This window comes from Ischnura elegans, chromosome 2 (assembly GCF_921293095.1).
Source record: "Ischnura elegans chromosome 2, ioIscEleg1.1, whole genome shotgun sequence".
Lineage (NCBI taxonomy): Eukaryota > Metazoa > Arthropoda > Insecta > Odonata > Coenagrionidae > Ischnura > Ischnura elegans.
The window spans coordinates 112,089,897-112,217,147 of NC_060247.1; the positions used below are offsets into that span (position 1 = coordinate 112,089,897).

Genomic DNA, 127,251 nt, shown 5'->3' on the forward strand with positions numbered 1-127,251 from the left:
CTGCCAAGTTTATAGGATCGAATATTGCTTCTTAGCTTGCCCTATGGTGTATTACACGTCGGCTTTCATCATTTCAAATTATCTTATGCTATAGTTTAAAACAATAAAAATATCAGGCATACAAATATTTACTATATTTACGAGCCTAGTAATTTGATTTCTCATGCAGAAATACCAAAAGTTGGAAATGATTTGACCTAAAGCCGATGTCCCACGGTCAAATTTGCGTCAAAATATTTGCATCAAAATTTGATGCAACTGACGCGCACCCTATCCCACGGTCAAAATTTTGTCCAACTGGCTTTTGGTCCTATCGTTTGTACAAATCACCGATTTGTACAAATGGATGGGACAGGTTCTAAATTTTCATCCAATTGGATGAAACCGACCAATCACAGAGCCTTTGACAAAAAAGCATCGCCAAGCGCTGACACACAGGCCAAATAGGTTAAACTTATTTATCGTCTGCATGAGTATTTTAATTAATAATTACGTATATTATGGACACGAAAATAAAATTTGTTGTATTCCACACAGTATGCATTAAAAACCCAACCGGTTTCCACCTTTTCAGGTCGTTATCTTAATCGTAAACCTCTAGATAAGGACCTGAAAAGATCGAAACCGGTTGAGTTTTTTCATTAGTATTGTATGGAATACTAAAAGGCTCAGTTTTAAATTTATAATATCAACATACCACGAAGTGAATTCACAAAACATTATTTCAAATATATATATGTGTTCGTGATCGTCTATTTCATCGCCTGGTGTGGCCCTAAAGGTAAATATGAGCAAAAATTTGTCTTAGTGACAGGCGATGAAAGCTCTCAACTAGGAAATCCGTAATAATTAGTTGATCTTTAATAGAAAGGAAGCGATATTTAGAATCGCAGTACCAGGAGGGATGTTTTGGAAATAATAAAAGATTTAATTTAAGTATCGAGGCCGAATTTTACGCTTTGTGGAAGGCATACAATGCGAGCGAGCAGCTGGAGAAATAACTAATATGAACTGACGATTGTACCTATGGAACACTACAGCTGCCCGTTTCTATTACTATGATTATCGGATAAGGACCTTATTTTAGAAACTGCTAGATTAGGAGAGAAAAATGTGATTTAAATGCACGCTTACAGCACTATTCATAACATCTCCTCAACCACAATGTCCATCATATATTAATAACATTTTCCTCGCGGGAATAAACTGCCTTACGATTGTATCCTGGCGTTTTATTTTGCCCTCAACCTTGCTGATAAGGGACATGAAAATATCCTCACTTGTCAATTATTATCGATAATAAACGGGAACATCGGCGACCAACTCCTTCTCCAACATGTTTAGCATGCTTATTCCAACGCTTTCATACCCCCTTTCCAGCCAAGGCCAAGTTCAGCATTCCTTCTGTTTTCTTTTTTTCGCATCTTTAATGTTCAAGAGGCCTGTTCAGACAATTTCGCCTGCTAAAAAAGAAAGAATCCTCCACCTCCACAAGTTTCCTAATTGTTTACATAAATATCGTCTTTCGTTTGTTTTTTGATCACAATGAGATGCATCGTGGGACACCCCCAGTCCAGTTGTATCAAAATATTTGCATCAAAATATTTGGACAAACATTTTGATGCAAATATTTTGACGCAAATTTGACCGTGGGACATCGGCTTAATAAGTTACATGGTATTTTATTATTTATTAATTTTAGGTGTGTGAGCTTCACATCGCACCTTGTGATATCAGAAAATTATCTGTGGCCTTGGACGAGAAGACGAGGAGAAAATTCTTGCTGAATTGAAGGTACCCAGATTGGAGGAAGGTACCATTGCTTCACTGTTACCTGTCGCCAAGATGACAGACACATTGTGGCAGAAGTGACATATTTGTGGATGTGGATTTGATTTGTGCAAGTTGATGCTGTGATAGTGGACGTTCATCGGAGAAAGTATTGAAGATAGTTTTTATGTATCGACTAGTCCTCTTTTAAATAATTTTTTATTCGAAAGAGAATAAGAGTAATTGTTTCGCTAAATTAGATGTGGGATAGAAGAGAAAATTGGAAATATTATTGTGGTTGACAATAGAAAATACATAATACAGACATTGTGGCAGAGGTGACATATTTGTGGATGTGGATTTGATTTTTGCAAGTTGATGCTGTGATAGTGGACGTTCACCGGAGAAAGTATTGAAGATAGTTTTTATGTATCGACCAGTCCTCTTTCAAATAATTTTCTATTCGAATGAGAATAAGAGTAATTGTTTCGCTAAATTAGATGTGGCATAGAAGAGAAAATTGGAAATATTATTGTGGTTGACAATAGAAAATACATAATATATGTATTGTATTTCTGTGGGTTTTATCTTTCCTGCCTCTTTAAAATTTCTTGTGGTGGTGACTTCATGCAAAGTAAGTATAAAATCGGAGGTGTGATCTAAGAGATACCATGTTTTATTTTACAAGTGTTTATGCTGGTGATTTGGCAGGACTTTCATATTTTTAATAGGTTGATACATTTACTGCAGTGACCTAGAGACTTTTACTCATCCCAAATAATTTTTCAAATACTTAAGCGCCTGATATGGGTAAGTTTTAGTAGCTGAGACTGAACTATACGTTAATTTTAGCTTGCATTTTGATGCATATAATACATTACATGTAATACATTAAAAACATTCCCTTTACAAATTCTTAACACGCTTTTCACCATATAATCAACACATATTATGAACTTATTAGGTAAGAAAAGATAAAAGAGAAAAAAAAGAGAAAATAAAGAGAAAAAAAAACCCTGATATTACAAAATTTAGAATAAAAAAATATTTTTACAATTAGGAGACCTCCTGAGCCAAAAACAGGCTCATCAGCAGGTTCTCCACAATTCATTTACAAGAAGTTAAAAACATCGAAAAACAATAAAAAAAACGATAAAAAAACTTATATTGTCTTAAAATTAAAAATTAAAGTCCTCAAGTAAATAATTTAAAAGTTTACTTTTGGCATCCGAATATGTGGTTAAACCATGCATTTCTCTAGGTAATTTGTTAAACAATTTAGGAACGGTAACCACCATTTTGTTTTCACCGTATTGATTGAAGCATTTGGGGACTTTATATTGGTAAAGATTTCTCTTTTCCATTTTATGAAGATTGTCTTTCAGTGTTTTGTATTTATTGGAAAAATAATTATCTATTACTAAAATATAGGTTAGAAGTTTTTCAAGTGGTAGTATTCTTAGTGTTTTATAGACATTATTTGTATCGTGAGAGTCTGAGTTAGCTGACAAGTTATTATCATTTTTTTTGTTGTAAGCAATCGCTTTGATTATCCGGTTTTGTGTACTGTATAGTTTTAATTTATGTACCCTACAGGTTTTACCCCAAATAGTAACGCCATATCTAAATATTGATTCAGTAGTTGCAAAATACAACATCTTTTTAACTTTAATATGCAATAAATCTCTAATATGATACATTAGATAACTAACCTTTCGTAATTTACTACATATCTTATCACAGTGTTCCCTAAATTTGAAATTCTGATCTATTATGATACCGAGATACTTATATTGTATTACTTGTTCTAGTTTGTTGCATTTACACACAGACTTGGTTATTTCATTATGCAGGCATTTATAATCATGTATTGTTATGTGAATCTGTTGAACGTTAGCTGCATTATTGGCTATGGACATAACTTTGGACTTCTTCATGTTGATGGAGAGATCATGGTCATGTGACCATTTTGTTAAGTTATTTACGTCATTTTGCATGTGGGCAATGGCAGTATTTAAATCTCTATGAGCAGATATCAATACAACATCATCAGCATAAAGTAACATATTACAATTTAAAATACATTTAAATATACTATTAATATACACAGTAAACAAGATTGGTCCTAAAATAGAACCTTGAGGTACACCATATTCTACATTTCCTTGGTTTCCTATACAGTTTTTAAATTTCACCCTGATACTCCTCTGCAGGAGATAGCTTCTAAACCATTTCAGGATATACCCTCTAATTCCAATATCCTGCAGTATATGCAGCAATGTGGACAAATTGACAGAGTCAAAAGCTTTTTTATAATCCACATATGTGACTACTACTTTATTGTTCTTATCAAGGTTGGTATTTATTATGTCGGCAAAATTTTCAAGTGCATCTTTAGCTCCTCTACTTTCCACAAATCCATATTGGTAGTCTGAGATTATTTTATGTTTTTTCAAGAAATTTGTTAGATACTTTGCCACGTATTTCTCCATAATCTTATTGATAGTTGGTAGCAGGGAGATAGGTCTATAATTTGCAAAATCTTTGTAGGATCCACCTTTATATATAGGTCTAACCAATGCAATTTTTAGCCCCTCAGGCACTATACCTTGGGTAATGCTTCTTTTTACAAGAGTAGTTATAACAGGAAGAAGTATAGGGTTTGCCTTGATATCTCTGATTCTGATTCTATCTTGACCAGGTCCCTTATTTTTAAGCTCTTTTATAATTTTTTTAATGATATCTTCTGTGGGTTCCGGTAAATAAATACTACATGAGTTATGGAAATGAATGTCATCATAAAATTTCTGTCCACAAGTACATTTAGTCTCTTCACTTCTTATTAAAAATTGTTTCAGAAACTTATGACATATTTCTTGCTCATTAAAATCATTAACTAAGTGGCTAAATATTGTATCATCATTACATCTGCTAGTATTCCTACCTGTCACTCTGTTAATTTCATTCCAAAGTGTCCTATTATCTTGTATATTTGATACCTTTGTATTCAAGTGATCAATTTTTGCTTTCCTAATATGTTTCACAGTTTTATTTCTTATGGTTTTATAATTTTCTTTGAGAAAATTATTTCTGGGGCTATTTTTCCATTTTTTAAAGGCCTTATCTCTTTCTAATATTAATTTGTAGATAGTTTCATTCATCCATTTATTTTCTTTCTTTCGCCCTATAGGCTTGAAGGTTACCTTTGATTTTTCATAAATGTTATTGAATATCAGACTAAGTTTTGCAAACATAATATTAGGGTTGTTCTCCTCCACTACAGTGCTCCATTTATAATCATTTATCTGTAGGTCCACCCTACTATTGTCAATATATTCTATTTCCCTATGTCTATAATTTTTACAATCAGCTGTCTGACCCAGACTTGTTTTTTTCTTTTGGTCTATGAAGGACACACCGATTAAGTAGTGATCTGAAAGTCGATGTCTTATCACAAAACTGCTAACTAAGTTAGAATGTCCATTAAAATGTATATGATCTATACATGATTGAACCAGATGTTCGTCTTTGATTTCTTCCCTTGTGTATGCATTAATTAATGACAGGTACCCATGTGACAAAAGAAGTTCTTTATATTTTACAGTATTTGCACAGTGCTTATTTTTAAGATTTATGTTTATGTCACCTATGATGATGGACTTCTTGTTTTTGGACATATCAACAATGTTTTCTAGCTCCTGTAGGAAATGCAAAACATTTTGATCAGGAGGCCTATATATAGCCATTATTTTTATAGTTTTACCTTTTATATTTAGGGTCCCTATAATTGATTCCGAATTCATCATCTTAAAGTTTTCATCAGTGAACTTAAAATCTTGTTTTATGTACAGTAGAATACCTCCACCTCTTCTACCTTCCCTTAGTGAGGAGTAGACATTAAAACCATTTATCTTGTATAAGAAAGTTTCATCAGTTGTGATGTTAACTTCTGTTAAAATGACCCCAGCAACTTCTTTTTTTAAACATAGCTTTTCAAGTAAAACAAGGAAAGAATCCCAGTTTTTTTTAATCGACCTTATGTTCAAATGAACTATGGTGAATTCCTCATCAGTAGTTTTCTTACATGGGACATCTAATACATTTTCATACGATTCAAATTCAATACAAGGACTCTTGATGTAGGAATAATCCATTACAGCTTTTGATTTTGTAAATACCCTTAAAAAACAAAATAACCAGATAAGTTAAAGATTTAAAAATATTTTTACATTTGTTATTCTGACAGCCTCTAAGGAGGATAAATCAGTATTTAATAATAATAATCCGTTAGAGAGTCATCATATTTAAAGTTTTTCCAATGATTTTTCGCTAGTAATTCTAATCGCCTCTGAATTGTCATCTTTTCTCACAAATATATTTCCATTTTTAATCCATATATATTTATAACCGGGACACTGGTTTTTAGTTTTCCACAAAATGAATTCGATCGTACTAATAGCAGATGTGTCAGCAATCCTGTTTCATCGGCAATTTTTATTTAAAAATTTTATTTCGTCAGGCTTTAGGGTAAGCTTTTTAATGCTCGTGGGCTATGTGATGTTTTATTTAGTGTCAAAATTAATAAGAATTTACTCTTATTAACATCTCAAGGTTTCCAAGTAAGTACGAGCCACTTAAGAATGCTGGATGCTGGGGATGCGTGAATTAGCCTTGAGAATCTCATTTTTCGCCGAGTTATTTAAGTGGCCGAGTAAGGTTTGTAAGTTCTCAATAGGTAAATAGTACTGTATCATGGTAATTAGAATTCATGATATAGTACTATTTACCTTTTGAGAACTTACAATTCATAACATTCTCGCTACGGTTGGTAGCTATCGATTGTGTTGCGTTCGATACATTTTTCGATCGTGCGAGTTACGATATATCTAATTTTCGACCCAATCGATTGAGATTAGCCTGAGTGCTGTGTTCCTGCGCGCTTCGTATCCTATCGTACGTGATTCATAGCGGACATTCACATGCTGCGTACGCGCTTCGTCGACAGGCCGCGAATGGAAATTATCCATTGACGAAAAGCGACGGAGCGGCACAGTATCCCCGTAGTCAATGGGTACTATGTACATACGAATTAGATACGGAGGGTTCTGTGCCGTCTGGGAGGTCATAAAATGGCTCTCAACTCAGTGAGGAATGGGATAACTTGGGCGTGAAGTTCTGCATGCATCATTTGGTGATTTAGGGACAGTTTTTGTGAAAATTTGTTTAGTTAAAAATGAGGTTAACATTTTCAACTTGCAAGAGCAGGGTGCCTTTTAAATGTATTCATAGGGGTATTTCATGCATGGCCGTTATATACTGGTTACTAATCTTCCGAAGTTTCGCATTGAATTCGGTAGGGGGCGCTGTTGCCTCAATCTTCCGACACCAAAGAGTTCCTTTTTTGAACGATTGGTAGCGCTAGGGTTGCACAGAGTTTCCACGGATAGGAAATTTAACATAGCGATGATAGGGAAAACGCTGACTTGTGGTGTTTCTTTCCGTTTTTTCAGTGGTAAGGAAGGCTTCTGGAGGTTTTATTTTTTACAGTACAAAACTGTGTGTAGTGACTAGAAAGTGGTGCTATTAGCTCAGAAAAGTCAGCGATGGTTCAGGAGAAGTGACTTGAAACAAATCCCATACCCTCGCTCGTAGTGGGATCCCGTTTACTTACCTGTGAACACCATGGCTTACGACAAGAAATCGTGTTTTGTGCGTGGTTTTAAGTCAGGATATAATGCTGAGAAGAAATAAAATTCCAAACTGGGCATTATAAACTCCCATTTGTGGAAGGCGGTGGTAAGTACACTGGATGGTATATGTTGTATTTTTGGATAAGTTGTTTCTTGTGCATGTACCTAATTTACTGGTTTTATAATAACATGATAACGGTGAAGGCCCGAAGTCTCACCAATTTTTGCAATTAAGTTTAATAACAATACAAATGTTTCAGCTGCGTGTCCATATAACAGCATTTGTCAAAGATCCCGCACAATATATTTAGTCGACCTTATTCCAAGATGGCAGAATGGGGTGTACGCGTTAATTTTAATTTTGTAAGTAATGTGTGCCGCCTACTGTCTATCGCATGGCACAGTGAGTGTTCGCATTTAAAATTAATATTTTTAAAAGATTGTTTTGCTCTATCGGAAGTACAATCAAACTCTTGAAAAGTTATTTTTAAGTTTTTTTAAATCTGGAATGGACCTGATGTTATGGTTTGGGTTTCTTGTTTATATACATTACTAGCGGAGAAGCCCTTTGATTTTGAGCAGCTCGGAGAGGAGTTAGAGAATTTTCCTAATTTTTTGTTTACTGAAGTTGGCCGTTGTGCGTGAAAATGCTGTTGTTTATCTCTCTTCGTCACAAGATTCATAAGTTTTGTTCATGGTAGCAGAGAGGAGTACTCCTCAATCGTAGCCTACTACACACCGCAAATAAAAGTATTTTTTCTCTATCTTGGCCACTATTTTTAACGTATATTAGTGCCTTCCAGGGTTAGTCTTGAAGAATTTAAATGCAATGCAATTTAAACGACCGATAAATATTCTTTTGCGTTATTTTAGCTCGATCGGATACAAACCATATTTGTATGGAGATTTTTGTGTGGTAGACACAGAAAAACATTAACTTTTTATGTAGACAACATAGATAAAGCGTAACAGATATCTCGCAATGTTGAGTACAATAATTTTATTTGGTTAATTTTGCGTTTAATATAATTAACTTCATTTGTTCTGTGCCATTTTGAAGTGTTCTACGTTCTACTATGATATGATATTTTAGGAATTTCAATTAATTATAAGCAATGACCGGAACCAATGACTGTTTTACTCGGGAGCTTTGAAAAACCGGATGCGTGAATTAACAAATCGAAATAATTGTTTAATAAATGCCTTGTAATAAATATTCTGGAAATAATTGGATGTCGAGGCTTATCAATTCGGTCTGCTTCTACAACTGCTGAGATTTATCGATTCGGTTAAGTGCAAATTATCTGAATAATCAAGAGAAATTGGCCATCTTTCCCTGCCAAATCATAAATGGCCTACTAACTAGCCTGTTGCTGTGTCAGCCTTACTCATCGTGCATGTTTCATGAACAATTTATCTCTAGCCGTGCTACTATTTGAAAATACATGAATGCATATTGATGTCGGATCTGTAAGTGGCTTTGAGAACTAATTATTCTTTATTTTTCCCCAGGTTTAACTGATATATAAAACCATGAAACTTTGTAAATGTAATTTAATGTGAAGTAATTTTGGGAGATGAAACCTAATAATACTGTCTGGAGGAGTCGAACATTTAGATACAAAGAATGATGTAGACCCTCAGATCCAAATATACTGTATGTCCACAGGAGAAATATAGCTGCCTTCCAGCAATGTGAGTAAATTTGAAAATATGTAAATGTATATTGAAGTCTGATCTGTGCTTGTTCTTCTGAACTTTTCTGTCCCGATTTTCTCAGTAAAGGAATATGAAAATTTTGCTCTCATATTTATGAATATCACTATTTGTGTTTATTAATTTAAGTAAGGTGACATGAGCCCAAGTTTTAATAATGGATAAGTTTTACAACTTCAATGTCCAACATCTGTGGAAGGCTTAGGTAGCTTAGATCATTAAGCATAACATAAATGTTGGCATGTGTACTACCAAGCTTGGGTGATGAATTACCTATTAGCTATGTATCAACAATGTAAAAGCACACCTTATATCTCACCATCTTTATTGTTCATCACTCTTACACTGGAACTCTCATTCCCAACTTCTGACCATGCCATCATGGTGGCAAAACTTATGACTCTACATCCCTTTTCTTCTTTCAGAGACTTTCTTACCCTTACATAAACATAAGGTCTTGAACAAAAACAAATTCAAATCCTTATATTTATGATACCAATTCACTTATAGAGCAAAATAAAATTATTCATTCCAGATAAATCAGTCTTTTTACAAGCTTGGCATATGTTAAATAATCAATACATGTTAAATACTGAGTACATGTTCAGTGATCTACACTATATAGTACTGCAAATAACTAGATTTATTACGTTCTCTCATTGACCTCATCCCTCCTGGAGGGTTTCCTGTTTTCCCGTAATTGTTTCCAGCCTTCACAGGATTAGGTTGCAAATTCTTTCCTCCATCTACAGTTACGGACCTCAAATCTGGGGCCTTAGGCTGCTATTCTGGATGGAATAGCATTATGCTATTCCCCGACATTGCAACCAATGTTGCTATAATATAGCGTATTGCAACGCATATGCTATTCGGTATTCAGAACGGTTGCAATTCGTGTTTTTACTACACCGGAAGACATAATTCTCAAAATAGCATAGGTCCGTTGCAATTCACTATTCTGAACGGCGAATTGCAACCGGTAGGATTGCATTATTATTACGCGGTCTTCGAGGCCGAGCTATTCGGTATTTCAACAAACGTGCGCATTGCGATGTCAATTGTTTTTCTGAGGTTAAAGTAACCCAATCAAGTATTGAAAAATGGAATAATAGCCAAAACTAAAATGATATCAGCTTTATTTTAATTAAATAATAGTAGCATAAGTGATGAATATTTAACTAGTTAAGTGAATTGGTTAGAGATTAACATTCGAGCTTAATATATGAAACACAAGCTTGCTTCATCGACAGTACTAAAACAATAACAATTAATGCAAAGAGTTACTACGATTAGCCCAAATTTTCCGTGTTTTATTCATATTTACAATTCATAATTTTATTCCATCACTTGACTTGCTACTAAAAATATCCTCAATGTAGGCTATCAGGTCGATTCTTGAAAAATTTCAAGCTTGTGTTAACACACTAACTCGCCAAATATAATAATAGTTAAAGCTTTCAATAAAAACCATATATTACCATATACTTTGATCAGCCGTTCATTTCCTCAATTGGACAGTATATACAAAAAATACATGCTACGAGTCGAAATTATTTTCCCCACAATTCGCTACCTTCTACAATTAAACTTAAAATTTACTAAATTATAACAGGGGCAGTTGACTTGAATTACTTGCTTGAAAACAAAGGCTTTCTCCGAACACCAATAAAGTTTCCGAACAAATATGATTCACCACAAACGTTTAATGGAATATCCATGTACATCAAAAATGCAATATATATCATGTGGAATTCAATGCAAATTCTTTCCTCTATAAACAAGTAAGTTATTCACACAATTAAGTTTCAGTATATCGGCACAGTTCAGGGTCTATCAAACATTTCAGTGAGCACATTAAAATCAGCTGATGCGAAAACAATGACAACTGACACAACAGCACTTTCCACACGATTCACTATAGCTAGATTCACTTTTTCACAGCTGTTCCATCCATCCTCAAATTCACCATCACCTCCCTTTTTTCCAAATCTGCAGCTGAAATATCGATACTATTTCATCATAATACATGAAAGCACAGCGGTGACGTTGCCACCTACTTCATTTCCTAAATAGAGATTGAATACTGAAATTAGGGAGTCATATAATATGAAGCTAGAATTAGAAACGAAAGCTTCTAGTCCATACAGTAAAGCTAGATCGTCACGATCAAAGCAATAAAAGTTGATACGTATTTATTTTGACATGCAACGAACATACAGACTTCGAAGCCTAACACAAATACGAAGAAAATCAAACATATTTAGCTTTCAACGATTATTTCCCATAACTTATATCTCACGATAAAGGGCCCATCGGATATAGGTAAATGATTCAATATTTATGCCCGATAAATTAGCATTATAACAATAAAATTATGACCTAACCCACCTGTCTGAAGCCATCGTGATATTATCACAACAACAACCAACAAACAGCTGATTTCCTAAATGAGATTTTCAAAGCGTATTATACATACATCCACGGTTTAAAATAATTTTTAAATGCAAATAAAGCAATTATTTGTAATTGCAAGTCAATATTCCGTAAAATACAGAAAAATAAATAAAAAAGCCGTGATGACGATGGACGACACTACCATCGAAACGTCGGCAGAGATGGAGAACCTTATCCGGTGGGAAACCCGAAATAACTTCATCAATATAAAATATCTTCTCCTCATTGGTTGCGAAAACTGTTCAGAAAATTTTTCATACGGGAAAAGGCGGAGCTTCCAAATAGCTCGCGCAAGAAATAGGATGATGCTATTCCGATCAAAATTGTTACTATACGTCATTCAGAATACGGGGTCGTTGCTGTAGCGCCGGTTCGCTGGAGAAGGATATTCAAAATAACGTTCGCTCACTTCGAGGTTCAAAACACAACTCTTTATTCTCTCTCTTTTACAACGGGCCCAAAAGCCCTTTTTCCGTTGAGGGATTCACGCCCCCACCTCTTGGGTTTCCCCCAAGAGTCCATGCCCTGAGCAGTCGACCGCGCTCTCCTACAGTTGCAATAATGACCCGCAGAATAGCATATGCTATTTATTGCAACGCTTATCCAGAATAGCAGCCTAAGTCTGTAACTTCGTTTTGTGGCATTTTTAGTGCCCCCCCCCAAATTTCTGGTACCCCCCAGAAATTCCTCCGAATTCCTCCGAACTTCCTCCGAACTTATCCGCACAAATTCTCCCGCTAAGGATTTTTCGCGCAAAGGATTTTCGCGCAAAGGCCCTGTCACAAAGGGCCTATCTCGCAAAATCCTGTCTCCGGAAAATCCTGACTCCGGAAAACCTGCATCCGGAAACCAGCATCCGAAACAAGCACCCGAAACCAGCCCCAAACCCAGCCTACCCGTAATGCAAGACTTATATAGGACTACTGCGGAGGAATACTTACTCCTTAGCAAGCAAGGGGAAATCGGTGCGAAGTCCCTAGTATGCACTTTGGAGTGAGAAGTTTTACCATAGTCCTATCACAACTCTCTCTCCCTCCAACTCCTCACCCCACTATGTTTTTTCCCTACTTGTGTTCCAATGAAAATCCCTCTGATTCGACTGATTTCTCTAACCCAGAAGTTGAGGGGAAAATTCTGGCTGGTATTCTGTTCACTCCAACCCAGGGATGATGTTTTGCGGAGCAGCCTGTCAACAGGGGCAGTGACGCAGCGGATAGAACATCGGCCTGACTACCCCTCCGCTCCTTGGAAAAACCCCTCCCCTCAATCCTGTCTCGTCGTGCAATACCCAACCTCTCTTCTGCTCGGGCCCTGGTCGTGGACGCATGGCCAGTGGGACATGGCCAATTTAGAAAAATTATACTGCTTGTTTTTAGTTGGTAATGTTTCCTATGGGATCATTAATTATCATTATTGTTTTTTGTAATACTTCTGATTTTGAATACTCTACTTGGAATAGATATTGAACGAAAATACTCGTAAATTATTTTTGGCAATTTTTTTCTTGTGAGCTGATTTCTTGTTTGTGGAGTCTTTTCCCTGATCCAGCTTGTGACCGACGGTTGGAGTTTTCCCTATGTCTGGGCTTACGTGAACAATCAACCAGATTTAACGACGTGATGCCACAGTTTTCTCCCGAGTTGGGAGAAAATAGACTCGTGAAGCACCCGTTTCATCCAACTGAAGTCTGTAACTCGTTTCTCCCGGTAACGGAGAAAACTTTCTCCCAGTAACGGAGAAAGTGTTTCTCCGGGAAAATATCTTTCTCCCGACTGAAGTCCGTAACGCGATTTGGAGAAACTGACGCACCCTGGACGGGTGGTTCGGAGTCACCCGCCCGGGACCCGCTGACTCATTTTCTCCCTAGGAGAAAACGAGAAAAATAGCAATGGTGGACCGTTGTGGGCGATCAAACTGCGGTTCTATTTGTATTCTAATATGTATTTTTTACGTATTCGTGCCAAAATATGACACGAAAATGCATTCTTCAAGTTAGGCAGCAACGTATGTAGTGTAATTAGTGACAGGAATTGAAAGTTTTGTATGGCTGCATTTGCAAGGAAACTACGTGCAGTAAACTTTCATTGTGCCTCTAGTGTAAGTGAACAAAATTTGTGTCCTTAGTTTACCCCTCAGTGAATTGATTGCATATAGACGATGAAGTAAAGAGTGAAGTGAGTTGTGAATGTAACATCTTCGACGAAATAATTTCGTACGTATATAACTTAGGCTACGAATCAACCGTATACATTTCGATCAAAGGTATCTTGCGAAGGGGATATGTTTCATATTTGAAGTAGATGTACTTTAGGGATACATCGAACGCCTGTTAATGTTCATTCGTTTGTTCGCTTCTAGGTTCTGTTTGATTTTATTACGTATTGGATCTAGTACCAATTCCCAATTCGTTGTGAGATTGTGAGCTTTTGGCAGTGTTTACATCGTCGCATTTCGTTGCTTTGTTGTTTGTTTTTGCTTTGGTCATATCTTGGTTACGGTGAGAGTGGTAGTGAAATTCGAAGTTTGTTGGTGTTAAGGCCTGGTTACACGGTACATGAGAATGTACAAGAAAATGCGAGAATGTCTGAATCTCACAAAATCAGTCAGAATGAACGCGAAAATGCACCGTGTAACCACGCAAAATATAAAGGCATGGTTACACGGTACATTAGAATGTACAAGAATCTGTACATTTTTCTGAATGGTTTTCTGAACAGATTCTTGTACATTCTCATGGACAAGATCCACGAATGGGTGGTTACACGGTACATTTTTTCGGACATTTTTTAATGCGCAACAAATTATTTCAACTTCAAATATAAACCAATGGGGAACATGCAAACTTTTTTAAAAGTACTAGAATAATAAGATCCTTACCTCAAATATACTTGCCGAAAATTTCGCGGATGAATAATGTTTTATAGCTGAGATATGAGTCTTTAAAAATAATCTTCTTCGACTGTTTGAAAACACGTGACGGAGCGTGCGCGCGTTACATCACGGCCTGGAATCCACTGATGACAGACTGAGGAAGTGGATAGAAAAACTGTCTATTTAGGGACTCAAACGCAAATTTGGCGAATATAATTGCTGCTTTAATGTCAAACTTCGGATTGTGAATATAATGGGTTGCCAAGGCGTTGTTGAAATAAATAAAGGCGATTGTTTGGGGGGCTTTGGAAAGATTAAATTAAAATAAGTTGATTACAGATTGTGATCTACGTTACACACCTACATCATTTGCTTTATGCAGTAAGTATATTGTAGCATGGACCTTCAATAGAAAAACGTGTGAAAACCATGTAAATAGTGTATCCCATAAAACCATATAAAGTGCCCCGACGTCTAGTACCTCTATTAATTCGCCGGAGAAGTTTTTTGCTTGTGTTCGAAGGGACAAAAATAAGAGTAATGAGTGGTTGATGATTCACAGAATGGAGTCAAATACATTATCTATATTGTCAACGGGATATCCTCAACGTAAGTACACTCTTAAATCAGGGTTACCGCAGGATTTTATCAAGTTACTTATTTCAATTTGTAAACTGCGAGCCGTACATTAGTAACCAGTATATAAGGGCCATGGTTTCATGGTATGTGCGAGAGCACTGACTTGGATATAGATGTTACTAGTTCGCTAAGCCAAGTATTAAATATTTTTATTTTAGTTTAATTTGACATTGAGTGCATGCTTTAACATGTGTGGCAAATGGTGACATTTCAATATAATAGGTCTCTGAACACCTATTTAGGTAAAGACGTTTCTGAAAAGTAGGTGTAATTATTAAGGTAAAAGTTATAACAATATGGCTGTTAAGTCATCTATTTTTTTATTATGAGCATTTAAAATACGTCTTACAAGCTATCAAGGAAAAACGTAATTCGCACCGCCGCCATCTTGAATGACGTCAGCTCATGCAATAGTGTTGTTCTTAACCACCTTGACGGTGCACATTATTGAAGTTTACAGCGGAGATATTGTGGTTATTACGCCGTATTTTTCGTGTCGTAGTTATTCCTCGATATGTCGCAGCGTATAGCTTCAAGTACTGCATTGTGCCTAAGTGCAGAAATACGACTAGAAATGCTCTAAATAAATATTTTCATACGGTCGCCCAAGATGTAGAACGAAGATTGGTTCGGATGAGAAAGTGCCGACGAATATGAATGAATGAAAAAAATTAATTCTAATATTAACGCATTGTTTATCAGATTTGACACAATCCTATACCTACTGGAAAGTTTTTTCACTTGCTGGCTTTATCCACTTCGAGGGGATCTCTGTCCGACACTTTTTGAAAAAATTGTATTCCTCGAGGAGACTAATGCAACCATATAGAGCAACATTTGAGAAGCTTTACTTTAAAAAATAAAAAATATATTTTTAAAACATACCTTTCTCGTGTACTATTTGTAACTATCCTTACGAGCAAAAACAGGTTATATATTTTTTAAGATCTCTAAGTTTCCATAAGGTGAGGTGGGGTCAGTGCGACTGCGGGGTAAGTGCGACTCCCCTTCAGGAAAATCGTATTTCCGTTCTCGAAGCAGGTGGCGGTCGTGCAACATATTCCACACATTGTTATGAAACCAGAGCCAACGACTTTGTAATACTTATCCCTTAATTTCTCGTTCCATATGCTTAGGAAAGATACCTGTCCGTTCATCTCGTAGTCTTAGTTGGTTGTGAGGAGAGTCTATGCTGCAGTTCCCTCTGAATCAACGCATCGTAGGTGTTAGGTAAGAACTATATCTTGTTTTCTCTTCTTCATGAATTGGTTTTCCTTACTTTACTTTAAATTTATGAACTCGGGTCATTATATTTAGTTTAGATGGGGGGTCGCACTTTCCCCGTCGTAACCATCCTTTCCTTCCTTCCGGGGCAAGTGCGACCCTGTTGCCTGGGGTAAGTGCGACCCCCTGTCGCACTTACCCCAGGCTACGAGGTTGAAGTATGGATTGAATTTTTAGTTTCTGACAAACAGTTCTTGTGTTAAACTTTTAGTTTCTGTTTGGCAGTTCTTGCGTTAAACTTTCTTAAATGTTGCAAAACACCGAAGTTTATAAAAATAGGTCTTTTAATTAGAGTCCTCTCATCAACTTTTTATTTTGAAGGTTTATTTGATAAAGATAGCTTACTTCAGTTTGTTGATTGATTATGATAGGGCATTGGATATCATGTCTTCTGACGAGGAGGATGTAGACGACATGGCATTAATGCCTGAAACAAGATAGCATGAGTCGAAAAAGCTTAACAAATTCAGTGACTAACATTCAAAGTGGAGATTGGATTTTGGCTAGATTCAGCAGCAAAAAGTCAATTTCTCACTATGTAGGGAAAATTCTGGAGATTAATGAATAAGGTGATGCCGTGGTTTGCTTTTTGAGGACATTTTTTGGAACTGAAATAAGTTTCACCTGTCCATGGAATGAGGATTCCAGCGAAATACCTATGGAAGGTGTTGTAAAAATATTACCGAAGCCCTCTGTCGGCCGTCGACCAGCCGGCTTACAAATGTTATTTTTTATTCCAAAAAGTATTTCAAATACTGTTTTAGATTTCAAACTCCCAAGTTACAGGTTTTGTGCATTTCAATTTTGCCCAGCCCTACTTACACAATACTTGAACTGCTCTCAGAACTAGCTATGCAATCATTGCAAGAAAGGCTGTTAACACCCATCTCACCGTCCTCCTAAAAAACTCGTTCCTCCACGTAATAGGTTGTGCTCGGGGCACACACGAGCTCGAACTATACATTCGTTTTCATTGTGCATAATTTGCACGCAACCAATGGCAATCTGAACATATGTTTAGATTGTGCCAATGGTGTCGTCAGCGTAATCTTCCCGTCCGACCCTAATGAATGGAATTTCATTGTTAAATTTCATAAACTCATTTAATATGTATTTTACAAGAGCCGGTGATATTATATTTTTATAGCTATGCATATTCACTCCCCGGCTTTCAGCCTGCATGTAGCAATTTCTGTTGCTTATGTAAGTAAACATTGCTGCCGTTGTAATTTTCGGCAAGTTTCCGGTGTCAGCCTTTGTGAAACCAGGTTCCGGGGCGTTTGTTTTTTACGATAAAACCTCCGAAAGATATATAAGAAATAAAATCTCACGTTAAAGTCGTTGAGTAAACCGAGAAATTTGGTGACAATGCGCAACGCCACTGGATTTCCCACACGATTGCATGAGCTGACGTCACTTTCCGGCTGGCCAATTGAATTACGTTTTGAAGTGGGTGTGTTTTTGGAGCTGTTTCGGTCATTTCTTTTCTAAATTCTTAAGAGAATATGTGAAATGAGTACGTTAAAGTGGCCTTTATGACAATTTTACTATATTTTACGATTTTTAGTTAGTATTTGAAGGGATATTAAAATTTTGTCCAGAGACCTATTATCTTCCAGAGACTGTTGTGGCAGCCATTGCTATTGAACAGAGATGGTTACTTCTGAAGATTCAGATGTGGAGGCATTTTTTTGTCGCTGAAATTTAAAAAGACTGGGAAAGGAAAAGGACAAAAAAGAATTGAAAGTATCCAAATATAAGTAATTCTTCATCAATGGAGACTGATGATGATAGGATACTGAAACCACCATCACCAGTTAAATATTTGCACTTAAGAATTTGCTCTGTTGAGAGCTTTAGCATGTGCACATATAAGTGTAAAGCTTATCTATTCTGTTTTCTGTTGCATGAGTGCCTCCTAAGAAGGAAAGGTTGCACTTAAAGATTCATCAAACAATGTTAGCGTAAAAGAGCCGGAAACTTTTCTGTAGAATTGCAGTGTGTTTCTGAAGAATCAGTGAAGTCCAATTGTTAGAACCTGGTGCACCCAATGAGTACAGGGGTAGGGATGAAGATTTCTCGGGATTTGCACCGAGTAAGGCTCTCCATATCTCCTCCCAACGTTTCCACAAGCAACTCACCCATCGTCTTCGGGGATTCAGGAATCCAAGGTTGGATTCCCAAATCGTGTGATTTCTGAATCCCTGAAGACAATGGGTGAGTTGCTTGTCGAAACGATTGAAGGAAATATGGAATACCTTACCCGGTGCAACTCCTGAGAATTTTCACTGCTATTGTTTGCTGAGAAAGAGCGTGAAAGAAGAGTATTTGGTTGGTATTTCACTTAAATTGTCAACTGTTTGACTTCATAGCCACCTTAGTGTTGATATGCTCATGGTATTGTTTATAGATTATCACTTTGAGTCTTGAAACTTAAGTTATGGTGCCATCATTACCTCCTTGTTGATATTTAATTTTATGATGACAAAGTTAACTACGCTGGGATGTACTTAGAAATTTAAACATTTTATACCAATATGTTCAATGGTACTAAGCAATTACCATAGATAATTAATTGTCTGGTCATCTTATTTTTCAGATTTGTTTCATGAAGGAAAGATCTTCTAACATCATATTTAAGTGCAGTCAGAACAATCAAAGGAGGACTGGACTTTAAAAAACTGTCAACGACATGTGTTCTACCCTAATATAGAATGAGTTGGCTGTCTCTCTCTTTGAAGGGCCACTCAGAAAATATGATTGCCTTTGAAGTGCATTTTAGCTCCATTATAAATGTCATATTTGGTGAGTATTTTGTAATCATTGGTGCTTTTGATTTACTCTTCCCATATCTTGGAATACATTTGAATGAAAAAAGCTTTAGTAAATAGAAATGCTTTTAAGTGTGTCAGAGTAATATCTAATCCAATTATAATTACTTTGCAGAGAGTGTAAAAGCCAAAAATGAGCCTGATTTGATACGATCAGCGCGAAAACAAGCATCAGGGAATGATTCCAGGGGGGCTATTCTCTAACTCGAAGCGCGGTAGCTTTCTGGTGGTGAGATGCTTACTTAAGCTACTTGCTCCCACTTGTATTCTCTAACGCTGAAGCTCCGGCGAAGGAGCTAGCAGAAGCTACCGGTAGCTTATTAGGCTCCAACCCTTATTCTTTATGAGCTGTGAAGCTACTTCCGTAGCTTCAAACTAGCTACCACGGTAGCTTCGCGAAGCGCGCCCTCGGGACCCCGCGCTTCAGCTAGCTACCATCAAAATACATAGGGAATTCCCATAGGGCCATGGGAATTCCTATGAACCGCCGTGAACCATGTGGCGCGTGTCGCTAATCTTTTGTTCTATCCCATCAGTCTTTCTTGGCACGGCTAGCGATTGAGTGGTAAACAAGAAAAGTGTTAATTATTTTTGTTGTTTTGCGTAATTATTTTCTTTAATGAGGTCGGGAATGCTGCGTAAATTATTTGAAGCCTTCAATTATTGTATTCTTAACAAAGTAGTGGGCATGAGTGACAAATTTCGTGACTAAACTAGTATGTTTCGGAGTGGACTATCGATCGCGTTAACGAGTTGATTTCATTATTTGGAGAAGAAAAATGTTGCTTTCAAGCATTTTATTTCACGTGAAATCTTATTTTGCATGAAGTCATTACTTGTGAGAAGAAAAACCCCGAAAATAGTGATTATTATTGATGTTGCGAGAGACTGTGTTGTAGTGACAGTACAAATTGATGCGTGGAAATCATTACCAATGCCAGTGTATCCACTGCACAGAGATGGATGTCTTATTTTTGCAAGTGTTTATACATTTATGATTACCTTTACCGTGCATTATCAGCAACGATCTTTAAAGTGATCAACGATCTTTTTATTGAAGTGTTTGTGTGAAGAGAGTTTAGTGTTACATAGATGCAGACCGTAGAGAGGTGGATATTATTGTGTTATAATGCAATGTAAGGTGTTTCATGATAGTTATTAATAATTTTTTTGCTATTCCAATGAATAAATGTGTTCATGATATCATTCTGCATTCATTTTTGTCTTTGGCCGTATATACGTATTTAATTTCAGTGCCGGTAGTTAAGTTGGTGTATTTGTTTTGAATTTTGAGAAAGTGTAGCCATGGATATTCCAGAAGCTCACGGAGGAAGTCATCACAAAAACAATAATATAATATGACTTTAATATTGAGAGAAGGAACTACGTTTAATAGGTTGTTTTTTCATAATGACGGTCAAGTTCTAATGAATCGACCTTGCTTGCAATAGTGCAAGGTTGGCGGTTGGCATATAATACTGATTCGTAAAACCATTTAAATATTAATTTAGCCGTCGTGAAAATGGCACGACAGTAGAGTTTTGGGTAAATATCGTTTGAAGCATATTGTGAGCCTAAAATGATTGCTTAGGCCAATCTGAGTGAAATGACGTAACTTTCAAACATAATTTTCTCCACCTTCCCATTAACTTTGTTGAAGATATTCCCGAAATAATATACTTATCGTATGCACATTTTATTGCGATATTCTCTCGCAGTGCAAGAAGGAACAATCTCTGCACAGACACAGTTGGTCATAATTTTTTTTGCATCAATTAACATGCAAAAGCATAAGGAGCGATGAGTGAAAAGTTCTCGGGAATAAGAACGAAAACGTCATAGCATTGGTTTAATGTGTTGATAGTTTACTAACATTTTCTCTTTATTATATTTACTGGCCTTATTACATGGCCTACATGATTATCAACCGTGACAGAAACTGCTGCATCGATCGAAACTATTGAATTGATATAAAAGCAGCTTAGCCAAATATAATTATTTCTACGTATTTCTATTATTATGAAAGCTAAAGGCACTCAGCATTTCGTAATTTACAAAGCACATTAATTTCAACTAGAAGAAAAAGTCAGCCGAGAACGACTACATTATGATTTTCCCGCAGGTTACGAAATGAAACGAGCGATTTCATTGGTTCTAAAAGTAAAAACTGAGTTCGCACGAAATATTTCTCATACCCCATATCCGGTCTGAGAAAGCTACCAGAAATTCTCGGTACGAATTAGCTACTCCCAGTTAGGGAATAGGGTTGGTAGCCAATTCTGGTAGCTAGTTCGAAGCTACTACGACGGGAGCTTCGAGTTAGAGAATAGACCCCCAGGTCTCAAAATAGAGAACAAAAGAAGGGAATTAGAAACGAGAAAGTGTTCAGAAAGGCAGCTCGAAGGGGGTCTGGAAGAAGCATGATTCTTCCAATTTGCCTATCTCAGAACCTGCTAGTGTGGAAGGGCATTTTGGCTTGTTATCTCATAACATGATTGTGGGATAAGGTGAGGTCAGCATATGATCACTGTTATGACAGGCACAGCCAGAATTGCCATTAATACTCCTGGATCTTTGTCTCACAAGGGGAGAGTAGGAATGTTTCTTTGCCTTCTTAAATGCCATATTTTTTATGATTTTCAGAATGCCAAATGCTGGTATAGGAATAGATCCAAGTTTGGTTGAATAGCCTTTCATATAGTTGAAATAAATTAAATTTAGTTCGTTTTTTTCCATTGAACCTAACTTAAATACTAGAGGATGCCATCCCCTTAAACAGCTCCATTGGTGAAGTGGCGAGGGTCAATATTATTCCATTTATGGAGGCATAAAATGCTGTAGCAATGCTAGGGTGTGTTTGTTGCAGTGATTTGCTTCCTTATTGTCATAGAACATAGCTTATATTATGGCATTCATAATCAAGCTTGCTATGATAGTGAACAAGCGAATGTGTAAATTAGATGAAGAAGACTTCTTTAAGAATAACATTACCTAATTATCACATGCTTATGTTCACTATCACCACACGCATGAATGGAGAGGCCACATTAAAATTTGCACACCTGTGTTGCTATTGCATTTAATGCCTCTAAGTTCGGATTAAGAATTCAATATATTATGTCAGATACAACTTTAAAAAATATTCCCTTGCTCGTTAGAACCTGCTGCAATAGAAAATTTGAAAATAAATTAAGTCAAGACTCAACGAAGTTGAATGCAAGTTTCTGTTAAGACCTCAACCCCTACTGTACAATAGATGATGTAAAACTAATATTTGTTGATTCTTTATTTTGATATTGGAGTAATGCATGAGATTGATTGTTTTTGGGTAGTCATATACATTCCTGTTTTACTGTGTAGTTCAACCATAGCATGGCTGATCTTTTTGTCAACTATTCGTATGAAGTTGTATGTTGAAAATGCATTTGGAAATGTAACTGATATTTTGCATCCTTCTGCACCATGGGATGTATTAACTGAATAATAATTTGGATTTTTTGGCCTTGTACCTAATCCTGCTGTTATGTAACTCTGATCATGTGAATCCCATGCTTGAAACTATTTTTCATGAACTACTTAAGTGATAGGTGGTACTTCAATTCATTAACTTCTAATTATTTCAAAATTGTTTTTGTTAAGTTAATAAAAACTTGTAAAACTGATACCATGGACCTCTTCAGGTTATGGGCCCAGGGACATGTGTAAAAAAAATAAGGAGATAATATTTCTATAACATTTAGAAAATTAAAAGTCATCGTTATACAGTTCAACTGAAAAATGCCGCTCCCAACATCGGAAGATACCGTACATGTGCAGAATTGAAAGCGGCCGACTCGTATCCTATGTGGACTTTCCAGCTCAAAATTCCGTTAAGTGCGAAAGATTTAATGGATATAGTTGATGGTAGTGAAACGTTAAGTGATCAGGGTTCTGATGCAATTAAAATTAAGAAATGGAAAACCAAAGACGCGTTGGCACAACACTATATCGTGTCCACGATAGATAGACAAGTAGTGTCACACATCCTAACGTGTACGTCTTCGAAAGAAATGTTTGACCCTCTAAAAAGGATCTACCAGAGGGAAACCGGGCAACAAAAGTGTCTCCTTCTTCAAGAGTTCTACAACTTTCGCTACGACAAAACGAAAGACATGATGACCAACATAAGCCATCTGCAGAACATCGCATTCAAGTTGAACCGCATGGATCATCCCATAGACGACACCATGATCATCACGAGATTATGACGATCCTGCCTGAAGAGTACAAACACTTCGGCAGTGCCTGGGATTCAACGAGTGGCGCCGACCAGACGTTACAGAACTTGTGCGCGAGGCTGAAACTTGAAGAGAACAAGCTCAACTTGGAGTCTAAAGATGCAAACGTATCCTTTAAAGCTGAAATAAAAGGTAACCTGAGTAAGTACTCTCCTAAGTGCTACCAGTGTAACGAAAAAGGACACATTAAGAAAAATTGTCCACTAACTAGAAGATGTGGTATTTGTAAGAAAAATAACCATGCTGAAAAAGACTGCTACTTTAGAAATAAACGTTGTTCTTTTTGTGGTAAAACGAATCATAAATCAGTGGACTGTTTTTTCAGGGACAATAAGAACAAATTTAAAAGTGATAATAAATTGTGTTTTCAAACAGAAATGAATGTTAAAGCTAACTTGAATACCGATTTTGATTTTGTAGTTGACAGTGGCTCCTCAAGTCACATGGTGACTGAAAAAGAACTGTTAACCAATGCAGAATCATGTACAGAAAACATTAAGGTAGCAAAGAAAAACCAAAGCATGAATTCAGAAATAGTTGGGACATTTATTGGTGATAAATGTGATTTACAGAAAGTTTACTATGTGCCGGATCTTTCTAGAAATCTTCTGTCAGTAAGTGCAATTACTGAAAATGATGGTGTTGTGGTATTTACCAAGGAAAGAGTTGAAGTCTTTAAGAACGATTCATTGGTACTTGAGGGTAATAAAAATGACAATGGATTCTATGCTATAAAATTGAAGTCTCAGATTGAAGCCTTAGCAATACAATGCAATAATCCAATCATAGGCTGCTATTCTGGATGGAATAGCATTATGCTATTCTCCGATATTGCAACCGATGTTGCTATAATATAGCGTATTGCAACGCCTATGCTATTTGGTATTCAGAACGGTTGCAATTCGTGTTTTTACTACACCGGAAGACGTAATTCTCAGAATAGCATAGGCCCGTAGCAATTCACTATTCTGAACGGCGAATTGCAACCGGTAGGCTTGCTATAATATTACGCAGTCTTCGGCTGCTATTCTGGATGGAATAGCATTATGCTATTCTCCGATATTGCAACCGATGTTGCTATAATATAGCGTATTGCAACGCCTATGCTATTTGGTATTCAGAACGGTTGCAATTCGTGTTTTTACTACACCGGAAGACGTAATTCTCAGAATAGCATAGGCCCGTAGCAATTCACTATTCTGAACGGCGAATTGCAACCGGTAGGCTTGCTATAATATTACGCGGTCTTCGAGGCCGAGCTATTCGGTATTGCAACCCTGAAAAGGTGCGCATTGCGATGTCGAGTTGTTTTTCTGAGGTTAAAGTAACATAATCAAGCATTGAAAAATGGAATAATAGCCAAAAATAAAATGATATCTGCTTTATTTTAATTAAATAATAGTAGCATAAGTGATGAATATTTAACTAGTTAAGTGAATTGGGTAGAAATTAACATTCGCGCTTAATATATGAAGCACCAGCTTGCTTCATCGACAGTACGAAAACAATAACAATTAATGCAAAGAATTACTACGATTAGCCCAAATTTTCCGTGTTTTATTCATATTTACAACTCATAATTTTATTTCATCACTTGACTTGCTATTAAAAATATCCTCAATGTAGGCTATCAGGTCGATTCTTGAAAATTTTCAAGCTTGTGTGAACACACTAACTCGCCAAATATAATAATAGTTATAGCTTTCAATGAAAACCATATATTACCATAATAATACCATATACTTTGATCAGCCGTTCATTTCCTCAATTGGACAGTATATACAAATACATGCAACGAGTCGAAATTATTTTCCCCACTATTCGCTACCTTCTACAATTAAAACTTAAAATTTACAAACTTATAACACGGGCAGTCGACTTGAATTACTTGCTTGAAAACAAAGGATTTCTCCGAACACCAATAAAGTTTCCGAACAAATATGATTCGCCACAAACGTTTAATGGAATATCCATGTACATCATTAATGCAATATATATCATGTGGAATTCAATACAAATTGTTTCCTCCATAGGCAAGTAAGTTATTCACACTATTAAGTTTCAGTATATCGGCACAGTTCAGGGTCTATCAAAAATTTCAGTGAGCATATTAAAATCAGCTGATACGAAAACAATGATAACTGACACAACAGCACTTTTCACACGGTTCACTATTGTTAGATTCACTTTTTCACAGTTGTTCCATCCATCCTCAAATTCACCATCACATCCCTCTGCTTTTTCCAAATCTGCAGCTGAAATATCGATACTATTCCATCATATTACATGAAAGCACAGCGGTGACGTTGCCACCTACTTCATTTCCTAAACAGAGATTGAATACTGAAATCAGGGAGTCATATAATATAAAGCTAGTATTAGAAACGAAAGCTTCTAGTTCATACAGTAAAGCTATATCGTCACGATCAAAGCAATAAAAGTTGGTACATATTTATTTTGACATGCAACGAACAGACAGACTTCGAAGCCTAAGACAATTACGAAGAAAATCAAACATATTTAGCTTTCAATGATTATTTCGCATAACATATATCTCACGATAAAGGACCGATCGGATATAGGTAAATGATTCTATATTTATGCCCGATAAATCATCATTATAACAGTAAAATTATGACCTAACCCACCTGTCTGAAGCCATTGTGATATTATCAAAACAACAACAATCAGCTGATTTCCTAAACGAGATTTTCAAAGCGTATTATATAAATGAACGGTTTAATATAATTTTTAAATGCAAATGAAGCAATTATTTGTAATTGCAAGTCAATATTCCATAAAATACAGAAAAATATATAAAATATCTTCTCCCTCATTGGTTGCGCAAACTGTTCAGAAAGTTTTTCATACGGGAAGGGGCGGAGCTTCCAAATAGCTCGCGCAAGAAATAGCATGCTGCTATTCCGAACAAAATTATTACTACGCTTCATTCTGAATACGGGGTCGTTGCAATAATGACCCGCAGAATAGCATATGCTATTTTTTGCAACGCTTATCCAGAATAGCAGCCTTCGAGGCCGAGCTATTCGGTATTGCAACCCTGAAAACGTGCGCATTGCGATATCGAATTGTTTTTCTGAGGTTAAAGTAACATAATCAAGCATTGAAAAATGGAATAATAGCCAAAAATAAAATGTTATCTGCTTTATTTTAATTAAATAATAGTAGCATAAGTGATGAATATTTCACTAGTTAAGTGAATTGGTTAGAAATTAACATTCGAGCTTAATATATGAAGCTCAAGCTTGCTTCATCGACAGTACGAAAACAATAACAATTAATGCAAAGAATTACTACGATTAGCCCAAATTTTCCGTGTTTTATTCATATTTACAACTCATAATTTTATTTCATCACTTGACTTGCTATTAAAAATATCCTCAATGTAGGCTATCAGGTCGATTCTTGAAAATTTTCAAGCTTGTGTGAACACAGTAACTCGCCAAATATAATAATAGTTATAGCTTTCAATGAAAACCATATATTACCATAATAATACCATTTACTTTGATCAGCCGTTCATTTCCTCAATAGGACAGTATATACAAAAACATGCAACGAGTCGAAATTATTTTCCCCACTATTCGCTACCTTCTACAATTAAAACTTAAAATTTACAAACTTATAACACGGGCAGTCGACTTGAATTACTTGCTTGAAAACAAAGGATTTCTCCGAACACCAATAAAGTTTCCGAACAAATATGATTCGCCACAAACGTTTAATGGAATATCCATGTACATCATTAATGCAATATATATCATGTGGAATTCAATACAAATTGTTTCCTCTATAGGCAAGTAAGTTATTCACACAATTAAGTTTCAGTATATCGGCACAGTTCAGGGTCTATCAAAAATTTCAGTGAGCATATTAAAATCAGCTGATACGAAAACAATAATAAGTGACACAACAGCACTTTCCACACGATTCACTTTTTCACAGTTGTTCCATCCATCCTCAAATTCACCATCACATCCCTCTGCTTTTTCCAAATCTGCAGCTGAAATATCGATACTATTCCATCATATTACATGAAAGCACAGCGGTGACGTTGCCACCTACTTCATTTCCTAAACAGAGATTGAATACTGAAATCAGGGAGTCATATAATATAAAGCTAGTATTAGAAACGAAAGCTTCTAGTTCATACAGTAAAGCTATATCGTCACGATCAAAGCAATAAAAGTTGGTACATATTTATTTTGACATGCAACGAACAGACAGACTTCGAAGCCTAAGACAATTACGAAGAAAATCAAACATATTTAGCTTTCAATGATTATTTCGCATAACATATATCTCACGATAAAGGACCGATCGGATATAGGTAAATGATTCTATATTTATGCCCGATAAATCATCATTATAACAGTAAAATTATGACCTAACCCACCTGTCTGAAGCCATTGTGATATTATCAAAACAACAACAATCAGCTGATTTCCTAAACGAGATTTTCAAAGCGTATTATATAAATGAACGGTTTAATATAATTTTTAAATGCAAATGAAGCAATTATTTGTAATTGCAAGTCAATATTCCATAAAATACAGAAAAATATATAAAATATCTTCTCCCTCATTGGTTGCGCAAACTGTTCAGAAAGTTTTTCATACGGGAAGGGGCGGAGCTTCCAAATAGCTCGCGCAAGAAATAGCATGCTGCTATTCCGAACAAAATTATTACTACGCTTCATTCTGAATACGGGGTCGTTGCAATAATGACCCGCAGAATAGCATATGCTATTTTTTGCAACGCTTATCCAGAATAGCAGCCATAGAATGGCATAGAAAATTAGGGCATATAAGCTTCAAAAATTTGATGAAAATACCTCATTTGTGTGATGGAATTTCGAAAACTCTTGTCAGTTCAGAAAATAATATTGTTTGTTCCGTATGTATGCAAGCAAAACAGGTAAGACAACCTTTTGTAAAACACAGGATAAGAGCTGATAGACCGTTACAATTGATACATTCAGATGTCTGTGGACCTATAGATCCTCCAACACATGATGGAAAAAGGTATTTTGTAGCATTTGTAGACGATTATACACATTTCTGTGTGGTGTATCTTATAACTCATAAGAGTGAAGTATCAATGTATTTGAAACTGTATGTAAATGAAGTAGAAACCCATTTTAACCACAAAATTTCCAAAATTAGGTGTGATAACGGTGGGGAATACCAAAATCTTGCCTTGAAACAGTGGTGTAGAGTGAAGGGCATAGTGTTAGACTTTACAATTCCCTATTCTCCTCAATTAAATGGAACTGCTGAGAGATTCAATCGTACTTTGATGGAAAAAGCGAGAGCATTAATATTTGACTCCAAACTGGGAAAGGAAATGTGGGGAGAAGCTGTGTATACCTCAGCCTATTTATTGAATAGAAGTCCTACGACAGCAGTTCAAACCTATCCTGCGGAAAAATGGTTTAACAAAAGACCCGACTTGTCTAACCTCCAGATTTTTGGCTGTGTCGGCTATGCCAAGACTCTTGGACATCTAAAAAAGTTAGACAGTAGAAGTAAAAGGTATACTTTCGTGGGTTATGCAACAAATGGTTATCGCCTTTGGGATCCAAATGAAAGAACAATTGTTGTATTAAGAGATGTGGTTTTTACTGATCAGTCAATGGAACTTGATCTCCAAACGTACCACAGGAGGGCACATCAAGAAATTGCAGTAGAAGAAGATACCGAAAATACTCCTTTTAAAGAGCTACATGGAGAAGATGAAGAAAGAAGTGACATATACTGTTTAAGGCCTAGGAGTGCAATAAGAAGACCAAAAAGATTTGAAAACTTTGTCTCTGACTATGACCAGGAAGGAATGCTGACCTACAGTGAATCCATAAAAGGGAAAGACCAAGATCGATGGCAGAAAGCAATAAATGAAGAAAAGGAATCATTAAAAAGAAATAGAACGTGGGAATTAGTTGACCCCAGAGAAGCAGAAGGAAAAGGTATCCTTACTAGTAGATGGATTCTCAAAATTAAAGACAATGGAAGATACAAGGCGAGACTTGTCGTTAGGGGCTGTGAGCAGATATCCAACAGCATAGACTTTGAAGAAATATTACTCCTGTAGTAGAAACAAGCTCCCTGAGAATTCTTTTTGCTATTGCTGCCAGGAATAATTTGTCTATTAAAACATTTGACATTAAAACAGCCTTTTTGTATGGAGAACTGGAAGAAGAAATTTTCATGAGAACACCTGAAGGTTTCCAAGATGCTGGAAAAATCTGCAAATTAAAAAAGGCGCTTTATGGACTTAAGCAAGCTCCAGCAGGATGGAACAGCACACTGACAACCTTTCTCAAAGAAGAAGGGCTGATTCAACTCAAGACAGATCAGTGTATTTTTAAAACCTCTGACAATAGCCTATATTTAGCTATCCATGTGGATGAATGAATTCTTCTGGGCAAAAACTCAGTGAAGATGAATGAGTTGTTGTTGAAGATGAAAGAAAAGCTTGACATGACAATTTCTGAAAATCCTAAAACATACTTAGGCATGGAAATCAGAAGAACAAATGATGGTCTGTACATAACTCAGGAAAACTATGCTAATCAGGTGCTGAGGCGTTTCAACATGATAAACTGCAAACCAATGACCACGCCTATATTGCCTGCTGTTGACGAAAACTAAGATGAAATGGAATCACCCTTTCCATACAGAGAAGCCATTGGAAGTCTGCTCTACCTGAGCTGCAAAACGAGACCGGATATGGCATATAGTGTTAATCTTGAGAGTAGATCAATGGAAAGGCCTACCGAAGGAAATGTTCAAAATGTGAAACGGACGCTTAACAAGGAGACTTTGCCTAACTGATGTCAAGAAAGAAGATGAAACCTTTTTTATTTGAAAGTAGACACTTAGATAGGAATACAGTTGAAGGGTTTTGTCCAAATACGCCCGGGTTTGAGAGAAAAAAGCATTTAAAAATTGAAAAATGTGGTCACGTTGAATTTAATTTTAAAAATTTCGACTATTGTTTAAAAGCGATTTGGCCGAGTGGTAGCGTGCCGCGCTTCTGATGTGAAGGTTCAAGGTTCGAGACTCGGTGAGAGTAAATTTTTTCCAGCCTGCCACCTCCTCCATTTTTTGTAATCCGTTCCATCCTCTTCTAATTTGTTCATTTAGGACGTTTTACATTTTTTTACTTGACTGTTGTTTGAGAATAAGCCCTAAACTGACATTTTTGTAGCTATAGCTAACCCTTACTTCGAATTATTCTTTCCGTGCCAAGATTCATGAAAGCAGGAGTGGTAAAACTGTGGTGCTGGCTTCAAAGTGAAGGGAACTCATTTCCAAAGCAAAAGATTTTTAGCATATTGTCTCCGGAGAGTCTCCCAGGTTACATACGGGAGAAAGATATAAAATCAGGGGGAACGAAACTCGACAAGCTTGAAATGATCGACCGATGGGTATACGATCAATTTGTCGAAGCCAGGAACAGCAATGAGCCGCTGATGACTCGGACTTTACAATAATATCCTATTTATGCGTGATTTCAGCACATATCTCCAGGATTTGAATTCCCTTCTGGTGCTTAATGGGTTCCATCTTTTAAGAAGAGACACCGAATCGTGCAACGAAAATTAACAAAATATGTATCAGCGGGCGAGCAAGCGTGTGCTGAAGAAATATTGCAATCGGCAATGACGTTTCAGAAGCAAACAAAAAGCCCAATCTCCAAATGCAATATATTTCGTAATTAATACAGATCAGACCGGGTGTCCGGAGAGGTGGATATAAAGAGAACGCGATCAAGAAAGAGAGAATATTGTTCAGGTTGCTCTTGGGTGCGTGATCAAAGTAATACACTCATATACAGCGCAGGAAAGCTGATTCCTAAAGTTTTTATTGTGCTTATCAGAACCTGGAGGTGATTTTGGTCCGCAAGTGAGCGAAGAAACTGGAGAGTGAATTTTTAAATGCTTCTGTTGTGTATTATAAATCTGGAAAACTTACGACTGGGTTGTACTTCAAATTAAAAAAAAATATTCTCCGGCCATGAGTTAGAAACAATACATTTTTATTGCTTATTGATTTGTGGGGGACAAAAAAATAGTGCCATTTATGATGAACTATTTATCGACGGGGAAGGAGAACCGATATACAGCGTAAAAACTATACCACCGAAGTGCACATCCGTAAGCCAACCGTGCTATGTATATTTTTACAAGAAAGTAAAGCAGTTTATTGCACGAAACCAGAACTGCACCTTCCTCCTTCAAGGGAAAAGAGAGATATTCTCACATGAGGATGGAATAAAAATCCATTCAATCGTGCATCATCAGTTGTCCTAACCAGCGTTCAATGATATGCTGAGGTATGCATGATATACCTCGAAGTTAGTAGAGAATTGAATTGTTTAAAAAGTTAAGGGGAATATGTTTCCTTGAAGATATAATGAAACACAATGGCGAATGCTCAAGTAGCAGTTTTATAGAAAGAGCATGGTGCTTTTCAATTAATTGCTTTTCTTGTTTTATTACAATTATCATCCAAATTACTGTAAAGAGGCGAAGTAATAAATAAATAATGAAAAATTGGAAGGCAGTGGCAATTGCAGATTATTCAATTTTATATATTTGTGCTTCATCTTATGGAGGTATTTCCTCCAATTCATGGTCCTTTACGCGACAGAGATTTCTCGTGGGCATAAGATCAAATGAAAGCAAGAGAAAACCGAATAATATCGTGCTACGGGAAAAAGCAAAATAAGTGTAGGAAAATGGGAGTCTGGCGAGGCCATGAAAAAAGAAAAGGGAAGGGACGAGCCGACAAGCCAAACTAAAAACAGTGCTATCATATGGACATCGACCTCAACAGGTGCAGGCCATGAACCAATTTTAAGTTGGCCAAGTAGTATATTCCAGGTAATTAAAAGTTCACATGTAACGACAATTCGTACCCCAGCTTATACAGCTTGTTTAAAATCTCTAGGCACCTAAATACGCGGAAATAAGGGCTCTGGCAATGAAAGGAGAGTAAGTTTGTGGGAGGAAAGCATACCTCGCACATCGATCGGTTAGGGCAAGAGGAGTAGGGAATAATGGTCGGCAGGGTGCCCAAAAATGGCTTTATGGAGACTTACTATTCCAACAAAAAATATAGATGGTACTTCAACCTCCTTTCCAGGTTACTATGTGTTGAAAACCTTCGTTCTAATCGTCTAGCCCTTGAACTATTCAGGTGTCGAGGACAAAATTTCTTTCTTCCTTTCCAAAATCCTATTATACACAAAAATTTTAGCCTTTTAACTTTGAACTCAATTTCTCCGGTAAATCGAATTCGCTTGAATAGGTTCTTGGCAACAAAATACATGCGGCAAAAGTTATTCAGAGAAATAAATTAAGTTATAAGGGCAAAGACTTTTCCTGACGATTACCAAGGTAAAAAAATAGACTACAGGAGAGCAACAACAGTCAGAAGAGCAATAGCGACGTTTAGCACTTGGAATACTCCAAATTGATCATACAGGTAGACGAGTGAAAATTGTTGTATATTCTAAATACTACAACAGCAGGAACCTGGGAGACTCTCCGGAGACAATATGCTAAAAATCTTTTGCTTTGGAAATGAGTTCCCTTCACTTCGAAGCCAGCACCACAGTTTTACCACTCCTGCTTTCATGAATCTTGGCACGGAAAGAATAATTCGAAGTAAGGGTTAGCTAGCGACAAAAATGTCAGTTTAGGGCTTATTCTCAAACAACAGTCAAGTAAAAAAATGTAAAACGTCCTAAATGAACAAATTAGAAGAGGATGGAACGGATTACAAAAAATGGAGGAGGTGGCAGGCTGGAAAAAATTTACTCTCACCGAGTCTCGAACCTTGAACCTTCACATCAGAAGCGCGGCACGCTACCACTCGGCCAAATCGCTTTTAAACAATAGTCGAAATTTTTAAAATTAAATTCAACGTGACCACATTTTTCAATTTTTAAATGCTTTTTTCTCTCAAACCCGGGCGTATTTGGACAAAACCCTTCAACTGTATTCCTATCTAAGTGTCTACTTTCAAATAAAAAAGGTTTCATCTTCTTTCTTGACATCAGTTAGGCAAAGTCTCCTTGTTAGATATTTAAAAGGGACAATGAAATTGGGAATTTGTTACTTCTCTAAAGGTAACATGTGTATAGAAGCATTCTGTGATTCAGATTTTGCGGGTGACAATAAAGACGGGAAAAGTACGACAGGTTATGTGATAATGTTTGCTGGTGCTCCCATTTCTTGGTGCTCCCGTAAGCAAAAAATTGTTGCTTTATCTTCTACAGAAGCAGAATACATAGCTGCGGCAGATTGCTGTAAATAAATTGAATTTATGAAAACTATGATAGAGGAATTGATTGATGAAACTGTACCTGTTACTCTCAATGTAGACAACCAAAGTGCTCTTAAGATGATAAAATCAGGTCAAATGACGAGAAATAGTAAACACATACAAGTTCGCTATCATTCATTAAGTGATCAATACAAAAGCGGTTTATTCTCTCTGAAGTATTGCCCATCGAATGAACAGGTAGCGGACATTCTTACTAAACCCCTTTTGTCAATAAAATTCATGAAATTTAGAGGTGTAATACTTTCTAAAATTTAATTTGAATGTATTTTGTTATTGTAAACATGCACCAATTGCTGTGATATTGCTGATGAAAATATTTTTTTGTTGTTTCTTGTATTGAGGGTACATAATATTTTTTTCATTAAGGGGAGATGTTAAAGTGCGTCATGAAAAATTGATGTTAGCGACAAGCGCTTTTCATTTTTTTTTTGTAATGAGCAGATGTAAGTGAACTGTCATGGCGGTGTGATGTTAAGTTAATAAAAACTTGTAAAACTGATACCATGGACCTCTTCAGTTTTTGGGTAGTCGTATACATTCCTGTTTTACTGTGTAGTTCAACCAAAGCATGGTCGATCTTTTTGTCAACAATTCCTATGAAGTGTTACATAAGAAAAGTGTGCATTTGGAAACGTAACTGATATTTTTCATCCTTCTGCTACATGGGATCTATTAACTTACGTTTACTTTGGATGTTTTTGCATTGTACCTTTTCATGCTGTTATGGAGCTCCTATGGTATCAAATTTTTGTGTCCTGTTTGTATAGTGTTTGAGAATTAACTTATCTAGTGATGCAATAAATATGATATGTTAATATCGAAATTATGTCCATTATTCATTTTTCTAATAAATGCCGATCTAGTAATTATTATTTGAATGTAATGGAATAGCCCACCGTGGTGAAGCAGAAGTAAGAACGTAGTATCAAATAATTCCGCCAGGTGGCACCACGGACGCGATACTGCTCAGTTAGTTATCGCATTTGAAAGTAGGTGTCACTTGTGTCTGTGACGTCATGGGAAAGAAACTGTTGCCGTATTTTTGGTGACTTTATATGAGACTTTTGCCCCTTCGTTGCTCCCTCGTTGCCGTCATGTTTATACCATCATATTCAACCGTTTCTTTACCGTTGATGGAAAGTTGCCGTAATTTACGGGGCAACAGCCTTTCTTTTGCTAGCTGGGTTCTATGACCCTTATAAAAATAATCTCCACCATGGTAGGTAAAGGAAGGGTAGTAGCTTTCATGGTGGGTAGTTACCCTTGCACAACCCACGCCCTACCCACCATTAAGGGTAAGGGAAGGATAGAAAAATCCTTCGTCTACCCTTCTTTGGAACTCCTTCGCTTACGATCCGTGTACCCTTCCTCTACCCACCATTAAGGGTAAGGGAAGGATAGAAAAATACTTCGTCTACCCTTCCTTGGGACTTAGCATTTATAACTGAAGAAAACATGTCTTGAAAGTGTCTCCTCAGCTACTTTCACCTGCTAAAGAGTATTGGGTTCTGTACAAGAACGTAAGCAGTCTTTGAAAGCAAAGATAGACGGGCTGCACAACTAATCATTTAGACACTCGATCATTATCTTCCCATGTGTAGGTTCTGGGTTGAAGACCATGTGAAGGCTAATTTTTTTCTGTCTTTTAATTTTAGAAATCACTGTTACAGCTCATCCCCATTCGTTTAATTTAGTTGCTTGGCAACTTTTTAAATTTTTATGTTAATTTATGAATTTTTAGTTTTTATATTAGCCCTACCCTTCCTATACCCTTCATTGAGGCTGGCCAAACCCTTCCCGTACACTCCAGGAAGGAGAGAGCGTACCCACCAATGTTCTAAAATACCCTTCGTGTACCCTTGCTGAAGGGTATAGGAAGGGTACACCTATCCTTCCTTTACCCTCATTAGAGGGTAGACCTCCCCACAATGGAGGAGTTTATTTTTATCAGGGTACCCTTTATCTTTTATCATGCATGCAAAATTGTGGGAGAAACCTATTATGTAATCATTCACTATTGGCTAGGCTGTGCAAGTTGTTGATTAATGGTATTTCATGTGATTTGACTTGGTAATTTCAATGGATTGGGTAGGGGAATTGTATTCAGCCAAACAAGGGAGTTTCAGTCTCGCTAGCCAATAGGGTTTCAGTGTAGCTAGCCAAGGGAGTTTCATTGGAGTAGCTGGAGTATTTAAGTGCACTGCTACTGCACTGCCATCCCTCTTCCAAACTCCACTGGTTTTGTTTCAATTTCAATGCAGTTTCAGCATAGAAGCAAGACAGTGAGTTTCAAGGTTGTTTCAGCCCAGTTTCAGTTAAGTTTCAAGGGATAAATTTTTACCTGAGCTAAACAACCATAGGGCATGTTACAAATAAATCAATCCCACGATCGATTTCCCACGATCTATAAAACATGGCCACACATTGAGAAGAAATGTCCCGAGGTTTTATAACAAGCAGCTTCCCTTCCATTTCAATTCTTCTGATTGGATTATGCTTTCCGTAGTCATCATTAAACTGAGGCTTTTCACTCAAAATCAACTCCCATACAAATATTAATACCAACTGTTCAGCATTTCCTTCCAATGAAGTACAATTTTTTCAATCCTGCATCGGATTCATTTATGCATGCAAATAAAGCAATCATCATGCTTGTCAGATCGACTGTATGAACTTGTACAATAGCGTACACCCTTGTAAAGCATTTTAGCATGACACAAAACTTGCCTGGAAGAGGGATTAACAGTAAAACTTTGCAGTCTGTCGTACTCTTCCTGGTTTAAAGTTGTCATTATGCCAGACCCTACAAGGACAGTCTCTAGCAATCCTGTGGAAAGACTTGAGAGCTCGACCACTCAACTTTTCACAAAAAAGGATAGTGTTTTAATCTTTTATTGTGGTGTAACACTTATTGCAATACAAAAACTAACTTCAATACACAGTGATCCACACATATATATCCTAGTGGCCAACCTTCTAAGTTTCCACACCAATTTACATGGTGGCCAACCCTGAAGATTCACACAGATTAAAGATCTACAACACCTCCCCTTTTAGGAGTAAAAAGAACATAAAAATTGAAAGTTTACAAATCAAGACGCCTTGGAGGTTTAACCATGCGGCCACTCATTGTAGTAGTTATAGGTAGGCCAGCAGGATGTACAATAGGGTTGGGTACCCCTGGTTGATTCACATGACCACTCCCAGCGGTTGACATAGGTGGATGAACAGGATATATATCAGATCTTAGTACAACATTTTGATTCTATGACTCTACAGCATTATGGATTGGTGCATTCACATCTGGTAGTAATGTTGCATAAGATGAGGGACATGCTACCATTCTTTTTTTTAAATGTGTGACATTACGCCTCACTACATTTCCCACTGAATTTCTCACCAAATACGAACGAGGACTTGTATGTCTATTTACAATGACACCAGGCTCCCAATTGTCACACTTGCTTGTTTTAATGAGTACCTTTTCACCCATCTGAAAAGTAACTTCCTTCCGTCTGGAGGTTTTATCATAGTTGGATTTCATTTGATTCGACTTCGATTGTAACGCTTTTACCACATCCTGTGGTCGGATGACTTTGGGTTTAAGCGTGTTGTACGTAACCGGCATCTTTGTGCGTAGTAAACGATTAACCAGCAACTGCGATGGGGACCAGTCTAGTCCAGGCAGAGGAGTGTTGCGATAATCCCGGAAAAGGTTTCTGAAATCGGATTTTTCTTCCTGGCTCTTTTTAGAGTCATTTTACTAAGCTTCACCCCTATTTCCGCAAGTCCATTAGAGCGTGGATAGTGAGGACTACTTGTTCTCAGCTCTATTTCATTTCTTTTATAGTACTGCCTACATTCCCAGGACCCAAATGGCATGTTGTCTGCCAGGAGAACTCGAGGAAACCCATGAGTACTGAACACAGTCTGCATAGCATCTATGACAGCTGGTGCTGTTTTGGACTTAACTTTGCAAATATCAACCCACTTAGAATACTTGTCTATGAGGACAAGATAACATTTACCAGAATAGTCAAATATATCTGCACCCACTTTATCATATGGAAGATTTTCCGTAGAGTGGGGTCGCAATGGTTGCTTAAAATTGGCTGGGCGAAACTTCTCACAAATTCCACATGATTTTATGTAATCTATAATGCTAGATGGCATGCCTGGCCAATAAAATAACCCTCTACCTCTAGCCTTAGTTTTAGTTTCTCCACAGTGACCCTCATGTAGCAACTTAAGGACATACGATCTCAAAGCACCTGGAACTACTACTTTTTCCCCTAGAAAAATTAAACCCTCTTCAAAACAAAGATCATTTTTTAGCTTATAATATGGTTTACACTCATCAGATAACTTTTTATAAACTGGCCAGGCTGACTTACAAAATTGACTTATTTTACTCAAGACCACATCTTTGCTAGTTTCCAATTGAAACTGAAACAGACGCTCTTTTGACATTGGCAGATGCTTGCTAATGGAATGGACTACCTCTAGCATTTGTGGGTCATCAAGGACATGGTCTGTAACATAAGAGCGTGACAAATGGTCGGCAAAATGCATAAGTTTACCCGGTAAATAAGTAACATTTAAATGATACTTCAATAATTTCAACCTTAGTCGCTGCAAACGAAAAACACCAATTTGATGCACTGGTTTAGGCATAACATTGATTAGGGGTTTATGATCACTCTGAACCAGGACTGGTTTGCCATAAATATAGTAATGAAATTTGGAAGCTGCAAAATAGACTGCTAAAAGCTCTTTTTCTATTTGTGAATAATTGCACTCACTACTGGTGAGTGATCTTGAGGCTATGTGCACTGGTTTAAGACCTTTAGGACCTTCCTGAAACAACGTACACCCTAGCCCACTTTGTGAAGCATCGCTTATCAGATGAAGCATACCTCTCTGACAGGAAAGGAAGGGCCATAAATGTCAAACACTTTTTATTAATCTCTTAAGCAATAGGGTAGTTTCCTTAATAAAAGAACATGAAAGGCATTTATTGCGATTCATTACCCACTATTAGTGTATTCATAATATACAAATTATTTCGTTCTAGAAATCCCAATTTAGACGAATGTTAATGGTCAATTTTAACTTCTTTGAAAAAGACCAGATTGGCGCCCATGCGATGCCACTCCGCGTGACTTCACAGGGACCTACATGCTATATGAGTAGTCAAGAGTTTTACATCGTCTGAGATTACCAATGCATGCATGAGCCACAGACTTCAGGGAAACGTCTCTCAATAATCACCTATTAAAACTGCCAATGGTCAGAAAGTTTCCTTCGTTTGATAAAGTATTAACAATCCTTATTTAAGCCAAGCGCTATGTGCCAGCAGGGTACTCTGCTATCTGCTAGCAGCCAGCATTGCAGCAGCGCACAATATCCTCGCCCCAGCGTCACCTCACACGGCGAAAGCGGGATCAAGAATAACGTCAGATTCTGGATTCTTTTCCCAGAATTCATACTTAGCCGTCATATTTTCACGCGCTTGAAATTTTTCACTGTTCATTTAATTACGAAAAATAGATATCGTCATTTAAAAATCTGAAAGCTTGAAATACGTACTCTAGGAATAATAATCTTTCAATTTAGGCAATAAAAATAATAGGAAACCACCCTATTGATGAAGCCCCTTTTTTAAACTGGAGCAGGGTTCTCTTAGTACTCTCAAATCCAAAAGCAATGTTTGTCCATGGAGGCCCTAAACTCTCAAAATCTCGTTTAATGTGCAGCAGTGAGTGAATATTAAATATCATAAATTCTTTTCCAACATCCTCTTGGCACAAGAAAGCATGCCTAAAAATGAGACAATGAGCTACATCTAAGTCACTAGGCATAACAGACTTTTGAAATATAATGTGAAGGCTGGTTGAAGTCATGCTAAAATCAGGGCCGTTTTAAGGTATTTGTAGGCCCTATGCACTTTCAAAGTCCCTCCCCGGCTTCATTTTAAATATTTTTTCAAGAATGCACCCGCACTTCTTTGCGATTTGAAATATAAATAAACTTTACGTATTGTTAAATATTCTATGCATACTCTATTCAATGATGATGTAGTAATTCCGGTGTTACATCATGCGCTTTGCATTTGTTGTTTAACGTTTATGGTGTACTTCTTTTTTCTTATAATTTTTTAAATAGTAATGAAAGTACTTTTAAATAAAGATGTTTGATGGATACAAGAGGAAACAAGAGAGTGGATTAGAAAAGCTGAAGAAAAAGGAGGAGAAAGAAAAAGAATTGAAAAATAATCGGGGTTCGTTGCTGCAATTTATGAGCAGAGACACTGATTGCATTGCTGGTAAAACTAGTAATACTAGTGATAATGACATTTCATTCCTTTCTTCAGCCACAATGGACACCAACAACCCCGTAATACCATAAAGAATGTTGCTGGACTGTGCTGAAAAAAGTGAAACAACTGAAACAAGTGTTACAAAGGAAAAGGTATCTGTAAATTCTGTTATGGGTCATGCTGAAGCTGCTGTGTTTGATTACCCTACAGACTCAGACTGTATATATTAGGGTCAGTAGGAGATGCTAGTTTGAAGCATGAGATGCATGACAAAGAATACAGTTATTCAAGTGATCGAGCTAATTGGAAGATAACTGAACATCTAAGAAGTTATTATACTGAACGTCTTCCTTCACAAACTTTGGTGTCAGATTTTACATTAAAGGATAGACAATTTGGTGACAAGATCAGATATGCACGCGAAAAATATTTTTCTAGAAGGCTAACAAATTTTGCCGCGCGAGACTGGCTTCTCTATTCTCCTTCAACTGGTGAAGCGTTTTGTTATGTGTGCAAGCTGTTTGTTTACAACACCGGGTCTGCAAATCAGTTTATCGATGATTTTGATTACTGGAAAAATGCCATCGCAAGGATTGCATCACATGAGAAGTCGAGGGATCACATTGCTGTTCTGTTAAGGATGTTAGAATATCAACAGACATCTAGAATTGATGAAAAACTGCAAAAGGAGAAGCAAAAACTGTGAAAATACTGGACTAATGTTCTCAAGAGAAGAGCTATTGAGATAAGATTTCTCGCTGAAAGAGGGTTACCTTTTCCCGGTGACAGCCATTGACATAACTGTTATAACAGTGGAAATTTCCTTGGTTGCATTTAGCTTTTAGCTGAATTTGATCCCTTTCTAAAGGAACACATTCCAATTGAACAGGGCGATGGTAAATTTCTTTTCGATCTGTTGGTACTTGGTTGATCTGAGTACTCTCAAACTTCATGGTATAGATATCGACAATTGCATATTGCAGTCCTATGACAATGCGAGCAATATGAGTGGGATTTATTCTGGAGTACAAGCTAGATTTACAGAGATTAATAAATTAGCATAGTGGGTGCTATGCGCTACCCACAGCTTAAAGTTGGTAGGCTCATCTGCTGTGGAGAGCTGTTTAGTTGTAGTCAACTATTTTGCTATTGTTCAATCAGTCTACACGTTGCGATGGTTAAGATTGAAAGGTGCCTGAAAGAAAAAACCTTAATGTTGCAAGGGCTCTCAGCAACAAGGTGGTCAGCACGAAATGACGCTGCTAGAGCTTTTTATGCCAATTATAAGGAAATTTGACAAGCATTGTCTGATGTTGCTATAAGCGAACATCAACCACCATCATCTGTCCATGAAGCCAAATTGCTCATGAAGAAGTTGAACTATTTCAAGACAATGTTACTGTGTGTGATTTGGAAAGACTTGCTCCAAAAAATTGATATTGTCAAAAAAGGTCTACAGGAGCCTGGAATTGATTTATCAACCATCATCGACTTGTATGACAGTCTTGTTCTTAACTTTCATAATACATGTGATAAATTTGAAATGTACGAAGGTATAGCAAAAGAGCTCTCACAAATGGAGTATAAAGAATGCGTACAAAATGCAAATGACAACGACACCGATTTCATGATGAAGTGGTGGATGGCAATGTGTGGTGGTTTTAGGTATGAGTCCTAGTGAAAAAGTCCGTACTCAGTCTTTTTATGTTATCATAGATAGACTTATTTCTGAGAAGGGAAAACGGCGAGCAGTCTACACAACACTACATGAAAGGTTCAGCTTTCTTATGGACAGATCTCTGTCAACTGATCAAACAGTTTCTAAAGCCAAGTAACTAATTGAGATGTACCCATCAGATCTGGAAGAGGTATTTACTGATGAATTTCTTTTATTCTCACGAATGTTTGCTGACAAGAAAACTGTGGCTGAAATTCTTACTGCACAGATACAGAATAGGCTGGTGACAAGTTTTCAGAATGTAAATTTTGCTTTCCAGGGCTGCTATTCTGGATGGAATAGCATTATGCTATTCTCCGATATTGCAACCGATGTTGCTATAATACAGCATATTGCAACGCATATGCTATTCGGTATTCAGAACGGTTGCAATTCGTGTTTTTACTACACCGGAAGACGTAATTCTCAAAATAGCATAGGCCCGTTGCAATTCACTATTCTGAACGGCGAAATGCAACCGGTGGGGTTGCAATAATATTACGCGGTCTTCGAGGCCGAGCTATTCGGTATTGCAACCCAAAAAACGTGCGGATTGCGATGTCGAATTGTTTTTCTGAGGTTAAAGTAACCTTACCAACTATTGAAAAATGGAATAATAGCCAAAAATAAAATTATATCTGCTTTATTTTAATTAAATAATAGTAGCATAAGTGATTAATATTTAACTAGTTAATTTTAATTGGTTAGAAATTAACATTCGAGCTTAATATATGAAGCACAAGCTTGCTTCATCGACAGTACGAAAACAATATCAATCAATGCAAAGAATTACTACGATTAGCCCAAATTTCCGTGTTTTATTCATATTTACAATTCATAATTTTATTTCATCACTTGACTTGCTACTAAAAATATCCTCAATGTAGGCTATCAGGTCGATTCTTGAAAATTTTCAAGCTTGTGTTAACACACTAACTCGCCAAATTTAATAATAGTTATAGCTTTCAATGAAAACCATACATTACCATAATAATACCATATACTTTGATCAGCCGTTCATTTCATCAATTGAACAGTATATACAAATACATGCAACGAGTCGAAATTATTTTCCCCACTATTCGCTACCTTCTACAATTATAACTTAAAATTTACTAAATTATAACACGGGCAGTCGACTTGAATTACTTGCTTGAAAACAAAGGATTTCTCCGAACACCAATAAAGTTTCCGAACAAATATGATTCACCACAATCGTTTAATGGAATATCCACGTACTTACATCATAAATGCAATATATATCGTGTGGAATTCAATACAAATTGTTTCCTCTATAGACAAGTAAGTTATTCACACAATTAAGTTTCAGTATATCGGCACAGTTCAGGGTCTACCAAATATTTCAGTGAGCACATTAAAATCAGCTGATGCGAAAACAATGACATCTGACACAACAGCACTTTCCACACGATTCACTATAGCTAGATTCACTTTTTCACAGCTGTTCCATCCATCCTCAAATTCACCATCACCTCCCTTTTTTCCAAATCTGCAGCTGAAATATCGATACTATTTCATCATAATACATGAGAGCACAGCGGTGACGTTGCCACCTACTTCATTTCCTAAACAGAGATTGAATACTGAAATTAGGGAGTCATATAATATGAAGCTAGTATTAGAAACGAAAGCTTCTAGTCCATACAGTAAAGCTAGATCGTCACGATCAAAGCAATAAAAGTTGGTATATATTTATTTTGACATGCAACGAACAGACAGACTTCGAAGCCTAAGACAATTACGAAGAAAATCAAACATATTTAGCTTTCAATGATTATTTCGCATAACACATATCTCACGATAAAGGACCGATCGGATATAGGTAAATGATTCAATATTTATACCCGATGAATCATCATTATAACAGTAAAATTATGTCCTAACCCACCTGTCTGAAGCCATTGTGATATTATCACAACAACAACAAACAGCTGATTTCCTAAACGAGATTTACAAAGCGTATTATATATAAATCCACGGTTTAATATAATTTTTAAATGCAAATGAAGCAATTATTTGTAATTGCAAGTCAATATTCCGTAAAATACAGAAAAATAAATAAAAAAAGCCGTGAAGACGATGGACGACACTACCATCGAAACGTCGGCAGATATGGAGAACCTTATCCGGTGGGAAACCCGAAATAACTTCATCAATATAAAATATCTTCTCCTCATTGGTTACGAAAACTGTTCAGAAAGTTTTTCATACGGGAAGGGGCGGAGCTTCCAAATAGCTCGCGCAACAAATAGCATGATGCTGTTCCGAACAAAATTATTACTACACGTCATTCAGAATACGGGGTCGTTGCAATAATGACCCGCAGAATAGCATATGCTATTTATTGCAACGCTTATCCAGAATAGCAGCCCAGATCTATCTTACAATTTTTGGAACAAGTGCTGAACATGTTAATGGAATTCTATTAAGAGTATACCCAAATTCCAAGCATTTAAAACAGCAATGAATCTAATAAAGTTCTAATTACATCGTATACAAATTCTAAGCATTTCAAATACCAATGCATCTAATTAAGTTCTATTCAAGTACAGTGAATGTAATAGAATTCCATTAACAGTATAGAAAAATTGCAAGCATGTAAAAAAGCAATGAATCAAATCAAGTTCTATTAACATCGTATACAAATTCCAATTAATCTAATCAAGTTCTATTAAGGTACAGTGAATGTAATAGAATTCTATTAACAGTATACACAAATTCTAAGCATTTAAAACAGCAATACATCTAATCTAGTTCAATTAATATCGTATACAAATTCCAAGCAATTTATTAGCCTATTATTTAGCTAGCGAACGATACACCAGTACACAAAGCACGTCCGTACTCGTCCATGGCTACAATCCGAGAAACCATTCCACGGAGCGTCAACTGATGGCGAGGGGATTCGGACAGCGCAGGGAGCAAAGGGGATAGCAACTTCGATCGGCAACGCCGCCACATTTATGCGCCACAGTCGCCGTGACGTAATGGGATAGGGGTGGGGGCACAGATGGTGGGGGGCATAGCAGAAAGCTCTTCCAGCGTTTCCGTTGTAGTTTGTAATTAACATCATCAGATGTTTTATATTAAGTATTTTTCTCAATTAATGCTATTATTCTGAAATCAACTAAATATTTTCTATCGTTTCTTTCACTTGACAGTTCTAGATCATTATATTTAATTAGAGTAATCGGAAGCCACACATTCACTTCAGTTGAGGGTGGTTGGTTGTCGTGAAATAAAGAATCCCAATGTTAGTTTAAATGTTTATTTAAATCAACTACGTCGTACAAGGAAAGACTAAATACATTTAATTGGCTTTTACATTAAATTGGCTGTTCGTTAACGTTTACGATAAGCTAAACGGAGTCCGCACTTCAAAAACCATGGTTGCAGCCATAAGTATAACAATGATTTTGTAAGTAAAAAGCGGAGAAAACATATTTAAAATTACAGTGCATTTTTTTATACTTTCACTCAGTGAGTGCATGCATGAGAAAAGTCGGCAGAACATACAAACAAATCATTGCATTATAAATCAAACGAAACGGAGATGTGAGAAGCACAAAATTTGAATTTAATAAAAAAAAGTCACCATACGTACTAATAAGAGGAACTAAAATCTCTAGAAACATCTATGGCATTCGATGGAGTATGAATTAAAAGAATAAACCTGGGATCAATTATATGGCATGCCCTTTGCGGTAAGCCTGAAGCTGAAACACGAGCATCACATCCACGGAAGTAACTTTAAGAATAGCCAACACCATTCAATATCTGAAAATTCCAAATATACATGTGTATTGTAAAAATTAATGCTTTGTAAGCAATATGTAAACTATACTTTTTCTAATAATGCACTTAAATGAATAAGAGTGAAATTCGTAACAGGTGATGAATTTATAAAGGTGAAAAGCCTGGATGAAACAGACGTGGGAAAATTGATTCCAAGTTACATATATAATAAATCATTATGTAATCCTAAAGTAATTACACAACAGTACTCACATCAATTCATTACGGGAGAATGAATGCACTTTAAAAGGCTCGTCGCGAATACGCCATCTTCAGCAGTTGATAGCACCACGCTTCCTAGCCGAAGACAGAAATTTTTTAATTCCTTGCCGGCAGCCGGCAGGCCAGCAACCGATTTTCAGAATTCCCTTCTGTGATTGGCTCTTCAACCATGTATACCAGGCTTAGGAGAACAGACGTTTTCGAAAGTTTGGTGCCATCGACTGCAGCGCCTCTGGCCGTGCCGATTAAAGTTATTTCCCCCTGTACCGCGCTGTCCGACCCCCCTCACCTATCAGTTGATTCACCGTGACCATTTCATTCCCCCAGTTCCTACCACGCCACCCAAAAGGCGCCACAGTCGCAAACAACTGACAAACAATAATAGCACACAGTAGAATATATAAAACAACTCTCTCCCCTTATTTTTACAATACAAAAGCATAAAATGTTCACACATTAAACAAAGCAGACACACAATAACTGATAGTAATCACAACTCAAAACAAAAAGTCTTTTAGGTCTGTACAATATCATCTAAATGAGCTGGAGGTGAATGTGTCCGCCGAGGCCGAGATGAATTTGGCTCTGTAGCTTAAGGTCTTGCTCCAGGGCTATTACTTCCAGATATGCGGTATATTCCTTCCGGCTCATTGTCAGGAGGACGCGGTCCGAAGATTCCTGTCTTATGAGGTCTGTCCTCATTTGCACCTTTATCTATTGAAAAATCAGAGCAGGGATTAGCATATACAATTATATTATGATTTTTATTACCAATCCATCTGCGACGGAGTTGGTTGACATTCCTACGTTCAACATTACCAGAGTCTGAAATAATTTTAAAGTTATGAGGACCCTCAACTTCAGAAAATACACCCTTCAACCATGGCCCTCCCCGTCCATTATTCCTGTAAAAAACTGTGTCCCCAACAGTGAAGTAATTCGTAGACGCTTTCCTTCTCCCCAGCAGGATGGAGTTCCTCTTTTTCTCATTCAAATTTACATTAGCTGGATGTAGGTTGCCCAAAACAGTTTTTAACCTTCTCCCCATCAACAGCTCTGAGGGAGCTGACCCTTTGGAATTAGGAGTGGCTCTTAATGTGAGGAGGATGTTGGCTAATTCCTTTTCCCATTCATTGTCGAGCAATTTAAGTAGTAATATTTTAACGGTCTGCACCATCCTTTCTGCCAGCCCATTATTAGGCAGGGTTATAAGGTGGAGTTTTGTAATGGGAAATACCATTATTGTGAACAAAATCAGACATCGCCTCAGACCTGAAAGCAGGTCCATTGTCCGTGACAAATTTCATCTGGTAAGCCATGAGTGGCAAACCAGCTGCGCAAATTTGCTATAGTGGTCTTTGATGATAGGGAACCCCGAGTGGAAGCTACCTCCACCCACTTGGACATTGCAACCACAAGAATCAAGAACGTATGACCCAATATTGGGCCAGCAAAATCTATATGAAGCCTAGACCATGGCTTTGTAGGTATGCTCCATGTAATGGTGGTTATCATAGGGGGATTTTTTTGCAGTGAAGAACATTGAGGGCAGGATTTAATTAAAGATTCAATGTCCTCGTCGATCCCAGGCCACCATACATAACTCCTGGCCAGCCCTTTTGTGCGTACAATACCTTGGTTTGTACCAATACCAATGCCTTGGAGGTAGTGGTATTGCCGAAGATATGTAGAACAGTGGCGTAACAGGACCCTGTTGTCTCCTAGTCGTGTTCGAAAGTGTAATTCTAGGGTTATGGGGGATATATTTTCTAGTTGGTTCAAATTAAATGGTACTCACGCTTCTCAGTGTGCAATCTGACTGTCTCTGACATGAACAGCATGACGAAGAATAGTATAGACAGTGTCATGCCAACTTTTATCAGATGTGACCGGTCCATAAAAAATCCAGCCACAAAGCACACCATTATTCCTGAAAAATCGATCATGAAAATAGCATAAGTGGTCAGAAATGAAGATAGTATTGTAAAATCTTCAGAGTTGAAGACGAGGTATTAAAAACTCGCGGATTAAATTGCTTCAAGTGATATGAATGTTATACTACCCACAAAATGTAGAATCGCCTTAACAAGCATTCAGCGGGGAGAATTATTAAGTGTCGTTTCATGAGTCTGAGCTAGATTTACTCAGTTTTTTAGAATCCTAGCTTTATTAATATTTTTACTATAAATTTTGTAATGCTTCATTAAAACTTTCGTGGGTTGTCGTCATGGCGATAAAACCTTTTGAACCATTTCACCGCATCAATATTTTGGTTTTCCTTAGCATTTTCCGACCGATGCTGGTCGCTTAATCAAGGAAATTCGAATTGAATAAGCTACCGACGTTCGGTCGGTGAACGTTGGGGCCATCCAAATATTGACGTGGCAAAATAGTCCGAAAAGTTATTTTATCGCCAATCTTAGCAGTAGTTTTACATGGGCAGTGAGGTAAAAAGACCAAATATTGAAAGATTTTTTTTGTTGGTTGTATTTATTTTTAAAAATATTTTTTAATGCTCGTGTTTTACGTCTCAGCTTCTACATCGGCACAAACTATGGTGAGGTTGTCGTGATGATCACCTCGAGGAGTCAAAACGTGTTGCATCGAAAGAAAAAAATTGAAAAGTACAAGAAAGGCTTGTGCGTTCCTATGACCCCTAGATCTGCACTGGCGGGATTAATTCTAAATTATTCCCGGTAGGACCACTCATGCCAGATAGGTCGAAGGGTAGGAGCCAGACGAAAGGCAGTCCACGTGATGGTGTCACGTCTAAAACACTGTTGGAATTGAAGTGGGAAACCCTACCAAATATCTCTTCCCTGAAAACATGGAGTACAACCAAAAGAGCCTCGGAATCTCATCGCCCGGGACCCGTCCGCAAAGGGCGGGTGTCGGGCACGGCATCGAGGTCGGCAAGGTCCTCGGGGTCGTCAACATGCGAAATCCTTCCAGAGACTTATCATCATCAGCAGCATCAGTGAGGAGAGAAGAAAAGATGACAAAGAAGATGGAGAAGAAGAAGTCGGCTATAAAAGTAGGGACGTGGAATGTGAGGACTATGATGAGGGCGGGAAAGATAGAAAATATCAAAAGGGAAATGGATAGAGGGAGGATCTTAGGATTATGCGAAGTGAGGTGGAGCGATGGGGGGGACTATTGAAGTGATGGGTATAGGGTTATATATAGTGGAGGGGAAGAAAGCCAGCGAGGGGTAGCTTTAGTATTAAACGGGAAGATGGGTAAGCGTGTGGTAGGTGTAGACTATGTGAGCGATAGGATTCTGGTGGTAGAAATTGAGGCACGGCCCACCAACCTTGTGCTGGTCCAAGTTTACATGCCCACTAGTAATCATAGGGAGGAAGAGTAGATGAGGTGTATGAACAGCTCGAGGAAATAATTAGAGACACACCGGGTAAGAAAAATCTGGTAGTGATGAGGAACTGGAACGCTTCAGTCGGGAAAGGGAGGGATGGAAACGAAATAGGAGAATTTTGATTACGAATTTGGAACGACAGTGGTGAGAAAGCAACTGAATTTTGCAAGAGAAAGAAGTTATTCATCACAGACACGAGGTTCAATCATCATAAAGGGCAAAGATACACATGGAAAAGTCCAGTGGATGTGGGGAGATTTCAAATAGACTACATTATGGTATGACAGAGGTTTAGGAATAGTGTAAAAAAATCGCGCAGCTTCTCAGCAGCAGATGCGGATTCAGACCACAACCTAGTACTTATGAAATGCAATGTAAGATACAAAAGACTCATGAAAGGCAGGAGGGTGAGGAAATGGAATGTAGAAGCACTGAAGGGGAGTATGAAAAGACAATATCAGGAACCCGTGGACATTAGTGTACGGGAGGTTGAACGTACGAATACTGTTCAGGAAAGATGTGATAATATTAAAACTGCAATAGCCAATGCGGCGGAGAAGTTAATTGGCTACGTTGACAGCAGAAGGATAAAGAAGCCTTGAGTTACGGAGGCAATGGTAAAAGAAATGGAGGAGAGAAGGAAGTGGAAGAACGTGGACACAGAACAGGGCAAAAAAAATGTATAGGGAACTAAATAAACGATTACGACGTGAAACTAAGAAGGTATGGGAGGCTTGGTGGAAAAGACAGTGTGAGGAAATGGAAAAGTTCCAGACTGATGGAAAAGTAGGCACGTTGCACGCCAAAGTGAAGTCGCTATCGGGCGGCAAAAGAGGACAAGTCATGTCTAAAATTAAGGCTAAAAATGGGAGGATGCTAACCGAGAGAGAAGAGGTACAGAGTAGATGGAATGAATACGTGGGGACCTGTATGACGGAAGAAACAGGCCGGAGAGATTGACTATAGAGGAGGAAAGTGCAGTGGAAAATGATAATCTTGGACCGGGGATATTAGATTTGGAAATAGAGAGAGCACTTTGTGATATGAAGGCTCGGAAAGCAATAGGCGTGGACAATATCCCGTATGAGCTTCTGAAGAATCTAGGGAAGGATAGTAAGAAAAGGTTTTTCGAACTAGTGCGCAGGATCTATGAGGAGGGATGTTGGCCGGATGATTTCGTGAAGACGGTTTTAATTCCACTTCCGAAAAAGAAGAAAGCTGTGGAATGCGGATATTAATGAACTATCAGCCTAATATCACATGCGGCGAAAGTGGTATTGAGGATATTGAACAGACGAATGGAGGCAAGGGCAAACGAGTATTTGGGCGAAGATCAATTTGGTTTCAGAAAAGGGAAGTCAACTCGTGATACAATATCAATTATGAGGTCCATCGTGGAGAGGAACCAGGAATATGACTAGGACCTATATGTCTGTTTCGTGGATTTTGAGAAAGCATTTGATAGGGTGAACTGGGTAAGTTAATGGATATTCTCAAGAGAATAGGTGTAGATTGGAGGGATAGACGACTGATTCGTAATCTTTATATGGCCCAGACTGCGCAAGTGAGGGTAGCGGACGGAGAATCTGGGTGGGCAAGCATTGCCCGAGGTGTAAGATAAGGTTGTCCTCTATCGCCGCTGCTTTTTAACGTGTATGCTGAGGAGATGGTAAGAGAATTGTGGGACGAGTTGGAAGCTGGAGTAAAAGTGGGTGGAATGATGTTGAAATCGGTAAGGTTCGCGGATGATCAGGCGCTGATTAGCCAGTCAGCGGGGGGACTACAGGCTCTAGTGGGTGCGTTAGACGAGCGGTGCGAGGAGTTTGGGATGAGGATTAATCACAAGAAGACTGAGGTAATGCGGTTTTGTAAAGTATCGCGAGCGAGGAATGTGAGACTAAAGATAAAAGTAGGTGGGGAAAAACTTGAACAGGTAGAGCAGTTTAACTATTTGGGCAGCACATTAGAGGATAATGGACACAGTAGCAAGGACATCAGGAAGCAAATTGCATTAGCATAGGAGGAGTTCATGAAAAGGAAGGAGCTTCTGAGAGGATCGTTATGTAAGAGTTTAAAGAAAAGGTTAGTGAAGAGTTTGATTTGGAGTGTAGCTCTCTACGGTGCGGAAACGTGGACTCCGAGGAAAGACGATGAGAGAAGATTGGAGGCATTCGAGATATGGGTATGGAGAAGGATGGAGAGGGTGAAATGGACGGAGAGGAAAAGGAACGACGAAGTTCTGGACATGGTTGGTGAGGAGAGGCTGGTTTTAGATGAGATAAGAAGGAGACAGAAGGCTTGGATGGAGCGAGTAAGCGGAGAGGAGATGTTGAAAACGGTGTTAGAGGGTAGAATGTTAGGGAAACGAGGGAGGGGACGGAAAAGAATAGGATTTTTAGATAGATTGAAAGGGAGTAGGCCTAACAGTGAATTAAAGAAGGCAGTGCTGGAAGGAAAGGCAGGCTTCCAGATAACTTCTTGAACACTCCATGGAAACCTACCTTAATCGGTAGAATACTATAATAATAATTCCACGACATCATACCCCTACACGTTACAAATTGAATCTCTTTGTTAGGGACGAGAGAAGTTTCTACTACTCACCAAAGTTCCCCATTGACATGAGCCACAAATCCAGAAATTTCCGCGTTTTTGGTTCCATGGTTTTTTCCATATATATGGGCAGCGATATGGGTAAAATGGCCACGCATAAGCCAGCCATGCCTATGCTTACGATCACCATGACTATGTCTGTGTTGATAGTAAGTATCAGCCAAGCTGTGAACACGAAAAGACGAGTTAGACATCATATGGTGACACCAAGCATCCAGCTCTCACAATTGGTGTTTTAAAGATAATCGACGTGGACGATAGGCGTTCTTTCACACTCTTTATAATTTGATTAACTTTTGTTTGTTTTGACTTGGTTCTTATAAACCCACAATTTCACAACAAATTAACTCGGCGTAACATAACTTATTATGAGCAATAGCAATTAATAATTCTTCCAATTGGAGCACTTACCGCGAATCAATCGTTTTTGTAGGACTTGTGATAATTTTCATGCATGTTCAATGAAAAAATATATTTATTACCACCAGTTAATTTCAAGAGAAATTTTAGTTATCCTCAAATGTCTATCCCAAGTCGAGTATCGCCATTGTAAGTTGCTGTAAATCAGCAAACGCTTCTTGTAAGGGATTATATCCATAGTTAAGCCAATCGTATACATGTTGAGTTGTTGTATAAAGGCTTGATTTTAGCATAGTGGTTGATTAAAAATCAATGATACGCCGCTCACTCTCTGATCCAACCCGGTTACTGGTTTTGGGGAGCTTGGTGGTGTAATAGGGTGCTTTCATTTTATTTTTCATTGCCTAAATCTAAAGATTATTACTACTGGAGTACGAATTTTACACTTTTAGATTTTTAAATGACGATATCTATTTTTCGCGATTAAACGAAAAGTGAAAATTTTCAAGCGCGCGAAAATACGACGGCTAAGTAGGAATAATGGGAAAAAGTCCGTGTGACGTATTTTTGGTTCCCCCTGCCGCCTTGTGAGGTGGCCTTGGGACGAGGCTTGAGCGCTGATACGACGCAGGATGCTTGCAGGAAGCAGAGTACCCTGCTAGCTGGTAGCGCTTGGCTTAAATAAGGATTATTATTCCCGTATCAAACGAAGGAAACTTTCCGAATTTAAGTATATTTAATGTGTGATTATTAAGAGATGTTTCCTTGAGCTCTGTGCCTCATGCATGCATTAGTAATCTCATACGATGTAAAACTCCTATCTACTCATATAGAAACTGGGTCCCTGTGACGTCACGTGGAGCGGAATCACATTGGTGCCAATCTGGCCTTTTTCAAATGAGTTTAAAGTTGACCGTGGCCATTCGTCTAAACTGGGATTTCTAAAACCTAATAATTTGTATATTATGAATACACTAATGGTGGTTAACCCTTTCATTGCGTAGCATTTTCTCAGAGTTGTTTCACATTGGCGGAGAATTTCTTTTCACTGCATTGACTTTGTTTTTCGAAAATATGAATACAATTTCAATAAAAAAAGGATTTTTATATTCATTTGAGTATTTATTAAACAATTTGTTCATGGCATCACAGTGATGCCATCCGCACCCATGTGATATATGCTCCGGATATTTATGCAACCCGTTACACAAACATAAGGAACGACGGACAACATATTTTTACGTAGCAACTAAGAAGCATGAAATAATTTCTGAAATGATGGCGGAATTGGATTATAAATAAGATAAATATTTTTTCAGATGTAATCCACTATCCCTGCATCATATTTTGGGTTAATAAAAGTTTTCGAATTTTAATTTTTACATTTCTAAATTTTTAAATTTACTAGTAACATAGATTGGCATGCAAACATATGAAAGTTATTTGATCTTTTTGACATTTTATATTGCGTTAATGCTGCAAAAATTAACTAATAATTCTGAAAGGGTTCAAACACAGCCCTGGAACTTCTACTCATCGTACAACATCAGTGGTAGGTATACTGGTTTGCCACTTTTTAGTCGTTCTTAGGACGTGAGGAGGATTATATCTTCTGTTTTTCCTTACAGTTTCAGTGGTGTAAGTGTCTTTTTTGAGTAACTCAATAGATATTTGAACAGATTATTATAATTTTCTCAGTAGGGTAGCCACAGGAGGGAGTTATGGATTACAACCCCCGTTGAGGCGCCAAAAATGGGTAAATTGGCCCCCGCACCCTGTGGAAGGGCACCAAAATCTCCGGCAAAGACCCCCCATTTCAAAATCGTGGCTACATGACTGTATAAACTGTGACCACAGAGAAGAAATCTGTCGATTAATTTTCGCACGACTTTGTTTGCATGTCCTCTGCCTCCAACATCAGGATCCTCCGGCCCAGTGTAAATTATAGCATCTTGCACGAGGCCATTAGGCTCCGAAAGCATGTATAATGTTATACAGTGTTTGTGACACCAAAGCAACATGGACTCATGAAGCAGGGTTCTTTACCCGAATAGTAAATTTCTTTCATTCTTTGAGTGAATAAATTCAAAAGGGCCGAATTTTATGCCAGGGGTCTCTTGGTATCGGATCATCTACTCCAGGGTTCCAGCCAAAATGTATGCAATGGAAAATTAGTTAAAATCGGTCTCGGGAAAAATTGCTGTGACGGCAAGAAAAATCGAAAATATTTTCCTACCTTTTCCAATAATCTGGAATCATCTTACAATACTTCATACAATCATACATTAGGTATATCAGACCAAAAATATCTCCCATTCCCCACGAGTAATATTCCTATGCTTGGTTATCCTTGAAGAACTGCATGTTGAGACGCATTGGCAATATGGACCAAAGCCTTTCAGACGAGAATATTTCCTCCTGCTCCCGCATACTTGAATCCTGAAAGTATACCTCAGTTAACACCTATAACATATACTTCAATAAAATACATAACACCTACAAAATACACAAGAATGATGAGGTTGCTCTTTTGCAGGCAGAAAGAGATGTGAGCGTCAACATTTACAACCGACGTACAAGAAATTTGTATCTGTCTAAATGTGTATGTTCCAGATAAAACGGCAACGTATAATAATCCAAAAATAATTGTTTCTTTGAGATTAGAAATTTTGCTGACTTTCTTTTCTGATTATAATAGCTCTATTTGGTCAAAGTAAAATATGTAAATTGCTTCAAAGTTAAAAAACAACCTTCGCGGTGAAGACCCAATGCAGTGTTCCATCTATACACTTGAGGAAATTGTGCCAGAGGTAGTTTTATTGCGAGGAGATATTCTAAGCCTAGTTCACCAAAGGCTGATACATAAACGGTCCTTGGGGTTTGAAAATAGGTATAAAATTAAAAATGAAGGTTTCTCCCATATTCCACTAAGAGGCTAAATATATGTAAATACTGAAATGCCCAATAGAAAAAGGCCATACGGTAATATTAGAAAAAATAAAATCTCTATAGAGGAGTGAAAATGCACGCAATCGAAAGATGTCCGAAAGAGAGACTGTACTAATGTCGAGAGTCGCAAAATCTGAGAAGGAAGAGCTGACCTTCTCCATGGCATGCACACAACAGAATACTTGCATGCATTTCTAATAAGAATGGCAAAAATGCTTCTAAAAATAGAGATAACAGGCGACTCAGAGCGACTTGTAGTCTATTCCGCGGTGACGTAAAACGACTCTTTTATTTGAGCCCCGAAATTCTATTATTTTTTTCCCCGAGGATTTCCCCAATTCTAATTTCTCATTCAAAATGAAAAAATATAAAAGTTTTCCTAGAACTTTTATTTTTTCTCGTGAATAACGAATTGGTGGTCGTAATTATTTCCACCTAGTAACTTTAACAAACTCATACGAAATAAATGAGAAAAAGTCGAAAAAATCTATTCCTTTTTCCGTAACCAATGTAATGAAACCCCCATTTGAAAGGATCGTTCAGAAAATGAGTTGCAAATATATTATGGAAGAATGTTATGAGTTATAACGGCATTATGTAAATATTAAGTTTAAACAATAATAAAAACGTCAACAGATTATTCAACTGTGTTTAGCGTGTATAAAGTGACCGTATTTTGAAATACGAAAATATTTTTCGTCGATGAGATGGAAGGAAGATTATGTCAAAATATTGTTTACAAAAATGTTAATAGGACTAAAACGAGAATAATGACCTTCAAATGTGGCTACATTTAGTACAAATATTCAGAATTGTAAAGAAAATATCACATTTAAATTTTTTTGTAATGGCGAAAAATCTTACAAATTGAAAAGTACTCCATAAATATTTTTAAAAATTACTCAACAAATATGAACTTTTTTAAAAAACGGAAGGCATATCCAGGTAGCCTAATCCATTGCGCGTGCGGGTTACCATCTTGAGAGTAGACAGAACAGAGCGGAGGAGCGTAGGGAGCGATTGATGGACATAGGTCAGCGTGGCATCAATGTGATGCCACCCGCCCGTTGGCACGACCTACGCTGGGCATCAATGCTATGCCATCCGCACTCAAAGGGTTAAGGAATCAAAATCATTGCATTTCGTTTTCTTTGATGAAGGAAACTACCCCATTGGTGGAGCACTTGTAATTGATCAAAGGGTTTCGGGTTCAAATCCCCGATAGCCCCTCATAGAAAGCCTCACAAAAGCGCAAGGTGGCGAAGGGAAAGGAACTTGCAACCCTACCCTGATATTCATACGCCGTGGTTTAGCCTGGGTTGAGCTCTACTCTCATCTAACTTGTGCGGCTGGGATCACTGAGTGAGTGATTGAAAAATTAAAAATGTCCATTTACATATAATGTTACCTTGATTTAGTTTGCTTGGAACATATTTATTGCAGTCGTTTGCTTTTAAATTTACTTGACCTAATCAAATGGCTGACATTGAACGGAAGCTGTTTATGTACATTTCATTTTAACTTGATTCCTTTTCTTTCAAATACCACGAGAGACAAGTCAACTTGTATTTAAATCGTAGGAATCACATCTTAGTATTCCAAAAACAAGCCGTTCTTTTTCAAAGTTTTTAATAATAATAATCATAAGCCAGTCCTCACATGGTCAGCATCTGCTGTCATGGGCTGCTAATAGAGGAGGTCATACCAAGCGAATAAAATGGACTCGGAAAATGAATGAAGATGTTATGAGAACATTCTACCGAGTGAACAGGTGTGACGATCATCCCATCCCCGTTTACGGACAGCTTCTTCACAGAGAGTTTACACGGATGTATCCAGACTTAAATCTTACAGAGCAAAATATAGCTGATCAGCGAAGTGTTATTCAGAGAAAGGGATACCTCTCAACAATTGATTTGGAAGCCATGAGACGAGAAGTGGGGTTTGAGGTGGACCAGCGTGAGGCGATGGGAGATGTTGATGAGTAATCCCGTATATATCCATCAGAACACTTCGACAAAAAATCCCGTACTGGTAGATATCGATCATCACCTAGAAAACTCACAGGAATTTGAGAGATTCCATAGCTTCTTGGAACTCTATCGCAATACCTATCCGACTAACCGGCCAAACATACCAGTGTTAAAAAATATAACCAAAGCCCTCCCATGCATAGTCAAAGTCAATAGCATTTTGGAAAAACATCTAACCAATGTCCATGCTTTGGATGAAGTGCATTTATTGATCTACTGTGCCGCAGAGACAGTCATTGAGTTAAATGGTCAGAGAACTTATGTACCAAAACTGACGATGAGAAATCAGACGAATTTAAAATCTTATAAACCCGCTTGGAGGATACGATTGAAAAAAAGTATTGACTATTTCAGATCCAAGTCAGATGCCATAAAAGAGTACATGAAAGGAAGCCCATTGAGAAAATTAAAAAAGAAAGTGTTAAATATATGCCGTAATCAAAAAGTAGATATTGACGACCTAACCATCACTCAAAAACTCATTGAGTTAATGGACACATTTAGACAGAAGGCTAAACTAAAAGGGGCGAGACTTAGAAGATATAATGAACTGACAAAGAGGAATATATAAAAGGAGATGTTCTGGAACCAACGAAATAAATGTCTCCGCCAACTGGAACAATCGCCAGAGAGCCAATCGAATTCAGCAGTAAAATCTGTTGACTCGCATGCTTTTCAAAACTCTTGGGAATCTCTGTGGTCTACTCCACAGAGTTTTAACGATAGAGCGAATTGGTTGGATGGAATAAAGAAACATACGGAGGAAGTACCCACAATGTCTTTGGAAGGTTTCACTGCTAAGGATATAACGTCAAAAATCAAGAAGGCAAGTAAATTACCCGAATTAAGACCCGAAATTACTTCCCTCATGCTTAACTGAAGGAAACACATATCTCTTGTTTAAAAAAGGAGATCCATGTCATCCAAAAAAACTACAGACCCATTACATGCTTGTTTGTAATTTATAAACTCTAAACTGCAATAATCTCTAAAAGTATCTACCTACACTGTGATACCAACCACCTCATAGGAGAAGAACAGAAAGGATGCATGAGAGATTCACTTGGTTGCAAGCATCAATTAGCAATAGATGCTGTGATTCTGAAGCAAGCTCAGTGAAACAATAGAAACCTCCATGTAGGATGTATTGACTATGCAAAGGCTTTCGATCAGTATCCCATGATTGGCTGTCGAAAACCATGGAAATACATAAAAAAGACCCGAAAGTACGGGCACTACTGGCTGAGGTGATGAAAACCTGGAGAATCAATTTGCACCTGCAAAACCAAAGAATTTGTTCCCTAAACATCCGAAGAGGAATATTTCAAGGTGACTCACTGTCACCACTATGGTTCTATTTAGCAATAAAGCCACTGTCAACCCTGTTAAGAAATGTAACATCGGATATTGGTTAAATCGTAGCAATGATACTAGAGTCAATCACTTAATTTTCAGGGATGATCTGAAACTGTTCGCCGAATCCAAGGAAAAACTTCAGGTACTCATCAGAACTACGAAAATGCTTTGTGAGGATATATGTATGGAATTTGGACTGGATAAATGTGTCAGTGTGTCATATAAATACTTAGGCATTTATCAAAATCATCGGATAGACCATACTGAATTAAAGAAAGCCCGAGCAAATGCATATAAAAGTCGGGTGACGAAGATCCTGAATACAAAGCTATCTGGAAGGAACATGATATTGGCTATAAATACATGGGCAGTGCCTAAACTGACTTACTCCTTAGAAATTTAAAAATGGTCTGACACGGATCTAAATGAACTGGACCGACTAACTAGGCGACTTCTGAATAAATTCCGATGTTTACATGATAAGGCTTCAGTAATCAGGTAATATATCCCAAGAGAGGAAGGAGGTAGAGGCCTAATAAATATTCTTCGACAATGCCGATCTCAGGAACAGTCAATGAAATCCTCCTTAAAATTGCTAAAGGATGCATTAATGAAAGAGGAAATAAACGCTGACGTGAGATACACACCATTGAATTTTGGAGAGAACCAAAATTGGATCCAAATACCAGACCTAAACGAACAAAAGCAGGAATGGAAGTCTAAAATCTTGCATGCAAAGTTCCCAACAGTCATGCAGGAGGATTGGGTCGACAGAAACGCATCTCTGAAATTGCTCCAAGATGGCTATTTATGCCCGGAGACAGAAGGGTTTGTGATGGCAATTCAGGGCAGAGTTATACGAACTCACAACTATGAAAAAAAACATATTAAAAATTGAAATTGCAGATAAATGTGGAAAATGTGGGAAAACGGGTGAACCCATTGAACACATAACTTCGGGGTGCTCAGCTGTTGCTGGTGATGACTATGTCAATAGGCACAACCAGTTGGCCAAAATTATCCACCAAAACTTAGCAACTACCTATGGACTTTAAAAAAATACTCCACCATATTACAAATACCATCCACCCGCCGTACTAGAGACAGACAGAGAGAAAACACAAAAATATCAGAATTTGGCCGGTGAAATAAAAAATATTTGGAAGTTGAAAGACGTCATCATTCACCCAATGATAATCTCTTCGGAGGGAGTCTTGTCTAAAAGATTCAAAAAAGAAGTCGAAGACCTGGGAATTAAAAAACAACTGATTAACCTCTGGCAAAAAGCTGTTTTATTACAGACCTGCCACATCGTGAGAAGATTCCTGGGTCGGGCATGATCGGACAGTGTAGAATAGGGTGAATTCTCTTCCTTAACATCCGAGCCTAATCCTAAATTGACCTAGGGTTAGGTGAATATTTCCAGCTGGTTTTAATCAGCTGAGAAAGTGCATAAACTCAAATAATAATAATAAAATGCCTTTATTCGGGCGAGGTTGAGACTAAGAAGTCCCTTCTTCCACCTAACCTCAATGGTACGTGCTATAATCACGGTTAACTTGTTTTTTTTACACATCTTATTTACATTAAGTTGAAAAGTAAAATACGATATTATGATAACAATCGGGTAAACTTCTTGTTATTTCGTACTGCTAATTTTTCATGATAATTTTGATTTATTTGCAAATTTGTAATAAAATATTTTGAAGATTATGTTTCGATCCAATAGGAGTTGTATGGAAAAATAAAAAAAGCGTGGAAAGCATGGTTCTATTTTCGTGATATTCATGCAAAAGAAATTATGGGGGAGGCGTTTTTATACACGCTCTCTTTTTGAGCCAATACTTACGTATTATGAAAAGAAGGCTGGTAGATATGATTGTTATCCTACAACCCACAATCCAATTCAATAGTAATCCGAGGGCTCCTCCAAGAACAGTAAAGATTACCATTATTGCTTCCATAACATATTGCTGCAAGGATAAGGAAAAATTTGAGGTCATTATCTATAAGATTATCATTGATTGCTGTAATCCTCTCATACAGCTAAGACCTCATTTACCAGAATGGCATGCACTTATCTGCCATCAATGTATAAACTCTTTAAAATCCGCCACTAGGTTAGCACACGCAATCATTTTACGCATTTGTGTCAGGGATGGAATTCCCATCCCTTTTCCCATCACTCGTCTTGTCCCCTTTGGGTCCCAGAATTCATCGCTGCTATCAACTATCAGCCAATCAGAACGCACGGCGGCATACAGCGATACTAACGCCTCGTTTGGCTTTTAATGGAATGATAGTTGTAAATACGGAAAGTGACGGAATAAGCGATGGAAAAAAGGACGGTAGGAATGACCGTGTGATTCATAAAATGATAGGTCGAGCGATCACTCTTTTGGAACTCCCTGAAAACCCATTGCTGAGGCTAATAATAATAATAATAATATATATTTATTCCACATTGTGGTACATGAAATCACTCTGAGATTCGGATAAATGATCATGTGATTCGGTCTTTAGGATTGTCGACCAGTGATGGTTGTTGGATCTGTAGGTGGAATAAAAAGGAATCTTAATAAGCTGTTTAATACCACACCATGGCCGCTCTCGGTGCGAACGCCCGTTCCATTCCAACCAGACAGAGAGAGAGTCATCCCCCAAGCTATCCCATGTATGCCTCATTCACATTATGATAGTTCCAGCCATCGTCGGAAGTATCGTGCATTCACACAACGATGGTTAAAACCTGTGCTGTCCTCTAGTGCTGACATCTAATTGGGAAATTGACGGTTACCAAAGCTGTTGAGGTATGCATGGACAAGATGGTACCTACTGTGTTCAACGTGTATTTACCGAATAATTTTTCTTCCGCCCATATTCTTCCTTCCTAGAACAAATCCATGAAAAAAATAGAGCTTCACGAGCTTTCCGTCTTCCTCTTGTCGCTTCCGTTTCCGGTCTCCCAGCGCCTAACCATCTTATGCCAGTTCTACACGCTCTGCTCAGCGCCTAGGATCAGCCACCCTAGCGGATGATCTTGCCGTGTAGAGACGTTGCCACGGCTCAGCCGAGGGGGTTGGATCATCTCGCCTGGGACCCCCAGCTTAAGTTATAAGCTGCGCTGTTGTCATCAACTCTCTCTCACATGGCGCGTGTATTTGGATGCGTTCCGTTTTCTTCTGAGTGTGGTTCTTCTCACTGAGCTCATAAATGACAAAGTTAGCGGCGCGTGCTCGAAATGGGATTTTGGATGAGACCAACGTCCTTACTGGAATATTATAATGCGTTCCCAGTGAACAAGAAATTTGAAAGCCTTTACCGTCGTCGCCTTCTCGTCAGCGTTCTTGCCATCGTCTCGCGGTCACCTTCATAGCCATTCTATTGATGATCCAAAACATTCGTAATATTTAATTAACAGAGTCATAATATACCAAATAGATATTTAGGACTTTTTCGATGTAAAAACTTCAAAATTCTCTACTTAACCTGTAGCAAAACCTGAGGAAGTATTATCACCCTAGCCGACGAAAAATCATCTGAATTATTCTAAATTCATCTCCTTCCGTAGAAGTGCCACAGATAATAAGTCGGGAATACACTGATCTGCCAAAATAAATCCGGTAATTATCTGCTTCGCTAGAAATTTTTCCATAAAATGCTTCAGCGCTCGCCCATTATCAAGTGTTCTTAGACTTTCAGTTATTGCCATCAGATGGCGAGGGGTCGACTTAAGCCTCTCGTTAAGAATGGGTTTGCGCTGAGCAATTTGGCTGAGCTAAGCCGGATGAGCTGATCCGAGCGTGTAGAACTGGCAATAGAGGTCCCATAAGCTCTATGCTAACCATCGTAAAGTGGCAACGTTCGGAACTACGTCAACTATAGTCAGGACTTGCATTCACACGACGAGTTCGGTCAAATATCGTTAGGACGATGGCTCGGACGATCCTAACGTGAACGAGGCATTACCACAGATATATACACTATATTGGCAGTGGCGGGGGTGGGGTGAAGCCGTGACGTTCGTTTGGCGCAAGGTGCGTGCGGTTGCGTTTGGCGGCCATGTTGCCTTCACCCACATATGAGTTTGCGTACGTAAGGAACTGGAGGAAAATCGCAATGTGAAAGATAACGGTGGTTTGATTAAGGCTTTTGAATATAGAAAACGTTGTCATTGTCGTTTAAGATACATCAAATTAAAAATAAAGGGAACGATCGTGACACTTACGTGGTAACTTAACCGATCTTTGAGCATAACTGTGACGAAGTTATGAAATTGGTAATGCAAGCAGAGCTCAGATTATTACTTATTCGGTTCCTGCTCAATATATTAGAACTTGAATCCAAATGCAAGGATTATCTCGATACAGAAATATTGTGTGCAAATATAGAAGGGGCGTAGCAGATGGGGAAAATGGTTCAATGCGTCGTCTGCTAGGAACGCTCAGCTTGCCTACAATCGCGAATACATGTCATGGTATTGTAAACCCTCAGCTTTACCAGCGGCATTGTCATGCTATTCGAACAAAATAATTCGACAATTCAAAAGGTTTGATGTTTCCACCAACTGTATGAGTTGTCAATTGCACTGATTTTTAATATAGACTCTCAATTCATAAGATCCTAGAAGAAATGCCACCTAACCTTTCACTGCCATAAGTAATCGGGCGAAAAATATGACTTAATTAAATTTGATTCTACTTCTTTAAGCCCATTACAATCTAGCTTTCTTTGCAAGGAAGGCTGCTTGACGCTGTAAAATGCTTTTTAGAAGTCGTAAAGAGTTGATGCGACTGAATTTCTATTCTTAAGCATCAGAAATATAATTTACAATATTTTATACAGGCAGAGTTTTAGATTTTCCCTCACGATCACCAAATTGGGAAATTGAAAACAAGTTATTGGCTTAATAAACTCACAGATTTGATCCATTATCAGAGTTTAATATACTTTACCTATTGCTGGTAAAGGGTCTATTATTGAAAAGGATGTCTTCATCTCTTTTTTAAGGGTTGGAAGAGTTTTAAAGTATTGCAGATGATTTGGAAACTCCCCCTTACTATTCTACAGTTAAAGAATGGAGCAAAGGGTTCCACTATAAATTCAATGATTTCTTTGATAATTGAAAGAATTGGAGAGGTTGCATATATCTACCGTAAGATTATTTTAGTCTTCCTTATGTTGTAATAATATCCGAAGGGGAAGCAGACTTTAATTTAAATCTTACGTCATGAGGGGGTACGCTTTTAATTAAAATTTGAATCTTGTCAGGATAAGTGATAACAACAGATACCATTTTATATATAGAATCCACCAAATGATCACGTAACTGATTAGCACGAGGTGGATAGGATGAATTATTTTGAATGTAACCAACCTCGTTATGAACCAATTTCCATATAGCCTTGCTCAGGGCTGGATTTACCCAAAGTTATGCTATAAGCACCTCTCCATTGAGCGCCCCTCATCACTTGAGCCCCTCCGCCTCCCTCCCCGAGTTTTATGATAAGGCATAGCCACTCGAATGAGGTAAGGTTCGGAAAAAAGGAATAAACACATATGAATGACAGCATAAGTGTATGCTTGAATTTTTACGCAGGGAAAACATAGACAATTCAGTTAAATAAAACAGATATTCACAAAATCTAAACTTATGCTTTTGAAAGAAATTATTTAAGTTAACAGGCACAATTAAAGGTCCATCATAAATGCTCCTCAGATCTAAACAAGTAATAATACTACAATGGAAATAAAATACGGATATAATATAATAATACAACAGCGGAAAGTACATGGCATAAAGGAAACTAGAGAGAATCTTTTCATAATAACCACACAAAACACTGCTGAATAACGATCATTATGATTTCACGACAAAACACAAAATGGTAGACCATAACCTGCACTTTTCATTTTATAAATTTCGTGGTGATACGTTTAAAAGGCATTCGAAAAAAATTTCATGCGGTGTGAGATGGAAGCGGAGACATTACTTAACGTAAACCATGCTTACCTTATAGGTATCTATTATTTACGTGTGTACAGACACATTTTCACCCCAGGAACTTTTTTCCTCGAAGAGTACTTAAAATTGCACCCCCATACAACGCAGAGGTTCACCATTCTTCTTCTAAAAAGCACCAAAAGCAGTAAAAGTAGCCTCTCTAATACACGGGTGTTAATGGCACAGGAGTAGCGGTCGGTGAAGGCAAGATGGCTAGTTGCGCAAAATTTGTTCTGCCGGCCGGTTTCAGCGCCACCGTGAGGAAAACATTGGGACTGCCAATCTAGAAGTATATATCTGTGGGCATTACAAATAAAAACAAAACACTCCCAATATTCCCTAATATGGCAGACAGCGCATCACCAAGGCGGCAATACAAATAGAACAGAAACAAACAAATACATAAAATCCTCCCCCCTTTTAATCAAGAACATAAAAATTTTCAATTATCTAAGTAAGATAGATAGGCTGCTGCTTAAGATAGGGAGGCTGCTTGGTAATCCGCCTCGGATGGTTATCTTGCCCAGAAGTATAGGGTGGTTTCCTATTATTTTTTTATTGCCTAAATCAAAAGATTATTACTCCTGGAGTACACATTTCACGTTTTTAGATTTTTAAATGACGATAATCTATTTTTCGCGATTAAATGAAAAGTGAAAATTTTTAAGTGCGTGAAAATGCGACGGCTAAGTATGAATGCTGGGAAAACTCCGTGTGACGTCGTTTTGATTCCCGCTGCCGCAAGTGAGGTGACCTAGGGGCGGAGCTTTGAGTGCTGATACGACGCAGGATGCTATCAGGTAGCAGAGTACCCTGCTAGCAGGTAGCGCTTGGCTTAAATAAGGATGTTTAATACCTTATCAAACGAAGAAAACTTTCCGACCTTAGCCAGTTTTAACAGATTATTATTAAGACATGTTTTCCTGAGCTCTGCACCTCATGCATGCATTGGTAATCTCAGACAATGTAAAACTCCTATCTACTCGAATAGAAGCTAGGTCCCTGTGACGGTACGTGGAGTGGCATCGCATTGGTGCCAATCTGGCATTTTTCAAATGAGGATAAAATTGACCATTGTCATTTGTCTAAACCGGTATGTCTAAAACCAAATAATATGCATATTATGATTACACTAATGGTGGGTAACGAATCTCAATCAATGCCTTTAGTTTTCTTTGATGAAGGAAACTACCATAATGGCTACGGCCATCTAGGCTTCTGGTCCCGTGTCATCATCAGTCTCTGTCTCAGGGTTAGGAGCAGTTGAAGGACTACCATTTACCACAAAAGGAGGCTCAGGAACCTCATCTAATATTAACGGAGGTTGCTCATCTCTCCAATCACACGAACTTCTCTCCTCAATATCTCTGCTCGGAGACCATGCCTGTGAAGGTAACTGAAAATTGTCATTAGAAGAGATCCTCCTCTGAAGCTCGTCAACGTGACTTCTCTCAATTTTTCCCTCTTCAGTCTTGACCTTAAAAATTCTAGATCCCTCAATTCCCACAATGGTTCCCGGTTGCCAAACCCTCTTACCATCATGATACTCTCTAAAATAGACTAAATCCCCAAGTGAATATTTGTGAGCCTTGAGTTTGTCAGCTCTTTCCTCCTCCCCCACATTGATTGCAGTGGTGGGAAGCAACCGGTCTAGCAAGGTTGATAATTTTCGACCCATTAGTATTTCGCACCGGGCCCTTCCCGTATCATTAAGGGTTGACCTCAACATAAGGAGAATATTTGGGAGCTCCTCTACCCATTCCCTTGATGGTAGCTTCCTGAACAATCTTTTGATAGTCTGAACTGTTCGTTCCACTTGGCCATTAGAGGCTGGGTGATAGGGTGGAGTTAAATAATGCCTAATCCCATTCCCTTCTAGATAAGTTTTAAATTGGTCAGAAGTAAATGCTGGGCCGTTATCAGATACCACTAACACGTAAGTCAGGCAACCCATGAGTAGAAACCATTTTTTTAATTGACAAATAACAGTACCGGAAGAGAAAGATCCTCTTGTAAACGCAACTTTAACCCACTTCGAAGTAGCATCAACCAAAATAAATATGTATGGCCATGAAAGGGGCCAGCAAATCCACATGCACTCTAGACCACGGCTTTTTTGGAATATCCCATGAAATGATATTAACCGGCTGTTTCCGGTATGCTGTTTATGTTGTTTACGGGCTGGGAAACTAAGTTAGCCAAGATACCTCTATGATTTAAGTAAGACTACCGGGTGACTTCGTTGACCCTCAACACTATTTTTCTCGACGTCCACTGTCAGGGCCGGCTCAAGGAAAAATACTTACCAGGGAAAACTACTGTTGTATCGCCCACCTACGGGGGTTTTGGCATAAAATATCCCTGCATTAAAAGGGTTTAGGTATGGAATACCCCCAATCAAATTTGGTCGCCACCTAGCTACGTCGCCCGGCCCTGTCCAATGTTGAGACTAGGCAGTTAACCATGCCTTTACATTAAGAATGGCTACTACTATTTTAATCATATACTACATTGCTAAACTAATACGCATAAATAGTATTTAGTGTACACAATATGAGGAAAGTCTCAGTAAATGGTATTGCATGCAATGAAACAAATAATATGTAAAGAAGCAATTCCAAAAGAAAGGAAATAGACTACTACCATGGAATAAGGAGGAGAGGAAGCGCAATCCTCCTCCTTCTTCCATGTTACTACCATAATATTACAAAAGATAAGGAAAATCTACTTATGTGGTTTAAATGTTAAAAAAGCCGAAATAGAAAAAAGTCTGAATTTCATTGACCAAGATGTCAATTCTTGGGTTTGCGGACCCGAGAAACCCGAAAATAATACTTTTATTTACAAAAATTTAACCGTTGACCCAGTAAGGTCAACGTCAAGGTCATAAGGATGGCAAAAAGAATAGCATACCAACAAAGGTGTCGATCCATGGGTTTTATAGGGTTCCCAAGTCATTGGTATTTTCCAAATACCCGTATTATTTACTAATTGCCCTCCAAGGTCAATACGGAGGTCAAAGGTCATAGAGGTAAACGTGCGGTCATGGTGATAACCAAGGTTGCCAACCATAGGTTTTGAAGGGTGCTAGAGTCGGTTTTTCAGTTCACAGATCCGTATTGTTGATTTTTTGACCACCGAGTCTCAATGGGGGTCAAAGGTCATAGAGTTAAACGTCTGGCCATCATGAAAACCAACGTGTCAAACTATAGGTTTTGAAGGGTGCCAAAGTCGATTAAGCCGTTCATAGATCCGTATAACAATTTATTTCGACCTCCGAAAGTCATATTGGCGGTCAAAGGCCATAGAGAAAATATGCAACACGCTTACCCCCCCCCTTCTTTCCGATAAATTTTCCATTTCCTCGCAGTATTTTCCGACAGGCCTCCCATTCCCTCTTAGCTTCATTTCTTTTGCGGAAAAGGCCATGAAATTTTTCATTCGAAATTGTTTAGTTATATTTCACACATTGAATTGCTTTCATAGTCTCAACACTTGATGGTGATTTTTCTGATGCACACACTTCATTTACAGTAGAAAAAACGAGTTCATTCGCAGCATTACCTTGTGGTAAGGGCAAAGAATATTCCTTAAATTAGTGCACTATTTTATGGAATATGCTTTGTTTCAAATGATAAAATATTTATAAACATCTGAACTCTATCAAGATTTGTGCCGGAGCCCAAGATTTTACCCTTTTCTAGCCAATATATTTTTTTAATGATGATACCTCATTAAAAAGATCAATTTTGGAAATATTATCATACGTAAAATTTTATGCACAATGATCGAATGATTTTACAACATCATTCCAATTAAGTTCGTGTTTTAATGCATTCCAATGAAAATGTTTATATAATTTTAATATAGCGTCCACTCTTCTAAATAATCTTTGAAGTTACTATATAAATTTTTAACGTGATTCATGATATCTGCACGATTTATTGCACCCACTTCGAGCTCACTTATGCTCTTACCGATGGTTAATGGAAGAAAATGACTCTCTGACCACTTTTGATTCAAATATTTTTAACTTCATTCGCTACTTCGATTACCATAATTTTATCACCTTCAATAACTTCAATAGCATTGTGCAAAAGAGGTGATTGATTGTTTATAAACTCTAACTTAATTTGAGGATTCTTTTTCAAAACCCTCTTCTAAAATTCTAGTTTCAATTCAAATTCTAATTCATATTGTGGTATAATTTTAAAATTCTATCTAAAGCTGACGAAAGAGATAACTAGCGCGTTTTACAATAACCAAGTATTTTCTGATATTCCACTTACGCAGTTTCACAAAATTCTTTCAGCATTTGAACACTCACAGTAGAAATAAAAATATATTTTAATGACAATATTTTCCACACCTGCGGGCAACAAATCAGCAGCTGTTTGAACGGCGTTATGTATCATGTGCCCTGCAAAACCGATTTGATAACTTGTGATGTGCAGGCCTTAGATCTGAAGGAACGACTATGAAAAATAGCATGGAAAGACATCCCTCTGGTAATGCTATTTTCTTTTCTTCTTCTCCATAAATTGTTTTTACTGAAATTTTCTGTGTATTGGAGGAAGATGCAGCAGTATTTAAATATCTTTTATGCTCTTGCGTCTCCAAGTGCTTCGAAATATCATTCCTACTGCCGCGAAAAATTGAAAATTAACCGTTACGTTTCACACATTTGACAAAGTAATCGCTTCTGGATTTTTTAATAAAATGAGATTCATTTCTTAGGTGATCTTCGAATCCGCATCTTCTTTTCTTACGCATCATAACAAAAATCTCAAAAATTATATTATGTCATAAATTGTTTAAAAAAATGTAAATGAAAACTCTTTAAGTACATACGTACAAAATTACAGGAAAATATTTAATAAGTTATTCAATAAATTAAATATAATTGTTTTTTATACAGCAAATTTATTTAAAAAATTATTTTAATCCAATCCTCTCTTTCTTTCTGTTTATAAATATGTTAATAGATATTATTTATTCCCAGAATTTTCCGTAGCGTACGTACATCGTAGATGTCACTTGCAAGGCCGGCGCTAGATCTTTTTCCACCATCAAAAATATAAATAACACGAGAGCTGTGTGCCTAATAAAAAAATATGCATTTATGAAATAACTAAATTACTTACCTAAATTATCTGAATGCTGGTTTGTTGACATCCTTTTTTAATAGCACTAGCACGCAGTTCAATTTACATCGCATTAGTGACCTTTAAAAAAATTACTATATGTGAAGGCGTTGCCGCGTTACTTCGTGGACGACCGGCAAGATCTTTAGACCATGACCCTTTTCCTCTCTAATATTCCCCCCCGTTTCCAATTTTTGTGTAAGATTTCATGCTTTTATAACGATGTTCCGAATGATGCTAGATCGCTAACGAGATAAGAAAAAAATCTGCGAAAGTGTACGGGCTTTCTCTTCATTTTACTGCCACAATATAATTTCGTCGTTGCCAATGCCGAAAATTGCCACTTTTCATTAATTGTAAGTTCACCAATCCAACCATGGTTGAAAGAATACTTCTCGTACATAACACAATAAATATTAGTACTATTAATTTTTTCTAATTTCTCACTTAAAAAATCGCGAAGAAAATGGTCAAAATACCGCAGTGATACAGTGAATCCCAATTCGTAGCCATGCACTACAACTATGCGCTTCTCAACCGTGACGTTACTCCGCTTAAAAAGTCGGGGGGGTAGGAAGGGAGCGGAGGGGAGATGTTGGCCACACGGCAAGCCATGGGTAGGGGTGGGGAATCGCGGGTCTACTTGATTATATGGTCTAAGGCAGCCCCCCGGAACTAGGGCTTTAGGCATGTTCCTATTTTGAAGCCAGTTCCGAGCTGTGGTCAGTAGAGGCGCCAGTAGTCGAAGAGACTACCGGGAGCATTACGTTGCAGTGGACTTTGTAGGCAAAAGATACTGAATTTAAGGTGAAAACCGTCTATATAATACGTTATTTGTAATGCAAATAACATCCAAATTAAATTCTCGAGTTAAAGTGTATCTTAAGGAATGCAATTATTTAACCAAGCGGAGAAAAGGGATAGTTGTAAGGGCGACGAAACCGGGAAGGAAATTATTATATTCGCTTCAGCACTGCGGTGAATTAGGAGTCAACATAAATTAAGGAAAGAAAGGAATTAGGATTCAACATAAATTAAGGAAAACGTGCAACCTTTAATTGAGGTCGAAATGGGACAATTGCTTCGGAAACCAGTAAAATTCTACGAGTGAAGCCAGGGGGGCGTGGCCAAATTGCGCATTAGCCATGTTACGGGACACGCAATAACATAGTCTTACGAGGCAACGTCCAATTTCTGAACTTTAGTCATAAAATAACGGCTTTGGGCATTTTTCGCGACAGTTGCGATGAAATTAAATAGTACATACCCAATAAATTAATTCATGCTGGATTACAGCCGTTTTGACCCGCAGGTAGACAATTAATAACGGCCGATGAGGTGTTCAGTCAAACATATTTGACTCAAATGTTACTCGGAAAACTATTTCTGGCAATTCGAAAATTGCATTAATTTTAACTTTCTGAGTCTTAATCTGAAATGAAAGATCGATTGTTCATGCTGCTATGCAATCGTCATTTCTTCTCCGAACATAATTCGAATTCGATCGTTGCCACTGAACTCGTCATGAACTGCTCTTGCAGGATATAAATATTGACTAAACCCCAAATTATAATAACTTTTTCAATGGTACTATACGGAAATACCTTAACACTTTAATTTATATGATTCCATTTCCACTGTCAAAGCCCCTGAAAAAGAACGATGCCACCTCTTGTAATGCAAGTTAGCGCTGAACTCAACTACGAGCGAAAAATTAATTAATCACCGCGTTTCCGTATAAAATACTAAATGTTTACAATCAAAATCCTTGGAAAAATCCATACGAAAAATCCAAAACATTTTGATCGACAAAAAAAACATAATCGAGCATAAACATTTATTTAACATCCAAATTTCAAAACATAAATTCATGTTACAAATTTAGTTTGAAATTGAAAAGTATAACATTAAACTTTGCCAGATCAACTGCAAATAAAAACATACACAATGCATGAGTAAGGCGAAAAACGCAAAACTGATCTGCAAACCGAACGAAGCGATTGCAATTCACAATTTTTCCAGTGAGCAACTGCAACTCTTCATGATTCATCACAGGAAAGTAAATGGGAAAGCTTTTCGGAAATAGCTTTACAAAAGGACCAATAAACTTTCAAGGACATCCTGAAAAAAGCAAAAAAGGAAAGCTGCGTAAAACTCAACAGGTATGACTGGAAAAAAATGTTCATCGATATTAAGCATTATTTAAAAAAAACAATTCCGAAACATATTATTATTATAGAATATGGACAAAAATCAAGGTACCACAAATAATTAACACAATTACCATTTTCTGTCTCTAAAATTTTAAGATATGCTGACAATAACAATGACTTAACGATACAAAGGTAACTCTCAACACAAACTCCAAAATTGAATCCAATATCACAGGATCACAAGTAATTGGAAACCTGAAAATAAGAATTAAATTAACCAAAAGAAGAAGAATAAATTGAAAAAAATTTCTCACCAAACTGAAATTTTTAAACTATATTTTAAAATTAGGAAAATATAGGTCATTCAACGATAAAAGTAATACCTGATTTCCATTATTGAATTGATGTAACATTTACCTAAAGCATCCCTGTCAGCAAAAGGAGCATATATACGTATATTACAGCAGGATATGAAAGATAATTGAAAGATTTAACCTACTGCTTGAACAAGATCATGGACGTAATGCTACGGAATGATTAGCAGCTATTCCCCAAAAACAAAAACCAGCATTAAAGGTTTATCTGACTTGTTCATGTCCTGCAAATAATGAAGTAGAATAAATATCAATGAAGCTTACAACTAGGATATGAAATATCTCAGGAAAATGAAAAGGATAACAAAAATATAACTTACCTCGGCCAGTATCTTTCCATTTCCATCTTTATGGACTATTTTCCCGACAACTTCTTCCTCCCGAAAATGCCACTCACATACCCGGTGGCTGTCCTTCAGGGTAAAATCCTTTTGAGGAATAGCTTTTTGCCAGAAATTCCGTATCTCTGGCATCGACGGGACTTTGAAAGAGAGATTTCCGTCTTGGAACTGCCATAGCCGGTGGAACAATTCGGCACAACACACGACCACGGTATCTCTCCGAAAGAGAAACAATCGGAATTTAAACAAAAAAAACGATTTCTACGTTCACTATAACAAACGTACTATATTGCTGTGGTAAAAAGCCTCCGTAGCTCGCTAAATCTTTAAATTGAAGTTTTTTACACATGTGGTTCACTTTTCGTTTAATCGTGAAAAATAGATACCGTCATTTCAAAATCTAAGAGCGTAAAATGTGTTCTTTAGGAGTAATAATCTTTCAATTAGGCAATAAAATAATAAAAGTTATTATTTCGTACAAAGCCCAGAGTTTTCGGAACAATATTCTTTGATTTACAAATAAAAATGCATTCATTGAAATATTAGGGAAATTGTTATTACTTTAACGTGTTAGCGAATTGAGTTTCCTGCAGTTCATTCAAAACTTAACCTCCAATCATTCAATATTTAATTACCCTATTTTCCTAATTCCCACTGCTGCTATTCGACTTATTCTTGAAGTTAGAGTTAAGTACGTAACTTTCAGCGTATTTCCTTGAATTGATATTAATTATTATCGGGTAATGTAATATTATAGTTTTATTTATTTTTTATAGTACGGATACCACCTGCGTAGGATAGATTTAGGGCAATTTGAATTAATAGCGTGAAATAATATTCCGCCTGGCAATTACCTCATCTTTGGTGAACGTCATTATGCTTTCCTTGTTGGAGGCTAGGCCAGCCAAGTAGGTCACCGAGAAGCTCATCATCAAGGTCCCCAGGGATACCGACAGGGCTGCCATAATCTGTAAGAAGAAAGGCATTTCGAAATGAGAAATTATGTTCGCTGAAAAAAATACTGAACTTAATCATAATTTATAAACCTACCACCCTATCGCAGGCCATTTCATCAAAAATGTTTATTTTCAGATATGATGACAAGGAAAACTTGTGGGACTATCATAAACCAAGGGATTTATATTCTCAACGCTGCGTCTTTCTTTGCAGCCCAAAATTTTCCCATGATTAGTCACAGTTATCCTAAGAGTCGCATATTGTGTAAAAAAGGCGAAAGAACTTTAATCCTCATTATAAGGGAAAAACTTAAAATAAATTTTAAAAATTATTGAATTTAATAAGTTAGTTTCACATTTTTTGAAACCAATTGAGCCGCTTTTCTTCATACGGATGAATTGAAATTATGATTCCCCCTAATCTTCGTAAAACTGCGTGGCTGCTTGTGGTTCAGGCAAAGAAAATTCATGAAGTTGAGGAGAAAAATAAAGGTAATGCTGTTGATAAAAAATGGTTCATCTTTCGAGACGTAATCGCTGGAGTGTGAGTTGAATTTACACGTTCTTCTGACTCATTTGACTGTGTCTTCGTGTCATCGCAAGGCCGGTTCTTGTGCAGAACCAGAAACTGTGTTCTATGGCCGCGATCTCTGATATGATCTCATTTTCAATTTCGAGGTGCCGCTTAACTTTGTGATATATGTAAGGTCGCCGGCGAGTGGGCGTCCTATTGCGCCTTTGGGAAGTACCCTCGCGCTCGCGAGCCAAGGTGCATTTGGTGTCATTACTTCAAGCGGTGCTCGAAGGTTGCGTAATAAAGTGTTCTGAGCCTCAAAAAAATTCTATCAGTTAAATTAAAGACCGGCTCAAAACCGTTTTATGTCCTCCAGTGAGAGATGAATACGTATTAGTGGAAAGAAAGTTTAGTCCATCCCGGATGGCATCCATGTACGCTGTGTTTTCACTCACTTTACGTTTAAATGGGTATACGGAAGTCGCCACTTGGGTTGCTGTCAGTTATAGTTTTCCAAATTACACGAAGAAATGAGCTTTAATTAGGGATGTCGACCGAAATTGATATTCACGATGTTGTGATTTATTGAGTACATATCTTTTCAATGCAGTTACGAATGTAGAGAACAAATGAGTCGCTGTGCACTCATCGCTACCCTGATAACATCTTAGAGAACAGATTAAAATGCTCCTTAAGTGGCAACATAAAATGAAGCTTCTACGGCACTACATTCAGTCAGCTTGGCTGTTTCGTTCCGTGTTTTATTTCCCTTTCGGTCGTTTCGGCCTCGTGGTATTGTTACGTCCGGAACAGAGTTACCCGGTCCGGTTTGCATAACTCTCGACCAGTATTTCGTGAGATTTGCATTTCGGAGCCATGCAGTATCAAGATTTGCCCTTCAGAGCTTTGGGGGTTGCTCAAGTCGCCGGGATCGACGCATGGGGGTGCCAAGTCTTTGAGAGGAAAGTGTGTCCACCTCAAACTCTCGGTCGTTTTTAATTCCACCGGGTGCTGCTGATTGAAGCGAGGCCGACCCTTGAACCATTCATTCGCAGGAGTTGCATCGACTACTAAACCCCTGCGGTTGGATTGCCAGATGACAGAAAGAGAGATAGATATTGTGTTCATCACCATGAGTGTCTATTGAGGGGGCGACGAGGTCTTCGTTCGCATTGTGTTGCGAATAAGTGTAATGGTCACTTCCGTGTCCGAGCAAAATTCCCGAACCGAACAAGTTTAGTTATTACCCTTTGATGAATCTTCCATTATTTCCCCGTCCAAAATTTCACTATCCGATCATCAGGCAAGCATATAAATATTTTTAAGAGTAAGATCGCAAGTTTTTATATCACTAGTGTATCTGAAATTTTGAAGTTATCTACTGAAGCCAATTGCAATAAGGAACTAATATCTCCGGCATTCCAGATTCATTTTCGTTCTCGATGATGGTTGCCTGGCCAACCGAAAAATCTATTTCTTTAGATAATAATTCCCTTATTAATCGGCTTTAAGAAATACACTTCCGAATTTCATTTCAGCTAATGTTGATGTTTTCTGACATTTTTTCCAGTCATGCAGAGACTATAAAATAATGTCGTAATTTGTTAGCCTCATTTCCAGTTAGTGCTTGAGATTGATCGGTAATTTTCTGCAGGACACATGGTGTGCTTTCGAAGACTATGAATAATGTGTCATTTGACTCGAATTCTCTGTTCCCATCGGAGCACTAGTGTCGACGTTAAACTGGTCAACTTTGCGCTCTCCCGTCTTTTCTTGATGTCGTCCCACTTGCGAATTTCAGCCAATTTGCTCAAATTCTCTGTTTCTAGCGCTCCCATCCTAATTAAATGTCTTCAGTTGCAGCGTCGCCGGCTGCTTCTGAACGCGAGTCGCGACGATTTTTAACTCGGATTCCCCACTCTCTGTGCCCCCGCTTCGTCCGTTCCATTCGTTCGTGAGAAGGATTTCACTCGTCCTTGATAAGGCGACATCTCGAATACTTAAAATGGCCGTGACACCGTAATCGCGGTGACAATGGCCGAGAAAATGAGGAGAGATGGGGTATGCCCTCTTACTTTGCTGCAAGTGCCGGTTTTCAAACAAACAATCAATGAATTTTGGCTTCCGGGCGTTCCTCCGCGATTAGATGTCCATAAGTGACGACAGTTTCTCAAGCCATCCTGCTGGCGTCTTCAGGTCAGAAGTAGCGATGCATAAAATTTGGCCGTCATATATATATATTACCTATGGGATGAGAGACCGATTTGATCGGTTGGAATTCAGGTGGGCTCTGATTGGTCTTTGGAAGACCCTTTTTCAAGTGATGGCTAATGTGTAGCCGTCTTCTCTGTTGCAGTTCTCAGGGTGCTTAGCTATCTCTATAGCTTCTCGTATTAGCCTAGGATAGTAAAGGCTTTCATTACACAAGACTTTAGGCTTATCGAAATCCACAGTGTGGCCAGATTCCGACCACACGTCTCCGAGACGGCGGAAAGGCGTAACTGTTTCTTCTCCGTGGCACGTTCATGTTCCTTTATCCTGGTTCCGTAGGATACATTTAGAGCAGTTTGAATTAATTGCGTTAAATAATATTCCGCCCGGCACTTACCTCTTCTTTTGTCATTTTGAGTCTCCCCTCCGATTTGCTGGCTAGGAAACACCACAAAGAGGACGGTACGACGACCAAAAGCAATAGGCACAGGACAGTGACCGAGAGTCCTATCACCTGTAAGAAAGAAGGTATTTCGAGGTGAGAAATTATGTTCGTTGAAAAAATACTGAACTTAATCATAATTTATCAACCTACCACCCTCTCGTAGGCCATTTCATCATAAAGGTTTATTTTCAGATTTGATGACAAGGAAAACGTGTGGGACTATCAAAATCCAAAGGATTTATATTCCCATCGCTGCGTTTTTTTGCAGCCCAAAATTTTCCCATGATTAGTCACAGTTATCCTAAGAGTCGCATATTGTGTAAAAAAGCGGAAGAACTTTACTCCTCATTATTAGGGAGAAACTTAAAATAAATTTTAAAAATTATTGAATTTAATAAGTTAGTTTCACATTTTTTGAAACCAATTGAGCTGCTTTCCTTCATACGGATGAATTGAAATTATGATTCCCCCTTATCTTCATAAAACTGCGTGGCTGCTTGTGGTTCAGGCAGAGAAAATTCATGAAGTTGAGGAGAAAAATGAAGGTAATGCTGTTGATGAAAAATAGTTCATCTTTTCGAGACGTAATCACTGGAGCGTGAGTTGAATTTACACGTTCTTTTGACTCATTTGACTGTGACTTCGTGTCATCGCAAGGCCGGTTCTTGTGCAGAACCAGAAACTGTGTTCTATGGCCGCGATCTCTGATATGATCTCATTTTCAATTTCGAGGTGCCGCTTAACTTTGTGATATATTTAAGGTCGCCGGAGAGTGGGCGTCCTGTTGCGCCTTTGGAAAGTACCCTCGCGCTCGCCAACCAAGGTGCATTTGGCGTCGTTACTGACTTGGGTTGCTGACAGTTATAGTGATCCGAATTACACGAAGAAATGAGCTTTAATTAGGGATGTCGACCGAAATTGATAATAACAATGATGTGATCTATTAAGTATACAGCTTTTCAATGCAGTTACGAATGTAGAGAACAAATGAATCGCTTTGCACTCATCGATACCTTGATAACATCTTAGAGAACAGATTAAAATGCTCCTTAAGTGGCAACATAAAATGAAGCTTCTACGGCACTACATTCAGTCAGCTTGGCTGTTTCGTTCCGTGTTTTATTTCCCTTTCGGTCGTTTCGGCCTCGTGGTATTGTTACGTCCGGAACAGAGTTACCCGGTCCGGTTTGCATAACTCTCGACCAGTATTTCGTGAGATTTGCATTTCGGAGCCATGCAGTATCAAGATTTGCCCTTCAGAGCTTTGGGGGTTGCTCAAGTCGCCGGGATCGACGCATGGGGGTGCCAAGTCTTTGAGAGGAAAGTGTGTCCACCTCAAACTCTCGGTCGTTTTTAATTCCACCGGGTGCTGCTGATTGAAGCGAGGCCGACCCTTGAACCATTCATTCGCAGGAGTTGCATCGACTACTAAACCCCTGCGGTTGGATTGCCAGATGACAGAAAGAGAGATAGATATTGTGTTCATCACCATGAGTGTCTATTGAGGGGGCGACGAGGTCTTCGTTCGCATTGTGTTGCGAATAAGTGTAATGGTCACTTCCGTGTCCGAGCAAAATTCCCGAACCGAACAAGTTTAGTTATTACCCTTTGATGAATCTTCCATTATTTCCCCGTCCAAAATTTCACTATCCGATCATCAGGCAAGCATATAAATATTTTTAAGAGTAAGATCGCAAGTTTTTATATCACTAGTGTATCTGAAATTTTGAAGTTATCTACTGAAGCCAATTGCAATAAGGAACTAATATCTCCGGCATTCCAGATTCATTTTCGTTCTCGATGATGGTTGCCTGGCCAACCGAAAAATCTATTTCTTTAGATAATAATTCCCTTATTAATCGGCTTTAAGAAATACACTTCCGAATTTCATTTCAGCTAATTTTGATGTTTTCTGACATTTTTTCCAGTCATGCAGAGACTATAAAATAATGTCGTAATTTGTTAGCCTCATTTCCAGTTAGTGCTTGAGATAGATCGGTAATTTTCTGCAGGACACATGGTGTGCTTTCGAAGATACAATAAGAGGAAACAATAGGGTGGGCCGAAAAAAGGTTTTTTTTCCTGATTAAATTTTCCCTGTGCGGGAAAGTTGCGAAATGATATAAGGATCTCGCACACAAAATTTTTTTCAAATCGGATAATATTAACCACTGCCCCCCGAGCTCTAAAGTTTAAAATTTTGCGAAAAATCAGGCTGATTTCAGAATCAAACGGCTATGAAGACGAATTTTATGAAAATATGGGATAATGGATAATTACAAAAAGTGGATATATGTTTATAGTTTATTAAAATGAAATTTGAAGCTTTTTTTACAAAATCTATGGTTAAAAATATGTCTACGAATTAACAACAAAATTAGAGTATAGACCACCCGCACAACACAACTCATTTTTGTCTACATTTCTAAAACTCTATTTGGGGGCTAAATTGCAGGTAAAATAATATTTATTTCGATTGAATTTCATTTCTTATCAAATGAGCCATCATATGGTAGTAAATAATCCCACAAAAAGTAATAATAAGGTAAATTATTTGAAATTAACATCAATCATAATGACGAGTAACGTACCTGTGGAGCTATTTTCAACAAGAAATTCAGCCAAGGCTGAGAAAAAACAGAACCTGAACACCAAGCATTTCACTAAGTAGCTCTCTGCTAGTTTCGTAAAGAAACTACCCAGAACTCACCACGAGGAAGAGGCTACCATCGAGTTCCACCCGTGTCCCCCCCCCAGCCAACCTTCCAAAGGATTACAGGAGGATTGACGCAATGGTTAGAACAGAGGGAAAGCGTACCAGGTGTGGAGTGAAGTGCGTGATATTGTTGCACCCGAAAATTTCATGGGTTATGATTTTCCCACTTATGAAGAGATGATGAAAATGTTTTTGTACTTTCGGTACATTGAAGGAGAAAGTTAAGATACTATTATTTTTCTGTCGGGAATCGCGGAGATAGTGGCTCATGCCATTGAAGGCATTTGGCATAGATCCTCTATCCCAGCTGTTGGATATAGGCAAATTGTTTGACAAATTATTCAATATCATGGAAATAATCGTAATATTCTTCGATCTGTCAACAAGAATACTTTCATTGATCTAAAGCAAGACTTTCTTCGTCACGCACGTCAGCTTTTTGATGTTGCGGCATGTAAATTGCTTTAGTGAGACTGATTCTGTTTGTGATATTCTTTTGAAAATGCCTTGTTTAGAATGGGAATTCCCTAAGGACAGAGAATTGGCTGGAAAATGAAGATAGGCGCCATCGATGTGCAGGAGATTAAAAATAGGAAGACGAGGCTTTGCAGGTTAGAAGGAACAAAGGAACACTCGTACGTTCCACCGTATTTTGTCATAACACTTCTGTTCGGAAGACTCAGGTGATGAAATGACATTGAACAGAGAGTTATATGATGCAAGTGAACGAGAGGATTTCCTGGAAAAAGGTTAGTGTAAGTAATTTAAAATTGCCAAGATTTGCATCATTCTATGAATAATTCTGCATGTCAAACCATACCTCTTCAGCACTTGCATCTGCGCACCTAATAGATATCGGGTTGGTTACTCAAGGAGTCAATGTACTTTTTATTGACAAGAACATAGTTAGAAGGGAAAGAGAAAGATTGCGCACGTCTCTTCGGAGGAATGTGGGAACTGTTAAGCTGCAAGCTCTTTACTTCGACGAGAGGAAAGGCTCTGCTTTGGTTTATAGTCGATCAAAGTAAAAAACAATAGGTGAGGAGCATGTAACTCTCGTTCAAAAGCCCGGTTCACGCTACTTATGGCATGTCACCCCATGTGTCAGCAAAGCTATTGGCCTCTAAGATTCCATAACGAATTTTCTAGGGGAGGAAATGATCATTATCGATGGACTCCAAGCAATTGTGTGCGATGGAACTGAGGTTAACACCGGAAGCCATGCTGGAGTAATCAGGAGAATGGAAATGGCCCTAAGAAGACCTTTGCATTGGTTTGTTTGCCTGCTTCATTGCAATGAACTATCGTTCAGAACCGTCAAAAGAACTGATGACCCTGGCAAAATTTGTTATCGAAGTTTACGCTCCAATGCGGTTTTCAATAAAATTGAGACAATATTGAACAGAAGTCCCGAAGTATATTATGAACATGATTCTTCTTATGAAATATATAGATAGAGACATCAAATTACGCCGCTACTCTATGATTCAGGGAAATGTAATTTTGCTCACCCAGAGAATATTCCGCTTGCAATGTTAGCCGATGAATGCACACAAATTCGTGCAATGGCCATCACAAATACATTGAAATCGAGAGAAACTCAGCAGGAGGAATAGAGGAAATTCGAATTTTCCAAAGCTAACCTTCGATGGAGTGAAGAGTTCTCGGGATCGCCACCGGGTCAGGGACTCCATATCTGCCGACGTTTCGATGTCCGACTCGGTCATCGAAACGTCGGCAGATATGGAGTTCCTGACCCGGTGGCGATCGCGAGAACTCTTCACTCAGTCCATTCACCGGGAAATTACAAATCTACAAATTTTACATATCTTTCTAAACTTCGATGCTAAAATTTATATCGACTTGGTTGACTGTGAGCCAATTGAGGTAAATCAACCACCAATAGTAGCTGGGATGACAAACAAAAACTTGGAAGATCTTGTTACGGAAAGATCTGTATTAGAAGTACCTTTTCCCTGTCATAAAAAAGCAGTTGAAAGGATGGTACAAATGATAATGTTAGCATCCAAATTCATGTGCAGTATAGAACACAGGCATGGATGGGCATTATCGTGCATAAGAGACGGATAATAATAATAATAGAATAGAATAATATTCTCAGAGTAATTGATGTGCTTTCACAATCGTGTCCTTCGGAAGGTTGGCTGGGGGGGACACGGGTGGAACTCGATGGTAGCCTCTTCCTCGTGGTGAGTTCTGGGTAGTTTCTTTACGAAACTAGCAGAGAGCTACTTAGTGAAATTCTTGGTGTTCAGATTCTGTTTTTTCTCAGCCTTGGCTGAATTTCTTGTTGAAAATAGCTCCACAGGTACGTTACTCGTCATTATGATTGATGTTAATTTCAAATAATTTACCTTATTATTACTTTTTGTGGGATTATTTACTACCATATGATGGCTCATTTGATAAGAAATGAAATTCAATCGAAATAAATATTATTTTACCTGCAATTTAGCCCCCAAATAGAGTTTTAGAAATGTAGACAAAAATGAGTTGTGTTGTGCGGGTGGTCTATACTCTAATTTTGTTGTTAATTCGTAGACATATTTTTAACCATAGATTTTGTAAAAAAAGCTTCAAATTTCATTTTAATAAACTATAAACATATATCCACTTTTTGTAATTATCCATTATCCCATATTTTCATAAAATTCGTCTTCATAGCCGTTTGATTCTGAAATCAGCCTGATTTTTCGCAAAATTTTAAACTTTAGAGCTCGGGGGGCAGTGGTTAATATTATCCGATTTGAAAAAAATTTTGTGTGCGAGATCCTTATATCATTTCGCAACTTTCCTGCATAGGGCAAATTTAATCAGGAAGAAAAACCTTTTTTCGGCCCACTATAATGAACAAGGCATAACTGTTTCTTCTCCGTGGCACGTTCATGTTCCTTTATCTTGGTTCCGTAGGATATATTTAGGGCAGTTTGAATTAATAGCGTTAAATATAATTCCGCCTGGCACTTACCTCTTTGATGACCATCATATTGATTCCCCCCTCCGTATTGTAGGCTAGGACATACGAAATGAAGGACGCCGAGAAGCCCACCAACAAGGTGACCAGGTATATGGACAGGGCTGCCATATTCTGTAAGAAGAAAGGCATTTCGAAATGAGAAATTATATTCGTTAAAAAAAATACTGAACTTAATCATAACTTATCAACCTACCACCCTCTCTCAGGCTATTTCATCATAAATGTTTATTTTCAGATTTGATGACAAGGAAAACGTGTGGGACTATCATAAACCAAGGGATTTATATTCTCAACGCTGCGTATTTTTCAGCCCAAAATTTTCCCGTGATTAGTCCCAGTTATCCTAAGAGTCGCATATTGTGTAAAACAGCGGAAGAACTTTACTCCTCATAATTAGGGAGAAACTTAAAATAAATTTTAAAAATTCATGAAGTTGAGGAGACTAATTCTCTCAGGCTGCTGTAATGATGTTGATGAAAAATGGTTCATATTTTCGAGACGTAATCACTGGAGCGTGAGTTGAATTTACACGTTCTTTTGACTCATTTGACTATGTCTTCGTGTCATCGCAAAGCCGGTTCTTGTGCAGAACCAGAAACTGTGTTCTATGGCCGCGATCTCTGATATGATCTCATTTTCAATTTCGAGGTGCCGCTTAACTTTTTGATATATATACTTTTTGATATAGTAACAGCAGTAGATTTATTTCTATTATTATCTTAGTGATAATTTTAGAAATAAATCTACTGAGAACTCGTTGAGAGAGAATCCCGCAGCATACGCAGCCGTTCCCTATGCAGCAGGAACCACGTAGAGAATAGCCAGAGTTCTGAACAAGCTTAACGTGAAGACCAGGTTTAGTAACCACTGACTCACTCATGTATACTAATTCCCGACCACTTCCAGAAAAGCTGGAGAGCTGAAATTTGTTGCACAGGTGGGAAAAATTTTGATCGGGAGGAAAATTCCGAAAACTCGAAAAAGTCGATTAGTTTTCGAGATGCATCGACTTGAATTAACATGGGAGCCTTATGGTACTAAATTTTTTTTTCCTTTTATTGCGTATTAATGAATGTCTGATGAAGATAAAATTCCTTTGAGGGTAATTCGATTTTTGGTCGATTTTTTGATGTGGTTATTATTGCGATATTTTTATAAAAAGTATTTTTTATGATTTATTGAAAATTTCCTATGCTTTTCTTACGGGCCTATCTTTGGAATTTTTTTTACCATCTTGCAATAATGATAGGACAAATTCCTTGAATTGCGAGATACTAGATTTTTTGCTTGATTTTTTGGCTATCTTGGAATATTCATAAGTTGAAAGAATTCAGAGGAATAAACGATTTTCGATTTTTCATTGTTGAGATGACGAATTTTCAAACTCGGATTTCGGACTTGAGACATGTGCCATATGAAAATTTGGAATCTTCGAGAAAAACAATTTAGGGTGCTCCGCACTCCACTCTTGGTTAATGAATAATAAAATTCCGAAAAATATCCTGCACATGAAAAATTATTGTCTCCATTATTTTGTGAAGCACACGATCTTGAATAACTTGGCAACCGTTCAAACTAGACGAATGAAATTTTCAGGGTAATTCTATTATCACAAACGGCAACTTTTGAAATGATAACCATCCCACCCGATCGATTCATGTGTGAGTTATATCGATACCAATCTCCATGGATACGCTTTATTCGCTAATAACCTTTTTGTTATTCAAGGTATGAATACGAAATTCTAATATAATACTTTCGCTAACGTTCTAAATCAGAAAAAAGATAAATCAAGTGGATCGAATGATTAGACGCGAAGTTATTATCGATCAAAGTGTGTATTCGATAGATGTCTATTTCAGACTTATTTACTTAGTTACGGGGATAAAATTCTTAATAATTTGCTTAGACAGCAACGTTCTATACGTACTTGTAAATTATTTTGATGCGGCTGAGCTTAACTCGCGGCTGAGCTTAAAGCCACCGAGTGCGTCCACCGGGTTGCGGATGGTGGGTCGACCTTTAGATATAGAGGTTAGCTGCGAGATAAGCGAGTTCTCTCGTCGAATAAGCAGTCGTGGACAAAAAGCGGCGGTATTCTGAGGGGGTATTGGGCTACCCTTGGGTAAGGTAGACCATTTAAAAGATACCAACACCTGTGAAGATACCGTGACTTGGCGACTGGGGCCGCCAACAATTATGCCTCTCATCACCCGGGGGAGAGGGCAGCAGCTCTTCTTCACATGTGCGAAGGTGGAGACCATACTGGTCGGTACAGCGACACACATTCCACTACGGGCGTGGTAACATTTACTTTAACGGCTGTAGTACTGCGATGTGGAAGGCAAGGGGAAACCACCACATTATCATCCCGAGGAGTCACAGCTACTCCACTCAATTTATATAATGACATGATGGAATTCTCTCGGGTAAAATATTCCGGAGGTAAACTAGTCCCCCATTCGGATCTCCGGGCGGGGACTACTCGAGAGGGTACATCGGTCAAACGAGATAGAATGTTACGGATAGGAACATGGAACGTCAGATCACTTCGTACCTGCGGTAAGCTAGAGAACTTGAAGGTGGAGATGCGAAGAATGATCCTCGATGTATTAGGCATCAGCGAAATGAAGTGGTCCCAGGAAGGAGACTTTTGGAGTGGAAGCTATAGAATGATACACACGGGATCGCTAAATGGTAATGCTGGAGTAGGCATAATGCTTAGAAAGAGCGCCGGGATGCGTGTTAAAAGCTACCTGCAGTTTAATGAAAGGATAGTAATGGTGAAGATAGATACTAAACCCGTAGCTACTGTAGTAGTACAGGTTTACATGCCTACGTCAGATTATGAAGACGAAGAAGTAGAAGATGTCTACCAAGATATAGCGGAAGTTATCAAGCAGGTAAGAGGGGAAGAAAATCTTATTATCTTAGGTGACTGGAACGCCGTCGTCGGCGAAGGTCAAGACGGAATAATAACTGGGAAATATGGGTTGGGTAACCGAAATGAAAGAGGAGAAAGGCTACTTGAATTCTGCACGGAGCACAGGCTAGTGGTTGCCAACACTTTATACAAAAATCCCCTGCGAAGAAGATACTCGTGGAAGATGCCAGGAGACCGTAGAAGATTCCAAATCGACTACATTCTAGTGAAGCAAAGATTCAGGAACCAGGTGAAGGACTGCAAAAGTTATCCAGGGGCAGATATCGATAGTGACCATAATTTAGTTATGATGAAATGCCACCTTAAATTTAAAAAGTTGAAGAAAGCCGTGAAAAACATATGGCAGGTTGAAAAATTGAGGGAGGTTCAGCATCAACTGGCTTTTAAAGAGGCTGTAGAAAATAAAATAGGGGAGGATACGACCAACAAACCAATGGAAGAGAGTTGGAAAACTATTAGAAGTGGTCTGCAGGCGGCAGCTGAGGAAGTTCTTGGTAAAAGAAGAGTCGTTATGAAAAAACCATGGATCACGCAGTAAGTATTAGATCTCATTGAAGAAAGAAGAAAATACAAGGCTGCGAAAACAGAGGAAGGACAGAATCGTTTCAAAAGAATAAGGAACGAAATATGTCGTAAAGCGCGGAAGGCTAGAGAAACGTGGATGAAAAGCATTTGCGAAGACGTGCAAAACAATCTAAAACATGGAAAAGTAGATGCCGCTTATAGGATAGTGAGGAACCACTTGAAGGAAAGGGGCGTAAGATGTAATACCCTAAGGGACAAAAACGGAGAACTATTGATTGAAAACGAAGAAAAAGGGAAGAGATGGAAGGAATATCTGGAAGATTTGTACAAAGGAAGTCGCCTCAGAACGAATGCTATCGAAAACGAGAGGGAAGTGGATACCGATGACATGGGAGCCCCAATTTTAAGATCGGAATTTGATGCGGCTGTAAGAGGCCTCCGGATAAATAAAGCGTCTGGCATTGATGACATTCCTGCAGAGCTAATTAAAAATTCAGGAGAGAAGACGTTGAACCAGCTATTCAAAATCATTAGTGAAATGTATACGACAGGTGAGATACCAAAGGATTTCGAGAGGAACATTATAATCCCTATTCCTAAGAAGAAAAGAGCGGAGAAGTGCGAAGATTTTAGGACCATAAGCCTTACTACACATGCGTCAAAGATACTGACAAGGATCATCTATAGAAGAATAGAACGAAAAGCAGAAGAATACTTGGATGAGGACCAATTTGGATTCAGAAAAAACAAAGGCACAAGGGAAGCAATATTGGCCCTAAGACTGCTCATAGAGAAGAGAATGGAAAAGAACAAGCCAACATTCGTTGCGTTTGTGGACTTAGAGAAAGCATTTGACAACGTGGATTGGAGCACACTGCTTGGAATCCTAAAGGAAATTGGGGTTCTTTATAATGACAGAAGAATCATCCACAGTTTATACAAAAACCAAGTAGCCGTGATAAAATCAGGGCCCAGCTGTGAAGAAGCAAGAATTAAGAAAGGAGTGCGACAAGGCTGTACATTGTCACCCGTAATTTTCAACGTTTACATTGAAAAAGCCATTAATGAAATCAAAGAAAAGGAATTGGGAGTGAATATCCATGGAGAAAAAATTAGCATGCTAAGATTTGCCGATGACATAGCCGTTATAGCAGAAACAGAGAAGGATTTGAAAAATATTCTGGCTAATATGGGTAGGGTAATTAGTAGATATCAACTGAAAATAAGCACGAAAAAAACCAAGATCTTAGTATGCAGCAGAAAAGAAGAAGTCAAGACCAACATTAAAATAGGGAGGCAAAAACTGAAATAGGTGGATGAATTCTGTTATTTGGGAAGCAAGATAACTAGTGACGGGAAAAGCAAGAAAGAAATTATCAGCAGAATAGCCCAGGCGAAGAGAGCATTCCACCAAAAGAGAGACCTGCTTACAGCGGGAAACTTAAATATGGAAGTAAAGAAACAATTCATAAGAACCTACATCTGGAGTATGCTCCTATACGGAAGTGAGGCATGGACTATGGCCGCAGCGGAGAAAGCAAGGATAGAGGCCTTTGAAATGTGGTGCTACAGAAGAATTTTGAAAATCAAATGGATTGACCGAGTTAGTAACGAGGAAGTCCTAATAAGGGTAGGAGAGAAGAGAAGCCTCATGAAAACCTTAATAAGAAGACGGAACAACCTTATAGGCCACATCTTGAGACATGATGGCCTGATGAAGACAATCGTCGAAGGGCAAGTGGAAGGCAAGAATGGAAAAGGAAGACCTCGGACAAAATATATGGAACAAGTAAAGAGAGATGTGAAAGAGAAGAATTACGTAGGTGTGAAAAGATTAGCTGATAGGAGAACTTAGTGGAGAGCTGCGTCAAACCAATCCTAGGATTGTTGACCAGTGATGATGATGATGATGATGAGTAACGTTTCCGTAAAGAAATATATCGAAATGAATTTATAACGATAGTTCTCATTTTCTCCTTTGTTATTGACCTTACCTGTCCAAAATTTTCAAAGTAGCACGTGTTTGGTGATATAAGATTTCTGTTATCTTTTGGTCTCCATAGCAACCATAGTTTTAACTTCATGCCGCAATATATTTTCAATGTAAGTTGAATGGGGATATACTTAAATCGTTTTAAAAAAGTTTCCTATTTTGCGAGATTAATAAAAATATAAGGACATAATCCTTACCATAGAGGTCACATTTAGCAATGATGAACATGCCGATTGACCCATTTTCCTGCAAGAAAAATCGAATTGAAAATCCTGGAATTCGGTTTTTCCCTTATATCTTTATTATTTAATTCGGCAAGAGACTGAAACTCTTTCCGGTTGATAAAAATAAGGTACAAAACGAGATAAAAGTTAAAGAAAACTAATGCAGCTGTTACAGTTGAACTTGTGATCGGTAAAATTGTGCATATTATATATCGCTTTTGCAGACCTGTTACTATAGTTGCTGCGATAAGGCTTTAAACGGCACGCTAGAAGGCAACGTAGTATTCATATATATAAAATATTTTGCAGAACTACATCCTCTTATCAAGATATATCGATATAAAGTTATATCAATAGGTGTCATTTTCTCCTACCATATTAACCGTACCTGCCCGAAATTTTTGTCTTTTAGTGCGATGAAGTGTACGTTATATGTAGTAAGTCCATCTTTAGCCAAAACAAACAAACTGGATGGTATACCCACGCGATAAAACATGTCATGTAAGATCGTGTCTGTGTGAAGAACACGGTTTTTCCATATCCAAGCCACAAACAGACATACTTTGGTCTTATTTATTGCCATTGCGAATGCCAATCTAATTGGAAATTCAACCCGATTTTATTCAATTGGCAAATCTGTCGGAATAATAGTAGTTCGTGTTAGTAATACATCTTCTTGGAACATGCCATTTATAATTTAGTGTGATAGAAAGAGATTTCAAACGAAATAAACAATAATAACGGTCGTCAAGAGAACAGTAAGCCATAAACGCTCAAATTTCAGGATATTTTGGATGTTTTTTCTAAATTCACCGTAAATCAGGTATAAAACGAAATGTGATTGCTGGAATATGAAAGTTCATTTCTATTTCTTTCCAACAGTATAAGCCTTAACTTAATGTGACAATGGGGAACTTGCATGAATTTTTTTTATTTCATAGGCGGACAGAAAATTATTTTCTGAATACAACAAAGAAAACCGCATGTAAATCTGAGTTTTCCTTCGCGAGATATTTAATGATAAATATTACGAATTTTAAAGCGCGGGAAAAACTCCCTCACCCCCCAAGCCACTGCCGACGAAGCCTCGATGACGTCAAAGGTGCCTAAACATCACGCGAAGCTATTGTTGTGATTGTTTGTAATTGTTGCCAGCAGTTGTGAGAGCTTCGTTTGTTAGACGTGTTGATTATTTTATATTTAAAGATAAATATCCGACGATAGAGGCTTGGAAGCCCTCGTATTTTGCATTATTTATAATATTAATATCCGAGTAAGGGCATAAAATATAAAACTGGAGCAGTTAAACCAAAAATTTGATAATACCTAAATAACATCGTTGTAGGAGTCTGAGCCACGGCCATTGGAAAGGGGATACGTTAATTGTAAGTTGATGTTATCGACGGCATATCATTCATTTAAGTATGTAATTAGAACGATTTTGATGTTTACTAATGTCCGCTTAGCTTTTATATACAATAACTTCATCCGTTTATTCGTAGGTACCGGAGAATTCGTCGTTTAGGACTGTCTGTGCTTGTATTATGGGGTGAATTCCAGTCAATGCAACTTTTGCTCGCTGATTGGAGACATCTAGGAACATTTTTGTGCCAAAATAGTGTTATTTTCAACGTGACATCTCCCGTTAAGCTACTGCTAATAATCACAGTGCCAGTGGTTGTAATGCACAAAGTTTGACAAGGTTGAAAAATATCGGCCATGAGTTATCAGTGTTCCATCGTGATTGAATTGTAAAAAGTGCTACTACGCTATCGATAAATGTCTAACAGTAGTGTAAAAATTGTCAGTGGCGTGCTAATCTCCGTTGTTCACCGTAGATGTGACATTTCACGATCACGCTATTGAAATAAAAACTGTGTGTGAAGTTTGTTATTCCATTATTTCAACGAATAGTAGTGAGAAATGTCACCTGTGTCACTTGTGTGGGATAATTTAAGGGTTTAAATCAGTGAATAAATAGTTGTATTCATCATAACGAGTTCTGTTATTGTAAGTTGTACGTGATGAATATAAGAATGTGATAGTGACATCCAGTTTTTGATAAGAGTATTTGCCTATTTCCCACTATATTATTATGGTATATGCTAGTATATTGTTTATGGATTTACCTATATTATTGAAATAGGTTGTAGCTTGTGTGTGTGTTGGCAGCGGAACCGATTCGCGATCTCACATGTGGATTGTGTGCAGACTGTTTTGCTGTGAATTCGTACCGTAGGACGGATAGGACTACCTTCTCCGTTAATCCGGCGTTGCCAAATTCAACAGCACAGCTTACTCTAATGTCAACAGCACAGCTGTCGATCGTTATTCTCCAGTATTACAAGTTTCTTTTACAACTCGATTTGCCGCCGACGTATAGCAATAATTTGTCTTAACAAATTCCATGAGGGTCGTGGCATCAATTTTTGGTGTCCTAAAAAAAGGCTGGTGTCCTAACACCCCATGCCACACGCCTTTTAGGCGGCTTGCGGGGTATTATGTAGACGTAGATGAATTTCAGGTGTACTATTCGAACGAGTGGCAACGTTATCATCCATTTTTCTGATAACCAAAACACACGAAGTGAAACGCTTGTACTTCATCATCCCGATGCCGCATTATTAATATCCCAAGTAATAATCTAAGCACAATAGCAATAGGAAAACTTTCCCAAGAATAACAGAACAAAATAAAGTGACGATGAGCGGCTAAATACTCCCTCAAAACAAATTTTACACCATGCGCTCAGCGTATTTCCCTACTCCCTACGGTTGTTTAGGCACCTATGACGTCACGCCTGGCCTCGGCAACGCTCGGGTGTCTTCGCGCAGTGGTCGGCTCAGAGAAATTTTTCTCTATTTTAAATGCAATTTTTTTATTTCTTTTGGTGTTGAATGGAGAAACTGAAGGTATTTTTGCGAGCTAATGTATCCATTTGACTTATTCAAAATAGTTTTTAGAGCAATCTACGACCCATGCAAGTTCCTCATTATCACTAATTTAAGTATGCAAAAGCAAATACGTCTGCAGGCATTAAAAACTAACTTTATATGCATTTCTTATGGAAATGACTCAGGGCCCATTCCAGGGCTCAAGGGCCCAAGAAGGTTGATGAGACACCAATCAACTCTTCTTTACTGGATTTCATTTTGGCGAATCTCAGCAAAGGAAAGATAAGATCGAAAGCTATACTGTACAGGGAAAGACATGAATGCAACTATGTACTGCTATGAATACCAGTAGCGCAGAAAGGGAGGGTTATGGGGGATAAACCCCCTCCCCCAAGGCTCACATAAATTTTTACGTTAAATCTATTTTACTTAATTGGATTAATATTACTTTTTAACCATTAACTTAACCATTTATCTTAATTGTTTCCGGCGGAAGTCCTCCGCAACTCCCGCTTACCCTGGCGGGTATGCAATACTGCAAGCACTCCAGTATTAGTTACGCCTGTAATCCCCCTAGCCTTTATTCATAGCTGCGCCCCTGATGAATACATTCATCTAATATATGTATACTTATGAGGTTCTTAGGGGAGATTTAATGACTTAAATCAAATAAAGGAGTTAAATAAACCTTCCTCTCCTCCCGACGTAATTTCAGGTGTAGAATAACAAAAATGATTATTATATATGCTCATTACATTGTTTACGGAATGTAGGTAACAATTTTATTTCGTCGTCCTTGGTTACTCAGAAAAAATGAAAATATTCCAAAAATCATCGAAAATTACGATTTCCAAAAGATTAACACAAGATTTCGCTCACTTATTCCTGACCGATGTAGTAAAAACTTTTCAATTATATACGACTATGCATAATGTTTTGGAAAACGTAATCATTTAAGAAATGTTTCAATCGATATACCCGCGAAAAAATAAAAATGGCGGACGCTACTCATTTGTTTCCCGGGAGAGACTAACTCTTTACTGTATTACTCTCAAAATACGGAGTTCATAGGGGTAACCTCTTTTAGATATGATAGTAAATAGATGTGACCATATAATACCGTCATCTTTAAACCACCTGAAATCCCATCAAAAAAAATTAAAATATGCATATAAGTCACCTTTTCGGGTACTTTTCGTCACAATTCCGCCGCTTTTCCAGCCCCTATCACTCATCACCACGAAATTGATGTGGACGATTGATGACCCCTGGCAGTGCAAACCTATAAACCCTCGGTTTCCCTCATACACCTCCAAAAAGTCGACTTTTAATTTTAAAATATTAAGACAGATATGCATATCGTAAATTCATATCGATAGGTCTCATTCTCTCCTTTGCTATTCACCGTACCTGTCCGAAATTTTAGAGGGTAGTACCCCGATTGGCATTATAAAATTTCAGTTAAATGTATGGCTTCGTTGAAACCATAGTTTTATATTTTATCAAAAATTAATTCAATGCAAATTAAATAGGGAAATAATAAAGGCGTTTTATATATCAGTTTCCTCTTCTGCGAGATTAACAAAAATATAAGAATATAGTCCTTACCATAGAGGTCACATTTAGCAATGATAGATATTCCGCTTGATCTATTTCCCAGCACGAAAAATCAAATCGAAAGCCCTGGAATTCGATAAATGACACAGTGTTTAAATACGGGGGGGCGTGGTGCTCCCTGCCGGCGGCTGATCACATGGTAATTAGCTACGAGACGGTTTTTTTTATCCCCGCTGCGTGCCTTACCACCAATCCTTAGCCGACTTCGATTTTCCATTCGGCTTCTTCTTAATTTTTATAATATGCATTCCATTGGCAGTTTATTATGATAGCTAATATTGAGACGTAAGTTAATACATTGTCATGTGTTGAAGTTGAGGTTAATTTCACTGATAAATGCCTTTGGCAACTGTGAAGAAGGTCAATGAGAAATGAATCAACCCTCTTTCCTTTCTTTCCTGGGGTACAGCCTCAACTTATTTGCGTCTTCCTCCCCAAAGACACCTACTGAGAGGGAAATAGCCCCACTCCTGTTCTCTTAGTGAATATGGCGAATTTCGGTAAAGGAAAGATTAGATCGAAAGCCATACTTTACAAGGAAAGATTCGAACGCAACTATGTACTGTTTTAATACATTCTCCTAATAGATACTTAAGGGATCTTAGGGGAGTTTTAATCACTCAATTAAAATAAAAGAGTTAAATAACACACTGAATTCAATGCAATGTGCACTCTATTGTTGATCCGTCCCGAATAACTGTTTATTTACATAACGACTTACTTCATAGCAACAATGCAAAACGACCAATCTGGAAAGCAAGAACCCTACATAAGGACGATTGTCTTCGTGCTCTCCGATCGTCATTTGCCCAAAATTCGTGTCGCAAATTAATATGGTTCCTAATCCCGCCGATGGCAGCGCCGACCACCAATTGGGAGGCAGCGTCACAGCCATTTTTCCATTGCCTCTAATGGGAGAAACGTGAGAGTCCCTTGCAAAATCGCTGATTACTCAGGAAGAAATGGGTTTACGTAATTATTGGTAGCCAGGATTCTTTTGCGGAAATTCATCTGCGAAGGGGAATAATAAACTTCAGGGTGTGAAGAACAGGATGTTGTGTAAAGACAAAGTACACGTGAGTCATTGTCGTCCGCCATTGCGGTTGCATGAAAATTTGAAGTAATTTTGCTCCTAATTTTGTGCGTTAAGTCTCATTATTCTCATTATTTTAATAAATATCGAAATTTAAAAGGATATTGTGTACGTTTAATTGTTAAAATTTGTTGAACACCCCGGTGTAAAATGGCCAATGCGAGCTGTATCCGGTGGTTTGAGAATAAAATAAAAATAAAATAAAATATTACGATACTTTTTCAGATGGAGTCCGAGCTTGAGAAATGGATGAAGGCTATTCCAAGGAAGGATTGCGCTTTAGCACTTACCGTGTTTGCAAATGTGTTTTTGAGTGTGTGACCTTCACTTTCGCCCTGAAGATATCACATAATTAATTATTTAGGCATATAATTATTTTAATTTGTGATTAGTAGTGACAGCATTGATTTTATTGTGTTGGTGAGTATCTAGTGTTCGCTACGAATCTACGACTTTCGCAGAAGTTTTTATGTTGTAAGAAAACATTTCTGTGGCTTGAAATCACATGTGGAACGATTAAAAGGTCATTCGTAGAGAAAAAATGATTGAGTGTTGTGATTGTGAGTTCGTGTGATACAATTCTCTGCTGATTATAATTTCGGTGTTTTTAGAAACGATTGTTGAAGTGTAAATGTTTGCCTTTTGATAGTATTCGTATGTTACTTCAACTGCCTTTGCGAGGATAAGACTCTGAATTACTGAATAGACTGGATCAGGGTAAAATTGTGATATATCGCTGCAAGTATGAAGACTTTGCCTTGTTCTAGTGCAATGTATGCTGTTTCAAGATGAGTAATTCATTAAATTTCTTTTTGTCTCGAGCAATCATTCTGTTTATTGCCCGTTCATTCCGTTGGAATGCAAGGTACGTATTCGGTGATCTTAAAATGAAGAAAATCTTTTAAAGTCGTTTTAGGTGTTCGGTTAGTACCTATGGTGAAAGAAATAGTATTGCTTGATACAAAATCCGTGCGCACCGATATCGGCATCAGTGAGGGTGAGAGTGTTGTATTTTCAATGGGCGATGCTGTCTGTGTACGTGAAAGAATGCCCGCTAAGGTATTTTTAGTACAATGACGGTAAGAAAGTTTAAGGTATTGTCGTTTTAATTCTATATTCTGCCGGTCACAGCAATTATTGAAGTTACGTAGAAATTGAACTGAATACATGAAAATTTTTCAAAAACAATGCATCGATCTTGCATAGCGGAGCAGTTGTTTAAGTATACTTTGATTTCAGAACCATTTACTTATTCAATCGTGGATACCTATGGACCGTGTATACCTCTTTTTTAATGAGTGATATCGAAGCAATTTGTTTCAATCGTGAAATGAAGGAATAAATATAAATTCGTAATGTATTCATATGACGTAGTGTAATGTGAGTGTAAAATTAGAAATTAGTAAAGTTAATCACTGCTCCCACAACGTAAATATTATATTTCGAGGGTTAAATCAATCATTTACTATACATACCTAAAATTTGAGCGCTTCCATGTCTGTATAGCGTCCGAGATAATGGTTTAAAGTCATCAGCTTGTACCGAAAAATTGTAAACAAAGATCCGCCATGTTTCAAATGTGTCGGTAGGCTGCACTATTACCTGAGCTTTCTCGAAATAGTCTGTCAAGATATCATGGCGAACAGACTTGCATGCTGCAAATTTCTTGTATATTCATTCATTTATCGATTTCCTTCCTTGATTATATCGTGCACCTGAGGTTCATTGGCGGATTTTCGACTTTTTCAGACAGTTAAAACTGTTTCTTACGGATGGCACCGGGTGCGAATATAATTTCACTTCGCTGTACTATCACAGACATCTGGGTTTATTCCATCCCATCAAATAGAGATATGACTATTATCTAACTCATCCTATCATAAAAATTGGTAAAACTCATCATTGTTCGCCGTAATTTGGTTAAACAAAATTGAGAAATAACATTGTTTCCCTATTGTAACGTCTGCTACCTGCCTCGCATGCGGTGGGCGGCGCCACAGCGGCCAAAGTAGGAACTTGAATTACTTGCGCGGCCATTGATAACAAATTCAGATAGGACATTACCGTCCTTATGTAGGGTTCTTGCTGGAAAGCGTCAGTGGTGCTGAGAGGTACCCTCCGTGCACTGATGCATAGGAGTTAGGGAAGCGTGTTTGGGGTACTGTGGGGGTTACCACGTAAACGCCGAATTCGAACTTTCGACTTCGACTTCGGCAAGCTGAGCCGAAGTTACGTCACACTCGAAGCGGTTCCCGATTGTTGCGACCACGTAAGCTTTTCATTCCGAACATCGACATGACCTTCGAATTGAACTTCGGCATGCGAATTCGAAGGGGTTTGAGGCTTCGAATTCTCAGTGCCGAATTCGAATTCTCGGTTCAAGGTTTGGCGAGCTTTCGTATATCATAATTTTTGTGTCCTCTGAGGTTAACCACGCTGCTAATATGGTGTTACTATTTAATTTAATTAATTTTAAACATGGCACAGTAACAACATACGTTCACAGGCTTCGAATTGTAGATTTTTGAATCAATTCCCGGTTGTGGGTTTTGGCCAAGATGATGACTTCGTGCATCGTATTATGTTGATTATAATTACTTTGAGGTATGAATAACAAATTGAATACATCTAATATCCTGAAGCTTCCTTTGAAGTCATGAAATAGTCATGTTTTCATATTAAAATGCCCATGTTATGTCATCGTTCGAATTTACTTCATGCAAGTTGGAATGCAACTAATCGATTCGCGTTGTTTGGGCCGACATCTTCACGATTAATTAAATTTGTAGTTTTTAAGCTGCATCGGTAAGTAATCATCGTCATTGCTAACATTTCCACGATGCCATAGCCAGTCATTTATCTCAAAAAACGTCCAATATGGACAATCAACGCACGTTGATGAAGTTAGGTTGGAAATGTAATGTCACGAAAACATCCTATAATCTATGTTAATGAAAGTAGTCGACAGTTCCCTAGGTCACGTCTGTTTCCCTTCTTGAATATCGGTGTAATGTTTACAAATTTCCACTCCATAAGTGACTTTCCTCCAGACAATGACTTGGTTCTATTTGTGGCACTAACTCCTTGAGGACACGCATAGGTACTCTCTGCACCCGCAGATTTATTATTTTTTATCGGTTTTAGTTATTAAGTTACCCCATCACGATGAATAGTGATTACTTTCATTAGTTCTTGTATGAATGGGATGTCTAAATCACATACAGTATCATATGTAGTGTAAACACTTTAATTTAAAACAATTTAACGTGTAATCTTTATCAATCTTTTCAGTGCAAAGTTTCATGTCCTTATCAAATAAATAATCTGCGGTTGCAGGCATTTCCTGAAGCTCTCTCGCATTTAACGAAAAAGATTTCAGATTCTCTTTGCATGATTCACAGAGTACTTTCGGAGTTGGTTTTTGAACTTTGCGCGTCGTAACATTCTTTTGCTTCGAAACTTCTTCGATTTTCAACAAACGTAACGGACATTTTGAGCAAGTTGCGCCGTTTTCTCTGTTTCATAAGGTCCCACCTAAAATCGTTGTTGCTTCTGCGAGGTTTTTTTTTTAAAATCGCCTTTTAGTTTTTGCGAAATACATCTATTGAATCCTTGGCGTAGAATTTTAAAGAGAAGTATGATACGTTAGTGTTTTTACTCTGTGCTTTAGCTACATAGTCCGAGGACGATTCCTCAAAGCCAATGGAATCATTCTGAAAATATCAACGAATTTGTACAACACCCATGTCCGTCAACTTCTGTCTTTACAGTACAAAAATTAATCATAGTTAAAAGCAGAACTAAATTAAGGATTAGCTTTTGCAATCCACCACTGAGCACGATACAATTTACACCGCACCTCCCAGCGGTTATAGTGAATTCATTACGCCACATATGTATAGCGGTCTCATGAAAAACGGTATTAAAACAATTCAGGCAATAAGAAATAAGGAAACTTACCTAGATTAGCTGGAAATTATCAGGTGTAGGGATCTTGTGGCACAAACACACTCTAAGAGATGATAGTTTTTCTTTCTAAAGTTTAAGAATGATAATGGTTATTTAAAAAACTATAGAAAGTACGAAGCACAAGAGAAAACGACGTGGCTAATACACCTCGATTTTACATTCGATGAGCGAAAAGTAACAATACCGGCGGGTCGTGATACAAGACGACTAATCGCTTTTTCATCGTCTATCACAGAGATTTCTGTTATCAAGAGCAATAGCCGTACTTCGGTCGACAACTATATTCATCTATCGTATGATCACCTCAGGGATAATGAAACTGATATGAATAAGTAAACCATGTCTAACCATTCTAAATAATTCAACATGACGAATCCTAGATTAATGGTGGTCTGATAGATCACATACTCTCGCAAGTGTAATGTAAAATAGCGTGTTCAGTCAATGTGATGGCCATTAACTATTTAAAAATGCATCCGGATTCTATTAAAGCTGTAAAACTATTTCCGTGGGTAAAAAGTCTCTTAAATACTTTTATTGATAATTTTTCATTACACATGAATAAGTGATCAGCTCAAGACTTCACATAATTTCCTCCCAACCTGAGAAAACAATATTACCAAGCCGGATAAAAATCATGTAAGAAGAGATACCATAGCATTTGTATATGTATAGTCACTTTCAAAAGTATTAGGACAAAGTTTGTGGTGTCACTTCTGCTTCTCGAGAAATTTTAGCTGACTTTGTCTTCCTTGGTCACTTACCGAAAAGATTTCGTTTTTCCGTGAAGATAAATGCACTCAGAGGGAGAAATTACTTTCAAATTGATCATTCCGTTTCAATTATGGTCGGATTTAATGATTATTTCGTGTGCATTTACTGGGTACTTGCCCCGGTTTTCACTGTTGGGTGGCATTGTCCATATTCTAATAACTCCAATGCAAGTAGTTGCCGTGAACTAGTGGAATAAAAGTACGATTGTTGTACAGTTGACTGACGAAGTAGGTTGTGAGATCGAATCTCCGACGTGGAACACAGTGGTCATATTATTTTCAAGTTGTTCACTCGTTTTTTATTTTTTTATATACTTCCAATAATTTTAAATGCTCTAAAACAGTATTATATGATTTCTTAACGATAATAAGTCATGTAAAAGTTAGGAATTGAGTAGGATTAGGCATATAGTTTCTATGAATACCGTGTAGACTTTGAAGGGTAGGGATTTGAAATTTAAGGGTAACTGTAACCCGGCGGTGTAAGTCACATAAAAACCCAGCGACACGTCGGTGTTAGCATCATTGTTAAGACAGGCGACATAGGGTCAAGCACATTCGTTGATAATTACAAATTTATCAATTGCTTTCGATTGCTGTAGGCTGTTAAGATTTCTGTAATGAACACCAAACTGATCACCTGCCTCGTGAGGCGGGTGATGGAGTACAGACAGCTAGCTGGTGGTAAAGATTGGTTAATAATTTAGCCTCGGCGTTAACGTGCTCGTGAAAGAGCAGCGGGAAAGATTCAGTGTGTAGCAGGCGTCGAAGTAGGCTGCTATCATTTTATTATTATTTATTTTTTATTATTTATTATTATTTATAATTTATTATTATATACCAAGAGAGAGTATTTGTAGCACCTTGGAAGTAACATAGAATGACGAAACCGTGGTCGGTAATGGAGTTTTATACTTAAAAGAGGAAAAAACCATTTGAAGGTAATCTTGTATCATGGATATACCGTATCTCCACCAATTCAAGCCTGAAACGATTTCTTAAGTACAAAGAACAAGTTCTTGTGGATTTGAAAAAGACGAATTACGCAAATATGAAAAGGTTATCCGATAGATGGGCGGATTGGAGGATTCCCTACCTTTTTCCCGAATCGTTTTTTCCGACGACCTTTTTCCCGAATTTTTTTTTCCGAATCCATTTTTCCCGAATAACCTTTTTCCCGAAAGCTTTTTTCCCGAAACCCTTTTCTCCGAAACTTTTTTTACCGAACACCTTATTTCCCGATTGTATAAAAAACATGCTATTTATCGTAAAATTCAACAAGTGGGACTCCAAGTCCCTTACAATGACCCAACAGATAGAACCCTCAAAACGACAGTTCATATGATGGCAGCTTTAACGTTTGTTCCAGTTGAAGACGTTGAAAAAACTTTCGAGCTACAAAAGCAGGTTATGCAACAACAAATAATGCATCTGAAGGTTGAAATAACCGCTTTAGGTTACTAGTCGGGAAAAACCACCCGGAAGCCAAAAAAGAAATGGTACGACATGCACGAGAGGCTGAAATCGGTTGTAGAAGAATATGAAGATTACAAGAACGATAGGAATTTTCTTGAATTTCTTAGAGCTATCGCGCACAATATAATTTTCTAAAAAAATTATGTATCTTGTGTATGAATTTATTTGGTTATGAAAAATATGAACTCATTTTTATACAATCGGGAAATAAGGTGTCCGGTAAAAAATGTTTCGGAGAAAAGGGTTTCGGGAAAAAAGCTTTCGGGAAAAAGGACGCGTTACGATTCGGGAAAAAATTCTTTCTGGAAAAAGGTCGTCGGAAAAAACGATTCGGGAAAACGGTCGGGTACCGATTGGAGAGCTGCGTCAAACCAATCAACGGACGAAGACAACTTTTTCCGTGAGAGATATCCTGGAACAGTATGGTGAAAAGGTTTAAAAAGATATCGCACCACATTTTTATTTTTATTTCTATTTCAAAACACTACAAAACGCGTTTCACAAGGCTTGCTATCATCTGCAGATACTCAAAGGTCTGGGTACTTGAGTCATAATCATCATCATGTACTCTGGGCATGGTTCTCATGGCTGGGTGCCTGACGATGATTGCGTGAACTGATAATGACTACGATCCAGTTGGAACGCGTTGAAATTAACACACTGGCTCATTATGATGATAAAAAATGTCATTTTATTCCCAAAAAATAGTGACGTTAGGTATTCGTTCTGATAATTGGAACTTTCCATCAAAATCTTAGAAGCAAAATATCAATTTCTCGTTGAATAGATCTGACCTATTGAGCTGAGATGACCCTTTCAGTAAAACGTGCATATATATAGTATAAAAGTATTTGTAAGTAAAGCTCATAAGTCTTATTCTCAGGCCACAAAACTTCATTGAATATATTGCAGAAGAAAATATTCTTGGCAAAGGACGTAGATGATGACCAAGAACTTTACGCATAACAGTATTGGCGATGGAAATGGGATAAACCTTTAACAAAAGGTATTATAAGGAAGGCTGAAGATAAGATATGTTAGAAGTCACGGCTGAAGCAACATAATCGAGAGACCGTTTGGTAGAATTCGAAACAAGACTCGAGACGAGATGGAAATGGGATACCTCGTAATACAACATGAACGCAATGATAATGGTACCGTATTGAAAAACTTTCATATTTTTTAATGGCTTGAAGGGGGGGGGGGCGTGCCCCCGTGTCTTCCCCTAGATCCACCCATGATTTCATCATGCGCATATGATATCATAATTTATCAATCCGCGGATTAGATCGACGGCAGATACCCACTCCACTCTCATTTCAGCGACTACTATCATATTTGCATATTTCCTCTATGTTCCATCGATAATAAACTGATATTTCAACCCATTTTGAACTCTCCATTGCTCACGCGGTCGATCCATTTTATCTTCATCAATATCCTGTAACCACACACTTCCAATGATTCCACCTTAATTTCTCTGCCGCTTTCAACGTCCATGCAGTCACTTGCCATTTTATCAATTGTTTCTTTGCTTGTATTTTAGGCTGTAAGTAGATCTTTTGTTGCGATGAATATCCAGTTGACCTGCTCAATTACACTATTTTTTCCTGCTTCGATCGTCGCTAGTTACTCGGCTTTTAAGGTAGAAAAACTATTTTAACTATTCCTTCTTTTGTTTTCCTAGTGGAATGTTTGCCCTGGTATTTTATAGATATATATATTTAGCTAACATTTGACCATTGTCCTTTCCGTATTTATCAGTCTAATTCAAATCTCTCGCCGATTTCTATGCCGTCCGTAGATCGCAACAGCGGCACTATTTCTTTCTCTCTGGATATCGACTGTTGAAGCCTTCTCTTTGGTTTTATCGATTGTCTCCTCGATGTAAACACCATATTGAGTTGAAAAATGAGCTCTCTTTTTTAATTTTAAAAGATTCAATTGAGCAAAATTACAAACCACTTAACAGATGCAACGATGTACCCACTAGAATTAATTTTAATATTTAGCTATTGGTGATAATGTGCCAATAGCAGTATAATTATAATGGCATTTAAACCAGTTTCCTCATAACAAGGAACTTGTGTAAAAATATGGTTTCGATTTATTCAGAAGTTACATGGTTTATTGCGAGGGAAAATTTCTTGTTTTTTAATGTACGGTATATTATGATAATCCCGTAGTAACGCATAATTTACATTTTATCACCCCAATTGACGCTTACCTCGGGCAAATTGTGATTAAATTTCAATTAGGTGTGTGTTTTTCGTAGACGTTATGCATATCCGAAACACATGCCGATTTTTAAACTGAAGGGAACCTTTCTTCGACTTCTGTTGAGACTTTTCAATTGCACAAATGCTGTGAAAAGGATCATGTTTTTAACATTATTGGAAACATGCATTCTTTACTCCAAATTGTAATCAACCGTCAACTTCCTAGATACGATATTTCACTGAAAGTTTATAGATTGAGGCGTCCTAAAATAAAATTTTCTCAAAAATTCCATATTACAATTGACTTGTAATGCAACCCATACATGGAGTCCTGAGTATTTCAGAAAATTTGAGACTGTACAGTTTGTAAAAAAAGCAAGACACCCGAGTTTGAGGATCTCAAGCGTCAATGCACCAAAAAGCATAGAAAATACAATTTACTTCTACGTTGGATCATTTACTTTTAAAAATCTTTGGCTCCAAAGTATTTCCTGTGCTTAATTTTTTCTCAAAAAACTATCCGTGTTTTGCACGTAAAATCAAGTTGCCCAACTGTGCGCGCTTCGTGTTCCCGTAGTTTTCGTTATAGTCACTTGCAGTTTGGATAAGAGGAAGCCATATCTAGTAATAGCAATTTTCAGAAAAAAAAAACATTTTTATGCCACTATAATTGAAACATTTATTGTAAACAACGCAAATCTCAGGTAACTTCGAAACCAATGGGTCAATTGAAAATTTGTTTTATTAAATCCACTTACATCTGCATGCTCTGCAGAAACGGAGTTTTGTTTTTATTTCAAGCCCCTGCCTGCTCAACCTCTTTTGTAAATGTTGTTCTATTGCAATGATATACAATTCCTCTAATAATCTATATTTGTCATGGTTTGGAGTGGCGTATACCGCGATCGCGGTATCACTCTGACACCTAGGAGAATGAAGGGCTGATGAAGGACGTGAAAATTTCACCTCGGGGAAAATATTGATGCTTAACTTTTGAATTATCGCCGGACGTTAGCTCTTGTTATTAATGCCTTGGCATGCGATGTATAACTAACTTCCTAACCTGCGAAACAATAGGTATTACCAATTTCCCTTGCTCCTCAAGCGTGACCACAGAAGAAGGACCTACGGAATCAGAATGGTCTCCTGCGGAAAATAACTCGTAAACTGCTGTGGCCAAGGGGCCTATGCGCCCTTTGCCAGGCGGAGTTTCCTTTCGGTATACGGTGTCACTCCGTCCTTCCCCTGCTATTACGAATAGGCTTACTTTCTATCACCTTGGGTGGAGAGGACTTCTCCAGGGGTTGGAGCTGAGCGATGCGGCGGAAGTGACGTTTGTATGAAATATTCTCCTCCTCCTTCAAAAAGCTCCTTCAACCCTAAAATGGTGTAGCCAATGGCAAGGGCTTGCGGTGTTCCTATTCCGCGGCAATTGATTCTAGCAGACGAATATTTCGTCAACGGTTTGTTGGCAGTTGATAAAGACAATAGTGGCATTTACTGTTGTAATGGCCGGTGCTTGCTAATTGCTTCAATAGCAATTTATTGAAGGACGGGCATGAGAAAAGACAGGTTTTGCAAATATTATAGTCCTATCATACGAAACCACTGGTTAATCCAACGAGTGTTACAGCTGACACAGACACATATCTGGACAATGTTTTTTCTAATTATAATGAAGCAAACATTATTACTAAAGAATCTGACCCTAAGCACGCAGCCTGTGAGTCTCTAGCGGCTCCCAACCCAACAACTGTTAAACACTTTCTGTACGCCCGTAGCAGTTTTTGACGAGTCGCAAATCTTGATATTTTGGAGGGAATGAGGCCTTCATGAGGATGGACTCCACGGAAACCTCTACTGTCTATCTTAAATCTTTCTCTGAAATAAAATGATCCAAAAAAGTTAGGAAATTTATCTCCTGAACTATTTTTCTGGATTATCTGCGGGCGCGTTGCTTCTGTTTATATGTCGTATGTATGCTCCACATGTTGATATTTCAAATCCCAGTTCATCTGCCACTCGAAGGGAGTTTTTGGATAGACTGTTGAATTCAAGTTCGGCTTCGCGTCAAATATCAGCAATATTTAAAGAATGTCAGTAATGTAGCGTTGACCTTAATTGCTATTTTTTTTCTTTCCTTAACGCTTCCGGATACCTCGGACACTTTCGAGTTGTGGATCCTTCCCCCCACCCCTCAAAAACTTAGCCTAGTGGCTAGCGAGTCTAGCAGACTAGCAAGTGGCCTTGGGCTCGAGGGAAGGCACATGGGGGGCAGTGTTTATGGAAGGGAGGGGAGACGGTATGGAGGGGATGGGGTTTAGATGACTGAAATTTTGGGAACCCTCTCGCCAACTTGGGTTTGTGACAGTTGAACAGCTAGCCGAGTGTCACCGCGCTTTTTCTCTCCGCCGCATGGAATTAGACGTATCTCAAGGCAACACGGCGGTCTTCGAGATTGGGAAATGGATATTATTAACGGGGGTGTAAAGCACAGAGATTAGTGAGATATTACCTCCAAAAAGCTCGAAAGTATCCAAATATTTTTTTTTAATTGATGTGGTTACTAATTATAGCAATCTCATGAAGTAGCGAGATAATCCGGCAAGTAAGAATTGAAAGTTACAATTTTATTATTCCATGACATTTTTGAGAATATCGTTTTTTCTTTATGTTGTTTCAACCCGTCAAAATTTCTTAAATATATCGTTTTCAACGAAAAACGTCACTACCGATGCATAAAAATATTAATTTCCTACTTTTTCCAATTTTAATATTTCTCGAAGAAGGTAAAATGTTTCTGACTTCTCCGCCAAGAGGTTTTCCCATAAAGCCGTGTCCCTCTAATGTTTTTCTTGATAAAATCCATGTGAAGTACAAAAGAAAAATATACAATGCCCCTTTCGTGAAATATTCTGTTTCCCCTCGACAGGCCAACAAAAGAATTTTGTTTAAAAACTTTTTTTATTTTAATAGCTGATCTTTATATTTATTTTGATGTCCCAAATCCAAACCTGGCCTTAGTTTTTTTGTATCGCCCATAGTTTCCAAGCAATATGTATTTAATATTTAGTCTAATACCCCTATACGGTATACAGGGATATCAATGAAACACTTTGTTATATCATAAAATTATTTGTATTTACTGTTCGCTACATCGTGATAAAATTGTTTGTATTTAGTACAGCGTGATAATACAGGGTTTACTTGTCAACTGGAATTGGTCTAAATTTTCTTTCCCTTTTTTCCTTGAAGCTTCTTGTGTAGCTTTTTCTGCGATGAATCGCTTGCTGAACTTCTCGGTGAAGTACTAACAGTAATCCCCATTATCTTCGTTCATTACTCCTACTTTTTCAATTTTATTATAACTATAAAAAAGCTGTTAAATTCTAATAATATTGCTTGAATTCATAAATTTAACTGTAAAATGTGAATAAATGGTGGTCGATACAACTTTAAAACCATCATATTTGTATTCAGCAAATTTAAAATCATAAGAATAAGGTATTTCCAGTAAAAATAGTTTTTTCATTGTTGGTCTGTGTAATTAAGGATTAAGTAGGAATCCCATTTAGGCCTTGTCTATAGGATACCTCAAGAAAAATGACATTACGAATTGAAAAAAGTAGTAAGCTGAGGCCAGATACGAAACATAATAAATGCTTCAAAAGATAGCAATTTTTTGTTAAATCTCAACCTGTCGTGCAAACAAAATACATTGTGCGTTAAACGCACTATTAACAAATTATTTTATTTGGATATTATACACTAAGTTACCATTTATTTAATCTCTTCAAAAAAAGATGTTGAACTATTTGATCCTCTCATACTTTCTGACCATCAAGAAAATAATTTTGTCTTACATAGATAAATGAGCGTTTGAACGGTAAAATTTGGCGTCGGCAAAATATAAATTTTTGTAGATCTTAAGTTTGATACATTGGTTTCATGGTTCTTCTTCTGGCTTGTCTTCTTTAGGTTTATAACCGCCTTTGGGGTAGAAATTTTTCAATACTTTGTAAAGGTAACGATGACGTGAAGGAAAACTGTAAATCTACAAATATAAGGAAGGACGGTTCAAATTATACTTTGTAACAATCAGTCTATTGCTTCATGGAGAATCAGCACGATTGCTAGAATATGAATACCCCTCCCCAGCAGGTTATCAAGTAGTTTAATTTTGATTGCACAAACACATTATTAAGGAGGAACCTGCGCTTCGAAATACTGCTTTCATTAGTTAGATAAACTCGATAACAACGAGTTAAAATCGCTACATTAGTCATTCATGAAAATTTAAAAAAAATGCTAAATCAATCAAAATAGCTGTACAAAGCATGAATTTTACTTAAAATGGAATAATCTAGTGATATGAAGAATGGCTGTTATATTGACTCTTAGGTATCGGAAGAATTTAAGTACTTTCTCTGGAAATACAGTAAAGCTTTATAACTACATTATTTGTGATGAATAAAATGAACTTAATTAATGAGACCTTTTGCTCTGTTAATTTCAACCTAATTTGGAAAAATGGTTTATTTATAATTGCTGACCACCAACTTGACAACGCTGCCAACATATCGTAGTTTCACAGCGGTTGAGCACCTTTGTTTGTTTACATTACCTCTACGCTGCATTGTGACAATATTACTCGTTTTATTATCCCTTTTACCTAGCCTTAAGTTATTAAATATACCTTTGGGCTGAAGTGATGGCGTCATTATGCCGATTTAAAGGCAAATTTGTGTCTGAAGGTAAAGGTAGGAGCTTGGATTATTTGAGGAAACGAAATGTGGCCGAAAGTGAATCCATCAATTCCATCGAAGCGATATCAACGAGTGCATCTGTTGAAGGATACTGAATCTTTTACGTGCATTTTTAATTTCTTAAGAAATTGTTGCAATATTTCCCAACATAAAGTGTCCATCATTGTTTAAATAATCAATGTTTATGTCTTGATTTATGAAGATTAAAGTCCCTGTCGAATGACTGACACAAAGCTCTTTAATGTTAATTTCCTTGTAGATTTTCCATTCAATAGCCTCATCCATACTATTAATAAGGAGTTGATTAGTGAAAATTAGAAACTAATGTGTCAGTTATAACCCAAATGTAATTCGAATCATTAGTATCAGGATAATTAAATAATACTTGTTCCTAGTGCCGAAGTTTCAGTAAATTTGTAAGGCTGGCATTGCAACTTCTACGGACTCACTTATGTCAGCTGCCATCGATTGTTCAGGAATGCATCCTAATTTTTATCCTCCTACAATGACTTCATGAATAGGGAAATGTATTTACTGTTGTTTTTTTTCAAATTATGCTAATTGGTCCTTTGGAAAACGCATCAAAGTAAATTGTTTGGTCAGTGAAAAAGGAAGTACTCTTGTCTATTTTATTTTATACTTTCGAAGAATTACATGGGTGAATATTCGATTAATTAGTACGTTCGCGAAGTTGTATTTCCAAATACTACATAGTCGGTACCCAACAGCAATATGCTTGTCTCGTGGTACATTCATTTACCTGTACACCTTATTCTAGACATTTAATATCAATTAAACTGATGATTAAATACATACCTAATGCGCTAGATTTTCTACTTTCCGCTTAGAACTTCTATTTAAATAAGTATTTTCTACAAGTTGAAAACGATGCATATTTTTCGAAATAAACGTAAAACAATTTGAAGTAGTACTCAGAAGAACAGAGAAACTATCGCAAGTCTCATTATATTCTATCATTTTCGCTTTTCAAGCGATACGCCGACAATTTCAAGGGATGTATTGAATTCCGGTAATGATTATTCGTATGTTTAATAAAATGTAGTCGCATATAGGAATTACTTTAACAACCAGCACTGATAAATTTCATATTTCGGTGTATAGCACGTTTCGAGATGAACTGAATATTCGTTTAATGAATACGTAGAAAAATGACTCCGAAAAATCCAATTCACTGGAATTATGCAGCGGTTGACAGGTGCAATATCGCTCTTCATATTTAACCTCCGTATATTTGCAACGTTGCCACTACCTCCGCCGCATAATGGCTGCTCGCTCTGCAGAAAACCGGAAGTATGTTCTGTAAACTTAAATACTGGTGCTAACATATCGGTAACCCCTTCTAAAAAAATACATATATTAAGCATCGATGTCTATTCTATGCTGTGCTAATTTTTCAACGATAAATTTCGGGCCAAATTTGAGATAAAAAATGTTTTACAAGGGAAGGTCATCACTCTCCCATAAAGACAATGTATTTCAAGGTGGAAATCCGTCATTTTCAAATCCATAAATCTTTCTTAAATGGCCGATGACATAGTAATATTTTTTCACCATTCGATAGAAAAAATAATGAGCAACAACATATGTCAAAATAAGGGGAGGTTTTCGGGCATGTTTGAAATGATGGTTCCTCCTTAATAGTTTTAATAAATTGTGGGTAACATTTATTGCTAAGGGAGTAAAACGTTGCGTGGATAAATTTAAATTTCCTGGTAATTCGGTTAACTTAATTTTGACTTTTGTCTTCTTGTGATCAATCCTCATGCCATATTTATGGCATCTCTTGTCTAATGCATCCACTAGAGCCTGCAGCCCTCTCGCTGACTGACTAATCAACGCCTGATCGTCCATGAACCTTACTGATTTTACATCATTCCTCCCACTTCTACTCCAGTTCCCAACTCATCCTACGCTTCTCTTACCATCATCTCAGCATATACTCTTGAAAGCAATGGGGATAGTGAACAGTATTGCCTTACTACTCGGCCAACGCTTGCCCTCCCAGTTTCTCCGTCCGCTACCTTCACGTGCGCAGTCTGGGCCATATAAAGATCACAAATGGTCGCCTATCCCTCCAAATGTCGCCTATTTTCTTGAGAATAGCTTCATAGCTTTATCCAGTCCACTCTATCAAATACTTTTTCAAAATCCACAATGAAGGCAAACACAACCTGACTATATTCTAGGTTCCTCTTTACCAGGGACCTCATTAGCGCAATTGCATCTTCACTTACCTTTTCTGAATCCGAACTGTTCTTCGCCCAAGTCCTCAGTTAGCATCCTTCCATTTTTAGCCTTAATTTTTGAGATGCCTTGTCTTCTTTTGACGCCAGATAGCTAGTTCACGTACAACATACGTACAACGCGTCCACCTCCCGTTACTTCTGAATCTTTTCCATTTCCTCGCAGTGTCTCTCCTTGTTTTCCACCAATTCTTTCTCCCTTCTTGGTTTCTCACCGTAATAGATGATTAATTTCAGTTAGAATTTTCCATGTACTGTGTCTACATTCTTCCACTTCCTTATCACCGCCATTTCTTTTTTAGTTTCCTTCGTTATACAAGTTTTCTTTGCCATACGAAACCACAGAAAAATATAATCTATATATATAAAAGAAAGTCGAAAACCGTGTTAGTTAGAACACTTGTAACTCGAGAACGGCTGCACCGATTTTAGTGACATTAGGCTCTTTGGATTCGTCTCAGCTCCGGATAACATATATGACATTAAAAAATAGGAAAAGTTTACAAAAAAAAAACAACTTTATCTTAGAGATATGTTTTTAGGAGTTGATTGTTAAGACGGTCAAAAAAATAAAAATAAAATTTCGTTTTTACTAATGTATTCACTGATCTTTTTAAAAATATTTTTTTTAATTCAAATGTTCAAATATGTTAAAAATATTAAAGTAATATTAAAATAATATTAAAATAATATTAAAATAATTAAATTAGAGGTAAGCTCAGCTCGAATTGAGTAGTCAACAAACACATAACTACCGTGTGAGTAAACAAATCTCCAAGCAATTGTTGATTATCAGTAATGTCCGTGTACTCTGCATGAATTCAAATCTTTCAACTTTGTAATAAACGAAGACGAAGTCACCAACCATCTATCTGAATATTTAAAGTCCTTAGACGCACCTGGCTTACCACGGTACGATTTGCAGCTAAAGGTAGGCTCTGTGTTCATGATCTTGCGAAACCTAAACCAACCAAAACTACCCAGCGGAACGTGTTTGGTTATTAAAAAAACTGATAATGAAAGTGATTCACGCCACTATACTCCAAGGATAATTGATAGATGAGGAAGTTCTCAATCCGAAGATTCCATTATCCCAACTTATATGCCGTTTTGAGCTTATACGTATTCAATTTCCAATTCGTGTTGCATTCGTGATAAAGATTAACAAATCGCATGACCAGTCTTTCAGTTTTTGTGATGTTTGTTATGTGTCAGTAAAAACCTATGATTTTCTCATGGTAAATAATATGTGGTATGTTTACGAGTCGGTAAACCATCCGCTGTATTTCTTTCTTCGCTTCAAGGGCGCAGCTAGGAATTAAGGATAGGCGCAGCTAATACTCAAACTAATCCCATCCCAGCGGCCGGATGATATTTAGATGACTTCGCCTTTTTTGGAATGCCATCTTTCAATAGTTTATAATTTTCATGACATATGATCAGTATCATTGAAAACTTTTGTAAATATGCGTAATGTAATGCGCTACTCTGAGATAATTTTTCAAGCCATTTTAATAAATATTTATTGTTTTATATATCTCGTTCTCTAAACTAATGAATAAATTTTCAGTTTTCTAAAGTTTAAATTTAGTTTAGATTTAGCGGCGTGATCTCTAACATTCCATGAATTTTTTCATAATTATACGATGTATTTTAGTGATTTGGGGTTGAAAATTTCATAACAATTGTACATTTTCGATAGGATTACCCGTTTCGCCTACTTTAAAATTCATTACTTCGCCCATTTCATTGACTTTGTTCTATTATTACCGAATATTTCATATAGGTACTTACGTTCTGTTGTTTCAAACGTCCATATGGAAATTTTCAAATGACTTTATCTAAGTCTACCTGCTTTGTACGACATGATTGTAATAAATTCATGCATAAGCTCACTGCACATTGTTCACACCAGTACACGCTGTCTCTTATTTTCCCATGATTGGCACAAACTTCACACCTCTTTTGGGGGTTTCTTCACTGCAGCAGGAGTTCTCCTTAGGAAATGTCATTCGGTTAGTCTTGACACTAAATAGTCAATGGAGTCGCGGCCATGTCCAAACTGTCCGTATGGATAGTATGGATGGTATGCGGATATTCAAAAAAATATTACCTCAACCAGCTAAGCACGAAGTGATAATAGGGCCAGTTTTTTATTCGTGTTTTCCCAATGAATAACATATGAATTTAGGACTGCGGAATTCAATAGTCTGCTAAATAACTTCATGCACCACTTATAATGGCGCTTTCTTTCCATAAGGTACGAATATCATGACAGGCAGGGGCGGTCTGGGGTAATTTGGGGCCCTCGGCTGGCGCTCATGATGGGGCCCCCCTCAGCGGAGGATTCACCCGCCTCCCCCTCTAAAATATTTTAGGATTGGATGCCCGGTAATGGACTTTAACGCTATTCTGCCTCTAAAAACTAGATAAAAATTTTTAAGAAAAAATACAATGAAGAGTAGGAACTTCGCAGCTTAATATGAAATTTAATTATGTTTTAAGGCCGCTTTACACGGTGAATTTTCATTCGAAAGATCATTGGAAAGATCTTTCGAATGATCATCCGAATTAAATTCATTCGCCGGTACCGCTATACACGGTGAATGATTTCGGCGAGTTTTCTGCGCAGAAATGATGCGCACTGTTGCGACTTTCGGTAGTACATTCGATATTTCCGACCGTTTCTGCTCGCAGACGACGGAATGCTTCGTTTACATGTGCGCTTGAATATATTTTTGTATTGCTTTGACTTTGGGTGGGGTATGCCGTACTAAAAATAAGTAATTAGAGAGATTAGAACGGTACGAATTGATAGCGGAAAACCACTTTAATTAATCGTGCGTTTTGTGATCCCGTAACGAAGTACAAAATACGCTGTTTTCGCTGCAGAACAACGATGATTATGCTTTAAGGTAGTGCGCTCTAGAACATGATCATAAGGAAACTTACTCTTCAAATCGCTACCCGAAGTCTTTTCCCTTCCGATTCAGTAAATGATAAGGTACGTAAAAAAATATTTTGGGGCAAAACTGCACGTTGTTTATCGCTCAGAAAAATCCTGCCTTATAATAATAATAATAACAATAATAATAATAATAATAATAATAATAACAATATGCAAGTTAGTGAAACCACTGTTACTATAGACAGTAAAATGTCAATATGGAAAGCTAAATCCCTTCACGGAAGACACCCTCATGCCCTGGAGGCCCCTGAAATCGATAAAGATGCATCGCACGCATGGCTCAGGCATGGGCAACTCTTCCCAGAAACAGAAGGATTTATGATCGCAATACAAGACCAGGTGGTGAAAACAAAAAATTATGAAAAATATATAATTAAAAACCCAAATTTGTTGGATGACAGATGCAGAAAATGTGATAATGCCTCTGAGACGATACAGCACATCACAAGTGGATGCACTAACTTATCTCAAAAAGACTACCTACACCGTCACAATCAAATATGCAACATCATACACCAGAAATTAGCTCTGAAGTATAAACTCATAGAAAATGGAGTTCCTTATTATAAGTACACACCTAAAACCATCCTTGAAAACGACCACTGTAAGATTTATTATGACCGTTCAATTATTACCGATAAAACAGTCCATAGCAATAGACCTGATCTAGTAGTACAAGATAAAACTCACAATGAAACGTACTTGATAGACATTACCGTACCTAATTCGCATAATATCACTACAGCCTACACCAGCAAAATGGAAAAGTATGAAGAACTTAAAAATGAAATCAAGAGATTGTGGAAATCAGATAAAGTACACATAATACCCATCATTATCTCCGCCACAGGAGTAGTGCCTCATTCACTCCATCAAGGTCTTCAAACTATTGGACTGCCGAAAAACTTGTTTATTACCATACAAAAAGCAGCAATTTTAAATACTTGCCGGATTGTCAGAAAATTTTTCAAAACAGAGTAAAGAGACGAGAGTACTTGGTGATACCCGTACCTCGCCTACAACCAGCAAAAATGCTGTGAAAACATAAAAAAATATATAATAACAATAATAAGCTCGTGTGGGGTTTTCCGTCCCCCATCTGGCGCGTCCCCAGGTGGCGGATAGGGGAATGCTCGGCAGATATGCAGGGTAGGTGGGAAATAAAATACCACCCGCGGACCAAAACGGAAACCGAAATCCAGGCGTGTCTGTTCCCACATTGGGCGGCGTCCTGGTCAGCGTCTGTCCCCATGTCAGGGGCGGCTGTTCTAAAGACCTGGCAGTAGGTATAAAATGCAAATCCCCCATCAAAGATGGAGACTCGGAGTATGAGATGCCTCGGAGAAAGGTCGCTGCCTGGGGTTCGCCAGGGCACGTCTGGAGCTGACGCTGGACGTGACAGCATGCAAGCCGTCAGTGATGGGAGGTTGAACAGGCGGACACCCATCGGGGAACCCGAAAGAAACACAGCCGATGATAATAGAATGAATACCACCAAACACCTGCAAACACCTGCTTTAGATGCTTCCCAATCTACATCTGTAGAAAATCGAGGGACCACTAAAGCAGGAAAAAATCGTGTACGCATGAAATGGACTCCCGAAATGAATAAATGTGTCATGCATGCGTATTACACCATAACCCGGCTTGAAATAGATAAAACTAGTTATAGAAAATACATTTTTGAGAAATTTAAAGAGCATTACCCAGAATGTGTAGTCACCGAACAAAGAGTAGCTGACCAGAGACGTGCAATTGTATTAAAAAACCTTTTACCAGTTCCAATACTTGAAGAAATAAAACATCAAGTAAGCAAAGAATTGTCCAGAAGTAGCCTTATAGACCCTCCAATAAATGAGGATGAAATCAGTTTAAATGTTGGACCTACATCTAGCGAAGCTGAACCGTCAACAACCCCACGTCCCGCAGAGGAATCTAGGAACGAAACTTTTAAAACAGGAAACTCAGGAATCATCAATAGCCAATGCCAAGAAGAACATATTGGCACCAATCAGTCCAAAACGACAAATCTTGAAGAGACTGAAATATCAGAATTGCTAACCAAAACGGTAATAGAATATTACGGTTCAGATCCCAGCCAGCGACCGAAAATTCCAAAAATAAATACATCAACGAAGTTTTTGCAAACCGTCGCTATGGTCAATAATATCCTACCACAGCTAACCCAGTATTTAAGCAATATTTCCGACATCCATACATTGATTTATGCTGCTTCTATCACCATTAGTAAACACTTAGGCTTCAAAATCAAACCGAATTCCCGATCTGAAACAGTGCCAGTAAGAAAAGAAACAATTCCACCATGGAGAAAACGCTTAGAGAGCGATATAAAACATCTAAGGCAGCAAATTGGTAAATTGACCCAATATCAAAATGGAAATAGATCAAGAAAGTTAGTATCATCACTTAAATGTGTTTTCAAAAATTTCAACATAGATGTAGCTAATGAAAACCACAGCAGGTATGTCAAAGAGTTGCTCGAACTTAATAAACAAAAACTAGCAGTTAAAGTTGGGCGCCTTAAAAGATACAATAAGTCTTTCAATAGAAAGGAACAAAACCGGGAATTTAAAACTTCCGAAAAATCATTTTACAAGAAGCTGAGATCATCTGCAACAACTGACATCGAAGGTAAATTGCCAGATCAGGATGGAGTGTACAACTTCTGGTCCTCAATATGGTCGACCCCAACAGAAAGCAATTCGAGTGCAAGCTGGATTGGAAACGAAGAAAACTTACACCTCAATTTAGCTGAAATGCAGTTTACTAAAATCTCAACCGAGGACATCAAAATAGTTTTAAGAAAGGCACATAATTGGAAATCACCAGGTCCTGATGGAATTCAAAACTTCTGGTATAAACAGTTTACGTCTCTACATGGAGCCATAGCCAAATGTTTTAATGATATTATTAATAACCCAACAATCCTCCCTGATTTCTTCACAACAGGGATAACATACATGAAGCCCAAAACAATGAATACGGAAGATCCAACACAATATCGACCCATAACATGTCTACCTACTATATACAAAATACTCACGTCTTGTATTACAAATAAAATATATAGCCATATTGACCAGAATAATATACTTGCAGAAGAGCAAAAAGGATGCCGAAAGTTCCATATGGGATGCAAGGAGCAATTGACAATTGATTCTGTAGTATTACAACAATCACGCAAAAATAACAGAAACCTTCATGTTGCTTATATTGACTACCGTAAGGCGTTTGACAGTGTCCCACATAATTGGCTCTTAAAAGTTCTGACTACATACAAAATCCACGGCACCATCATCAAGTTTTTAGAAGCAACTATGGCAAAGTGGAAAACAGCCCTAATGGTCAATATATCGGGTAAAGGCTTTATAACACCAACCATTGATATACAACGGGGTTTATTCCAAGGAGACTCATTGAGTCCACTTTGGTTTTGCCTGGCGTTGAACCCATTATCAAATGCCCTCAATAGCACTAAATATGGATACAAAATAAAAAATAGTACAAACACCAGTTTTACTTTGTCTCACCTTCTATATATGGACGATATTAAAATCTATGCCTCAAATGAAATACAGCTCAAGTACCTTTTGGATGTCACAAGTAGGTTCTCCGCGGATATAAAAATGCAATTCGGATTGGATAAATGCAGATTGCTTCACATAGAAAAAGGGAAAATCAAGCATGGTAACTTCAATGTTACAGATGACGAGTCAATAATATCTATGGAAGCAAATGAGAACTACAAATACCTTGGATTCCTGCAAGCAAAATCAATACAACATAAACAGATCAAGAAGGAATTAACAACTGAATTCCATAAAAGACTAACATCCATCCTTAAAACAGAATTAAATGCACGAAATGTAATCAAAGCCATCAATACGTTTGCGGTACCTGTGTTGACATATACATTTGGAGTGATTGACTGGACCAAAACCGAAATAGCAGGCATAGAAAGATCAATACGTACAACATTCACAAAATTTAATTTACATCACCCAAAGGCTGCAATAGAAAGGCTAACGCTACCCCGCTATATGGGAGGTAGAGGGTTAATAGATTTACAACAGCTCCTCAAAAACCAAATTCATGGACTAAAACATTTCTTCTACGATAAATCAAACAGTTCGAAGCTTCACAAATCAATAGTATATGCCGACAACAAATTAACACCATTAAATCTAAAAAATGGCACGACCGATGAAGCAACCAACACAGGAGCTGTTCTATTAAATAGAAAGGTAGAAGTATGGGCCCAGAAGGAATTACATGGACTAAGGATTCGATAAAACAATTTACACATAATAAGTCAACTGATCACCAAAACAATGTATTCTGCATAACACCAAGATTATACGGCAACTGGCTGGCACAGCGATGTTAACTCACTAGATACGTTGCTCTGCGCATGCTCGGGCGGTGTCAAGACTTCCATGAGGCACAAGCTTAGCTGCGTCATAGCATCGGCAGCCCCCACCACTACCAGTCTTCGTATAACTGCATGGAGATAGATTGGGACGTTCTGGTCAGTGCCCCGCAACTACAAATGCGAACTTCTCGTGCTATTTTTGCATGTTGTTTTCCTAGATTTTCAATGCATGCGATTGAAAAAAACACTTTGGTTAATTAGATGTATAACTATAATTGAACGGGTATTTAATATTTTTCCTTTTTCAAAAATTTGGGAGGGGCGGCGTCCCAGAGTCTTTATGGGCAAGCTGCCGCTGGACCTCCCACAATATTATTGCCGAGAACGACTATCCAGAGGAGGAGGAGTGCCCCTTGCTGTCAGCAGTCTCTATCCCTCAAAATGCCACCTGGACTTTGAAACAGACTATGAAATTATTTGGATTGAGGCATGGGCATACCCAGCAAGGGGCAGGGGGGACAGCTGCCCCCTCAGAAGCAAAAATTGCAAATGTCTTTAAGGAAAATAATATTTTTTCAAGCAAATAATTTTAAAAACTAATAAACAGCTGTTACAGTTTCCTTAAAATGTTGATTTCATTCACTTTTTCCATGCTTAAATCTTGCCTACAACTTGAACAATCATGGCTTGCCCCCCCCCCCTATTTTTAATCCTGGTTATGCCCTTGGATTGAGGTATCACTAGTTTCATGTGAACATTATAATGCATGTAAAATCTATGTTGGTTGCTTCTCCTGTCTTCCTAACAGTAAAGCAATATGTATCAATACTGGAACATTGTATAGATTCTGTGTTCAGAGCTATAAAACTTGGTCCAGTAATTCTGGTTGGTGATTTTAATCTTTCAGTTCATTGGAACAATTCAACAAACAAATGTCCACTCAATGCCCATGAGGTCTTTTTTATTCAAAATTTTGTAAATGCTCTTAGCTTTCCTGCCTGAATACAGCCTCCACAGAACTTGAAATGTGGCAATTTTTGAATTACAACTTGCGACCATTACCTCTGAGGTAGTCACACCTGGGTAAAATTTTTTCGACTCCGATCACGAGTCCCTCAATGCAGTTTTCCTCATCCAACGTTCCAAGAAACACAGTGGGGTTCCTATCCCACTCCCAAAGTTGATCCCTGCTCAGTTGAAGGCTTGTTGGGACGACATAAATTGCTGCCTTGACCTCTTGCTCTGGGGCATGCTTACCTCAATATCTCTGGAAAAAGGTGTGGACTTTCTTTACTCCATTCTTTGGAGTGCGTTCAAAGATTTTGTGCTCATAGTGAAAACTAAGTAAAAAAAATCCCCACTTGGTTCAAAGCAGATACCGTTCTCACTCTTGGAAACAAAATTGAGCTTGGTATTTATAAAAATCTTTCCCAAATGAGAAAATTCAAACTAAGTAAGGGGCTTAGATAGACCAAATTTATTCAATAAATTCTTTACAGATTATTTAGCCCCTTCATCTGATCTCTCCGATAACATTGATCACTTCCCCAAACCAATTCGTGACCATTGTCTCTCTAACATTATCCTAGGTTTGGGGAAACACAGATCCCAGAGAAGTATTTGAATATATCTGCAACTTCCCTCATCCTCATGCCCCTGGTCCAGATGGTTTGAGTCTCAAACTAGGTAACAAAACACTATGTCTCCTCCCTCTCTCTTCCATTGAGCCTGCTACTGAACCATTGCTATTCCCTCGGCAACTTCCCTTCCCAATGGAAAATTTTCAATATCATTCCCATACATAAAAATGGCCCTAAAGATGAAGTCATGATGCTGAAAAAGAGCTAAGATGGTCAGGCAGGAGCGGCCTAGAAGGAAGCAATGCTGATTCTTTGACAAGAAAGGAGAAGTAAAGCAGTAGTAGGTACATGTTAAGAACAATCCTTCCACAAACTGAAACTACCACACAATAAATATCATTACTTCTGATACTATCATCAGTTTGTGAAAGGATAGTTCTTAACATGCATTACTACTTTACTTATACTTTTTTGTCAAAGAATCAGCATTGCTTCCTTCTAGGCCACTCCTGCCTGACCATCTTAGCTCTTTCTCAGCACCATGCAGTCAATTAAGTAACCAATAAAACTAAAATTGATCCAATTTTCTTAGATTTCTCTAAAGTCTTCAACTCTCTGGACCACTCTTTTCTCCTTTACAAACTTTCTCATCGCTTTGACCTGCGTGGAAATTTTCTAAACCTAGTAGACTCTTTCCTCAGCGATACATTCCAGCAGGTATGTAATACTTCCTGGCTACTCAACTTAATGGTCACCCACAACATGCGGGGTTCATAGGGAAGTGATCTTGGGCCATATCTCTTCAATCTTTTCATTGATGATCTGGCCTACCTTGTCCATCCCCCATAAGTTCATGCTTTTCATTATACAGATGACCGCAAAATTTTTAAGCAAATCTACAGCGTCACAGATTGGTGGTGTAACACCTGGAAACCCCAATTAAACACTAGCAAATGCAATATTATTTCTATTTCGCTAAAAAAGTCCCCTCTTGTATTCAGCTATAGTTTAAACTCCCTTTCTTTCAATCAAGTCTTTGTCATCAAAGACCTTGGCATTTTTATGGATCACAAATTAAAGTACTGTGAACATATCATAAAAATTAAAAACAAAGCTATGTCTCTCCTCGGCCTCCTCTACTGCTGCTCAAAAATTGCAGATCCGCTTGTATTACATGCCTATTTTTCAATTTTTGTCATTGTGTATTGCTCCCACATTTGGACTATTTCATCCCCATCTAATATTTTGGGTCTAAAAAGTGTGACAATTTTTTTCCAAAACATTTTCCTAAGGGCATTTTCTATGTTACCTTGCACTCATGAGTGGTGCTTGACCATTCAATTTCCATTTTTCCCATTTCACAACCTCCTGCTTTCTCTGATTATTCAGATTTGTAACAATCCTGAAATTGTTGAATGATGTCCTAGTCCTCCTCCAACTGCACAAACGAAGTGCACTGCCCTTTTGGGCCCTTAGCATACAGATCATGCGACCTTTCCACTGCTCTCATTATCTCTCAGACTCAACTCCCATCCCCAGTTCATCTTGCGTTTGAGCATAAAGTCCCCTTTAGTTTTGCACTTTTCATGGCAAAAGAGGTCTTTTTTTACCCTAGTCATCATTACAATGCTCACAGTGCTCTGAATCTCTCTACCCTTCAGTCTATCTTAGAAAATTCCATCTTCCTGCCTCAAGAGCTTGTGCCCTACCCTGTAGAAAATGGTAGATCCAATCCCTGTTAGTCCCTGCACCAGTTTTTGCACGTAATGTGTAGATCCACCCCTCACTAGTGTATTTTCATCTCTGAAGGCCATATTTATATTTGTATCAATTGTTAATAGGCTGCAAGGGTATTTCATGTGTTTTTGAGCCTCAATGCAATAACTCCTTGAATTGTAAAAAATCCAACTGGCATGCATGTTCAATCCAATGCATGTAATAATCTAGATATGTCTTACCATTTTTGAGAAAAGACTCGTTGCCATATGGGTACACTTGATGGCTATGAGGTCAAAATCTTACGTAAACCTTCAATTTCAGTGCTTATGTTTGAGAAAAACAATACAGACTCTTTTCAAATATAGTTTTCAATTTATAGGTACATAATTCCAATCTGGATGGGCATAAAAAAGTTTTCATTTTTTTGCAGGCCATAGCTAAAAATATTAGATAGATAAATAATTTGAACTTTCAAAGCATATGTTTCAGGTTGAGCATTACATTTTGGAGTGAAAGTCCTTGAAACACGGTATGCATAGTCCATGGAGGCATTTCAAACACAATGTTAGTACTCAGCTGCCCCTGCAGTAATAACTGCACATCATATCCTTCTGATGCCAGTGTGTTGAATGACTAAGTGATCCACACCATAGAATTGGAGAAGATTGCGTGTGGAACTGCTGACCACTAAACTATGACCATGTCCTTGACTTTTGCAACCTCGGTAGCAGCAATAAGATAATGAAAGCCTTCATTTTTCTGGAGTAATGCTGAGATTTGGCTTATTCTTGAAAATTGTGTAGTTATTTGACTCAATTACTATAAAATCTGGTTGGAAGAAAATTACTTTGCTTTTCTACATAACACACACTTTATTGCCGACTAGTTACGGTACACTGTACCATTTTCAAGACTAGTGATACACATAAGATTTTGCCGGGATATATACTCTGTGGTTGGAGGAGAAGGGGAGGGGGGAGGTAAGTGACGGGAAGGGTGAAAGTGTGAAGTGATAGGGGAAAACCAGAGGTAGTTACAGAGAGGAGCGTGGGTTGGTGTCACAGGGATTTTTGGGGTATAATAGTGGAATGTCTAGGAGGGGGGAGTGGAAAGGGAAAAGGTGGTCATTAGCAATGGGTTCTTTCCTCTTTACAATTTTTAAAATTTCCAACTGCTCCCTGATGTCCAGCTGTGTTCCTTTCTTGACTCGGTGCAGCAATTCCGGGGTAAAATCTGCTTGGTGGCCTTCCTCCCGAAGATGGGTAGCGAATTGGGACATCCCGGTGTTGTTGCAGTAATCGCGCCGGTGTTCCTCTGCTCGTACGGTCAGACTCCTTCCTGTTTGACCTATGTATTTGGAGTCACAATCACCACACCTTAATTGGTAGACCCCGCTCTTGAGGGTTGAGTCAAATGGGGTCCTTGACTGAAGGTAGCATGCTATTCAGGTTAGAATTATTGTAAAAGGCCGGTTGAGTAATTTTTCCAATTTAATAGAAGGTTGGCCTAAATATTTTGTGTGTCGCCATGACTGTTGATCCGTGGGGGTTGTAGAGTAAATATCTCTGAGTAAGAATTTTTTCTTTTTGCTTTCAAACAAATCGTTGGCAAAGCTCTATGCAGCATGCAATAAAAGGCTGACAATTTTTGGGTTATGGCATGCTTGGAAGTTGCGTGGATGACTTGGTCTGAATAAGTTGGCTTTCGGTAAATGGAGAACTTATGCTCGCCGTCTTTAATGGAAATATTTAGATCCAAATAATTTAGAGTGCTGCCCTCTTGTAACTCCATAGAGAACTTGATATTTGTGTTTAAAGCATAGATAAGGTGTAAAAAATTGCTTAGTTGCCTCTTCGTTCCCGTCCATAAACAAAGTATATCATCTACATAGCGGAACCAATAATGAACATTCTTTAGGAGGGGGTGGTCACTATTCAAAAGTTTCTTTTCTAAATTGTTCAAAAATATTTCGGCTAGCAGAGGTGACAATGGGGAGCCCATAGCTAAACCATCCCTTTGTAGGTAGAAGTTTCCATTAAGCATGAAATAATTTTGATTTGTGCACACTTTCGATAAAGATATTAGTTCATCACAAATGAGTTGTGGCGTTTTAGCTTCATGTAGCACTTCTTTGGCCAGGAGCACTGCTTTATCTCTTGGAACACTCGTGAATAAGTTCACAACGTCAAAGGAAACTAGCATAGAAGTTTTAGGTGGTGTTATTTTTTATAAGAATGTTGTCAATTCTATGGTGTTTATCATGGAAATTGGAATGTTCCATGAATGTTCACAACTATGGATAGGGAATGCTCTGGGGAGCCTATGCCTGAGACCACCGGGCGGATGTACTATAAAATCGATGACCGGGAATCTTCACAGGATGAGCCTGATGGGCTCACTTTCAGCCTTGTGTTCTAAGTGCATTTGGTTCTTCCTTCAGCACGCTGAAGAAGGCTTTTTTGTAGCCGAAATACGTATGCATGTGTTTTCCTCGTCCCCTTGCTGATCCCCGACGATGCTCTCTTGGAGCAATATTTTTTCTCCTGGAACATTGAAGCCATCTACAGGTGAATGCAAGTGTTTCCATGGATCACTGGCTGTCTATAACAGGCCCATCCTGTGAAGATTCCCGGTTTTTTGTGGAGCGAGAATCCTTAGTGGAGGTGCCTACAGCCCCCACAAAGGATCTTGTTGTGTATGTTTGTTGTGAGTAAATGTGTGTGTGATTTGGGCTTTCCGGTTGAGAGGCTTGTGTTTGGTCCCTGCGGTGAATTTCTCCCCCTTCCCACACACCAATGCAGTAACATTTCTGACTTGCAAGGTGGACAAGCAGGGAGAATTATATGGCCTATTGAGATTTTCTTTTCTATGATTTTGTTTAAGTTCCCCATCTTTTTTCTACTAGCTGAATACATACAGTTCAATGCCATTGTACACACCATGTGCAAGCAATACGACAGTATTAATAGTGGACTGTATTTCGTATATGAGCCGGGAGTCCAACACCATCCAAACCACCACTCACCTGATTGTCGGGCTCCCGTTGATGGCTTCATCAGGCAGCGTCGGCTCCAGACCCTTCCTACATGACAACACATTCACAACTCCTGTTCACAGCAAACAACAGTGAAAACAATTACTTTAAACAATTATACTCTCACCCAACAGGCGCACAACAAATAACAAATCAATTAAATGGCGATTATAGCATAGGACTCCCTATGGCGCGAACACACCAGTTTGGCCAACACCCACATTACCAACCGAACTCCGCAGCACTGCACTACCCCTTCCTTCAAACTTTTGAGAGAGCATAATAAAAGTTATTGAAGATATGAGAGTACATGGCAAAACAGGACAAAAGGTGATACAAAATTGAACAGAATAGAACTAATCTAATCTCTAAATATGTACTCTCTATGCATAACTCTGCCAGCAGTCCCAACTTGGGGCCATGTACAACCAATTATTTTATCACTGGTGCTGACTAAGGGTTTATGCTAGAGATGTGCGAATAGTATCCGCGAATACTCGAATACCTCGAATAATAGAAACTATTCGATATTCGAGATCTCGAATAGTTATGCCAAAGGTACCGTCTCGAATACCTCGAATACTTTGAATTTCGCGTCATACACTGTCGCTCGCACGTCGTTGGTAGTTGACTCGGAAAAATGAGAACTCTAGTCGTCTAGTGCATGCAGCGCCGTTTTAGGCAAGCTGACGAAATACATTAAATTCGCGGTTTCGAGCGGTGAAAAGAGTTCGACGTGGGGAACCGAAATTGATCGGATGAAAAAAATCCGAAAATCCCAGGTGTCCCCTATCAGGAGAACCTCAGTTCCGTGGGATAGCAACATTGGCGCATTTCCCACGATCCGCTATCCCCATCCATTCAGCGTTCGCCCCACCCCCTCCGAAGATTTCCTCTTACCCGAAAACAAAAAAAAGGTCCCGGCTCGTGCAGGGATCGTATTACGAAGGCCTCAGCTTTGAAAAAAATATCAAGTTACCGGAAAATAATAGAATCGTGTTTCACCCTTCCCTCTTTCTCCACACTGACCATTTTCCCGCATCCATCTTTTGATAAAATGAGAGGTGTTTGCCGTGTCTCCTTTGTGGCTGATAATGACAGGCACTTATTTTGAATCTTCCCCAGGAGATGAAACTACCATAGGGAGGAACTCAGTGCCGTGGGATAGTGACATTGGCGCATTTCCCACGATCTGCTATCCCCCTCCATTCAGCATTCGCCTCACCCACTCTTGACGATTTCCTCTTCTCCGAAATCAAACAAAAAATCCCAGCTCACGCTGGGATTGTATTACAAAGACCTTAGCTTCAAAAAATATCAAGTTACGCGAGAAAAATAAAAACGTGTCTCGCGCCCACCCCCTTTTCTCACCCACTGACCTTTTTCTACCTACCTGCTTCGAATTTCCCCCTTTATGGAGGTCAACTGCTGCATGAGTCATCTACTAGCCCGAAAGGTGTCTAACAATGACTTTCGGCAATTGTTATTACACCTTTATTGGATTGAAATATAAGTAATGTGCGCGTAATTTAAAAAAGAATAAGACCAAACACGACATATTTCTGACTTTATTTAAGCATTTTGCGCAGGAAAATAAATACCGGGAAGAAGAAGAAATACGACGGAGGCGTAATGCTCAAATAGGGTGGTTTCCTATTATTTTTTATTGCCTAAATCGAAATATTAATACTCCTGAAGTACGTATTTAACTCTTTTAGAGTTTTATAAGACGATATCTATTTTTCGCGATTAAATTAAAAGTGAAAAATTTCAAGCGCGCGAAAACGCGACGGGTAAGTATGAATGCCGGGAAAAACTCCGCGTGACGTCGTTCTGGTTCCCGCTGCCGCAAGTGAGGTGACCTTGGGGCGCGGCTCTGAGCGCTATTACGACGCAGGATGCTAGCAGGTAGCCGAGTACCATGCTAGCTGGTAGCGCTTGGCTTAAATAAGGATTATTAATACCTTATCAAACAGACTGTGTGATTATTAAGACATGTTTCCCTGAGCTCTGTGCCTCATGCATGCATTGGTAACCTCAGACGATGTAAAACTCCGATCCTCTCGTGTAGAAACTAGATCCCTGTGATGTCACGTGGAGTGGCATCGCATGGGCGCCAATCTGGCCTTTTTCAAATGAGGTAAAATTGAACATTGCCATTAGTCTAAACCGGTATTTCTAGAACGAAATGATTTGTATATTATGAATACACTAATGGTGGGTAACGAATCACAATCAATACCTTTCGTTTTCTTTAATGAAGGAAACTACCCTATTGTTTACATAGAATTAAAATATTCCATTAATCAGCTAAATTCCTGTTTGAATCCTTTAAAGGCAATCACAATTACTCGCCAAAATCTTGGGTTTCCTGCTGCATAGGCGACCTAGTCAAACATTTTCACATTCATCGTTTAGTATTCGAGGTATTCGAAATTCGAGGTATTCGAATATTCGAGCAATGATTTAATATTCGAATTCGATATTTGAATTCGAGAAATCTACTATTCGACCCATCCCTAGTTTATGCTTAAATGACAGCCAGGCGCGTCGTGAGGGTGGGGCAACCAGGGCATTTTGCCCTGGGCGCAGCAAGTTGGGGGCGCACAGTGTTCGCCGACGAAAAAATTTTTTAAAATATCCTTGTATGTTTTACTTTCATAATCGATAAAATATCTTTATTACGAAAAAATGTTTTCAATTATATTTTCAACTCTCCCGATTGCAGATATATCAATGTTATGGGGCGGGGGGGGGGGGGGGGGGGGGGGGGCGCACGATCCTAGTTTGCCCCGGGCGCCAGATCAGCTAGCGACGGGCCTGATGACAGCCTTACTTCTACAATATAATTTACACTGAGTTAGTGGTGCAGGGGGTACACGCCCATATTACTGAACATTGCAGAACCACAAATGTAACTTTTTTCATCATAACACGGTACATATTGTCTTGCAGTTTAAAATCAGCTTAAATGAAACATTCTTAAACTTTGCATGCGACTTGATTATTTTTTTTTATTATGATAAAAGTAATGGTAGCTCAAGATATCTTTTGTGCCCCCTTATGTTTTTTCTGTACACACCGCAGGATTGAGGTGCTTTTGAGATGGCACATTAGCATTGGGATTAGGCCTAACCACACTAATGTTCTAGGCAGTGGCGTAGCCAGGAATTTTGTTGGGGGGGGGGTCCAAAACCATGGGGGAAAATGTTTGAAAAACAGGGTACAAAGTAATGGTTTTAAAACTAATTTAACACTTTTAATAATCGAAAAAACTTCATTTGTAAAAGAAATATTTTATAAATTCATGATTTTTCAATATTTCATTTTCTTTTGTAAAGGAAAATAATTGTGTTTTTATATTTTGGAGGGGGTCCGGACCACCCAGATCCCCCCAATATTTTTTTTGAGCCCCCCCCAATATTTTTTGTAATTTAGCATCCCTGACACTATGCCTGGATGACCCTCATGTAACAATGGAGGCATTAACACAGAAGGAACTACGATTTCATCAGCACGGGGGCTCAGCTAGGAGTTAAGGCTAGGGGGAGTTTTAGGCACAACAAACGCTTGGGATCTGAGGATGTAGAATATCCACCAGGGTAAGCGGGAGGTGCGAGGGTCCTCTCCTAGAAAAATATCAGATAAATGGCTCAAAATAGTGAGTTTGACGGCTTTTTGAGGGATATTTTATTGACCTTTGCACTATTCTATACGTAATATTAACCCGTCAATGCCCACGGGTGCCATATGACACCCATTGCAGTGCCGAGCCAATACTCCTGCAATGCATTTCATATGTGAAATTTAGCATACATTTTGGTGCACATTTGGAAGGTTTCCTCTATTAGTCAGTCCGTTTGGATTGTGTTCATTGTGTCAAGCTCATATGTATTATATTTTATAAAAGTGAAAGATGTGTTATTTAAAAAAAAAACTTTGGGCGCTGATGGATTAATCCAATTAACTGAAATGGATTAAATTTAAAAATTTCTCTTAGCTCTGGGGGGGGGGGAGGGGGTTTATCCCCCAAAACTCCCAACATTGCAGACAGAAAAAAATCTAATATCAAAATGAAGTTTAAAGTCAGTAGCTCCACATTTCTCTGGCCAACCTCTCATGACTAGAGACAGTTAAATTTTTTTTCTTCTTATCTTCACCTTCTTTAATTAATGTTTAAATAGTTCTTGGAGTATAGGTCCAGTATATATGATGCAAAAAAGTTGTAGCCCACGTTTCAGTTTATTTTAAACTACAATCAGGGCTATCAATGAAAAC

General features: G+C 37.9%; 1 protein-coding gene across 1 annotated transcript; it reads right to left on the minus strand.

Annotated features, from left to right (window-relative positions):
- Positions 1–45,169: 45,169 nt before the first annotated feature.
- LOC124154417 (facilitated trehalose transporter Tret1-like) lies at positions 45,170–97,964 on the minus strand. The gene is made up of 8 exons (XM_046528122.1): positions 97,773–97,964; positions 82,514–82,633; positions 76,761–76,877; positions 73,537–73,650; positions 60,516–60,639; positions 51,960–52,133; positions 47,781–47,912; positions 45,170–46,696 (listed from the first exon to the last, which is right to left on the minus strand). Exons 2-8 carry the CDS (start codon positions 82,628–82,630, stop codon positions 46,575–46,577), a joined length of 900 nt encoding a protein of 299 aa, XP_046384078.1. The 5' UTR covers positions 82,631–82,633; positions 97,773–97,964; the 3' UTR covers positions 45,170–46,574.
- Positions 97,965–127,251: the final 29,287 nt, after the last annotated feature.

Bases quoted from the DNA above. Each gene is read 5' to 3' on its own strand.
- LOC124154417 (XM_046528122.1), bottom strand. From the start codon at position 82,630: ATGGCAGCCCTGTCCATATACCTGGTCACCTTGTTGGTGGGCTTCTCG. The intron at 73,651-76,760 runs GTAAGTGCCGGG...TTCTTCTTACAG, and splicing joins TCAAAATGACAAAAGAAGAG to ATTATGGCAGCCCTGTCGGT. The intron at 47,913-51,959 runs GTGAGTAGTAGA...TCGATTTTTCAG, and splicing joins CATGTCAATGGGGAACTTTG to GAATAATGGTGTGCTTTGTG.